Raw genomic sequence first — 144,179 nt, forward strand, 5'->3', positions numbered from 1 at the left:
TGTTGTAACAGCACCGAATGGATGGCGAGACACGTTTACTATGGATGTATTTCTGACTGAAAATAGTGCTCACTGTAAACTAACGTCACCAGACAATGGCTGACCATCCTGTTGATGAAATTTCTTTGGAGGAGACTCCTGACACTCCCCGCTGCTCTTAATTGAGTGCAAGCTGCTTACACCTGTTTTAAGAACTGAAACATTTCCTCATAGTACGGCATTTTTATCACTGCAACGACGTCACAGAACCTATTGGGTATATGTTATCACCACAGGCACCAAATTTCTACACAAAGATATTCAGTTATTGGTCTCATATCAGGACATTATGTCTAATACGATGTAATTTAAGTAGAAAATTAGTGCAGGGCATGTCAAAGAAACAACTTTTATTCGCATTTGTGAGTACATAAGTGAGTGTGGGTTCAGTTTCTTTCCTGCGTTGTGTTGGAACTGCGCATCTGTTGAAGATTTCATGTTGAACATCTGTAGGACTGTCTGTTGTTTTTTTTTTTGTGCCGGATGTAATTGAAACACTGCCCAAATATTATAGGACATTTTATTTACTGTTTCGCATACTTTATTTGTAAATATTGCTTAAGCATTACAGTAACAAAATCAGATCATATCATCTTTAGATGTACTCTGCAAAATACAGTTCATTTTTACAAAAAATCGTTACAAATTATCGAGATTTTTATAAGGCAGTATTTTTGTTTGAGCAGTAAATTTATTAGAAAATAAGTGAATCATATGACTCAATCACACAGCAGTGTTTCTTTTGGTTGTTGCACACAAAGTTTGTAGCATAAAACCTAGAATATCCGTAAACTGGCCATTGTTTGTAATAAAAATGTAATTAACTGTTGCTTTCAGTAAAACGAAACAAGTGTCACATCGTCGTCAAACTAACAGTTGTAGCTAATCTCTCATCTTCATTTCGTGCTTCCTTTTCCTGCTTTACAGGTGAAAGATTCCTCCTCAGTCAATCGCCCTACACGGGGAGTAGTCAAACCATTATGAGTCAGTCTCAGCAAAATGTGTTCCATCAGCGTTTGTCAGTTTAGTAAACATTTATGAAATCGCTGCTGGAAATAAATTACGAAAACGTGTTTACAAAACGTTTTATTTAAAAAAATTAATTGGCAGGATTAGAAAGAAAGCACACCACACTTTCTTTGTCCACTGGCCATTCCATTAAGGAATTTCAAAGGGGAACGTCTGGAGCGTCAATGGTGTAGCACGAAGAAGCTGTACAAGAGCTATCGACGCTCCGACGTTCCTTTTGGAGTGTAAATCCACACTTGGCAAGCGTGCAAGTCCAGAGGGTCCCAAAAATTACATACAAGCAATGCCCTTGCAAAGCGATAGTATCCCCTAAATTTCCAAATGAGTGCATCAAGCTGCCAGTAGTTACAGTGTCGAGGGTTTCATGTAAAATGGAACTGATAGCATCTGAATGGGTTTGCGCGAAGATATGAAAACATCACAGATCGCAGTCAGTATTATGAGGCATGGGGAGTCCTCTGAAGAGGAGTAGTGGAAGCCGTTTGCACTGTTCGACTCTGGAAAGCGGTGGCCACCGACGAAGCGCTGAAGCGCCCTCCCCCGCACGCTGCCTCGCGGCGCCGAGGTCCGCCTATTTGCCGTAGCCCTGTGCGAAGCCCGGCTTGCCCTCGGTGTCCAGTTGCTGCTGCTGCTCCTCCAGCTGCTGGCGCCGCAGGATCTCGTTGAGCTCCTGGCGCACCAGCTCGTCGGTGGGAATGGCCAGCACCGACTCGATCCACGCGGTGTCCACGGAGGACAGAGACGCGGGCGCCGAAGGAGCGGCGCAGCCCACGTCCCAGCTGTACAGTCCGCGGAGGACCTGGTGGCCCGCCGCGTCTTCGCACGTCACTGGAGAACCTGCGTCAACCTGTGGAGCAGGCGAGGCAGCGATAACAAAGAGTCAAATCTTCAGTTTGGGTAGCGATTCAATGGGCTTCGGTTTATTGGGAGAATTTTAGGAAAGTGTTTTTCATGTGTAAAGAACATCTAGTGTAGAACACTGATGAGACCAATTTTGAGTACTGCTTGAGTGTTTGGGATCCCCACCAGGTTGATTAAAGGGAGACATGTAAGCAATTCAGAGCTGGACTGCCAGATGGTTACCAGTAGGTTGGATCAACACGCAAGTATTACAGACATGGTTGGGGAACTAAAATGGAAATCCCTGCACAGAATGCTATTGAGCAAATTTAGAGGACCGGCATTTGAAGCTGGCTAAAGAACGGTCCTGCTGTCACCAACACACATTTCGCTTAACGGCCATGAATGTAAGAGAAGTTAGGACTCGTTCGCAGGTATATAGATACACTACTGGCCGTTAAAATTGCTACACCAAGAAGCAATGCAGGTGATAAACGGGTATTCATTGGACAAATATATTATACTAGAACTGACATCTGATTACATTTTCACGCAATTTGGGTGCATAGATCCTGAGAAATCAGTTCCCAGAACAACCACCTCTGGCCGTAATAACGGCCTTGATACGCCTGGACATTGAGTCAAACAAAGCTTGGATGGCGTGTACAGGTACAGCTGTCCATGCAGCTTCAACAGGGTACCACAATTCATCAAGAGTAGTGACTGCCGTATTGCGACGAGCCAGTTGCTCGGCCACCATTGACCAGACGTTTTCAGTTGGTGAGAGGTCTGGAGAATGTGCTGGCCAGGGCAGCAGTCGAACGTTTTCTGTATCCAGAAAGGCCCGTACAGGACCTGCAACATGCGGTCGTGCATTATCCTGCTGAAATGTAGGGTTTCGCAGGGATAGAATGAAGGGTAGAACCACGGGTCGTAACACATCTCAAATGTAACGTCCACTGTTCAAAGTGCCGTCAATGCGAACAAGAGGTGACGCAGACGTGTAACCAATGGCACCCCATACCGTCACGCCGGGTGGTACGCCAGTATGGCGATGACGAATACACGCTTCCAATGTGTGTTCACCGCGATGTCGCCAAACACGGATGCGACAATCATGATGCTGTAAACAGAACCTGGATTCATCCGAAAAAATGACGTTTTGCCATTCGTGCACCCAGGTTCGTCGTTGAGTACACCATCGCAGGCGCTCCTGTCTGTGATGCAGCGTCAAGGGTAACCGCAGCCATGGTCTCCGAGCTGATAGTCCATGCTGCAGCAAACGTCGTCGAACTGTTCGTGCAGATGGTTGTTGTATTGCAACCGACCCCATCTGTTGACTCAGGGATCGAGACGTGGCTGTACGATCCGTTACAGCCATGCGGATAAGATGCCTGTCATCTCGATTGCTAGTGATACGAGGCCGTTGGGATCCAGAACGGCGTTCCGTATTACCCTCGTGAACCCACCGATTCCATATTCTGGTAACAGTCATTGGATCTCGACCAACGCGAGCAGCAATGTCGCGATACGATAAACCGCAATCGCGATACGCTACAATCCGACCTTTATCAAAGTCGGAAACGTCATGGTACGCATTTCTCCTCCTTACACGAGGCATCACAACAACGTTTGACCAGGCAACGCCGGTCAATAGCAGTTTGTGTATGAGAAATCGGCTGGAAACTTTCCTCATGTCAGCACGTTGTAGGTGTCGCCACCGGCGCCAACCTTGTGTGAATGCTCTGAAAATCTAATCATTTGCATATCACTGTATCTTCTTCTTGTCGGTTAAATTTCCCGTCTCCAGCACGTCATCCTTGTGGTGTAGCAATTTTAATGGCCAGTAGTGTAATTGTTTTTTCCCTCGCTCTATTTTCGTGTGGAACAGGAAGAGAAATGACTAGCAGTGGTACAAAGTACCCTCTGCCACGTGTCGTGTGTAGGTCTGCGGAGTATGTATGCAAATGTTGAAGTAGATGTTGATTTTGGGAAGTAGTGAAAGAACGAGACTGAGGTTGGCTGTAGTGACCAAACTGTTCACTTTTGATTTTCAGGACATTCATCGACTCTTGTAGACTGACATGGTAGTGATCAAGACGAACCAACTGCTTACATAGAGAATGGAAAGGGTAACTTGGATATTCAATCAGGATCGATATTTTGGCTGTCAGTTCAATAAATGTTCTCTACAGCTGTGGCCCTGAACTGCTGTGATGAGGGAGATCCACTTGCAGAAAGGTGAAGTCGCAAATCCAAGAATGGGCCTTAGGCCGTCAATATTGCAAATAATGCGTCCAGCAACCAGCATGCTTATAAATGTTCATGGTGTGATTCAGCAACTATGGTCCAGCAAGGCAGTAGTCAGAATGAGAAAGCGTTACTGTTGGACATTTTGAGATGAAACCGGAAGCCTGCTAAAGAACGGGACCCTTTGAGACCTAAGTTTCTTCCGGCGTATACAAGGTTCGAATAACTTATGGGGATACAGCCGGGTGACGTCGTCGACAACGGCCGATTTTTCGACAGGTGACAACCCTGTTATTTTCAAGGCAAAACTGCAGCACTTAGCAAAACTGCAGCGGCTACTTGGTGCAGTTTTGCCTCGGAAATGACAGTATGGCCACCTGTCGAAACATTGACGGTTGTTGACGAAACACCCAGCTGAATCACCGTAAGTTATTCGAAAGGGACTTTAGTTGACAGCACAGAAAATGTACTCGATAGACAAAATAATCAGAAATATATATATCTGAGTGGCGATTGTTCTGTCGGGCATGTCAGACAGAAGAGACACCACTCAGATATACACAGTTCTGAAAAAAAAAGCTGCATTGAAATCGGACCTTTCATTTGGCAGCTATGATGTTACCGACAGATACACACGTTAAACTTATAACACCCGTTTGTTTGCGTCGGGGATTAAAAAAGAGGATAATGGCTCCTAGACGTTTGTTTCATTGTGGATGCATAAATATCGTCCGATCTCCTACTGCAATCGGAATTTGCGAGTAGGGAGTTTATTGGACGATGGATGCTGCATTACAGCGTGCGGTAAGTTGAAAATCTGAGTCAGCCAGAGATCATGTTCGGATGGTAGACGCAGTTAAGGCAACCTCTCACGAGTCTTGGGCAGGCATAAATTTTCAACTTTCGCCACTGCATTACCACAACGTCCTGTGCGGCTAACAGTCACCATTTCCCACCCATTCTTTCCCTTTCATTTCCCTTCCTACATTTCAAGTTTACAAAAATAATCAGACTTTACGGCACATCTGCAGAAACAGCAGCAATTGCAGTGGGACAAACTGCCCGCAATCAATTCGCGAATTTAAACACGCAGTGTCATAATTCAAGCTAATAAACGCCAAAAAATTCAAAGAAACGCAATTCGCACTATAAATCATGACAACGGCTTGTGGATGAATAAGCTATGTCCTTCGTAAATTACTTCGACCTGAGAACTTCAATGACATCTCGTGTGTACTGTCAAACTTTAACAAACAGAGACGTTCGATTCAGAGATGAGTATTTGGAAATCTTGATTAGTTTCAGTATATGTTCAAAATCCGGTTTTCCCGCCGCTCCCCCCGTACCTCCTCACACTATCCAACTGATTCCGATTCGAAAATTCGAATGTAAAATTTTTGAACATCGTCTCGAACCCTAAAAACCGTGTTCCCGTATTCTACCTACGGTCCAAGAAAGAGGTTGCTGTTTAACATTTTGAAGATACTAAATTGTAGAAAAATCCTGTTCTGGATCGTCTGTGAAATGGCAGGTGGCGGCAAGTGCGAACCCAGCGATGGGAAAGACAGGGAGGGGAGAGAAGGAGGGCAGGACGCAGCCACCTCCCCCCCCCCCCTCCCTTCTAGAAAAAAGAAAAATTATCTTCGTAAGTCAACTCTCATTCTGCCCTGCCACTCAGAGAGAGGTATCAGTTGATTGTAACAGTTTGAAGAAAGGAGAAACATGTGATGGGTTCCAGTTAGTAGCAAGTGTTCCTATTCCGCCATTCACCGTGGAACTAATACGAGCTGCCCCGTAGCTCTGGTCCTGGATACGCTCCTGTGTGTCAGAATTCTAAAAAGCTCTTTCTAGCCGCAACACAGATACTTGGGGTTAAAACAGTGGCCATGAACAAAAAGGAACAAAAAGTCTATCTACCTTTGGGTGGATCCCACAATATATTTTTATTTACATTTCTTGCGAAATTTTCTAGTGCTTGCTTCTGAGATTTACCTCTTGGGATATTAATTGAGTCAAAGCGAGTAAATGATAATCGTGTCAGTATAATTTCTGTCTTTACCGATTTTTTATTTTATAGACTAACAGCGATACGCTTCGGTTTCTGTAAGTGTCTACAGCCGGACAAACTGTATGACGCAGAGGTAATAGGTTATATACACGAACCTTCCTCGAGAATCAGTCTATTTGTGAAAACCTTATCAAAATGCGTAAAGTAGTTCCTGAGAGTAGCTTTCACATAGAAGCAGAAAAATGCGGTGTGGGACCTTAATTTATAATATTTATAGGCAGGCCTTAACGCATTTCTGGTTATTCCAGCAGCAGACTCTATCAGATAAGAAAGAAACAAATGAGAAGCAGTATGCACCAAACGCAAGTTTTACATATGTACATATATGTAACACGAAACATAACACGTTGAAAGGCATCGATACACAGTATCCCGTAAGATACTAACATACAAACCTACCTTTGTTTCATTCTTAACTGACAGATCCCGATGATAGCTTCAGCCGATATGCTTTAAGATGAATAGATTATAAAACTAAAAAGCGATAAAGACGGAAAATTTGCACGAGTCAATGTGAATTTAAGATCGATGTCATTCGTCTTACAAGTGGAGCTGAAAGTCGCGCTGCAAGAACTCACCATACAGAAGCTGGCCGTGGAGGTCGCCGGCAGTGCGCAGCCGAAGCTCTTGTTGAGGACGAAGTACTTGCCGAGGTAGGTCTTCCTCAGCAGGTCCTGGCACGTTGCCGGCTCGATCAGGTTCACCGGTACCCGGTGCATCGTGGCGTCAGCTCCACGAACCTTGCCTGTAACAGCCACCATTCAACCCTGTACGGACTTCCTCTCACCTTTTTAAAAATAGCTCTCTTATATGTAAGTACAGATTTTTGTCGTCTGCTTGTCGAGCAAGGTGGTGCAATGTTTTAAGACCCCAGTCTCTTATTCAAACCATCCTTCGGGTTGCTGTGCTTTAATGTTAATACTATCATCTGATACCGTACTGCACCGTACACACAACAGCTATGCGATTCAGATGCTGAATGTCTCCATTGTTGGTGGACAGTTCAGTAAGCGAACACAACGCTCGAATGAACCCATTAAAGGGTCGATTGGGTTAAGACTCGTAGAGGTTGGGTTACAACTTTGAAGTTCTGATCATACTAGTTAGAATCACTTCGAGTTGAGTAGCAGGGTATCTCCGCTGAGAGAGTCTGCCTACGAAAAACAGTCATACCGTATGATAACTATGACGTCTGAGGATGAAAGTGTAACAAAATTGGTCAATACACCCTACCACCTGGATTTATGGTCTAAGAGAATGAAACGATAATGTACCTCAAGCCATAACGTTATTCTTAAAGGCTTATGAACTTCCAGCCGTGATTGTGCCGTTTCTTGCTGGACACTGGAACGCTCATCTGTCCTCTGAAGCAGGAGTCTTCTTGCCTCATTGTCACCAATCAAAGTGCATTCCAAGTTTTAGTATTTCTGTCCGGATGATACGGTTCCAACATTAAGACTCTGGCTTTGCGATCAGGAGGAGCGTGGTTCGGATCACAGCTATTATTCGAGGTTTTCGGTAGTCTCTGAAGAACTTGATGCGAAGAACTGAATGATTTCTTAAAAAATGTCACTGTTGATTTTCATTCCCAGTCTTAGCGAACCCAAACTAGAGTTCCATCTCTGATGACCTTGACCTCAGATCTCGTCACTGCAACCGAGCAAGAAGACACAGTGGTAAGACATTGCATTCCCTTTCGTGAGGCGTCCAGTTCAAATACTCCTGTGGTCATCCAGACTTAGGATTTCTGTGGTTCCCCTAAATGCTGGAATAGTTCCTTTGTGAGGAATGTGGCCGGTTTCGTCCCCCATCCCGAGTCTGAACACGGTCTCTAATGTCCATGTCGTAGACGGAACGTAAGACCTGAATTTTCCTTCCTGTCATCTAAGTCTGCATCTACACTCCGCAATTCGTTGTTCCGATCGTGGCAGTGGTTACTTCCCATTGTATCACTTATTATGACTTCTTCCCGTTCCATCTGCGTATGATGCGTGGGAAGAATGCTTAAATTTCTTTTTGTGTGCTGCAGCTACTCTAAGCTTATCTTTGCTGGCCATAGGGAAGCGATACATAGGGATTTGTAATGTATTCCTCATTTAATACTAGTTCTTGAAATGCTATAAGGGATAGTATCCATTCTCAAGCGTCTGCCAGTTCAGATTTTTCAATATCTCCGCGACGCTCTCCCGCGGGTCGAATCTGCGACCACACGCGCTGAGTTTCTTTGCACCAGTTCTACGACTCCTGATGGTCCTATATGATATGGACTCCATACACTTGAGTAGTATTTTAGGATGGGTAGCACGATTGCTTTGTAAGAAATCTCCTTTGTAGACTGACTGAATTTTCTCATTACATGACCAATGCACTGAGCCTATGTGATCATTTTATTTCATATCTTGCCAAGGTACCTGTTTGCGTTCCGTTCGAGATGATCGATGGATATTTGCTTCCGTGGCGGCAGTGGAGGATGAATGTTCGACGACCTACCTTCCCGCACAACAGACTGCGCGTTGGAATCAACATTGCAATTGCTACGACAACTACAAAGCTATATTTTTACAGCGCACGTTATTGTACAATTTTTTATATATTGGCAATGTGTGGAAGCAGTTTATATTGGCCTGAAGGCCTGAAGTTGGTCCTCAGATTCCTACACTGCTAGAAAAGTGGCAAGTTATAATTATTGTTATGCCCCTCAATGATATCCCAGGCAGGTCCGAAAATTTTTAAGTTTTGCTCCAGCCAACGGCAGAGCCGGAGCGGAAGTCAAGACAGGCTAGTGTGCAACATCTAGACTGGAATGGCAACCCGGAAGAATAGCTGACATACATCGAAGTGCAAAGAAACTGGTATATGCATGCGTATCCAAAAACCGAGGTATGTAAACAGGCAGAATACGGCGCTGCGGTCGGCAACTCCTATATTAGACAACAAGTGTCTGTCGTAGTTGTTAGATCGGTTACTGCTGCTACAATGACAGGTTATCAAGATTTAAGTGAGTTTGAAAGTGGTGTTATAGCAGGCGCCAGACGGATGGGACACAGCATCCCCGAGGTGACGATGAACTAGGGAATTTCCCGTACGTCCATTTCACGAGTGTACCACGAATATCAGGAATCCGGTAAAACATAAAATCTCCGACATCGCTGCGGCCGGAAAAAGATCCTGCAAGAACGGGACTTACGACTGAAGAGAATCGTTCAATTTGACAGAAGTGCAACCCTTCCGAAAATTGCTGCAGATTTCAATGTTGGGCCACCAACAAGTATCAGTGTGCGAACCATTCAACGAAAAATCATCGCCAGTCGGTGTAGCTGTGCGGTTGTAGGCGCTTCAGTCTGGAACCGCGTGATCGCTACGGTCGCAGGTTCGAATCCTGCCTCGGGCATGGATGTGTGTGCTGTCCGTAGGTTAGTTAGGTTTAAGTAGTTCTAAGTTCTAGGGGACTGATGACCACAGATGTTAAGTCCCATAGTGCTCAGAGCCATTTGAACCATTTTTTGAAACATCATCGATATGGGCTTTCAGAGCCGAAGACCCACTAGTGTACCCTTGGTGACTGCACGACACAAGGCTTTACGCCTAGCCTGGACCCATCAACACCGACATTGCACTGTTGACGACTGGAAACATGTTACCTGGTCGGACTGGTCTCCTTTCAAATTGTATTGAGCAAATGGACGTGTGCGGGTATGGAGACAACCTCATGAATCCATGGACCCTGCATATCAGCAGGGGACTGTTTAAGCTGGTGGAGGCTCTGTAATAGTGTATGCAGTTGGACCGATATGGGACTCCTGATACGTCTGGATACGTCTCTGACAGGTGAAATGTATATAAGGATCCTGTCTGGTCGCCTACATCCATTCACGTCCATTGCACATTCCAACAGACTTGGGCAATTCCAGCAGGACAACACGACACCCCACACGTCCAGAATTCCTACAGAGTGGCTTCAGGAACACTCTTCTGAGTGTAAACACTTCCGCTGGCCACCAAACTCCCCAGACATTGTCATTATTGAGTATATCTGGGATTCCTTGCAATGTGCTGTTTAGAAGAGATCTCCACCCCCTTATACTCTTACGGATTTATGGACAGCACTACTTCAAAAAAATGGTTCAAATGGCTCTGAGCACTATGGGACTTAACTTCTAAGGTCATCAGTCCCCTAGAACTTAGAACGACTTAAACCTAACCTAAGGACATCACACACATCCATGCCCGAGGCAGGATTCGAACCTGCGACCGTAGCGGCCGCGCGGTTCCAGACTGTAGCGCCTTTAACCGCTTGGCCACCACGGCCGGCAGCACTACTTCAGTCGAGTCGATGCCATGTCGTGTTGCAGCACTTTTGCGTGCTAGCGGGTGCCCTATACGATATTAGGCAAGCGTACCAGTTTCTTTGGCTCTTCAGTGTATGTAGCATGAGCCCACCTCCGAGCTAAACTGCCACACACCACCCGAGCTGGAGGACCAGTTCGCCGATGCAGCAGAGTGACTTCGTGGAGAAGGGAGCATAACATCATTCCATTGACCATGCACAGTGAGGCAATAACGCATAAGTCGTACACAAGAATGGCTTTCAGCACACAGATGCTGCAGAAATATCTGAAATGAAAGCCTGAAGAGAGGGATTGATATAATACCGCTCGGTCAGCGCCCTTCCGCTCGCCTGGCTACTGACAGACGTAAAGGAAGACAACTGCACACGTGTGAATAATAATGTGTATTCTGATAACACTGTCTCATTAGCGCCTGTGGGCGTTCGACAGATCCTCATCGCCCCACTCTGCTTCACATTGTCCTGACAATGTAGAGGTCACACAAGCTCTTTATAATACCGTCTGAAGAGGAAATCGCTAGCATTGATAAAACAGCAGGAAAATAAACAAACAACCAAGTCCCGAACGGAAGGGGACTTGCGACGTGTGTTACCTTGTATGGCGGCCTTGGTCCAGCCGCTGGCGACACAGCCGTTGGAAGGCCCGGAGGCCCTGGAGAGCGGCAGGCAGACGGCGGAGAGGCGGCCGGCGCCGCCCAGCGGCAGTGGCGCCGCCAGCACGAGCAGCGCCAGGTCGTCGAACTGCGTGTTGGGGTCGAAGTTGGGGTGGCGGATGGTGGCGGCCACCTGGGACTGCGCCACGGGCTGCCCGCCCACCGACTGCAGGCCCGCCTTCACCGTCAGGTCGGAGCTCTCGCGTCTGTAATGCGACCATCCACCGACGCTCACTAGACGGACTGGGTCAACAGGAACGTGTCTAATCACTACGAGGGGAGGCCATAAACTTATAATTGTCACCTCGAAAAAATAAAGTGACGTAAGGATTTTATTGTTTACTAGTAGGTACACGGCTGCAGTCTTGATATGCATTGAAATCTTAGCGCCACTGTACCAGAGCATGCCTCCACGGGAGCTGAAGCAAAACAGCACAACCCATTGATAAATTGGAGAGTCGAGCTCGTTTTCATTCTCTGCATTTGAAAGGGAACAACGCTGCAACAATCCGTGCTGAATTACAGAGGTGCAATGCCCCTTCACAGCAGTGTACTATCATAAACGATACAGTCGCTGGGTGGTGCAGACGCTTCTATCAAGTGACAGGCCATCCCTCTGGGAATTGCAAGACAAGTGGGGGGGCCTGGTGTCCGAAGATCAGCAAATCACAATCGAAGCGGTAGTGGGAAAAGTGAAAACCAATCATGGATCAGTTTTCATCTTACACAACATATTAACTTTGACAAAGGTTGCCACTAGCTAGATTTTTCGATTGCTCACACCCAGACCGAGGTAGTAGCCGAAATATTGAAAGCCAATTTCTTGTGACTTCTTTAGCCACCTTGTCAACATGACCGAGTTGTTGTTGATATATCATTATGAGCTCACGGTAAACGAGCAAAACAAACAAGGGAAACATGTGCATTCACCACCATTGAAAAAGGCAAAAAGCCAGTCATCATTGGGCAAAGGAATGCAGAATGTTTATTGGAACTTCCACAATGTGGTGCAAAGAGCTTATGCTCTAGATGGGTAGTCTATTAAAGTCAGACTCAGACGGAAGGGTAAATAAAGGAATAACAAATTGATGAACTGACATTTAATTGGAACAGATCATACCAAGACAATACATTTTTGAAAGATCTTCAGTGTGCCAATGCCTTGGAACAGCATATTTTAGTAACACGGAGGTACTAATATAAAAACTCTTTACCCACCAATATGACGTTTACCACCTGTTTCGAACAACAAATTTTACCAACAACGACACATTTTTGAGAGATTCTCAATGTGCTGATGCTATGAAATGGCGTATCGTCATAGGATGTCACCTATTATATATGTGAAGCAGAGCGTTTGTGTGTACGTATGTATGTCTGGCATCTCCTCCCAAAGTCCTTGATCGGTTTGAACCAAATTTGGCACAGAAACAACAAGCCCCACAAGTATCAGCACTGTGTGGTTTGAACCTCCTAGCTCCAATGGGAGCAGTGATGCAAAAACTTGTTTTTCTCCAACAGCTGGTGTGTAGCTTGGCCTGCACGACAGGGTATTGGCCTGCTTTACTTAACTATATTCCGTGAGCTACACATGCCAATGGCTGGGGACAGGTTGAGATAGACAGAGGAGGGGATGGGCAGAGTGAGGAGAGAAGGAAATGGACAGAGAGAAGGGAGTATGGAGAGATGCATGAGGTAGGTAGAAGTTGTAGAGGGATAGCGGACAGCGGACAGGTGGAAAAGGAAGAGGGTATGGTCAGAGGGAGTGAGGAGGAAAATATGGTTAGAGAGAGGGAGTGGAAGAAGTGGACAACATATGTCAGCAAAGCTGTGGTGGAAAGGCTACTTGTAATACGACACCCACCAAATATGGGCTGCAACTGAAAACAAATATGACGTTTTCCAACTCTGCACTGAAAAGACAGAGATGGCTTGCACGTGACGAAGGTAGTATTCTTCCATTTGTCTAGTCTATCTTCAAATGCGCGTTCACAATATCTGCCCTGCTTGATATTGCTCTGGTCATTGGGAAAGACTCTGTAGCGTGCTTTTCCACGTCATGACGTCAGAAACTCGTCAAGCTGAACGTTGACGTTCGAGTGCACGGTCTGTGTGACGACGGCTTTAAGGAGTAGAGCAACAACCGACTACAGAGTGGCACGGTCCCATCACGGTGGCAGATGCTTACCCCTCGACACAGCGGGCGGTGGTGAGGATGGCCTTCTCGGTGACGATGACTCCTGCACAGAGCGCCGACTGCAGCTCGTCAGAGAAGATGACCACATCCCACGGGAACTCGCCGGGCGCCGCTTCGTTCTCCGGCAAGCCCTGCCTCTGTGACACACACAGCGAACAAAGTTTAGGCCAGAGCAGGGACATGCAGACAGCTGACGTTGAAGACTCCTGCGCAAGCTCTTCAGATGTCAACTGAACCACATTCACCGAAATGAATTCATTCTATGTGCTCCACCAACAACATTTCGGGGATTTGTCTGAGTAGTTACATTACTAAACGTCTAAAATTGTCACCACGGCCATGTTGCAGTTTGTCTCTCTAACAGCTTTCAGGAACAACAAAAATTTGATTTTCAATATTTCGTATAATTACTGGCCGTATTCTAAAGTTTAAAACGCTGTCATAATCTACTCTCTGAGGAGTATAATCTTACGTTTAAGGTTTAACAAACTAAGTCAAGTATTAACGTTATAAACAGTGTATTTGCCTTGAAGCAGTGCATAACTTACCCAGATCATATTCATCCAGTATTTGATAAGGAGGACACTTAGTGACTTCCAAAAAACTTTAAACATAATTTCATATCTTTTACAAACTTTTCTCGATAACTGCCGCACAAAATAAAGAAAGGAATCAATTTATCGCTTACTGAATATTCGTTTTTCATTAGGTAAAACTCCAGCATCAAACGTGACGTTTTAATTTCTTATTTCTTTACTGGCTCTGAGCACTATGGGACTTAACGTCTTAGGTCATCAGTCCTCTAGAACTTAGAACTACTTAAACGTAACTAACCTAAGGACATCACACACATCCATGCCCGAGGCAGGATTCGAACCTGCGACCGTAACAGTCCCGCGGTTCCGGACTGCAGCGCCAGAACCGCACGGCCACCGCGGCCGGCTATATTTCTTTACTCTTTACTCCATTCGCTACCCATTTTGCAGACAGTATCCACATATACCACGAAGATACTTACAAAATTATATCATTGTACGATACATACTTTAGAAGAAAAACCAGGAAAGTGTAAATTTTTGATTAGTCTGTGGGCAAATAATCGAAAATAATGAAACTAACGTAATTACTGTTTTGCGTATTCAACCATAAAATTTTCGTACGCTTAGCGTCAAACACATTAGCTCACATGTAAAGCAATCAGACGTCTGAAGCTGTTTTGTGTACAGTTCTATTCTCTTAAGAATCGCGGGGGGGGGGGGGGGGGGGCGGTTTAGCAGTTTCAGGGTAAGCTTCCCGGGGGCTTCAGTGGCTCTTTACAAAGTAATAATGCAAGCGTAATTAAATCTGTTCGCTACCTCAGCTCCCTTTGTCTGTGTGAACGTATCTTCACAACAGTGACGAAGCCTGTAACATGTAGTCACCAAATCGAACGACACAAAACTCAGACTCATGTAAGAACCCTCAGCTGGAAAAATATTGTGACGAGGTTTCCGTCTCATTGCGGGGACAGCTCGGCATGGCGTCGTCGACCCGTTCTTCGATTGCATTCAGTGAACCAATACACTTGTCCGTATCAGCCAGCTCTTTATTAGTAAACCTAGTCACATTGCTGGGTATCAATGTTAAAGTGTAACAAATTTTATCGGAAAAGTAAATCTAAGACAGAACCGAACAATACTGAAGGTAAGCTTGAGGGCAAATAGTAAACTGGTCATTACGATTGCTATCATTAAGTACTGCGAGCTATGGGCTAAGTTTGGGACTTCCTGGCAGATTAAAACAGTGTGTCGCACCAAGACTCGAACTCGGGAACTTTGCGGGCAAGTACGACTCCCGACTCCTCCCCACAGCTTTAATTCCGCCAGTACCCCGTTTCCTACCTTCCAAACTTCACAGAGGCTCTCCTGCTCGGTAGAAAACTTGCCCGCAAAATACAAAGGTCCCGAGTACGAGTCACAGTTCGGCACACAGTTTTAAGCTGCCGGGAAGTTTCGTATCTGCGCACACTCTGCTGCAGACTGAAAATTTCACTCTGGAAACATCCCCCAGGCTGTGGCAAATCCATGTCCCCGCAATATCTTTTCATCCAGGAATGCCAGTGCTGCAAGGTTCGCAGGATACCTTCCAAACTTCACAGAGACGAGATACTGGCGGAACTGAAGCTGCGCGGACGGGTCATGAGTTGTGCTTGGGTAGTTCGGCACGTAGGGCACTTGTCCGCGAAAGGCAAAGGTCCCGGGTTCAAGTCTCGGTCTGGCACACAGTTTTAATCTCCCAAGAAGTTTCATATCACCGCACACTCCGCTGCAGAGTGAAAATTTCCTTCTGGGGCAAATTTGTTTGCAAACAATACACACAGGACGCACAGTCGACATCTGCACCGTTGTGGAGATATTTTCAGTGTAATAACGTTGAAAATACCGTACAAATGAACATAAAAAATCAAATGAGCTGAAATTTCTCTATAACGGGCCATTGGAGACTACAGCCATCTCACACCAAAATACTCCTAAAATATCTCTGAACGTCCTCAAAAAGTGTGTTGGTAGAGTTCGGGTTCAGAGTGTGCATTACAGTGGCTGGAAAGCTACGGTTCTACATCATATCCATACCTTTGCAGGCGTTACTACTAGCGCGCGAACATCTGATTTTAGTGTTTGCAAGTAATAAAGGGGTAATCCTTGTTTTAGGAAGCAAGATAGAAATGCTCGGAGTAAGAAGGTCACGTAGTCCTTGTATTTTACTGTCCACATCGAAGAACCAATGAAGCAAATGAAGGAAAGTTTCGAAAGTGGAATGTAAATTCAAGATGAAGGGATGTCAACGATAAGATTAATTCATGACATTTGCCATCATCTGCGAAAGTGAGATGGAAGTGTGGTATCTGTTGAGTTGAATGAACAATCTACCGAACATAGAAAGCGGACTGAGAATCAAAAAAAAGATAATGTTAAGCAGAAGTAGAAATGAGATTAGCATCAAAATTGGGGATCATGTTGTAGACCAAGTGACGAAATTATGCTGTCTTGAAAACAGGAAGCTAGGAGCACGTATGAAGCAGACTAGCACTGGGAAACGAAGGCTACTAGTATTTAACATAAACCTGAACGTGAGGAAGGAATTTGTGCCAAAATAAGTCTGGAGCACAGTATTCTATGGAAGTGAATCATGGACTGTGGAAAAACCGGAAAAGTTTAGAATAGAACCGTTTGATATGTGGTGATATAGAAGGGTGCTGAAATTAGGCTGTTGACCGAAGAAAGAAGGAGGCTTTCCGCGAACTAGCGAGGAAAACGAGACAGATTGTAAAAGTAAATAAACTGCTTATTGTTTCAAAAGTAATCGCCATAGCTGTTAATACATTGTCCGCAGCTCGTGGTCGTTTACTGAAAAAGTTTGATGAGGTACTACAATGAAAGTTTCAGTCGATGTAGACATATAGACCTAGCACACTGTTTAAGCAGACTAATCGCAATAAGCAGAAGATCCGTGTTCGTACTTTTGTATGCCTCAAATTTTGCATTTGTCACTTGTATTTGTTCTTCGAAAGTCTGCAGTCTTGTTATGTAGACCAGCTGATCACATGACAGCCCTACTACGTCCCGATGTGCGACTAGCATTACTGATAAAACTACTGTAGCCACAGCCTGATTAATTTATTTATGTATCTTAGGATCCCATCACACGTAACACATGTTATGAAATCTGTTCCCATTTCAGTTACAATCATCTCTTTCTTAGTCGTTCTTATTGCAAACTGCTCGATTTACAACTTGTTCTTCTAATAGTTATCTTATATCATATTTTGCCTCTGTGACTTTCCATTGGATTGGAAATCGGGTAACTACCTCTACGCCCTCCCCTTCCATCTATTTCAGAAACGAAGAACTAAGACCAGCTTTTCACTAGTGGTTTGTCAATTTAATTTACGCCATTGATCGTTTTACTGATAATCAACATTCACTGCTATCAACTAGTGTTAGGCTCAATTGGATGACAGTGTGTTACTATATTACCTGTTTGGTGCCAATGCCGCAGGTAGGTGGGCTGATCTTGCTGTAGGCTACTACGAGGCTGGTACCAGATGGTTGGCGGCCTTGGAAACCAGGCAGTGTTCCCTGGCTGCCTGGTACATAGGTACCTGTGGGATAACCAGTCACACCACCTGGCTGGTACGATGATGGGGTCGATCCAGGATACACAGTGCCACCTGGCGTAGAGCCTGATGGGAATACCCCGGGTCTCGAACCTGAGGGGAACCTGGTGCCACCTGCAGGCTGGAAGGGTGCTGGAGTTGTACTGTAACCAGGTTGAGATGATGGTTGGTAAGGCGACAGCGTAGTGCCACTTGAATATCCAGGTGTGCCAGATGGCTGGAATGGTGATGGCGTAGATGATGGTTGGTATACTCCTGGAGTGGAGTAGCCTGGCTGATACACACCAGGGGTCGAGCTACCAGGGTAGACAGCAGTACCAGAAGGCTGGTACACACCTGGAGTGGAGGAGGCCCCTGGCTGGTAAGTAACGGTATAGCCAGGTCTGTAGGAACCTGGGGAGGGTGTTGTGGAGAAACCTGGCTGTCCAAATGGAGAGTGCGTCGTTGTGACTGGAAATCCAACGGCAGTGGTACCTCCAGGGACAATTACGTTGGGGCCAGGAGTCTTCAGTGGCTTGCCAGGAGATGGAGACGATGGTCCGTAGCCATATTCTGGCTTCTTGGTACTGCCAGTGAACACACCACCAGGAAGGAAGGGGTTGCCCGAACTAGGCTGGAACCGGCAACACACGCCAGACGATCCATCGAGGCCGACTCTGCAGTTCTGAAATAAACAAAGAGCGTACATCACAGCAAAGTGAACATGGAGTGCCACTTGTGTGCCAACTACCTTACAACTTGCGTAGCACACAAAAAATATCTTATCCTTATGGACATTATTTACATTCATTCATTACATAAAAGTAAGAAATATGAACTACTTCGGAACATAACAACGGTTGACTTACTGTGCTTGATATGTAATTTATTCCCAAGATATCTGATTAAGGTTTCAGGTTTCCCTTGTAGGAAATGTTTTGATCTTGAATCTTATCTAACCATGACTTACTCCAGTAGATATTTTTCCATACCTTCCACTCCCTGCCAAATGTACCTTCTCTCTTTGTGATTTCTGAAGAAGATATTTGCCACAATCATCAAAAACCAATGGAAGAACTGTAGAAGCCTTTTTCCTCTCAATCTGTAGTGTCAAACGACTATGACTTTTCATGTAGTCTAACATGGTGTTCCAATTTCGCTGATTGTAATCACTTATTTACATTCATTCATTACATAAAAGTAAGAAATATGAACTACTTCGGAACATAACAACGGTTGACTTACTGTGCTTGATATGTAATTTATTCCCAAGATATCTGATTAAGGTTTCAGGTTTCCCTTGTAGGAAATGTTTTGATCTTGAATCTTATCTAACCATGACTTACTCCAGTAGATATTTTTCCATACCTTCCACTCCCTGCCAAATGTACCTTCTCTCTTTGTGATTTCTGAAGAAGATATTTGCCACAATCATCAAAAACCAATGGAAGAACTGTAGAAGCCTTTTTCCTCTCAATCTGTAGTGTCAAACGACTATGACTTTTCATGTAGTCTAACATGGTGTTCCAATTTCGCTGATTGTAATCACTTGTCAGTTATATACAAAATATTCTATTCGTTTGATCACTATCATCGAAAGAGATCAATACAAAAACTCCTTTAGAGTTTTTCGTGTGCTGTGGCTAGCCACACGATCTATGTTGCTCTTGTACGTTTTCTAATGTCACCTATTCACCTTCCCTTAGGTCGACACTCAGGTGTTTTCTTATCTATTGGAATCAGTCAACTTTTCCTTGTTGTTTCTGATTTTTTTTTTATTTGATGTGACATCGCTTCTTAATTTCTGGGCTTGAGTGCTTCTTATTGGATTATAATATTTCTCATTATTCATCTTTCCAGTAATTTTAGTTAACCTTGAACCGTCCCCTTAGAAAAATTTATGAATTACTGTGCTGATAAACCCCTTACGTTATTTGATTTTCAAACAGCTGAGCAGAACTGAACGTACTCAGACATTTCGCTCTGATCAACACTAAACTGACACACAATATTTTTAGCGCAACGCAATCTGACTTTCAATAATCCCTACAAAAGAATGGCCCTGACTAACATTATCCTATCTATATCTTTCACAAATCACTTACCTCACAAAAATATTCGTTACTCGAACTACTGCAATACAGCGAGCGCCACTACTGCCAGCTAAATAAAAGATTCAAACTACTGAAGGCACTAACTGCTGATATACATACTTATCAAATGAAAGATTTTGATAGGGAACAAACAATGTATTTACCTTAATAGTGTTGAAAAGGCATAATATATCAGTTCATGACATCCAGTCTTGCAAATTTTCTGTCTCTGATGGACACACGTCCAGATCATCTGCTCTCAAAACTCCGCCATCTCTCTCCCCACATCCAACACTGCTGGCAGCTTACTTCCAACTGTGCAACGCTACGCACTGTTCACATCCAACAGCCCAACACTACAATAGTAAATATTCCAACAATGCAAACCAGCCACAGACTGCACACAGCACAGTCAGTGATTTTCATACAGAGCGCTACGTGGCGTTACCAACATAAAAACCTAAACAGCCTAGTTACAACCTGATCTGTAATTCATTTGTAAGCAGTCGATTATTTTGAGGCATTCTGTTTCTACTGTTGTATTGCAATATTCTGTTCCTTAATTTCTTGAAATACATTTGTTATTGTAAATATTTTTCGGTTTTTCATCCCCTCTTTCCATCTTCTGTATCATTTCATCTATGACTGGTTTACTGATCTCTTATCTTGGATTATCTCTCCTAGATACTTGAACTGTTTAATCTTGCGAGGTTTTACCTGTGTCTGTTACTAGAATATTTGGTGCATTATTTTATGTTTTATCAGTACCGGCTGAGCTATCCAGGAGAGCTTCCGTAATGTCTGGAAAGTAGGAGATGGGTACAGGCGGAAATGAAACTGTGGGATCCGATTGTCGGTAAGAATACTGACATTGTTGCAATTAGTTAGTAAGTTGCATCGTGTTTTGGCTACGTACCTTGACGGGCTGCACTCGTGCGGATGCCCCACACTGGTAGCTGGGCTGGCAGGTGGCCCCGAGCGGCGCGCACTCGTCCGGCTGGGGAGTCTTCATCATCATACCGCCAGGCCAGGGGTCCTTATAGTTGGGGTCGCGGCAGCACTTGCCGATGATGCCCGTGTCTGGATCCTGGCAATCCTGCGTGGAGGGCAAACACAGTGCCATCAGGATAGATGAAAAGTAAGCTGATGAGGCAAAATACTCGTCATTCCTTCACAACAGCACATAGGACAATTTGGAACGCGTCAAATAGTGTAGAACAGGTACGACTCGATCATACGACCTTCCACCACTGGCGCAAGTCGTGGCAGTAAAGTGGAGTGTACTGGCCAATCGATTGTATCGATTCAGCGAAGTAAGGGTGGGTTGACTAGAGATGTGACAGAATGGCAGAAAGGAGCTGTACTGTTTGGACGTGTCCATGACGATACCGTGATTGATGCTGCCCGGTTTGTTGCCCTGTCAAAGTAGAGATTCCAACACGTTCAAAAGAATTCAGTACTAGTCGCAGCAATGTAATACGACGTGATCATAAAGGAATTCTTGCTGTCAGTAAATACAGTATCGTAACCTCCAGTTTCTGAACGATCATTACGAGCAGAAGTATATGCTATGGAAATATGGACTCAAGCAAATGGTAGCAGCAGCACACGCAGCTGCTCGTTTTAAGTGACTAAACAACACATGTCAGTAGCTGACCGGAGCTGAGTAGTGTTGTCCGTCTAGACGTCAGATAGCCTCTTTCCAAATGCATCGACTACCAAATGAGGTGTTTAACTCGCGGTGTATGGAAATTTTGAGCTAGCTTTATCATTTTTGTGCCCACTCTTTCACGTAACCGTGAAAAATCAACTAGAGTGTTTGTTTCACATTCTCTGTGACCAGTGTTGCCCTTTCGTCTACATCTCCATGATGAATGGACTGTTGAAAGTCCTGTCTTCCTATATGAAAATAGCCGTGTTTACAGTGCATTACGCATATGTTGCTGGTTCTACAGGGTGTTACAAAAAGGTACGGCCAAACTTTCAGGAAACATACCTCACACACAAAGAAAGAAAATATGTTGTGTGGACATGTGTCCGGAAACGCTTACTTTCCATGTTAGAGCTCATTTTATTACTTCTCTTCAAATCACATTAATCATGGAATGGAAACACACAGCAACAGAAAGTACCAGCGTGACTTCAAACACTTTGTTACAGGAAATGTACAAAATGTCCTCCGTTAGCGAGGATACATGCATCCACCCCCCCCCCCCCCCCCCCCCCCCCGTCGCCTGGAATCCCTGATGCGCTGATACAGCCCTGGAGAATAATGGCGTATTGTATCACAGCCGTCCACAATACGAGCACGAAGAGTCTCTACATTTGGTACCGGGGTTGCGTAGACAAGAGCTTTCAAATGCCCCCATAAATGAAAGTCAAGAGGGTTGAGGTCAGGAGAGCGTGGAGGCCATGGAATTGGTCCGCCTCTACCAATCCATAGGTCACCGAATCGGTTGTTGAGAAGCGTACGAACACTTCGACTGATATGTGCAGGAGCTCCATCGTGCATGAACCACATGTTGTGTCGTACTTGTAAAGGCACATGTTCTAGCGGCACAGGTAGAGTATCCCGTATGAAATCATGGCGGTGAATCGATGAAGTACAGTACATACTGACGAAACTAAAATTAGCTCTAACATGGAAATTATGCGTTTCCGGACACATGTCCACATAACATCTTTTCTTTATTTGTGTGTGAGGAATGGTTCCTGAAAGTTTGGTCGTACCTTTTTGTAACACCCTGTATAGGTACTCAGACATTTTCGCACATCTACTGACGGTGTAAATCATCCGACCCCATACAAGGTATCAGGGAGTAACTGGAGCAGGGGACAAAACGTTCCATTCAACATCGCCACAATTTGTTAGCTCTATGGGATGTAATTACCAATGAGGGGCAACCTGAAGAAACTTGTGGATGCTCTTCCGTGCCGAATGAGACCATCCTCAAGGGTAGATGTGGTGTTACAAAGCGTTAGCGTGCTGTCTCTTTGGGAGGACTAATTTTTGGTCCAGTGTACCAATTACTTTCTTCTGTAATCTACATATTAATAATCTATATAATCTAATCTAAATATTAATAAAATCAACTTGCCAGTAAAAACAGAAAATTCGGCCTTCTATCGAGACAGGATAGAAAAGGAACAGGTTGAAATCATACTTGTGCTCTATGAATATTCCTGTTTCTTTGCACGTCAAACGTGGGTGAAGAACTGTGGAGGGTAGGGGATGGAGAGTATGACGATGATGCTGAAGTAGAGACAAAAGATGGAAGCAAGGTGTTACCGTAAGTTCAAAAATGGCTCTGAGCTCTATGGGGCTTAACTACTGAAGTCATCAGTCCCCTAGAACTTAGAACTACCTAAACATAACTAATCTAAGGACATCACACACATCCGTGCCCGAGGCAGGATTCTAACCTGCGACTGTAGCGGAGGCGCGGTTCCAGACTGTAGCGCCTGGAACCGCTAGGCCACTCCGGCCGGCTTACCGTAAGTGGTACACGATTCTCCTCCTGGTCGCGAGTGAGTACGACTGGTGTGTTGGACATGACGCCTTCAGCAGTGCAGTAGCTGATGGAGACGCACTTGAGGGCGGCAGCGCAGCCTGGGTGCGGCGTGGTGTTCAGTGGACCAGTATACGGCTTCTGGGCACCTGCGGGCGTCACTGTGTCGTAGATGGACCCACCGATGGGCACTCCGTAGTAGCCAGACCTACAAAAATTATATCTGTTATTACGTGTCACGCAGCTAGTTCAGTATTACTGAGGTGACTTAACTGAATTCAGTAAGAATGAAAGTTTTGCTTCTTATTGCAATAATGATACTCTTCGCAAAACTCAGTTCCGTATTTAGTACTGATTCAAGCCCTTTATAAATGTTTTAAAAATAGCTTATTCCTTGTTACATCATCTTGTGTTAAAACATAAATCACTTACCCGGTAGTGGGACGGTTTATGGTCCCTGTTGGTCTGACAGGGACGAGAACCTGTCCAGGTTGCTGTGGCTGCTGACCATACACATAGGTGGGCTGTGACGGCTGGGCAGTGGGGCCAGTGATGAAACCAAACTGGCCTGGCTGGCCAGGGATGTAGCCAGGCTGGCCAGGAGCTACTCCAACAGGTTGTCCAGGACGCCCAGTGGGGATTCCTCCAGGGGTCACACTGCCTGGTTTACCAGGGGTGTAGCCTGGCTGACCAGGTTTCCCAGGCTGTCCAGGTTGTCCAGGCTGTCCAGGAAGCCCAGGCTGGCCAGGTGTTCCAGGTTGTCCAGGCTTTCCAGGCTGTCCTGGGTAGTATCCAGAGTGGCCAGGTTGGCCAGGCTGTCCAGGTTGCCCAGGTTGCCCTGGTGTCCCAGGTAATCCAGGTTGTCCAGGCAGACCTGGCTGGCCAGGGGTCCCAGGTTGCCCAGGCTTTCCAGGCTGCCCTGGATAGTATCCAGAGTGGCCAGTTTGGCCTGGCTGTCCAGGTTGCCCAGGTTGTCCAGGGTACCCTGGCTGTCCAGGTTGTGCAGGGTATCCTGGCTGTCCAGGTTGTCCAGGCTGTCCAGGGTATCCTGGTTTTCCAGGTTGCCCAGGCTGTCCAGGTTGACCAGGGTATCCTGGCTGTCCAGGTTGTCCAGGCTGTCCAGGGTATCCTGGTTTTCCAGGTTGCCCAGGCTGTCCAGGTTGACCAGGGTATCCTGGCTGTCCAGGTTGTGCAGGGTATCCTGGTTGTCCAGGTTGTCCAGGCTGTCCAGGTTGACCAGGGTATCCTGGTTGTCCAGGTTGTCCAGGGTATCCTGGTTTTCCAGGTTGTCCAGGTTGCCCAGGTTGTCCAGGTTGCCCAGGGTATCCTGGTTGTCCAGGTTGTGCAGGGTATCCTGGCTGCCCAGGCTGTCCAGGTTGTCCAGGGTACCCTGGTTTTCCAGGTTGTCCAGGGTATCCTGGCTGTCCAGGTTGTGCAGGGTATCCTGGCTGCCCAGGTTGTCCAGGCTGTCCAGGGTATCCTGGCTGTCCAGGTTGTGCAGGGTATCCTGGTTGTCCAGGTTGTCCAGGCTGTCCAGGGTATCCTGGTTTACCAGGTTGTCCAGGCTGTCCAGGGTATCCTGGCTGCCCAGGCTGTGCAGGGTATCCTGGTTTTCCAGGTTGCCCAGGTTGTCCAGGGTATCCTGGCTGTCCAGGTTGTGCAGGATATCCTGGTTGTCCAGGTTGTCCAGGCTGTCCAGGTTGACCAGGGTATCCTGGTTGTCCAGGTTGTCCAGGGTATCCTGGTTTTCCAGGTTGTCCAGGTTGTCCAGGTTGCCCAGGTTGTCCAGGTTGCCCAGGGTATCCTGGTTGTCCAGGTTGTGCAGGGTATCCTTGCTGCCCAGGCTGTCCAGATTGTCCAGGGTACCCTGGTTTTCCAGGTTGTCCAGGTTGTCCAGGGTATCCTGGCTGTCCAGGTTGTGCAGGGTATCCTGGCTGCCCAGGTTGTCCAGGCTGTCCAGGGTATCCTGGCTGTCCAGGTTGTGCTGGGTATCCAGGCTGGCCAGGTTGTCCTGGTTGTCCATGCGTCCCAGGCTGACCAGGCTGTCCTGGCTGACCAGGGTATCCAGGTTGCCCAGGCTGACCTGGTAGCCCAGGTTTTCCTGGTTGTCCAGGCTGTCCTGGCTGCCCAGGCTGGTAACCAATGTGTCCAGGAAGACCAGGCTGCCCAGGTTGTCCAGGAGTTCCAGGGGTGCCAGGTTTACCAGGTTGACCTGGATGTCCAGTGCCTGGGCTTATTGGTCCGTACTGGCCAGGCGCAATGTGTACCAGACCATGTCCTGGGACGGCTGTGGAACCTGAAGGGAAAGGAGAAGGTGTAATGTGGACGAGGCCGCCGGGAGTGGATGGCGGTATGTGAACAAGGCCCGGTGTTGTCGCCGTAACTCCAGGTCGCGGCGTTGTTACAACGAAGGTGCCACCAGTGCCTGCGCCTGATACTTCCGTCTGGAGCTGGCAGCAGACTTCTGTTGCGGCGTTACAGTCACGGATCTGCAACAACAGAATATTTGTGCAGGACACGTACGGAATTATTAAGGGATAGGCAGTGTTATATTTAGGTTTAATATCAAGGCAAGGAACGGAAATAAGAGTCCAGAAGAATTAACTGTGAATTTAGATTTTCAAACATTTTGTGTTGCATTGTAATCAGTACTGGTTGTATTTCTCAAAGACACAACGAATTACTATTGGTTTATTATCTAGTAGACGCGGGAGAGTGGAAAACATTACTTTACATATTTATACCTGTAACATAGGAACAGTATATTTCCAGATATAATTTCCTATTACATAGGATGTTTCAACAAGTTTCATCTGGTTTCAGGCAAGACTATATTTTTACATGAATGAAGACGCAAACTTGGGATGGATATTAACTTACAAAAAGGAGAACAACGTCGTTATTTTAGTAAGAACCATCCTGTTTTACAAGGGTATATGTTTAACATGCATGTACTACAATCTCAACACGCCTTTTCCAATTACGTTTACGATCAGTGTTTTCAGTTACCTTTTACCAGTGTTCATTGCTACAGAGACCTTGACCGGCAATCATTAGAAACGGCAACTTCAATCTGCGCTAAGTATTACTGTTAGTATCTATGTGTGCCAGTGTAACTCATAGAGCGCAAATTACGCAGTTATACTCTTGCAGTAGTTGAGAATAAGAGCTCTTAGCGACTTCCAACAGGTTTCACACATGATTTCAAATCTTGACGAAACTTCTTCTCGCCGACACCCTCCCCTCCTCACCCCCATCCCCGTCCTCCAAACAACAAAATAATGAAACGAAAAAAAATTATAGCTTACTATTTTCGCTGTTTATGCAGTAGGACTGCAGCATCAGGCATCACTTCTTTAGTACAGACTCTATTCGCAACAGATTTTGCAGATAGTATCCGCACATACCACTAAACGTAGCTGCAAAATTATATCACTGTGCGATGTACAGTTCGGCAGCTATGAAGTTGTATACAACGGAGTTCGATTCTTTAAAGACCCCTGGGTCGAGGTTTACTGGTTGTACTGGATGTCAGCCGCTGCCAGAGAAGGCAGATGGACGGAGAAAGTGTTACTTTACGGTACAGAGCGATGCGAGTTGACGATTTTAAACACAGACAAGGTTTAGAGATCACAGTATGAGTCTACTCTTCGGGTTGCATACCTCACAAATCTAGGCGGCGCTGTTACATCAGTGCTTCCTTCGTTCCCGCTGTAGTTCCACGAGTATGACGAGCATGAGAACTGTGGCGCTGCGGTCGCTTCAGACTCGTCGACTCGTCCCGTCTTACTGAAGCATGCAGGAGTGTAAGGCTAGTCGCGAATTATACGTAGTCCGAAAGATGAGTACAAGATCTTGCTGCTGCAAAGTAGCACAGACAAGGTGAAATGACCGATTGTCCAGATCGGACGACCTGTAAAGTAGCTGTGTTTAGGAAGACTGTGGAGGGTATAAGACTGAAAGTAATTGATGCGAAGTACTCGACTGCAAATGTGTCCCATTAGAGGAGGGATTCCTCGAATAAGTTTCGCGCTGTAGTCCACGCTTCAGACGAAAACTTTACAAATTTCGTCCAATGGCAACAAAATGGTTGTATTCTCGATTGCTCCCCGTCGACATTGAGAAAACGTATGTGCTGCGTTAAGGGAAAACTGGGCACAGAGCAACGTCACTGTTGTATTTCTACCACAAAAAGCGCGTTATTTCTGTATTCATTTGGTTGTGGCAACTGGTGTTTACGGGCTAATCACCACTGAGGCATTGCACTTTGTCCTCATGACATGTTTTCTGGCACTGTCGTCTTAGACTCGGTAACGCCTCGAAAGAGCGCATATGTCAACGTAGTTGTTCGACTTCTCTGTATAGGTATTAAATATTAAAATATATTTTACAGTAGTACTCGAAACAGTTTTACCTACATAAATTTATGTACAAACAGAACAACACTGACTGCTAACCGATGAGTCATTGTTTGACATACAACTTGCTTCTGTCATTTAGACAGGTCGGACATTTTGTGACATTTCAACCTGCACTTGAGGATGGCTACAAAGCCGATGGTATAAAATAAGTGAATAGTAATTTCCAGTTTAATGGCGGAATTTTTTTCAGAACTGTTGCGTATGTAGCGGAAATGTCGCGAGTCCGCTACTATACTTGCGAACCAGTGTACTCGCTCTCTTTTCTGAGTGAGTGAAGTCCATCTGCGCCCGTAACTCAGGTTATGAGTGGACAGCGACAGAGACTCACGAGTCCATGGGCACGCAGAGACAGCGAGTCCGATACAGCGTCACAGGACTTGCTAACGAGTTTGAACCGAGTATACGTAGCTCATTGCTCACCTCTAAAGAGAACAATTCATCCAAATGACTTCAATTTATGAATGCTATTTTGCATATTGTCCGCCCCCATAATTGACTGGTCAGCGTGACTGCACTGCGGGGACCTAGATTCGATTTCCGGTGCTACCAGTGTTTTTCCGGGTGGGAGGGTTGTCACTGGGTGGATTCAGTCTCTCGAGGTCAACGGAAGAGCTACTCGACCGATTAGTAGCGGTTCTGAGGTCAAGAAGCTTCTCAACGACTGGGACAGTGGTGTGTTGACTAGAGACACCTCCGAAGGCGCCATTGGCGAGGACGACACAGCGAGCGTTCGGGCCCGACGCGCAACTACATCTTACCTTTACCTTCCTTGCTGAAGTACTTCTGACTGATGATCTAAAAAGAGCCAGCCAGATAATGAGAAGATGTTAGTGGATACGCCTAATTGTGTGTGAACATTCTTTAATTGTTTGCTGTACCATAAATAAATATCACTGCATACGAGGTGCGACAATAAAGTAATGAGACTGATTTTTTTTTCAAGATGTGGCAACCCTGCAGGCTTGCGTATGCACAATATCTTTGACCTTGGTCTATAACCTGCTTCTAATCCAAGCAGCACATCGATGCAACTGCTCAGCTGTGAGTTGTGCTGTAATAAGTTAACACGTGTTTGTGTCTCTCGTCACGGAAATGGAACCGCATAATATTACGCAACGGTATGCCATTTCTTTTTGTGTGAAACGCGACGACAACTTACGGTAAGCTTCAGAAGGCTTTTGGATAGGAGGTTATGTCAGGAGCCCAAGTTTTTCGTTGGCATAAACTGTTTAGCGAAGGCAGAACGAATGTTGAAGATGATGACCGCAGTGGACGACCATCAACCTCACAGACGAATGTCAACTTGTCCAGGGTGCGTGAACTCGTACAGTCTGATCGAAGATTATCCGTGAAAATGATTGCAGATGAACATCAATCGAGAAACAGTTCGTCTAGTAATAATTGGATTCTGCATCACGGTAATGTGCCATCCCATACTGCTCTGTCAGTACATAAATTTTTAACCTCAAAACAAATTTCAGTACTACCACAGCCACCTTATTTACCACATATCGCTCCGTGCGAGTTTTTTCTTTTTCCAAAAGTCAAAACGGCGGTCAAGGGACCGCATTTTCAAATAACACAAGATGTCCAAAAATCTGTGACGAGGGTCTTGGACGATATACAGAATATGAGTTCCAGAAATGTTACCATCAATGGCAGAAGCGCTGGAAAAAGTGTGTGCAATCAGAAGAGAACTACTTTGAAGGAGACAGGTCTAAACTTGACTAAAACGGTAAGCAACATTTTTTTTCACACCAGTCTCATTACTTTATTTTCGCACCTCGTAGATGGTCACTACCTTGGGTGTACAATGTAAAAAGCTAAAATTGGAAACGAAGTCTCGTGTTCGGTGCGTTGAAGGTTACGGCCGCATTCTGGTGGCGGCGCCTCGGAAGGCCAGGCCGGACGCACGTGACGTCACGGAGGTGCTGGCGAGTCATCCGACCGCGAGGCCCTCAGGCGGAAGCGGCCGGCACACGTCGCTGCGGCAAGAAAACCGCCGTCCCGTGCGGTCAGCTGAGGGGCACGGCGTTGTCGCGAAACTGCGGCGGGAGAAGAAACGTGTCCCGCAGAAAAAGCTGCACCTTCTGTCCGCTGCAGGGTTCAGATATAGTACTGCCGGGTCGTCGACCACGTGCAGGCAGCAGCACAATACTCAAGCCGCAAGAAAATCCCTGGTGAAAGCTAGCGAGGCTCTGCAAAAACCACGAGCGAATGGGCGGAAGCAGACCCGACTTCAGTAGGGTAAAGAGCCTTCTTTCAGCACTCTGCAGAGCGAGATGTCGAAATGGTCACTAGACTCATGTCGCAGAAGGACTGAGTTGAAATACCCCTTCAGGTATCCTAATTTAAATTTCCATAACCGCTAAATTACATCAGCTGAATACTGAAATCAAATCACTCCACCAATAATGTCATAGCAATTTCTACCTTAACGCAAGTCCAAAATGCACCATGTATAGGGTATCCCAAGCCTATACAGTGGAAATTTTTTGCACACTAGAGGATCCTGAAATGAGTAGTTCGAGTACTTCCTTCTGTTAGTTACCACACCCGTATAAAATGTACGAAAGGACATCATTCCGCCCAACGCAGTGAGTGCTATTTGTATTTGATATTGGCCAGTTTCGGCTCCTGTGTATTGTCAGCGAGCAAGTCTAATGCATGCTTGCCTGCCACATAGCTGTCCAGCGACCGCCGTCCGACAGGAAAAAACTGACTACCAGCAGTCACGAGTACACTACACAGAGTGTAGACGACAACTGTTAATAGAACAGCACAGTGGTGTCGAAGAACTCGACACGAACAATGTGGTCTACCACGCCGGGAGACAACCTAAAATTGTCCTTCAAAATCTACCTGACCTACAGCTCATGCGGGCCGACACATATTTTTAGTTTCCTCACGCCCTCTAACGCCACCATCTTAGCTGTACCCTTACAAATTGTATAACTGACGTTTGTGAATATTTTATCTCACGATTTTGTAAATTTTAACAGCGTAAAATTAGCACTTAAATCTTTTTTTTTTCTTACTACGTGTGTAAGGGTTAAGTTTAGATCGAATTCTAAACGTAATTCGTCTTTGCATAACGTGTTCAAAAGTCATTTTTCTTTCACTAACGTTCACAGGAAAGGTCAATTTACTAACGTTAACGAAAAGTGATGATGTAGTGAGAATATTCAACAGCTCACGTGGCACCCATGCGCTGTAACTTAGGTTGCTTTTGTAGTCCAGTTTTAGGTTGTTGCCCGGCTTAGTTGACCACAAGTGTCCTGGATCAAATTGTTCGTCTCGACTTCCCCTCCGCCACTCTGATGCACTGTGAACAGTTATCATTAAATCCTCTACAGACCTCCGAAGGTAATTTAACTATTTTAGTCTGTCGGTGTAGCGTACTCAGGCAGCACTAGCACTACGATAACGAGAGACTAGCTAAAATGGAGAATGAACGTGTTAAATATGATACATAGAAGTAGCAGTCGGGAACAGGACGGATAGGAACTCACGCGTAGTACTTATGACCTGTGTGGCCAGTACTCACCCATATGTACTCATATTTTTTAAACACATTATTTTACTTCCATATAAAATGTGAAGATAACGTCTAATAAAATTTTGTTTCACTGATTTAAACACAAGCCTGCCTTTAATGAATGATAAGATAATCGTACAACTGAAATTAAACTTTTGGATTATTACTTATGTAGCCTATCCATGCACTGACAGTGACCAAGTGACCAGTGTGTTCTTATTTTTGTTAGTTGAGAAGCTCAAGGGTTTACCAACAAGTAGAACTGTAAGTTGCCTCCCATTGGAGGCGTTGGCTTGAGCAGACTGTCTCGAAATCGCTTGTAAACTCTTACAGCCTACATTACAAAATAAATTTCGTTGTATTACAAGTTTCTAACGAAACACATCCAGTACCAAATTTTTCGACACGTTCCAAAGGATTACGCAATACAGTAAAACATTAAGACACTCATTTGGGAGCAACCTGATGTAATCTACGTTGTACTTTGTGGTGGACGCTTAGGCCTGACATTCGATGAGGGACGATAAGTATAATGGCGTATCTGAACGTGTTGAACATTAAATTACAGAAACTTCACAGAAATGCGCTCAAATGCAGTAGATAAACGTACTGTAAAGACACGTCGTTCGTACTTCAGATTGCTGAAAGAGGCGGAAAACTGTCTAACATGATCATCACTGTTTCACTTTGAGGTCCACGTCGCTTGGAATGAGAATATATCAACGAACGATTTTTAAGCGAGCGTTGTTAACAATGTAGACGCCACTAGGATAGATGAGAGCGTTAAAACGTCCGCTTCTGGCACACGGGGAGGCTCGCCGGCTCCGGATGGAATCCAGCCTGCTGATTAGCGACAAGAGCCGGTGTGTCGGCGAGCCTGGATGTGGTTTTCAGGTGGTTTTCCCATCCCACTAGGTCAATGCCGTAGTCATGCCCACGTCCCGACACAAGTACGCCCTACGCGAACATTCAGAAAACATTTCCATACTTGCACGTGGGATTTACTCTTGTCGCTGACAAATGTGGTACACATTCCGCCTTGGAGGAAGTGGTAGCGTGAGGAATTGCATTTGGCCACTAACATTATCAAAATTGACAAGACATGGCGACCCCATGGTTGCACACAAGACAAAGAAGAAGTTGTTAACAACGTATAGTAAATACTATATGTCAACAGTACTATGCACAAGCTCCTAATAACACACAGCAGACAAGAATAGAACAGGACATGTAAATAAAACACGCAGAACGTACTTGAATAAAGGAGAGTTACAACGACTGTGTTCTTTAAGCGCACTAACATACACGAAACTTGATGCAAATTCTCTGTCATTTCCAGCGATGAATAGTCATGCGTACATTATCCTAAAAATATTAACATTTTCAGTTGAAGATTTCTAACTAATTTTCCGCAAAAGACTGTGCAGTGCGGTTGCGGAGCGCTGACAGTACGTTGCAGCTAGCACACACTACATACTCTTAGGTGACGTCCCGATTTCACTTGGTAAGAGCCGATGGTAGGATACTAGTGTAGCGCAGACCCCCACGAAGGCATGGACCCAAGTTGTCAAGAAGGCACTGTGCAAGCTGGCGGTGCACTATGTTTACACGGAATGGACTGGGTCCTTTGGTCCAACTAAACCGATCATTGACTGTAAATTGTTACGTTTGGCTACTTGGAGACTATTCGCAGCAAAAGACAGTGGAAATTTTGTGGTCGAAAACACAATGTCACAAGGTCGCAGTTGTCTTAAGAAAATTCTGGACAATTGGAGCCAATGGTTCGGCCACCCAGATCGCTCTACATGAATCCCACTGAACGTTAATGGGACACAATCTAGAGGTTAGTTCGTGCACAAAATCCAGCACCGCAATACTTTCGCGATTCTGGACAGCTATAAGGCAGCATAGCTCAGTATTTCTGCAGGGGACTTGCAACGACTTGCTAATCCATGTCACAAAGAGCTGCTTCACTACGCCTAGCAAAACGAGGTCCGACACAATATTAGTTGATATCCCATGACTTTTTTACCTCATTGTATGCTACATGGAGAAAGCGGGTGTGGTCAGGAGCGTAGTATAGGTTCTCCAAAAGGCCCATTATCACTACAAACAGTATTATCTTGGGAACTATTAGAAATAGGGAATCGTGATTCTGTTGTGAATCATGTAAAAGCTCTCAAACTGTTTTTCCTTTGTCCTTTTGTTGATATGGAGTGATATGGAGTGCAACAAAATAACGACAGGCCAGGAGAATGCGCAATGTTTCATATGGTGTGCAGAATCCAAATTTGTGATGATGGTAGTGAAGAAGTATCGACACTAGTTTGGGAGGTCCGGTCGCTGTGGCCGAGCGGTTCTAGGCGCTTCAGTCCGGAACCGCTTGACTGCTACGGTCGCAGGTTTGAATCCTGCCTCGGGCATGGATGTGTGTGATGTCCTTAGGTTATTTAGGTTTAAGTAGTTCTAAGTTCTAGAGGACTTATGACCTCAGATGTTAATTCCCCTAGAGCCATTTGAACCATTTTTAGTATGGGAGGGCACCATTGACATAAAAAAGCATTATAAAGTGGTTCAAAAATTTGAAAGAGACATGCTGTGTCGTGACAGTCCCATCGCATGGCCCCAAGCTCTTCTGCTGTCATACCATTAGACTTCTTTTCGTGAGGCTACATTAAGTATTGTATGTAGACATCGCGAGTCAACGGCATTGCTATCATTCGTAAACGAATCAGTGAAGCAATCAGAGCTGTTGATACTGACCTGTACAAGGGCAGAATTCGAATATCGCCTTGATGTTCGAGAAGTGTCGAATGGGGCGCGTACTGTAATTCTGGCCTAACGGGAAAAAAAGACTTTGGGAGCTGCTAAATATTTTACAGCAAACCACGATCTACATCTACATACATACTCTGCAATCCACCATAGGGTGCATGACGGAGGGTACCTCGTACCACAACTAGCATCTTCTCTCCCTGTTCCACTCCCAAACAGAACGAGGGAAAAATGACTGCCTATATGCCTCTGTACGAACCCAAATCTCTCTTATCTTCGTGGTCTTTCCGCGAAATATAATTGTACTGCAGTCAGCCTCAAACGCTGGTTCTCTAAATTTCCTCAGTAGCGGTTCACTAAAAGAACGCCTCCTTTCCTCCAGAGACTCCCACCCGAGTTCCTGAAGCAGTTCCGTAACACTCGCGTGATTATCAAACCTACCAGTAACAAATCTAGCAGGCCGCCCTTGAATTGCTTCTATGCCCTCCCTCAATCCGACCTGATAGGGATCCCAAACACTCGAGCAGTACTCAAGAATAGGTCGTATTAGTGTTTTATAAGCGGTCTCCTTTACAGATGAACCACATCTTCCCAAAATTCTACCAATGAACCGAAGACGACTATCCGCCTTCCCCACAACTGCCACTACATGCTTGTCCCATTTCATATCGCTCTGCAATGTTACCCCAAATATTTAATCGACGTGACTGTGTCAAGCGCTACACTACTAATGGAGTATTCAAACATTACGGGATTCTTTTTTTAGTTCATCTGCATTAATTTACATTCATCTATATTTAGAGTTAGCTGCCATTCTTTACACCAATCACAAATCCTGTCCAAGTCATCTTGTATCCTACTACAGTCACTCAACGACAACACCTTCCCGTACACCACAGCATCATCAGTAAACAGCCGCACATTGCTATCCACCCTATCCAAAAGATCATTTATGTAGATAGAAAACAACAGCGGACCTACCACACTTCCCTGGTGGCACTCCAGATGATACCCTCACCTCCGATGAACACTCACCATCGAGGACAACGTACTGGGTTCTATTACTTAAGAAGTCTTCGAGACACTCACATATTTGGGAACCAATCCCATATGCACGTACCTTAGTTAGGAGTCTGCAGTGGGGCACCGAGTCAAATGCTTTCCGGGGGTCAAGGAATATGGCATCCGTCTGATACCCTTCATCCATGGTTCGCAAGATATCATGTAAAAAAAAGGGCTAGTTGCGTTTCGCAGGAGCGATGCTTTCTAAAGCCGTGCTGATGCATGGACAGCAACTTCTCTGTCTCAAGGAAATTCATTATATTCGAACTGAGAATATGTTCGAGAATCCTGCAACAAACCGATGTTAAGGATATTGGTCTGTAATTTTGAGGATCCGTCCTTCTACCCTTCTTATATACAGGCGTCACCTGCACGATTCCCTATCTCTAATTGTTTCCAACTTATGAGTTTTTGAAAAGATGACAGAACTTCATGGTCTGTGTATCACTAAATAAAGACACGAGGACGCAAGCAGTGCTGCATGCACTTTATAGTACGCTAGGCCAAATGCGTATTCAGCAGACGAATGGAGGTGTTTGTGGATGGGTGCGGATAGCGTCGATGTCGCGGCGCGGATGTTGACTGTGTGGGCACCGGGTACCGGTCAGGCTGTTACGCGGGGCGCTAATAGCCCGACGGCGGCGGTGACGTCACGCTTGGCCCGGTGTGGGGTCGCGGGAGGCGTCCTTGCACGCGGATCTTCCCAGAGCGGGGCGCCGCGCTCTTGAGGCAATCCGGTTTTTATGTTGGGCCATCAGAGCTGGCGCGAAGCTCTGCCGGCGTAGGCGAACCGGATGTGTCTGCGAGAGGATGACCTGTCCTCTGCACACACGACACGCCCAAGACCAGCAACCGCAGAGTCGACTCCTGCGGCGCCCACCTCCCACTCACCTAGCGGCTCCCATCTTCTGTCGTCTCGTTTTCCTTCTTTCCTGGCGGTTTTATATTCTCACGCAGCTTTGCATGTTGAACATCGTAGAAGACTTGCCAAATACCCTGACGACTTACTGTGCTTGTGTTGTTGAACGACAGCTAGGCTAGCTGGTCTTAGATACCGATAAGTTTTCACGAATATCTTGAACCACGGATGTCTGCAGCGCTATCACGCCTGTTGAATGGGTGACAGAAGTTCTCGCAACTACCACGTTGCTATGGAATATCTGAGAACATCTGCTACTGGACCGAAAATGTTTTGGCGGACAGGACATAGCGCGCTATACTGGATGGAGGCTCATCTGTAGATTTTGAATTAAAATCTGATGTGACGCAGGGAAGTATAGCAGCACCATTACTGTTCACCATATGTCTGGCATACATTACTGACTTAGTGGGTAGAGATAGATGCAGCGTTATACTTTTCACAGAATCTGCGCAGGAAAAATTTTCGTAATATCCAGTTAAATTTCGAAAAGCCATTTCAGCTTGGTGTAAAAACTTCCAAATATCTCTTAATGTCGAGACATGTAAAGTCGAGCTTTAAAGCGGAGTATTACGTGGGTTGGAACTTAAATAGTGGAAACTATTTATTGACAACCGATACAAAAGAGTTACAAGTTTTCACCTGTTACTACCCTTCAAAGTAGTCACCAGCGTTGTGTTGAACCCTTTGCCAGGATGGTGCGAATGGAGCGGTCTAAAGTTATGGTGATTCTCGTGTACGACTGTGATGGTGTTATCCTAATGCATTACGTTCCTCCACGGCAGACCGCCAATGCACAGTACTACTGTTCGTTTTTGGAGCATCACCTGCGACCAGCTTTGCGAAAGAAGCGGCGACGTTTTCTGCGCAACCCACCCGTCATTTTGCACGACAATGCCCGGGCACATACAGCGCAAGCTGTGGCTTCTCTGGTCCGTCGATGGGACTGGGAAGTACTGTACCACCCACCATACTCCCCGGACTTAAGTCCCTGTGACCTTGATTTCATTCCAGAGATTAAGCAACCACTTCGTGGCATTCGCTTCAGACCTGTTCCAGAGATTCGACAGGCTGCAGACCGCTCCATTCGTGCCATCAACAGAACAGGCTCTGCTAGCGGTATACTACGCCTTCCACATCGCTGGCAACGGGTTGTACACAACGCTGGTGACTACTCTGAAGGACAGTAACAGGTGCAAGCATGTAACTCTTTTGTCCCGGTTGCGAATAAATAGTTGCCACTATTTAAGTTCCAGCCCTCGTATTTGATTACAGGATTAATTAGTCACAGCTACACTCTGTCATGTGATACAAATATAGTGAGCAGATGTGAGCAGATGTGGGCAGTAGAATCCACTTCCGTAGCCAAGTCGCGTTAGCACGGTAGCTCAGGGTATTCGGTTAGAGGGTTAGCTACCCTACGTAACAAAAAAACTGAGTGAATGGATAAACACTGAACTTCAAAGGGCGTCAGGAGACGTCCACCCCGAACAAATGCAACGAACAATAACGAACAAAATGAGATAAAAGGAAAACAAATTAACGGTCACTAATGCATGCCTGTATCTTGGAGATAAGACGGTTCGAATTCTGCTACTGAATGAAATTTTCATTTCGATGAAGTGGAGGAGAGGTGGTAAAGTTTCGAGTCACCAGTATTTGCGCCAATGTCCTGAATTAAACTGCAAACCTCTCTGCAGTGTCTCATCACGTGAGGGCATCCTGTCGGATGTGGACGTTAGGTTCGGTGGCGCCCCTAGTTTCCTTCCACAGGAGTAGACTATGTGCTGGCACGGGGTTTCATCATCTCCCTTCCATTCATCCATACCAACAAAAACTCAACACTACGCTGCGTATGCTCTCATCACGGTCATCCACCTGACACGGGAACACACCTGACACTTCTTAACAGTCGAAGGAAGCCAACAGCAAACCAACTACAATTGGACTATTTATTATTACACCTGGTGGTTCCAATTAGAGTGAAGCTGTAATTATCGCATCACAGTAAATCTTGGTAAATATTCTAATGTGTCAACGCGGAACGGATTTACGCTGAAAAAAAAATTGTCCAAATTTTGGCTACTAGCTGCAAATCTGGCGCTGTGAATGCGAGAAAGACGTATAGAAATACTTCCATATGTAGGGCATTAGAGCGGGACGTGGGAAGAAAAGGTTAAATTAGTGAGAAAGGCATAATATTGATATTATTATTAACTGCCACTTATGCTATTTGTTCAATAGGAGCAATGGAGACATCGACAAGATGCTATATAGTGCCCGATGTGCAACTGGTGGCCACAATTGGCTAATTTTTTCCATCGGTTGCACGTTAACGCATTATCATATCTACCAAGTTTCGGTGGATAGTTACAGTCCACACTGGACCTCCGTGAATAGCTGCACTTTAATTATAACCACCCGGTATGAACTGTAGAGACCACGTACGCTCAGCTGTAGGTAAAGCAAATAGCTAGCTTCGAGTCACTGACGGAATGCTGCGAAATTGCCGTGAGTCTAAAACAGTTATTGCACACCAAACATTTGAAATGCCTGTAGTTGAATGCTCCTCAAGCGTATGGATTCCTGTGTGACATTGAGAGTATACAAACAAGGACTCACGGTGTCCTGGGTGCGATTCCCGGCCGGGTTGGGGATTTTCTCTGCCCGGGGACTGGGTGTTTATGTTGTCTTCATCATATCATCATCATCATCGTTCGTGACAGTGGCTGGATTGGACTGTGTAAAATATTGGACTGTGAAAATCTTGGGACTTGGTATGGGCGCTGATGACCGTGCAGTTGGGCGCCCCACAAACCAAACATCATCATCATCAAAAAAGGCCTGTGTAAATAGTCACAAGCTTGTTTGACTGGCGAGGGAGGGTAATAGAAATGTTAGAAAGTATGACTGGCAGACATTGTAACAAATGCACCACACATCGGCACTAGAACCTACCCAGAAAACTTCAAGAAATCTTTCGGAAGAGAAAATATTCTTCAGCCTTCTGACCGTGCAGATAAATCCATGCAAATAATAACTCCGACAGTCTCGTATAAACACTCATCTTCCCACGCCACATCTATAAAAGGAACTGGAAGAAAGCCTAATACACGGCACAACAGATCGAGTACAGATAGTCACGTAGAAAACGATGATCGAGGTGGTCTCACACACCTTCTACCGGGTTAGGACTCTGGGAGTTGCAGTCGCCTCCAACCGCTTGTGGACACTCCAGGAAAAACTGCAACGTTGATCACTTATAGCCATAAGCAGTTACTGTATTGGTAGATATGGCTTGTGAACTGATGATTCAACAGCACGTCCTTGCAAAAAGGTAATACGAAGAAATATGAGGAAGCCAAGCTTGGCGGTCATGTGAGTGTGCGCTGCTACCTTAAGCAGTGACCACACATGACGACGTACATAAACGTCTCCTGTCGTGCAACCTTGGCATTTCAGCTCCGCTCCTGCAGGAGATGCACTGTCGGCGTGCATTATGAATCGTAAATAGAATGCGTGACTGTTTTCCTGTCTATCTACAAGTGTAAGCAGCTATAGACATTGAGCAATTACGTTGTATTAGAATTAGAAGGCCGAGAAGCCATCATACTTAATATATCGGTAATAATGTTGACTAAGCTTTATTGCGGCGTATTAAACGACTTGAAAAACTACTGCAATCAGCCTTTTGTTCTGTACTGCATCAGTTGAAGACTGGTGAAAACTCTAAACGCTTCTTGACATAAATAAACTTAAGGAAGATGTGTCTTGCCGTATTTCTATGAAATAACCATCATAACTATTCACTAATGCCGAAAGTGATTTACAAAAGTAGTATTTCTACGGTGGTGCTGCCAATAGAAATAAGGTTTTATCTGCCGCAATGAAATATTTAATTTGAGTAAATACAATCAGTTTATTAATCTAAATTTTCGAATTAACAAGATGACATCACATAGAAAACCGTTCGATTCACATAACTGAAATACTCAAGTGCCTTGGACTACCGAGCGATCAAAAACTTAATTGGAATCCGCACCAACTAACCGTCCAATAGAAAAATCACTGCAGACTGGAACTATTAAACACGGAGTAGAAATGCAATAATGTAACACGAGAGACAAGCTAAACGAAACAATTATCAACATTATTGCTACCCAAAGCGGAATTTATCAAGTGCTATCCAAGCAATCCGGAGGTGAAGAACATTCAACGTATTTTACTAAGGTTTAGAGTTACAATGTACTGAACGTCTTCGTGCCCACGGAGCTAAGTTTTTATAAGAGAGGTATGATTTAAAATTAGTTCCACTTCAAGCCCGTGAGCCATCGACAATTGCTGGGGATAATTACAGTCTGAGACTGACACATCCTGGCCTTCATACATCGCTAGAAGATTTAATGGTAGCACTCTAGAGCCACGATGACTCGGAGTTATCAGTACTTCTCCAGTAAATGCATTACCATTCTCTTTTTAACAACGGACCGGTCATTAGAAGACAACGTGCGCTTTGGAGAAGCTATAATATTGAGGTAAGATCAGTTGGCAAACGAGGGTTTGCAATTATTTGTGGAGAAAGGGGAATCGAAGGTAATATCTGCCTGAGTGCTGTGGCGTTTGTGAGCCACCATCGGCCTTCCACAAGTGTTGTGCCTCAAGTCGGTCTAAAGGACTTGTCCTAGTAGCTGGAAAGCGTGCCACTGATGTGACTTCCACCAAATGAAGATTCGCATATTTCTGTGACTCGCGATGAATTCTTCCTCCAATCCCAAACTCCATCTCGCAGGAAGAAGTAGCATCTTTCTATGTGGCGCAAAATAGGTTTCTTCTATTGTTAATTTTACTGTAGACAGATATCAGAATAGATTTGTTACAGCAAATGCTCAGTCACTGGCTTTATAATTTGTTTACATAGTTTAATGAGCGGTCTGATACCAAAGCTTGAAGAGCAGAGAATCATTCTTTTTCGTGATTGAAAAGTGTAAGGAAAACGTCCCTGTGCTGTTTGATCAAAACTATAATCGTAACTGTTCAAATGGTTCAAATAGCTCTGAGCACTATAGGACTTAACATCTGTGGTCATCAGTCCCCTAGAACTCAGAACTACTTAAACCTAACTAACCTAAGGACATCACACACATCCATGCCCGAGGCAGGATTCGAACCTGTGACCGTCACGGTCACGCGGTTCCAGACTGAAGCGCCTAGAACCGCACGGCCACACAGGCCGGCTATAATCGTAACTGTAACACGACGCAACTAGTGAATACAAGCTATTACATTAGAACGAAAAACTAGTCAAAGTTGCAAATTTTTACTTTTCATTCATTCGCTGAGTAGTTTCGGGACGAGACCCGTTTTTAAATCATCGTAGCATAGTCGAAAATGGCATTTCCGAAGATGTCAAAAATGTGCAATGAACATTTCTAGTGCACGCATAAGTTGCTGACCCAAGCTACTCCAGCAAGCTGGAAGTTAGTGCCGAGTGGCCGAGCGGTTCTAGGCGCTTCAGTCTGGAACCACGCGACTGCTACGGTCGCAGGTTCGAATCCTGCCTCGGGCATGGATGTGTGTGATGTCCTTAGGTTAGTTAGGTTTAAGTATTTCTAAGTTCTAGGGGACTGATGACCTCAGAAGTTAAGTCCCATAGTGCTCAGAGCCATTTGAACCATTTTGGAAGTTAGTAAACAGGCTATTACGTTAATGCACATGTCTTATCCGATCAAGGTCAGGAAATCCTTTCATGGCCAGTAAGTGCAGTACAGTGTATTACAAAACACGTTTGGAATATTTTCTAGCTAATACTGATTCCAGTGTTCAAGCCGCAAGGGAAGAAACATACCGCAGATAATCAATAGTTGAAACACGGATGATGTAATCAGCATTCATCGAGCGTAGTGCTGAAGTGGGTAAGAGACCGATCCCGCATTCGTGATTAGGGGGATTCAAATCCTCGTCTGGTCATCCGGAGTGAGATCCAAAGTGTCCGAAAACCACTTAAGGCATATTTTGGGATGGTTTCTTCGAAAAGGACGGATTTGTATTCCTCTTCAATACTTCCTCAACATGAGGTTGTGCTACGGCTCATAAGACCTCATCAGCGACTCCTCAAAGTATTATTTTCCTGTGATTTCGATATCAAAAGTGTTCATGGACCATAATGAAATATTAGAGTAGTTTATGCGACGTGTTTCAAGCGCATATATGCTTCGTGCGAATCACTGCACGCTGTACTGCTGTGTTATGAGCGATTATGCAAAGGAAGAGAGAAGGTGAATTTTGGTGCTGCTATATAGTCTACTTCTCTCGACTAGCACCAAGAGGGTCACTGACCTAAACGATCCCACTCGACCAACGGAAAGCCAACAGTAGCATCACAAGCACTCTTTCCATGGCCCACAGAAGAGATATTTGGCATTTAACGATGTTGGCATCAGTGCACCACAATATCTGCTCCAGTATTGGCGATGGTTTTTGAAAAAAATGTTCAAATGTGTGTGAAATCTTATGGGACTTAACTGCTAAGGTCATTAGTCCCTAAGCTTACACACTACTTAACCTAAATTATCCTAAGGACAAACACACACAGCCGGCCGGTTTGGCCAAGAGGTTATAGGCGCTACAGTCTGGAACCGCGCGACCGCTACGGTCGCAGGTTCGAATCCTGCCTCGGGCATGGATGTGTGTGGTGTCCTTAGGTTAGTTAGGTTTAATTATTTCTACGTGCTAGGGACTGATGACCTCAGAAGTTAAGTCCCATAGTGCTCAGAGCCATTTTGAACATACACACACACCCATGCCTGAGGGAGGACTCGAATCTCCGCCGGGATGAGCCGCACAGTCCATGACTGCAGTGGCGAAGACCACTCGGCTAATCCCGCGCGACATGGTTTTGGATTTAGAACTTTTTATCAAAGTGAAAGACATTACTAATGTGTCCTTAGAGGAGTTTCTGGCAACTCTGCTTCCGGCGCGGAACTGCGGAAGACTTGGCTGCTCGTTACGCAAGCTTGGGAGTTGGCTGGCTGCAGGTGAGGAGCCGTATCATCGGGCAGTTATTGCGGCCTGACCTCGGCGCTGGCTGGTTGTGAGTCTCCAAGCGCGCCGCGTGCGTGCCGAGCGGGGCAAATGAGCCCCGCCGCGTCGCACGGGTTTCCCAGAGGTGCCGCCACGGCCAAGGGCCCGGCGCTTCCTCATTAAGGAGCCCGCGGCACGGAGCCCAAATGCTAAGTCCGACTAACGAGCCGCCGTGTTTTGCATCTGACGCGCCCGTTTGGATGCACGCCGACGCTGTTCGCGCCTGCGATAAGGCACACTGACTGCCACCAGTGTATTCGCTCTTCCCTTTCCAACGGTGAAGGTCGCATTACATTATCTATGCGCGGAAGCTCTTACAGCGTCTCACTACGACGTCTCGTGAAAACTGAGAATCTACGTGCGAACCTAGGCTTCCGCGACTGTTGTCCTTTCCAGTACTTCAGTAATACAGAGTGTCCATACATTAGCTTCATAAATGTACATCTTAAATAACTTCAAAACGATACTATTCAGTAACAACTGGTTTTCAACATGTGACAAGATAACTAATTAAGTATTTATATTTACTTTCCAGGTACCACAGTTCTGACGAAAATGTAAAAGCCCCAGAAGAAATGTTAGTGTGTACCCTCGTCCTTAGAGACGAAGCTCTATACCCAAATGAATTCAATAGAGTTTGCGTAGTATAGATGTAGATGTAGAAGTGCAAGGATACTTTCGGACCACCGTTCCAATCACCTATTTGGGCTTGGCATACGTCATTTGTGTAAACAGGTCGTGTTCCCCATAAACGGGGAACCCACATCTTTCAGACTCCATTTTCAAGGAGTCCTGCCAGTGAGTTGGAAATGTCATAATCGACAGTGCACAGTCTTGCATAAGATGTTATGTCTTTACACCTACAATGTGCAGCTGCTTCTGGCATTAAAGTCTATGGATAGACATCGGCGCCAACTGAATGCAGTGGACATGCCAGTCACGATTACGGAATCTACGAATTTTCGGAAAACATTCGTTTCTCCGATGAGTGAACTCTTTGTGTATTTCGCAAACTGAATCATCATACCGTTCGCATATGGTGATTACAGTGTCCTCATATTACTTGTGAAATTGAAAGAGACTGTTCTTAGGTCAATGTGTGGTGCGAAGTAATGGACAATTGCATCATTAGTCCACTATTTTCCAACGAGTCTACCGTCAACAGTGTTTACGGAGCTACGTTTGGAACACCTGCAAGCTGACGTCATGTTTCAGCAGGATGGGGCACCACTTTGCTGGTCCCTAATTTTCTGCCAGTTTATGAATGAAAAGTTTTCAGATCGATGGACTGGACGAGATAGTCCCACTCGGGTCAGTCCCGATAACCTCTCACGAAGAGACTTCTTTCTGTGGCGTTTTCTAAAGGATCAGATGTAGCCAACCAAGCTACGGACCTACCGGGCTTCAAGGCACGCATTCGGGTTGCGTTTGAACATATTGCCTTAGCGTTCCTGGAGCATGCATGGAGGGAAATGGAATACCGAGTGGACGGTGTCCGTGTCATTAGCAGTGCACACATTGACGTATGGAAAAGGAAACAAAACTTTATGAGTTTTGATGCATATATGCAGGTTGAAGCGACGAATGAAAATTTGTACCAAGCCTGGGATTCGAACCCAGATCTCCAGCTCACTAGCGGATGCGCTATCCATTACGCTACCTTGGCACAGTGGCTTTGCACAATTTGATGGACTACGCTAGCACGCCTCCCTACTCAATCCAAATTTCCATTCACCTCGCAGCCCACTTGTTATACCCTCTAAACTCGAACTGCATTGCAGAGACTCTCCAACTGTATTGATATAGCACCTCAACATCGAAAGAAACTGGGGATCCTGCCTGAAACACAGGCATAGTATTTTAATCAAATGAAATTACGTGGTTCCAGAGACTCTTCGAAGTCTCAGACATCGAAGTATATATGCAGTCTGAAGCGCTGTGCCTGAGTTTCAGGAAAGATCCTCCATTTCGTTCGCTGCTGAAGTGCTGTTTCAATACGGTTGGAAAGCCTCTGCAATGCAGTTCGAATTTGAGGGAATACCAAGTTGGCCGAGGAGTGAATGGGAATTTGGACTGAGGAGGGAGGAATGTTAGGGTAATCCGTGCAATTGTGCATAAGCCACTGTGCCAGTCTGGCGTACGGGTTAGCGCATGAGGCTGGTGAGGAGGAGAGCTGGCTTCGAATCCTGGCCTTGGTACAAATTTTCATTCGTCGATTTAGTCTGCATATGTACATCATAGATGTCTGAGACTTTAAAACTTCTCTGGACCCATACAGTTTTATTTGTTTGTGAGTTATTTTGTCACATGTTGAAAAACTGCTGTTACTATGCGATATTGTTTTATAGTTATTACCGTCTAAAGTTTTAAAGATAATTTTTCGACGTCCTATTCTGGATATGTGATGGCGTCATGTCATGTAGACCGACGTTTGTGCCCCGGTTGCAAGTGGTCTTTCTCAGGGCATGTATTTACCACTGTGCTAGTGCCGTGACGAGAACTTGCGTGGTCTTATTATACCCTGCTTCTAGAGTCAAATGTCGGAGACGTCTATTTTCGTATTGGGTGGCATGATCCTGTTGGATGGTTTCGGCGATTGTGGACCAAAATAACACAGTGACGCAGTATTTTGCTACCGCGGTGTTCGATGCCGGTTGGAACAACAGAATGCGTGTGGGCCTTCGACAGGTATGTGGTGTGGCAGCGTCTAGAGCGCTGTCGGCTTGTAGGCCGGCTACTGTCGGCAGTCGAGACGATGCAATTCATGTTGTCAGGTTGCTTTACATGGCGGGGCGGTCACAAACTCAGGAAAAGTTGTACTGAAGACTAAGAAGTATTGCTTTCCTTTTTTACCTTCCCTTATTCGACCAGGCATCTGATAGAGGTAAGTATGTCGCCCAGTGTGGAAGCAAGTCGAAGATCTGTCAGAGACTCGTGGAACGCAGCAGTCTAGTCGAGGCTTTTCATAGAGAGGTGGAGCCAGACATCAGCCCCTGTATAGTGCCAGCCGATGCAGTGTTGGCGGCGCTTCAGTACACCAGTGACGTATATCTATTCCGTGAACGGCAGTGAACAGTACGCGCACAAAGGAAACGCCTTCAGTTCCTGACTGAGATGGGTGGCATACGACTCGAATTTGGGAGCTCATAATCCCGTCAGATTTTCGGTGGTTTCCCTATTTCTTTCTTTCGCTATCGCCTTTATCCCGCATTGTGCACAGGGTCGGCAGGGTGAAGTACGGAATTGCCACGGTTAATTTTAAGGGGTGGCTGGATGCCCTTTCTGCCGCCACCCCATACCCCCTGGGATGGAAGTAGTGTACCCCAGCTGTCTGCATCTAGCGTAAATCGTGAAAAAGTGTGAATGTGTTTCAGTTGTCTGCGAGGTGGAAATGAGGCGGGACGTGGGGACCAGTCCGATATTCACCTAGTAGGATGTGGAAAACCGCCTAAAAGCCACATCCAGGCTGGCCGGCACACCGGCCGTCGTCGTTAATCCGCCGGGCGGATTCGATCCGGGGCCGGCGTGCCTACCCGAGTCCAGGAAGCAGCGCGTTAGCGCTCTCGGCTACCCTGGCGGGTGGTGGTTTCCCTATTTGTCTTAAGGTAGCCCGGATGGTTCCTTTGGAAAAAGACACAGCCTATTTCTTTCACAACCCCCACACCTTTAGAGTTAATGCTCCGTCTCTAATGATCTCGTCGTCGGCTGGAAGTAAAAACTTAGTGCTCTTTCCTCTTTTCCCTCTTGAAGTGATGAGGCAAGCTGTCGGGCCAGAAAGGGTAAAGACTGAGAATTATGGAGGAAGAGACTGGGCAGACTGAGATGGTGGCAAGCACTCACCGTGTAGCTGTTGATCTTGACGCCAGGCAGCACCTTGCCGTTGCTGCAGAGGGTCTTCTGGACGCAGGCGTGTCCGCTCCTGGTCTTGCAGGGGACCGTGCCGCCGCCGACTGCAGAGCCGCCCCCTGGCAGGAGACCGCTCAGGAAGGGGTTGCCCTGCAGGCTGGTCTCCCCCAGCGCCCCCGTGGTGCCGGGGGCGCCAGGCAGCGGGTAGCCTCCAAGGCCCGTCTCGCCAAACGCTCCCGTCGTGCCTAATAAACAAAGAAAAACTGTTGTACTGCGGCGGCGTAGCTCCAATATGTACACCAGCAAACCTCAGAATCCCTAAAGAATCGAAATTCCATGTGTAAAACAGCCTCAATGGCCTTCCTGAGTACCATCTGGGAAATTTGCACTCCGTTTTAAGAAACAGCTAGTTTTTGACGCATCTCAAGGTTTATGACGTCATATCTCCTGAACTATGTATAGTACGATGTTATAGTTCAGCAGGCACATTCAGTGATAATGTGGATAATGTCTGCAAAATGTGCTGCGGATAGAGTTACTAGCAAAGACGTCATAAATTAAAACGTCATGCCTGATGAAGGTTTACTGCATGAACAGTGATAATACAGTATAACTTGTAACACAAACTTGTAACTTTCACTAGATTTTGTTGGGTGTATCGTAAAGATTTGAAATTATCAGCAAATTTTGCTGGAAGTCGCGAAGTGCTCTCATTCTCAAATACAGCATGAATATAATCTGGGTAATTCGAGCGCCGAGACATATGCACAATTCGTAATATAATGGTTGTCTTACTGCGTTGCTCATCTAACACAAGACTATCTCTCCTAATGAGTAGATTATGGGAGTATTTTAAATTTGGTGAGCAGCTGTATGAATATTTGAAATCAATCTGTTACCGCTGGAAGCCATTAGATAGGCAGCCTGTAGCTAAAACCGCGAAATAGATTTGTCATTACGTAATATTGATGGTTTGTCCAACAACAGTAGGTATATGTTACCACGTATACGCCGTGTTACCAACTTATCAAAGAAACTTATGAGGAAACAGGGTGGAGTTGAAGCCGTAATTACGGTTGGAATGAAAATGAAGTTGAAATCGTCATGGTATGTAATGAAGCCAGTGGATAGAGTTGGTTCAAATGGCTCTGAGCACTATGGAACTTAACTTCTGAGGGATTAGCCGAGCGGTCTAAGGCGCTGCAGTCATGGTCTGTGCGGCTGGTCCCGGCGGAGCTTCGAGTCCTCCCTTGGGCATGGGTGTGTGTGTTCGTCCTTAGGATACTTTAGGTTAAATAGTGTGTAAGCTTAGGGACTGATGACCTTAGCAGTTAAGTGGTGGTGGTGGTGGTTAGTGTTTAACGTCCCGTCGACAACGAGGTCATTAGAGACGGAGCGCAAGCTCGGGTTAGGGAAGGATTGGGAAGGAAATCGGCCGTGCCCTTTCAAAGGAACCATCCCGGCATTTACCTGAAACGATTTAGGATGGCTGGAGACGGGATTGAACCGTCGGCCTACCGAATGCGAGTCCAGTGTGCTAAGCAGTTAAGTCCCATAAGATTTCACACACATTTGAACATTTTGAACTTAACTTCTCAGGTCATCAGTCCCCTAGAACTAAGAACTACTTAAACCTAACGCGCCTAAGGACATCACACACATCCATGCCCGAGGCAGGATTCGAACCTGCTACCATAGCGGTCTCGCGGTTCCAGACTGTAGCACCTAGAACCGCTCGGCCAGGATAGAGTTGGATCAAAGAAATTCGTTCCTGAAATCCAAGTGATAGGAAAAGACCGAGAATTCGACCTAATAGAAGGATGGTAAATCATATTACAAAAATATATGGAACGACTCGTATGACTATAATGCGTGGCGAAGGAGCAGTCGATATCTCATGACTGACGGAGACGCCGCTAGGTGACAACTTGGGCACAAATCATTCGTGGATCCGTTTCCAACAGGATAACAACTCTTGACAAGTTGTAAGGAATATTTATGACGATGTCATTGGCACCACATCATCTCTTCTTTTTTGTTCAGCTGAGACGAAGTGTTATAATTGGTCTGTGATTCCGTCATTGATGAGCCGTGACAGTTAACAAGTAACCAGCACATCTCATCTTTGTATCTACTGCCTGGAGTTTTCCTAGACTGAGTAAGTTGAAACAGCGACATCTAATGTGTTTATCGTAGTGATTGACAAATGCCATTAATACCGGTTTTAGGTAGGTAATGGGGTTTCAATGGGTTGTCGATATTGTATTTTTATAGGCAGGGGTGCCGGCCGCGGTGGTCTAGCGGTTCTAGGCGCGCAGTCCGGAACCGCGCGACTGCTACGGTCGCAGGTTCGAATCCTGCCTCGGGCATGGATGTGTGTGATGTCCGTAGGTTAGTTAGGTTTAAGTAGTTCTAAGTTCTAGGGGACTGATGACCACAGATGTTAAGTCCCATAGTGCTCAGAGTCATTTGAACCATTAGGCAGGGGTCTCCAGTGATGAATGTATGCATAGATGATCTAAAACATTATGAGCACCTGCTTAATAGCTTGTTAGACAGTCTTTGGAACGAAATGCATCGTTGATTCTGCGTATTAGGGATGAGACACTTTATTGGTAGGTTTGTGGAGGTATGTGGCGTTAGATGTCTACGCACAGGTCATGTAATTTGCGTAAATAACGGGCTGTTGATTTTCGTACGAGCTGATGGTTACCGTTAGAGGTCTAGATGGGTTCCATGGCGTTAAGGCCAGGCGAGTTTGGTCGTCGAGTCATCAACGTGAGTTCATTACAATGCTCTCGAAACCACTGTAGCACGGTTCTGGCTGCGCTACAAGAACAATTATACTGCCCCTTCGGCGACGTCAAGTATGAAGGGATGTAGGTAGTTTTCAGCTACAAGCGTGTCTTCGATTACTATCACAGGTCCCACCCAAGAGCAGGAGAATGTCTCCCATACTATAATACTGCCCCCTGCAGCCTGCGTATGAGGCGCGCTGCACATCTCGACCCGCCGTTCATTTCGATGGGGGCATATGTGGAGACGACCATCACCCTAGTGTAGCAAATAGGTGATTCACCCGAAAAGCTGACACGTTTGGTTTGATCGACGGTCGAATCCGATGGCACCGTGCCCACTGCAATAGTAATTGACGATATCGTTGGGTCGACTTGAAAACGTAGGTCTCCTGCGGAGCTCCATGTACAACAACTACAACGAACGGTGTGCTCCGAAACACTCGTGCGTGCACCACCATTGTGTTATTTCGGCAGACATGCCACAGATCACCATCTATCCTACTTAACAGAGCAGACAAGCCTGCGAACCCGACATTCTGTGAAAAGTCGTGGACTTCCAACCATTTAGCACCTGTTCTTCTACCTTTCTCACAACAGTACCATATAATCCGACCAGCTTCACCGTTTTTGAGATTCTCGTTCACAGGCTCTGCGTAACAATAATGTGCCCTTTGTCAAAACCGCTCATCTCAATGGATTTTCCCATTTGCGGTCCATATCTTCGCTAGGGTGACCCCCCCTCCGTCTCTGCTCCGCTTTCGTCACTGCGTCACATGCTCGCAACGCCAGCAAGCGGCGTCCAACTTCGCGGTGGGCACTGGTCATAATGTTTTGGCTGATCGCAGTGGTCATAATGTTTTGGCTCATCATTGTATTACAAAGCGTTAATGGTGTGTGTGTGTGTGTGTGTGTGTGTGTGTGTGTGTATGTGTTCGTTTTTGTGTGTGACCCTGAGTACTGACCTGGGGCACCTGGGAAGCCGGGCTGAGCGCAGGCGCCGCCCGACGCACCGCCGCAGCCGGAGGCTGGCCGCGACCCCGGCAGCAGCAGCGAGGACTCGCCGTACTGGCCCGTGGTGCCTGCCGGCCCTGGCCGCGAGCACGCCGAGCCCGGCCCACATCCTGGTCCTGCAGAGGAAAGGTGCGCCGTCAGTAAGCAGTCTGTGGCGATCTCCTTATTACACTACTGGCCATTAAAATTGCTACACCAAGAAGAAATGCAGATGAAAAACGGGTATTCATTGGGCAAATATATTATACTAGAATTGACATGTGATTACATTTTCACGCAATTTGGGTACATAGATCCACAGAAATCAGTACACATAACAACCACCTCTGGCCGTAATAACGGCCTTGATACGCCCGGGCATTCAGTCAAACAGAGCTGGGAAGCCGTGTATACGTACAGCTGCCCATGCACCTTCAACACGATACCACAGTTCATCAAGAGTAGTCACTGGCGTATTGTGACGAGACAGTTGCTCGGCCACCATTGACCAGACGTTTTCAATTGGTGAGAGGTCTGGAGAATGTGCTGGCCAAGGCAGCAGTCGAGCATTTTCTGTATCCAGAAAGGCCCGTACAGAACCTGCAACATGCGGTCGTGCAATATCCTGCTGAAATGTAGGGTTTTGCTGGGATCGAATGACGGGTAGAGCCACGGGTCGTAACACATCTGAAATGTAGCGTTCACTGTACAAAGTTCCGTCAACGCGAACAAGAGCTGACTGAGACGTGTAACCAATGGCACCCCATACCATCACGCCGGGTGATACGCCAGTATGGCGATGACGAATACACGCTTCCATTGTGCGTTCACCGCGATGTCGCCAAACACGGATGCGACAATCATGATGCTGTAAACAGAACCTGGATTCATCCGAAAAAATGACGTTTTGCCATTCGTGCACCCAGGTTCGTCGTTGAGTACAACATCGCAGGCGCTCCTGTCTGTGCTGCAGCGTCAAGGGTAACCGCAGCAATGGTCACCGAGCTGATAGTCCATGCTGCTGCAAACGTCGTCGAACTGTTCGTGAAGATGGTTGTTATCTTGCAAACGTCCCTATCTGTTAACTCAGGGATCGATACGTGGCTGCACGATCCGTTACCCTCCTAAACCCACCGATTCCGTATTCTGCTAACAGTCATAGGATCCCGACCAATGCGAGCAGAAATGTCGCGATACGATAAACCGCAATTGCGATAGGCTACAATCCGACTTTTGTCAAAATCGGAAACGTGATGGTACGCATTTCTCCTCCTTACACGAGGCATCACAACAACGTTTGACCAGGCAACGCCGGTCAACTGCTGTTTGTGTATGAGAAATCGGCTGGAAACTTTCCTCATGTCGGCACGTTGTAGGTGTCGCCACCGGCGCCAACCTTGTGTGAATGCTCTGAAAAGCTAATCATTTGCATATCACAGCATCTTCTTCCTGTCGGTTAAATTTCGTGTCTGTAGCACGTCATCTTCGTGGTGTAGCAATTTTAATGGCCAGTAGTGTACAAGAAGTCACACTCATTCAGATTGGGCCGCGGAATAAGAAATTTCTAAATAACTTTCGATCGATTTTTGCGTCCAACCTACTCACAACTGAATTTTAAAATATTGTTAATTCTGTCGTGATTTTGTTGACAACACAACCGAAAACATACCATCACACGAAATGATACAATCTCAGACACTTTGCAGTTCTCATACTCAAATCTGTTCGAGAGAAGCCGATATTGTGACGTTTCATTTGTATTCGTACCTGCACCTGGGTTTCAGGCTGGGTCCCCCATTTACGGTCGATACTGAGTTGCCATGCCAGAACATGGAGAGCCTCGGCAATTCTGTTCGAGCGTAAGGGGGAATTTAGAGTAGACTGGTGCTGCAGTGGGAATTTGGATCGAGGAGGGAGGCGTGCCAGGGTAATCCGTGCAGCTGTGTGAACAGCTGTGTTAAAGTGACTTAATGGCTAACGCACCTTCCTAGTAGGCACGAGATCAGGGTTCGATTCCCCGCTTTGGTACAAATTTGCACTCGCCGCTTCAATCTATATACAAAATGTATCATATCATTACATGCCATCGATGAGACGTATATTGTTAGGATTATAACAAAAACATGTATCTAAATTTAATGCTGAATTAATATACCCTGGATCCTTAATTGAAGAAAATAATCTGACTCAGAATTTGTAAAACTACCCATTTTTTCATTCCAGGAGAGACAGATACATTCAGAACTTTTGAAGCTCATAATTTCCAGTTTTCATACAAATTCTAATCCAGGAACGTAATGGAACGAAAATTACCAACAAAAATCTGAACTGAACCGATTCAGCTGATCCCGCCAGTCCCAGCCGCTTTCCCCTTTATAACCTTTTACAATCAAAATGGCGTATTATTGTCCATTAAATCTTAGACAATTTAAATTAAAATAATGACAATGACGACTTTTTATCAACATTTCCCTTTTCTGATGAAATCTCAAGCCTTCCACACTTACATCTCATTTCTCTCCATTTTTCTTCCTCGCTAAGGACTTCATTCAACATTCGCCCACGAATATTTGAACATTTAATTAGTGTGATCATCTCTCAGTAAATACGACTTTTACGAAACTGGTGCCTTTTTTATGAAAAGCGCGTGAAGTAAGTGACGTTAACAGTATGTTGCTCTACGCATACTCATCATTGATGGACATTATTATTCAGTCGTGAGTATAAATGAATGAAAAAAATATAGATAAATAATCTAAACTGAAAAATACCAATCCAAAACTAAAAGCCCATAGAGCCATTACAAGCTAAATTACGAACATGATGTACGTATTCTGTTCTTTATTTGTTGTGTGTATCATATTCTCCAGTACTGCGCAACACTGGCAGTTACATTAGAAGTGTGTTAAGTATCTAGCCTGCTTCCTCTTTTTTAGTCTCTTCCCTTGCCCCTCCTACCTTCTCCAATCATCCTTTTAGAGTAAAAAGTGGCAACTACTTATATTATGTAATAGGAATCTGTTGTCCTTAAACTAAATATAACTGAACATATTTACGTTTTCACAAGTGATTGGTGAATGGTCTATGGCTTAATATATTTTCATTATTTATATGTATTACATTTTCCTCTTGCCGCTATTTAACAAAAAGGATCTTGTCTCCCATTCGTAAACCTCTGTCATTAATAAAATTCAGACGCCACATATCCTTCTGCTACGAACGCTATTGAAGACCTAACTGCCAAAGACGTGCTTAACTTGTGATTTGATTGTAGAACTGTCTTCGCTCGTATGTGTAAAATCGTTGACATGAAACGGTTTGGTATCGCATGGTTTCACAGACTTTCATAATATGTTAACGAAATGTTTCTCATGTAGAAATTTCCAATGCATAAACCAATTGTTTAGATGCTCCTACCCGCCAAAGGACAGATCGAGGAAACGTGCAGGCTATAGAACTGTCCCTACCCCACTCGTCCATTTATCATGGTAGCAATCATCCGCCTCGAACAATGTGATTGAAATGTACTGGAGTCTTATTGTGGAGAAACCACATGCTTCCTACTGTCTGTAGAAATAATTCAGCAGCAGGTCTGGAATGATGTTACGAATAAAGGTCTTCTAATGGGGCCTGTAATATGTGCTGCTAGAGAAAACGACACCTATAGTTTGAGCCCACACATTACTGTCAAATTGCCGCTATTGTCTAGCGTGAATTTTATCACGTGGAATACTTCCATTCATATGTTATGGTTATTAAAATATTCTATTTCAGTTTTCATTATTGGTTACGAGCTTCATTTGATTTACCCGAATTTGCCTTTTAACCGCAAAGTTGTTGAGCGTAAACTGTCAGTACTGAGTGAGGGAATCGACTGTGGCCCCTTTCCAAGATCCATCCAAGTATTTGCCTCTAGAGGTTTCACGAAACCATAGAAAACATAAATGTGGATGGCCGGATGGGGATTTGGTTCATTCTCCTCCCGAATGAGAGTCAGTATCGAAACCTCCATCGTACTCGGTACAGAGTTTCTGTTCCTACCGAGCATTGAAGTCTCCCAGTCGAACAGGGTTGGGTAACGTACATCCACATTATTAAGTCATCCTACAATGCTCATCATATTGTAGTGCCTTCTAGGATGTTCAAATGTGCTAGGGTTGCATAAGGGTAACAGTGCTCACCAGCTATGGATCCAGAATTAGAGGAGGCGGTGGCGCCACTGAAGGCCCCCTGCTGCCACCAGAAGCGACCATTGTTACTGCTGAGGCCGAAGTCAGAGGGCAGCAAGTTCTGCTGGAGCTCGTCCTCGCTGGGAGGCTGCACGGGGGCAGGGCTGGAGGGCAGCGGCGCGGGCGTGGTGCTGCTGACCGGCTTCTTGTGCGACTTGCGAGGCGGCCCGTAGCCTTGCGCCGACACCGCGGCCGCCGCTAGGGCCACTGCCACCAGCAGGGGTAGCAGAGCGCGCATCCTGCCAAACACATACACCTCTGTACAACACGAAACACTACTCGCCTACATTAACGTACTTGAATGCTTAATTAAATTAACATTTTAAACTGGCTTTCTATATGGGACATTTAGAACACACGCAACTGAAGTATAATCCTGAAGTGAAGTCCTGAAAACAGTCTCACCCACCACAACAAATATATAATATAAAACGCTTATTTTCGGAAAAAAGGTATTGCATTTTCTACGCACCTTTTTAGTCTTAAGACTTAAGAAGTAATTTTCACTCTGCAATGTAGTGTACTTTGTTCTGAAACTTTCTGGTCGGCTGAAGCTGTGTGCCTACCGGAGACTGTAACTCTGAACTTGCCTTTCATGGAGAATGTTTTTACTAACCAAAATCTCAAAGTGAAAATCACGTACCGCTCTCACAGCTTCAGTTCTACCGGTACCTTTCTCTTACTTTTCAAACTTCACAGAAACTCTTCTATATCCCCAGCTGAGCAAGTACCTCTGAAAGAACGGATATCACTGAGAAATGGCTTAGCCAACCCCTAGTGGTTGTTTCCGGATTGAGTTTTTCTCTCTCTGTTGTTCAACTGTAACATACGAGGGCTATTCGTTTATTAAGGTCCGATCGATCACGAAATGAAAACCGCAGTGGAGATCGGATGAAGGTTTGCACAGATGTATTGGGCAGTGTGTCTTGTATGCTCGTCGACAGCATCACATCGGTCTTTTCATTTCTGAGTCCACAGTGAGCCATTAAACATGCCTAGAAAATAATGTCTCCTCCCAAGTATTAGTGTCTGTCGAGAAGTTTGCCTGATTTCATGCAGCCCCCATAACATAACTGTAATGCATTCCTTTCTTCATCACAATTCTGGGCCACACACATCTTCTCTCTTTGCCTTTAAAGAAGACGAAAACATAAAGGAAATGCAAAATGTTTATCACAGCGGGCAACAAAGATGCTCCTCCAGAGTTGTCGAGGGAAAGTGTTTGATCCCTGTCATAAAGCTCGGAGTTGGCTTGCTGTGTTCACATGAGCCGCTGGCTATTAAGACAACATTCTGGTACAGACAAAGAGCTGTAAATCAGCGTAGAGAATTGGCGGAATTCATAGGCGGCTACCTTCTATGACGATGGTATTGGAAAGTCTATACAACACCTGGACAGTTGTCTAAGTCGGAGCGGCGAGTATCTAGAAATGCAGTTGGAAGGTAACTGTTGCGAATAAACATTTTTCATTTTCATTGTCGTTTCCATTTCGCGACCGATCGGACCTAAAAAAACGAATAGCCCTGGTGCTAACTTGTTGTTTTTTCATAGTGATTACATGAAACAACTTGAATAATTTCTTGGAAATGTTGTAGTTTTAGTGCATCCCTGTTGTTTTCCACTTGTACTACTTCTTTCTATGCCAAGTAAAGCATTTCTGAAGTAATCGTTGTTTTCATTGTGAGAATATCAGAAAAGTGCATGTCTGTGTATGATGAAGTAGTATATAACGAAACATGCAGGCCTGTCACCACGACAGAATCACCGACAACTGTAGCAGAAAGAGAACAATCCCAAGAATGACCGCGGAAACTTCGACATATACGCACGTCTGAAAGCAATTTAACAAGAAACTTCACATGACTAACTGTAGAGAAAATACATCTATTCCACCCAACGCAAACAACCAGTTGTTGCCAAGCAAATAAAACAAAACCACTGATGTTAATGCATAACTGAAATATCCCAACCCCAAAGTGGAAAACAATGAACATGTCTTCTGGTAAGAGCGACATCCTTTTACTATTTTACTACTAAACAAACATGGGTGTAAATAGTGAGCTTCATAGCAAAAGCCCCAATAATCAATTCCTTCTTCAGGTAAGCATTTTTTCATGCACTAATGTCTCCCGTGTTTTGATTGCATGAAGCACTCCGTGCTTTCTTCGCCCGATGTATGGTCTGAACTCCATTAGCACTGAGTAATCGTCTGTGTGTGCTATTTTCGATATCACAAACATGTCTTCATGAAATTGTGGCGAACTAACTAACACATAAGGTTACTGACCCGAAGTTTTGATTACCTGATACTGTTCTGAAGTAATCTGTAACCTCAGACTGTTGTTTGAGCTTGCGAGGAAAAGGAATCCAGCAATAACTTCTGCATTCCATATTACTAACGAATAGACAAGCTTTAAAGGCAGCATTTCGATGACTGATCTGAAGTGTAATGCCAGTGAACTAAATAAAATATTTCGTGCCTATTCCAAGTAGAAGTCTCAGATCGAAGCTACATTTCAGAATGGAGAGACCAGAAGTTCGAGTGATGATTCTTATCTCGTAGCGAAAGAACTATTCTCGTTTTGCTATGACATAAAACGACCCATACAATTTCAGCAACACGTTTATTTGTGCTCTTATGTTTTTTGTATCTAGAAAATAGTTGTATGACACGTTACGTTACAGAAATCCATTCGGTGCATCTGCAATAATGAAAGCTGTACTGTGGATTCTCTGACGTAAATAAAAAATGGGAAAGGCGATACCAGTAGATAATGGGTGGCATTACAGTTGTTTATTTTCTCAATAGTTATTTAAAACAATAAAAATTTACATTCAACTCTTTGGAAAATCGTTTTGGACTTCATGTCATCGTTCTGTAACTGAAGTATAGTGGTAATACGAGATGACTTCGGAATGAAGTCAGGCAAAAATGTCATAACTGAACAACCGTGTTTAGCACCAGCTGCACACAGCGGATACGTTTTCAAAAATGTCACTTCCTGATTACAGAAAAATGTCTATAGACTGAAATTTTTCATTTTGAAGCGGAGCGTGCGCTTATATGAATCTTCCTGTGTTAAACCTGTGTGCCAGACCGACACTCGATTTCGGGACCTTTGCTTTTTACAGGCAGATACTCTACCGACTGAGCTAGCCAAGCACAACTCAGATCTCGTCCTCACAGCTTTACTACCGCCAGTACCTCAGTAAGGTATGAGCTGAGGTACTGGCATATGCAAAGCTGTGAGGAGGGATTGTGATTGAGTAGCTTTGTCCTCAGAGCACTTGCCCGCGAACGACAAAGGCCGTGAGTTCGAGTCTCGTTGCAGCACAGTTTTAATCTACCGGGAAGTTTCAACGCCTGTAGCTTCAAAAAAATCGAAAAGAGGCCTTGGTCCAAAACCCAGTCTAGCAATCCGCGTATTATTTAGATAATTCGTTAAGTCGTTGACAAATAGAAGCTGATTTCTCGTCATAATGAGATCATTCAGCTATTGCAAAACTCGAACACGGAATCGCCGAAGAGAAATGAGTCGTCGAAATTGACGGTGTTAGTCAAATCCATCGACCTGAAGATTCTATTAGTTTCCCATTAGCCTGCATCTTCATCACATTAGCGTTGTGTAAATACAGCACGTTTTTTCAAGTGGGTACTGTTTCTACCACAGGTGAACACAAACAAACTCTTTCACCTACCAGGACAGCGACACATTGACAACATTCTTAAACAGTGTTGGATGTTTTGCTGTATCGGGGTGATGCTTGTCCTCCCAATGCACAATAGCTTCGGGAGCATCAAGAAGACGTTATGTAGAGCTCTGTAAGAGCTGTTGGCCTAAGAATGTCGATTCTAGTCTGTTGTTTCAAGTAGTTTATTATATTTAGTAGTACTGAAAAGCGTTGTCTCTAAGTAACAGTTAGAGTGAAATACAGAAAGCCTTGTAGATATTTATGTATGACATTCGGGAAAAATTATCTAATAGATATAGAATTAGGCTTACAAATTTTGTATTATTGTATTCTTAATACGATAAAAATTTCATGTTACCAAAATTTATCGTAACAGAGTACATGTAACTTGCCCATAGACAAAGAGGAGATGTAAGTTTTCCTAACACCTGAGGTAATGCAGAATTAGTGCGTTGCGAGTAGTTTCCACATATTCGTTGCAATACAAATGGATCAATCGCTGATATAACCAGCTTGATGAAGCGTAGCAACAAGTTTTAGAAACCAGAGACTGTAGAGATGCTAACAGCTGACTTCTGTCCTAGAAAGCAACGGTGCAAAACGGACAGGCAAGAGATTTACGGTCAGATTCCCGTACGTCGAGACAGTAGGTGATAGAAGCCAAGGTATAAGCGTATAGTAACTGTGTTGGGAACAGTGATGGCTCCCATCCGAATCTTCGTAAAGAAGTGACAGACTGTCATCCCAGCGTCATATTTCCGGTTTGCAATGACTGCACGTACTGTGAAGAATACGGCAGAGGTGGCCAGTGTTACAAGCAACTGAAGGCTAATACAGAAACTATAGCATTTCGGCCGTGTTTCTGAGTCATACGGGCTTGAACACTCTGATTCGAACGTAGCTTAACATTTTTAGTAATAGTCATTTGCAGATACAGTAAAATGTCGTATTGAGTCCAGTACAGTAAATTATCTGGCATTAAAGCGAGCAATGTTGTTTCAATATTAACTGCTTCATCGCAACTGAAAGACATCTTGCCGTTTTACTATTATATGAAGCTAAAACTGTGAGACAGATTAAACTATTTCCCAACTAACAGGACCCATTATGTAGTTATCTATACCACCCATTGGCCTAGAGTGCGAAGAGATGTAAACATAGATACCCAATACAAAATGTTGAGACAGAAAACCTCAAAATCCCCTGTTTTCATACAAGTCAGGTAGTTAACAGGGCTAGAATATTTGCACAAAATTCCACCATCATTTCTGACGAAAAGTATATATTGTTACCGTAATCTCATGGTGCAAAAAATCCATTGTTTCGGTTGCTCTTCCAGTCTGTCTTCGATAAGGTAACGATATCTACCGATCATCTACCGCCAGTAGATGCCAAAACGAATTGTATTAGATTTGCCTCTCAGGGTGGTACGCCGCGTTCCAATTCATAATTAATTTAATCTTTCATGGGATGTGTTTGGCATCCTTGTTCTCCAACATTAAATTGCTTTTTGTCTCCAAAAACTGGTACGTGGAGTATTTTTTTGAGGAAAATTGTAAAATATTTTAGTTTTATAGGATATTACTGCTGACTCACAAATATTATAGCATATTAATTTATACGCAAAACAACACATTTTCGTAGTTTCTCGTGCTCCGTAGCTTTCTTGTCGTGTAGCAAGCACAAGAAGACGCTAGTATGCAATTGGAAATTAAGTATTTCCCGTAAAGCTTAAGAATATTTACTTATGTGCACGTTTAATCCCCGTAATTCTTCCTTTTAACCAGAAATAACACTAAGGTACCATACTAATGTCAGAGGATGGTATAGTGTAGGACTACGTTCCGAAGCAAAGGTGTTCCGGAGTGTTATCGTCTCTGGCGCTAAACACAACCCAGTGAAATAATCGTAGATGAATGAATGTGAAACAGGAAAAAAAGAAGACTACGTGATGGACATAGCTAGCTGAGTGTATCCAATACGTTCCTATGATGAATAAGAAGAGACAGACCGCCTCAGGCTGAAACTACGGGAGATGGTGACGTATCATACTGGAAACCAACGCTAGAGGACCATTTTGGAGTTGATGTACTGTTTGATACATCTGGTCAGGAGATCAAGCAACACAGAAAGCAACATACATCTGGAGTATTGCCGCTTCGTACAGTATAGTGTAAAGCAATTGACGGAAAGTATTGTGTTATCGCTAATACAAAAAGAGAAAAAAAGTGACATTTCTGTGCGATCGACTTGTCGCAATGATCCAACTCCTTAGCAGTTACACCTGTAAGATATCTATTAACTGGGATTGTCAGTCTTTCATATGCAAATCAATAACGGGTAAGTAAAAGACGAAACCGGTAACAGAGTGATGACAGCGATCAAGTCTCAGAAAATTTAGCACACATTCATGTAACTGATGTCTTCCGTTTAGACTTAAGTTCAGTCATTCATTCGTCTGCAACTTTTTTCGTAGTTGAGGTTATCTTCGTCTTTCATCATTGCAGGTTCACCATAACAATATGACTATGCACACACACACATACACCCACCCACCCACCCACCCACACACACACACACACACACACACACACACACACATACACGCGCACACGCAAACACACACGAAAGAAATTGTTTGTTTTCTGTGCGGCTGAAAATATTAAATATCGGTATTTCCAATTGATCCCCGTCGTGCAGAATTTTTCGTAGCTCTTTCGAACACTCGTGAAAAGCGTATCCAAAATCATAATGTTTCTCCTAGATTTTTTTCCGGAAAGCCTAAGTCGATTAGAAGCCATTACAGAACATATATGAGAGAGGATGCCCAAAGTTACCGTTGCCAGTTGTGACTAACCATTTCGTGCTTCATCTACATCGACACGATTACTCTGCAATTCACAATTAAGTGCCTGGCAGAGGTTTATCGAACCACCTTTAAGCCACTTCTCCATCGATCCACTCTCCTACAGCGCGCGGCAAAAACTAACACTTAAATCTTTCCGTGCCAGCTCTAAATTCTCTTATTTTATCATGATGATCATTTCTCCCTCTGTAGGTGGCCGCCAGCAAAATATTTTCACACTCTGAGGAGAAATTTGATGATTGAAATTTCATGAGAAGGTCTAACCGCAGCGAAAAAAACCTTCGTTTTAATGAGTACCACTCAAATTCGTGTCTCGTATTTGTGGCACACACTATCTTATTTCGCGACAGTACAGTATGAGCTGCCCTTTTATGAACTTTTTCGATGCCCTCCGTCAATTCTATCTGATGCGGATCCCACACGCACAGCAATATTCCAGAGGAGGGAGGACAAGCGTAGTGTAAGCAGTCTGTTTAGTAGGCCTGTTGCATTTTCCAAGTATTCTGGCAATAAATCGCAATCTTTAGTTAGCTTTGCCAAAAATGTTGTGTATGTGATCGTTCCAATTTAAGTTATTCGTAATTGTAACCCCTAAGTATTTAGCTGAGTGTACAGCCTTTAGATTTGTGTGATTTATGGTGTAACTGAAATTTAGGAGATTCCTTCCGGTGATCATGAGGATGAATTCACTGTTTTGAGTTTTCAGAGTCAACTGCCACTTTTTGCACCATATAGATGTCTTGTCCGAATCATTTCGCAATTTATTATGATAATTTGATGACCTTACATGACTGTAAATGACGGTATCATCTGCAAAGAATCTTAAAGGCTGGTCAGATTGTCTCCTAAATCGTTTTTGTAGATCAGGAACAACAGAGGGTCTATAACTTTTCCTTGGAGAACTGTTTTACTCTGTTTCCGTCAGTCACTGGGAACTGTGACCTTTCTGGCAGAAAATCACGATTCCAGTCACTTAACTGAGATGATAGTCCATAGACAAGAAATTTAATTAGAAGTCACTTGTGAGGAATGTCGTCAAAAGGGTTCTGAAAATCTAAAAATGTGGAGTCAATATAACGTCCCCTGTCGATAGCACTCATTACTTCGTGAGAATAACTGTTGGATCGCGAAGTAGAAGATCACTCAGCGCATGGGAGTGGACGTCCCGTGGCACGTACCTGTGTCTCGTGCTGAAGAGCCGTCCGTTGGCACTGCTGGGTGTATGTGTTGTCCGCTCCGGTGCGAGAGCGACTGAGGCGGCGCCGGCGGAGCCGTGCTTTTATACGGCGCGGCCCGCGGCCGGCCGTCCTTGGCGAAGATCCGCCTCGTCCGCTGCGCGTAGCGTCGCTCGCTCATCCGCGGCCCTCGGGAATCCTGCGGCCGCCCCCGTGCACGTTCCAGCTCCAGGACCAGGCCCGCTGCTGCTGCCGATGCTCTGTCTTACTCACGGCTGACCTCCTTCAGCTGGACCGTGGGCCATCCCGCTGTGCTGAAACTGCTTGACAATTAAGCAGCGTAGTCCAGAACCACTTTGCAGGTGTGGTGTGTGATGCAGATACACCATGTGGCAGGATCATAAGGTTTTAATTACCATCTCAATAAATCAAACTGCGACTATGAAACTTGCAAGTATCCTTCTCCACATATTCACCTTAGAATGTGGTACAGACACTGTCGGGAAAAAGTTAATACATCTGGAAACAGGATGTCGATTTTGATTCCCAAATCACTGCTGGGCGTGTGTGTTGTCCACCAGCATGTTGAACAGTGAACGGCATGATGTTCTCAATGGAGAGACGTCTACAGACGTTGAAGTTACCTCTGGCGTGCCACAGGGGAGTGTTATGGGACCGTTGATTTTCACAATATGTATAAATAACCTAGTAGATAGTGTCGGAAGTTCCATGCGGCTTTTCGCGGATGATGCTGTAGTACACAGAGAAGTTGCAGCATTAGAAAAGTGTGGTGAAATGCAAGAAGATCTGCAGCGGGTAGGCACTTGGTGCAGGGAGTGGCAACTGACCCTTAACATAGACAAATGTAACGTATTCCGAATACGTAGAAAGAAGGATCCTTTATTGTATGATTATATGATAGCGGAACAAACACTGGTAGCAGTTACTTCTGTAAAATATCTGGGAGTATGCGTGCGGAACGATTTGAAGTGGAATGATCATATAAAATTAATTGTTGGTAAGGCGGGTGCCAGGTTGAGATTCATTGGGAGAGTCCTTAGAAAATATAGCCCATCAACAAAGGAGGTGGCTTACAAAACACTCGTTCGACCCATACTTGAGTGTTGCTCATCAGTGTGGGATCCGTACCAGGTCGGGTTGACGGAGGAGATAGAGAAGATCCAAAGAAGAGCGGCGCGTTTCGTCACATGGTTATTTGGTAAGCGTGATAGCGTTACGGAGATGTTTAGCAAACTCAAGTGGCAGACTCTGCAAGAGAGGCGCTCTGCATCGCGGTGTAGCTTGCTGTCCAGGTTTCGAGAGGGTGCGTTCCTGGATGAGGTATCGAATATATTGCTTCCCCCTACTTATACCTCCCGAGGAGATCACGAATGTAAAATTGGAGAGATTCGAGCGCGTACGGAGGCTTTCAGACAGTCGTTCTTCCCGCGAACCATACGCGACTGGAACAGAAAAGGGAGGTAATGACAGTGGCACGTTAAGTGCCCTCCGCCACACACCGTTGGGTGGCTTGCGGAGTATAAATGTAGATGTAGATGTAGATCTGATGACGGCATATTCCATCTGGATGTAGATGTACTGATAATGGATTAAACGTCGTCCACCAACGGATAGCGCAGTGATTTAGCTACCAGAATGCCATCTGTGTCTATCCTTTAATAGGGAATGCTCACAGCCAGACGTCTCAGTGCAGTGCAAAAGTATGAAGCAAGAAGGCAACTTTGCTGCAGAGACACATTCGAGCTTTCTACAGCCAACTGAGCGAGTTTGAAAGGGGTCAGATTGTGCCCTTCGGAGTGGCAGGGCCGGCCGGTGTGGCCGAGCGGTTCTAGGCGCTTCAGTCCGCAACCGCGCGACCTCTACGGTCACAGGTTCGAATCCTGCCTCAGGCATGGATGTGTGTGATGTCCTTAGGTTAGTTAGGTTTAAGTAGTTATAAGTTATAGGGGACTGAGGACGTCAGAAAGTAAGTCCCATAGTGCTCAGAGCCATTTGAACCTTTTTTTTTTTTTTTTTTTTTTTTGGAGTGGCAGGAAGGTCCTTTAGGAGAACTGCCACACAAATTGGAGGTGTCGTGTTAGTTGTGTAACGATGCTGGTATCAGACGTCATGCGAACATTATCACACCCATAGACGTGGTTCTGGATGTCCACGCAGGACATACTCCCGCGAGGAGCGTCGTGTTGTACAGGCGGCAGTGGAAGATCGTACAGCTACCACAGCACAGGTCAGTACTAAATGCTGAAAACCGGTTATTAGCAGTGGGGATACAGGCACGCACACCTCTAGCCCATCTTCACTCACGCCACAGCATGGACGTCCACGGCTCGTCTGGTGCAGTCAGAGGGTCACTTAGAAGATGGAATGGCGCGCCAGGTCTTCAGAGATGAGAGCAGGTTCTATCTGCACACAAATGGTTTTCGTTTGGGCATACGGAGTAGAATTGGTGAGCGCTGTCTCGTAGGGCACATTTATCCAACACACAGTAGCCCCATCCCAGGCTTTATGACCTAGGGTTCGATAAGCTACATCTCTCGTTCGCTTTTGGTGTTTCCGGAGGGAACAAAAATGGTTCAAATGGCTCTGAGCACTATGGGACTTAACATCGGAGGTCATCAGTCCCCTAGAACTTATAACTACTTAAACCTAACTAACCTAAGGACATCATACACATCCATGCCAGAGGCAGGATTCGAACCTGCGACCGTAGCAGTCGCGCTGTTCCGGACTGAAGCGCCTAGATCCGCTCAGCCACCACGGCCGGCCCGGAGGGAACGCAAGCCAACGTTCGGCACGTGCAGGACGTTGTTAGACCCGTTCCTTTTTCTTTCTTGCTACAGGAAAGATGATGTCTTATTTCAACAGTATAACGCTCACCCATATACTGATCGTGAACAATGATTTTATCTTGGAACTCTTCCATTTGGTCCATGTTTGCATAGAAAAACAGTAATATCAGAAATTGAGTCAGCCTTCATGCAAAACACCTTGCTATGCGTTTATTTCTTTATTATCCCAAACGAGTTTCGGCGACAAATATCACCATCATCAGTTATTTGGCGGTTTCCACAACACTACCACAACCCCAAGTATATATTGCTGACATACGAAGTTCACGTTTTAGTATTTGTTTACTAACAGCCACTCACATGGTTGCAGATGACATGATATTCGCTAAGTAAAAAACGGTAACAAAAAAAAGAGCACAGAAAATATGCCGCAAACAGCGCCAATAATGGCTTAAAACATGCTGTAACATACAGTAAATAAGGTAGTATGAAAGTATCCATAGAAAACTATATTTCAAAAGACAAATAGTAAAAATGTAATAATGTTTTACTGTGTTTGTGTAATCATGCTATTTTCTGCATGTTTTAGATTAAAAAACCCCACTGATGATGGTGATATTTGTCACCGAAACTTGTTTAGCATAATAAGGAAATAAACGAATAACAAGGTGTTTTGCATCAAGGTGAACTCAATTTCTGATATTACTGCCGGTGAAACACAACATGCTTTGCTAGACGTGCAGCAGTTTCCCTGCTCAGCACTATCTCCCGACTAGTCTCCAATGGAACACGTGTGGGATATGATGGGACGAGAAATGATAGGTACGACTCGTCAACTAACAACTCCTACAGAAACACGTGAACAGGTCGAGCAAACGTGGAATAACGTATCCCAGGACAGTATTCGCCATCTGAATGATCGACTTGATGCCAGAGTCAGCGCCGGCGTTGCCTCCCATGGAGGCTACACCATTTATTAATATGGATGTTTCAGCATGAGCCGATACCTGGAACCTCAAAACAGCTTGTTCTATTGATCTGGAAATGTAATCATTTCATAGACACCAGATGCACTGTTGATACAATAAATCTTGAGTGAACTAAAAGCTTGTAAAAGGGTGTACTCATTTTTTCCCCACATTGTATTTCCCAACACGGGATGACTTGGAACAACCCTTAATTGTAGAAGTCTGCATTAGGCTGTTCAGGAAACGTGCTGATTCGCTCACCTCGTCATCATTCTGTGAATACGACGCCTCTTTGTTTATTAAAGGCCGACCGATCACGAAATGGAAATCTCAGAGAAAATCAAAAATGTTTTATTTGCAACAGTTAGATACACCTTCCAGCAACTTCTCTACATAATCACCGTCCCGACTTAGACATTTGTCGTATCGTCGTACTAATTTTCCAATACCCTCGTCATAGAAGACAGCCGCCCGTGCTTTCCGCCAATGCTGCAGGAACGTCTTAATTACCCCTGCAGTGTGCGGCCGAGAATTTTCAGGAGGCAGTGACGTTATGTGCCTGGAATCAGGCGAAATCTCTCAGGAAACACCCATACCTCTCGGTAGACCCTAATTTCTAGGTGTATTTATGTGCTCACAGTGAGCTCTGAAAGGAAAAGAGCGGCGTGATGGAATCGACGGCCGTACTAGAGGCACTGCCCAATACGTAAGTGCAAAGCTTCATCGGGTTCTCACTGTGGTTTCCATTTCGCGACCGATCGGAACTTAATAAACGAATAGCCTCGTAGCTGCCAAACGATAAAGTCTTCATCCGAGGAAAGAAGAAGAAGCCACTGGGTGCCATGTCAGGAGAATATGGAGTTGAGGCAAAATTTGACAGCCCAAAGAAGCAGCATGTGTCACTGGGTTCTGATCAGAATGAGCTGTGTCCCTGTCGTGGAGGAAGAACACACCGCTGGACAGCTTCTCGGGGCGCTCCGTCTTGACAGCCTTCCATATTTCAGTCGTATACTTCTAAGACGGTTTCCCCGTTGCGAGCATCATCTGTTAACAGATCAACATGGCACTCCCAAAAACCACACAGCATCATCTTGTCCAGTGATAGTTCTGTTTTCCAATTTTTGGCGGTGGTGATTCCAGAAGCTTCCACTACTTGCTTAGCTCATCTGCCTTTAGGTCACAGAAATACACTCGGCCCTCGTCCGTGGGGATTATGCAGTTACAATGTTACACCGGATGTTCAAATGGCTCTGAGCACTATGGGACTTAACATCTGTGGTCATCAGTCCCCTAGAACTTAGAACTATTTAAACCTAACTAACCTAAGGACATCACACACATCCATGCCCGAGGCAGGATTCGAACCTGCGACCGTAGCAGTCGCGCGGCTCCGGACTGAGCGCCTAGAACCGCGAGACCACCGCTGCCGGCACACCGGATGTCTCTCCTGCGATCGTCAGACTAATTTTCTCTGGTATTTCAGCAGATGCTTGCAATTTCGTTTTTTTAATGTGTAGCTCGAATCAGCCCAAACAAATCCTGCTGCTTACGTCTTTCATACTACGCCCAGCTTCGACGGAAAGCGTCGGTTTGTTTTCCGTTACAAACAAAATGTTTTTTAAATAGGAATTTTGCAGGCCTATTCGACAGAGCGCCGCCAGATTAGCCTAGTGCGGTATTCGTTTTACTGTTCAAATGCGTGTGAAATCTTATGGGACTTAACTGCTAAGGTTATCAGTCCCCAAGCTTACACGCTACTTAACCTAAATTATCCGAAGGACAAAGACACACACCCATGCCCGAGGGAGGACTCGAACCTCCGCCGGGATCAGCCGCACAGTCCACGACTGCAGCGTCTTAGACCCCTCGGCTACTCCCGCGCGGCTTCGTTTTACTGGTATTTGTTAAGTAGAACAGTAAAACACGAAGAATAATCAGTACCCCAGCAACGAATGAGCAGCGCTCTTGCATGGCGGTAGCATTCAGCGCTGACCAATGCGGTGTCGTCGCTTCTGGAGTACTGGCTGTTCCTGCTTCTTTATTTTCCCTGTTATTATCCATCGATAAGATGAATATCGCACCACACAAACGTGGGACAGCTCTGTCGCATTGGCACGTAAAATTCCCCTTTAAAAATCATTTGCTTGTAACAGGAAACAAACTGTCGCTTTCCATAGGCACTGTCCGTCGCATTAAAGATTGGAGCAGTATTTGTTTCGGCTGACTGCAGCTACACGTTGCAAAAACGAAACTGCAAGTATCTGCAGTGGCGATAGAGAGAATGCGCGTGACGAATCTTTGGAGAGACACCTGTATATGTTCGTATTTGCCATTGCGTCAGTGTGCGTGGATGATTTACACTCCTGGAAATTGAAATAAGAACACCGTGAATTCATTGTCCCAGGAAGGGGAAACTTTATTGACACATTCCTGGGGTCAGATACATCACATGATCACAATGACAGAACCACAGGCACATAGACACAGGCAACAGAGCATGCACAATGTCGGCACTAGCACAGTGTATATCCACCTTTCGCAGCAATGCAGGCTGCTATTCTCCCATGGAGACGATCGTAGAGATGCTGGATGTAGTCCTGTGGAACGGCTTGCCATGCCATTTCCACCTGGCGCCTCAGTTGGACCAGCGTTCGTGCTGGACGTGCAGACCGCGTGAGACGACGCTTCATCCAGTCCCAAACATGCTCAATGGGGGACAGATCCGGAGATCTTGCTGGCCAGGGTAGTTGGCTAGCACCTTCTAGAGCACATTGGGTGGCACTGGATACATGCGGACGTGCATTGTCCTGTTGGAACAGCAAGTTCCCTTGCCGGTCTAGGAATGGTAGAACGATGGGTTCGATGACGGTTTGGATGTACCGTGCACTATTCAGTGTCCCCTCGACGATCACCAGTGGTGTACGGTCAGTGTAGGAGATCGCTCCCCACACCATGATGCCGGCTGTTGGCCCTGTGTGCCTCGGTCGTATGCAGTCCTGATTGTGGCGCTCACCTGCACGGCGCCAAACACGCATACGACCATCATTGGCACCAAGGCAGAAGCGACTCTCATCGCTGAAGACGACACGTCTCCATTCGTCCCTCCATTCACGCCTGTCGCGACACCACTGGAGGCGGGCTGCACGATGTTGGGGCGTCAGCGGAAGACGGCCTAACGGTGTGCGGGACCGTAGCCCAGCTTCATGGAGACGGTTGCGAATGGTCCTCGCCGATACCCCAGGACCAACAGTGTCCCTAATTTGCTGGGAAGTGGCGGTGCGGTCCCCTACGGCACTGCGTAGGATCCTACGGTCTTGGCGTGCATCCGTGCGTCGCTGCGGTCCGGTCCCAGGTCGACGGGCACGTGCACCTTCCGCCGACCACTGGCGACAACATCGATGTACTGTGGAGACCTCACGCCCCACGTGTTGAGCAATTCGGCGGTACGTTCACCCGGCCTCCCGCATGCCCACTATACGCCCTCGCTCAAAGTCCGTCAACTGCACATACGGTTCACGTCCACGCTGTCGCGGCATGCTACGAGTGTTAAAGACTGCGATGGCAAACTGGCTGACACTGACGGCAACGGTGCACAAATGTTGCGCAGCTAGCGCCATTCGACGGCCAACACCGCGGTTCCTGGTGTGTCCGCTGTGCCGTGCGTGTGATCATTGCTTGTACAGCCCTCTCGCAGTGTCCGGAGCAAGTATGGTGGGTCTGACACACCGGTGTCAATGTGTTCTTTTTTCCATTTCCAGGAGTGTATTTAGATTACAGATTTCGATAAACTATGTTGCCATCTTCGGATCTGTAAAGCATAGAGGTCTAAATTTTCACTAAACTGTACCTGGACATCGAACGACAGTTTTATGAAGTACCCGGATTTCATGGTAAACTTGAACCGTGCTGTGGCTCGCATTGGGGCTGTTTGTAGGTTTCCGCCCTCTGTTGGAGGCCAGACGGTATCATTTATCTGGCTTGATTGTGATTGGTTGTCTTATTCACGTGTTGACTGGCGCCACTCTGTTTCGCAAGCGTTGCCTGTCCGCTAGTGGCAGCAGCGGCGGTTATCGACATGTAGTAACTGTTGCCCTATCTTTGGGGCGACGTCGTTGTTTTTCCGGGTCGTGTGAGAGTGGCAGTTCGGTTGGGGACTCAGGATGAGCCAGGTCCGTGCAGTGCGAGAACACGCCGGGACGGCTGGCGGCATGCATCGACTGCTGGATGGAAGGGCTGTGGTCATGAGGGTGCACGACCTCGTCGTAAACCGGATCCAGCAAGCTTTAAGACGAGTGCATTTCAATCCAAGTAGAGCGGAGTCAGTCACCTGTGTGCGCCTGTAGTACATATGTGATGTGAGAGATTATCATCGCGCCGTCATGTGCAGTTTGATGAATCTGTGTACCGCTTAGTACTTGAAGACCCTACTGTGTTAAAAGCACTTGGCTCAGTGATTAGTCGGTGTGGTTACTCAACTGTGAATTAATAAAGCAGTGAAGAGATTTGTTTCATTCTGCCATCCGTCATCTGAGTTGTCACAGGGTTTGTGTGCCTAATGAATTTGATGTAACTCTTTTTTTTTTTTTTTTTTTTTTTTTTTGGCTCTCCTTGCGATTGTTTCCGTAATGACATGTGGTTGCTGATTCTGGTTGGTTACATTTCGATTTTGCCTCGCACTCAAATCGAGTGGGGTTTTAGTTACTGTTAGTTTGTCTAGTGTTCTGTACTGTGACTTGTTTGTTCAGATTTTCGGGTTTGTGGAATCGGATGGAAATCTGGTAGTGGTTCTCTTCTCGTTCCGAGCGCTCTATACACAGTATTTTCTGGGGACGTAGTGCAGACCACCGGTTCCTGCTTTGGCGTATTGTTCCATCGTTGCATTTGGTTGATCGGACGTCAAGTAGCTTCAGCAGATTATCATTAGTCGTTCATTAGACTGCCACTAGTCTGAGTAACCATCTTGTGAAGTGAATGCAACTCTTGGCTGCCTATCTCATTGCTCGCGAAAACTTTGTTCCTGGACCCTCTCAGAGCTCGATTCCTGGAGCACCGTCTGGATCATTTGCTTGTTTTTTTTTTTTTTAATCAACTTTTGCCATTGTATTTGCTGTTTTACAGCAGGTTTCAAAATTTTTTTGTTTTATTGCCATTCCTGGCGTGTAAGACCTTCAGCCGCGATTGTGGTCATTTACTTTAAAATCCTATTTGGTATGTTTATTTTAGCAGTAAGCCTTAAAGCCTTGTTTATTGCCGTTCCTGGCGTCTTATGCCATCTGCGGTGTTTGTGGTGACTTGCCCTTAATATTTGAATACTTGTAGTTTGTAAGTTGCAGCGAGTTTTAAACAATTCTTAATTTATTGCTATTCCTGGCGTGTAAGGCCTTCTGTCCAGATCACAGTGGCTTGCTTTTAAAACATTATCTGTTGCATCTGAAATTAATCGTAATTTGCTAAATTGTAACTTACTGAAAACACTATTATTTACACTTGTTTATTACTTCATTAATAACGTGTAGTATTTTTTGAATTTATTGTTGAGTCTGGAATTACTGATTTAAAATAAATTGTGTGTAATTGTAAAAGGCAACCAGTAGTAACTGATTACGGCCTCGTCCACAATCGTAACCGAATCCTGACTTCCCTTGACCAGCGGGTCTCAAAGCTATTTGTGGAATATAATATAAATGATTGCATATAGTGGTCGAGAATATAGCAGTTAATTTTCATCACGGCGGTTCCTATACTTCACAATACCGTCTATATTGTATATGTATCCTTGCTCCTATTCCTTAGGTGAGCTTCTGGAAACTACTAGTTAATATAAAATTCGCCTGTATATGATACAGCACTTACGCTTTAGTGTGTATTATGCTTTAGATTCTAATATCTTCCTTAAAATATTCTTTACCGTTTATTTGCTCTGATTGCACATAGACCTCGTTTACCAAGCTCGTACCTAAACATCGAGCCGTAGACTCAGGTGATAAAAGTGATGGGATAGCTCTTAATATCGTGTCGGACCTCCTTTTGCCCGGAATAGTGGAACAGCTTGATGTGACATTGAGTCAACAAGCCGTTGAAAGTCCCCTGCAGAAACAATGAGCCGTTCTGCCTGTATGACCGTCCAGAATTGTGAAAGAGCTGCCGGTGAAAGATTTTGTGCACATATTGACGTCTCGATCATATCCCATAAACGTTCCATGGGATTCAGGTCGGACGATCTGGGTGGACAAATCATTCGCTCAAATTGTCCTGAATGTTCTCAAACCAATCGCGAACAATTGTGAAACCATGACATTTTGCACTGTCATCAACAAAAATTCCATCGTTATTTGGGAACATAAAGTCCACGAATGGCTGCGAATGGTCTCCAAGTAACGAAAGATAATCATTTACAGTCAATGAACGGTTCAGTTTTCCCAGAGGACCTAGTCTATTGCACGTGAACACAACCCACACCATTATGCTTGCGTAGTCCCTTGTTGACAACTTGGTTTCGCGGCGCCTGCGCTACACTCGAACCCCACCATCAGCTCTTACCAACTGAAATCGGAACTCATCGACCAGATCACGCGTTGCAGTCGTCCAGGGTCCGACCGATATGGTCACGAGATCAGGAGAGGAAGTGTAGGGGATGTCGTGCTGTTACCAAAGGCTGTTGCGTCGGTCGTCTGCTGCCATAGCCCATTAATGCCAAATTTATCAACGCTGTTCTAAGGGTTATGTTCATTTTACGTCTCACGTTGACTTCTGAGGTTATTTTACGTAATGTTGCTTGTCTGTTAACACCGACAACGGCGCTGTTCTCTCTCGTTAGGTGAAGGTCGTCGGCCGCTGCCTTGCCCGTGGTGAGAAGTAATGCCTAAAATTTGGTATTATCGGTAAACTCGTGACATTATGGATCTCGGAATACTGAATTCCCTAACGATTTCCAAAATGGAATGTCCCATGCGTCTACCTCGAACTCAATTCCACGTTTAAAATCTGTTATTTGCCATCGTGCGGCCATAACCACGGCGAAAGTCATCTGAGTACAAATGACAGGCCCGCCATTGTGTGGCCCTTTTATACCGTATTTAAGCGATACTACTGCCATCTGTACACGTTTATTTCGTTATTCCATGACTTTTTTTTATCTCGGTGTATCTTATGAGCTCGGCATTGAACGATGTGTGTATCAGCTTGTATGGTTCCATTTGTAAAAGTAGTGATAAAATGATTTGTACGTGTATCAAAAAGTGGAACAGTTTTTTGTTTCCCTTTCGGCGTCTACATCCTAATTAAATTCACCTTGACATAATTTCCGTTGTATCTCGATTTCATACTGCACTCTCGGTAGCAAGTAATGTAAATTACTCACATATGTTCGTTAGAAATACAGCAGTCGATTCTTTTTATGTTGCCTTTCCAAAAAAGTATATAAAAATAAATGATTCATCTATATTGTATCCATTCCTTGTCTTTTAAACCTTAAGTGATTTTGAAACTTATTGGTCGATATACGAGGGTTGTCCAGAAAGCAAGGTCCGATTGTTCGTAAAATGGAAACCACTGGGAAAATCCAGTAAAGCTTTGCACAGATGTGTTGGGCAGTGTCTCCAGTATGCCCATCGATCGTGTCGCGTCGCTCTTTTCAGTTCTGAGTGAGCAGTGAGCACGTAAAGATGTGTAGGGAATAGCGTCTCCCGCCAAGTATGAGGGCCTGGTTAGAGATTTCGCCTGTGTCATGCAGCCCACATAACACAACTGTCGAACAGTTTCTTCTTCTTGCCAATTCTCGGCCGCACACTGCAGGGGCAATGAAGACGCTCCTGCAGCGTTTCAGATGAGAAGTGTTTGATCACCCACAGTACAGTCCGTAATTGGCTCCCCCTGACTCTCATCTCTGCTCACAAGAGCCGCTGTCTATCAAGACACAATTTTTCCACCGACTACGAGCTGCAGACCAGTGCAGATAACTGGCCGAAAGCACAGGCCTGCTGCTTTCTATGACGAGGATACTAGAAAGTTGACACAACACTACGACAAAACTCGAAGCTGGAGCGGCGACTATTTAGAAACGTAGGTGAAAGTGTACCTTACTGTTGCAAATAAAATTTTTCTGGTTTTTACTGTGGTTTCGATTTCGCGACCGATCGGAACTTACTTCCTGGACAACCCTCGTATTTAGTTTGAACATGCCACATGTTGAGCTTCATTATTGAAATGAAATGAAATGTCCCGTTGGGTAGACCGTTCGCCTGGTGCAAGTCTTTTGAGTTGAGGCCACTTCGGCGACTTGCGTGTCGATGAGAATGAGGTGATGATGATTTGGGCAACACAACGTCCAGTCCCTGAGTGGATAAAATGTCCCACCCAGCCGGGAATCGAACCCGGGCCCCTTGACATAACATTCCGTCACGCTGACCACTCAGCTACCGAGGCGGACAGCTTCATTATTAGAAATACGTTATATGACAAATATTCTTTTATGTTTTACAAATAATTAAAATATTTCAATTTTTTTAATTTAAAAAATTTATAAGTTCTTTTTAATTTCTCTTATTTGGATCGCTCCTTGTATAGCAAAATTGTACATATTGCACAGTAACCAATTTCATCGACGTATACTTGTACTTATGCTTTATACGATACGATGTATTCCTTTTCGTTACTATTAGAGAAAAACCTGATGACTGATCATAACATCTGTAACGTTTACTCGCGAGTCTCAGTCCTCATTCAGCTGTCAATCGGACTTGACCATGTATACTCGGCGCACATGCATGACACTTTGTATGATCGTAGCTTTTCTTATACAGGGATACCTCTCCTTGCATGTTCTTGAAATGTTTGTTTTACGATGTGACTCGATATATAGTGCACATGGACTAGATTCTTTGAGGTATAGTGCATTAGATACGTTAGATATCCATATTTTGTGTAAAAATATTATGTAGATATGTCACACCTGATCTGTACAGGGTGGTCGGAAATTCCCGTTACAAACTTCTAGGATATGTAGAGGGTAGTGAGTACAGAACATTTTGAATAGGAACCCATGTCTGGAATCGTATCGTTTCCGTTCTACGACAGTTTCATTTCAGATGTGTACCTCGTCAACGGCTGCTTAGAGCAAGAGAAACGTCTCAGAGTTCCCTGTCCTGGTATGCAACAGGGTAGACACGATGACGTGTACCACATCAAAGGAACCCCAGATGTCACTTATTGTCCGCTTCGCTGTGAGATCGAGTCAATACCTATGCATCACCGACAGAGGAAACATGGTGCAGTACACGTTTGCGGAATACACAGACATGCTTATTGTGTATGGCGAAGTTGGAGGTAACGGAAGAGCTGCTAATCGGCTGTATCACGAACGTTTTCCACACCGTCACACTCCATCGCACAAACTGTCTGCCCAAGTTACACAACGGCTACGAGAAACGGGTACCTTCACCGTGAGGAGGCAGGACTGTGGTGCTCCACAGCGACGCCGCACTCCCGAATTCGAAGGAGGTGTATTGCGTCGCACTGAAGACAGCCAGCCAACGAGTTCGCGAACAACTGCGCGTGCAATGGCTGTTAGTCACAGTACCGTCTTGGACGTCCTGCATGGGCAACAATTACATCCGTACCACGCTATGGGTACAGCAGACTTTCCACAACGCGTCGCCTTCTGCATGTTTCCTGCACCGTTGCATCGACGCGCCCCTGTTTCCACGTCGAGTTCTCTTCACAGATGAATATAGGATCACAAGGGATTGTGTTCTGAATGCTCGAAATAGCCATGTCTGGGCGGACGAAAACACTCATGCCACGCATGTTCAGGGATTTCAAGACAGGTTTGGAATTAACGTGCGAGCAGGTATTCTGGACGGTCATGTGATTGGACCATACCTCCTTCCATCGAAGCACACGGGTCCCGCGTACTTCAGGGATTTCAAGACAGGTTTGGAATTAACGTGTGAGCAGGTATTCTGGACGGTCATGTGATTGGACCATACCTCCTTCCATCGAAGCACACGGGTGCCGCGTACTTCAGGGATTTCAAGACAGGTTTGGAATTAACGTGTGAGCAGGTATTCTGGACGGTCATGTGATTGGACCATACCTCCTTCCATCGAAGCACACGGGTCCCGCGTACTTAGTCTTCCTTCGACACGTACTCGATCCGTTCTTGGAAGCTGTGCCATTGAATGTCTGTCAGGAAATGTGGTTTCAGCATAATGGAGCACCACCTTGAACCGTGAATTTACTTTCAAAATCTTTTCTTAAAGAATTTATTATATTTACTAGCGATTCATCAAGAACATTAACACATTTAATCACACTATTTGAGAGCCGGCCGAAGTGGCCGTGCGGTTAAAGGCGCTGCAGTCTGGAACCGCAGGACCGCTACGGTCGCAGGTTCGAATCCTGCCTCGGGCATGGATGTTTGTGATGTCCTTAGGTTAGTTAGGTTTAACTAGTTCTAAGTTCTAGGGGACTAATGACCTCAGCAGTTGAGTCCCATAGTGCTCAGAGCCATTTGAACCATTTTGAACCACTATTTGAGCGTAGAAGTAGTTGCCAGTGGGTAACGTTTCTTTCAACAAATGGAAAATTTATTCCTAAATTCCACTTTTTTTAAAACAGATTTAAAATTTATAATCAGAAAGCACCCTCTAAATATCAAGTTGCAATTTATTCAGAGGCAGAAATAACGATTTATTTTTGACAGTATGAGCTTTTGGGCTGAGAACCTTGCCGCTTCCTTTTAACACGGCCGTAGTCACGACCGCTCAGAGCAACCTCTGAAAGACTGCACTGGTGCAAATCTGAAACACACCAGATTACTTTAAATTAAAAATTATAACAACTCACACAAACACATAAACTATGCACCCCGTAGGAGGGATGGAAATGGTACAAAACAGTCACATTAAAAAAAATTACTTGACACCGAAAATGCAACTTGTTTTTGAAAGAATTTTACGGTGGAAGGGTGGCAACTTTATATTCTAAAATGACCATTTAAATAAAAACCCATGAAATGCAGTCTTACATTAAATATACAAACATGCTCTACTTTACACATATACCACCTCTCAAGACGATAGGCAAGATAAAAACATATTTCAGGAATTCGGCCTTTGCACCTTAAGCAATAAATTCGTTAACGCCGAATCCGACAAACATGACAGAGGCAGCTATTAACGTACGGCAGACGGACATACAGACACTAACTGCCTAACAAATGCGGACGAGAGACAGACGAGCAAGCTGGGGACGAGAAACTGACCAAGAAAACAAGTAGAATTTAACAAGTAAATGAAACAACATATCACGGATCACTTATCTTCTAATAAACTGCGATGTCTGGCGAAGACCGGCGCAGCACCCCTGAAACGCTCTCCCGAACCGTCCGCTGCCAGCCGCTTCAACGGACGCAGGAAGGCGCGCCTATCTCCTGTCTCACGGCGTCGCAGCTCGCGCCGGACAGACCGATGTCGTGGGTTGACTCCTGTTGCTCTCGTGTCGGCCGCGAATCCACTACCCCTCGCTATACGGCGCGGCCCACTGGACTGACGTGGCGACCTCACATGCGCCGACGCTCAAGACGTAGACGTCATCTTGTGTCCCAGTGTGCGACCGACCAACCGATCGATCCAACCGCCAATGACCGTTGCCTGAACAAACTCGAGCAGACTGGCGGCCTAACACATACTAGCACTCCGGACGACAGACAGACACTGACTGCCCCACACTGACCCGGCTGACCAACTGACCAGACTCGCCGCCTAGCGAGCTCATCGCGCCCCCTAAATGCACGTGAACAGGCTACCTTTCCCCTTTTACACCGGAGGGAGACACCAAAGCTGCGATTGCCACAGCGGCGCCACCGCCAGAAACGGAGGGCGACTGCTTCACACTATGCGCTGCGGCGCGCTCTTCAAAGCAGCAAATTTACCACGGCTCACACCTCGCTTTTCACTGGCTGTACGGAGACATCTCGACAGACGGTATGGTGAAAGGTGGATACGCCGTGGTGGTCCAAACGCGTGGCCGCCACGATCGCAGGATTTAACCCCTATGGCTACTTCTTGTGGGGTCGTATGAAGAGCCTAATTTATGAGACACCTGTAGAGACAGAGGAAGATCTTCTTGCACGAGTTCTGGCCGCTGCACAAGACACTGAAGAGACACCAGGTGGGGTGGACAGAGTGTACCAGAACATGCTTCTGAGGTACAATGTGTGTAACAACGTTGGTGGTCGCCACATCGAGCCGCTGTTGTAATGCATCGATACGTTGCGGCTGGTTCAAAAAATGGTTCAGATGGTTCTGAGCACTATGGGACTTAACATCTGAGGTCATCAGCCCCTAGAACTTAGAACTACTTAAACCTAACTAACCTAAGGACATCACACACAGCCATGCCCGAGGCAGGATTCGAACCTGCGACCGTAGCGGTTGCGCGGTTCCAGACCGAAGCGCCTAGAACCGCTTGGCCACACCGGCCGGCCGTTCCGGCTGGTGCCGTAAATGCTGGGTTCTTGTTGTTGTCGACTAATGTAAACCATACGGTGTAGGTTGTAATGCGTAAGTAATAACGGAACGAGTCAGTATTCTTTTCGAATGGATTGCAACAATTGTACTGGGTCACGCCTAAGCACATTCCTCGCGTGGGTGTGGATGAGATAATCGTCTGCATTGAAACTGTCGTAGAACGGAAACGATACGTTTCCGGACATGGGTTCCTATTCAAAATGGTATGTACTCACTACCCTCTACATGTCTTAGAAGTTTGTAACGGGAATTTCCGACCACTCTGTATAACCACACTATACCTACAACTCGGTTTATGCTGTACAGATTCGAAAATAGCAACGCATTTTGCCGAAATCAGTAATCTAAACAGACGCTCTGTAAAGTGATCACGCTTTTTTGAAGTTTCTTTCTTCTGTTTTCATAAAGAAATTGGTCGCATTAGTCTGACACACGTGCGAAATTCACGCTGCTCGCTTCGTTCGGAGGACTTTTTCTGTGGTTGCGAGCAGCCGCGTAATCCAGTGGACGTCGAGCTTTGTCGTGTTCAAACTGTTGTGCCGGATGTTCAAAATGATCCTTGATCGATTTCCATTTTCTCCAGTATCGCCGATCTTAGAGCTCCAGCGCCCTCAGTTCACTTGTTTCTTCACGGAGAGAAGGCCTATTCGATCTTCGTCATTCAGACTTGATGCCGTACACTTCTACGTATCTAATCAGCGTGACATTTTGCTCTGTTGTTTCCCATCAGCTGGAGAAATGATGGAAACGAACTGCCGCACGATACTTCATTTTATTGATGGACTGCACTGTTTTCTTTTGAATGTTCCAATGACGTGCTTGCCACGGTACTACAAAATGGCTCTGAGTACTATGGGACTCAACTGCTGAGGTCATTAGTCCCCTAGAACTTAGAACTAGTTAAACCTAACTAACCTAAGGACATCACAAACATCCATGCCCGAGGCAGGATTCGAACCTGCAACCGTAGCGGTCTTGCGGTTCCAGACTGCAGCGCCACGGTACTACAGGGCGGGGGTTTAGTTGTGTATCTGAACTGTGCAGGCATGTACCAGCATAAAAGATTAATTGCATCACATCATTTTTTTCGAGGTGGTTACTTAAACTTTCAGGCTACCCATCGTAACCAAAGGAAGTTTTGCACTATTTTGGCGACTTCCGTAGCATTCCTAAGTCGGAACCCGATTCTGCATACCCTACGTTTCACTGTTAATCAGAGCATACACCGTTATGTGTTACGGAGGTAAAAATAAACTCGCAATATCGTTGCAGCTCAATTGAAAGCGCTATATCCCCTGACGTGAACGGAACAATGCCAATGTATACACTGTTGTCTGTGGCTCTGAGCACTATGGGACTTAACAGCTGAGGTCATCAGTCCCCTAGTACTTAGAACTACTTAAACTTAACTAACCTAAGGACATCACACACATCCATACCCGAGGCAGGATTCGAACCTGCGACCGTAGCGGTTGCGCGGTTCCAGACTGAAGAGCCTAGAACCGCTCGGCCACACCGGCCGGCACACTGTTGTCTGTCAACATACCTAGAGGGCCAGTCCATGCTTACAACGCCCGCGCCTTGTCATTACGGCAGTGAAGGTTGTCAGCACGGGAAATTTCCATCTGAATAGGCGTACACCGAAGCGACGTAATTAGAAAATGCATCGGCTGTCGTGATATACAAACACTGAAGACCCATGTGTGGTTTTAGATTTTCCCGGCGTAGAAAGATTTTGAATATTTGTAAGGGGGAGAGAGGTGACCTCAATAACTCCAGAAGATGGTAAGAAGTCAAACTGCAGAAATATCGCATCTTCTGGACGACGCCACCTGGCTAAATAACCGAGAAATATTCATTACTGAAAACCCGCAATGTAGTGGACAACCACGATCAACAACGCCAGATGCTGGCTGCCGCAAAGTAAATATACTGAGGTGACAAAAGCCATGCGATACTTCCTTTTGCACAGAGTAGTGCAGCAACTCGACGTAGCATGGACTCGATAAGTCGTTCTAAGCCCCCTGCAGAAATATTGATTCTTGCTAACTCTATAGCCGTCCATAATCGCGAAAAATGTTGTCAGTGTAGGATTTTGTGCACGAACTTACCTCTCGATCATGTCCCTCAAATGTTGGAAGGGATTCTTGTCTAGCCATTTGGGTGGCCAAATCATTTGCTCCAATTCTTCGTAACATTCTTATGTACCAGTGGTCTGGGGGTAGCGTCTTTGATTCATAATCAAAAAGTCTTCGATCCCGGGTTCGATCCCCGCCACTGCCTAAAATTTAATAAATAATCAGCATTGGCGGTCGAAGACTTCCGGCATAAGAAGTCAGCCTCATTCTGCCAACGGCTTTGTCAAAGAGGGCGGAGGAGCGGATAGAGGTCCAGGGCACTCTCTTGCCCTAGGGGTGGGAAATTGCCCCTAAAGGCGGAAGAATCAGCAATGATCAACGACATGAGGATGCAGAAGGCAATGGAAACCACAGCATTAAAGACACGTAACATGTATCCACAGGACATGTGGCCTGTAATTGAAGAAGTGTCATGATGATCTCTCCATTGGCAAAAGATTCCGGAATAGTCCTCCATTCGGATCTCCGGGAGGGGACTGCCAAGGGGGAGGTTACCATGAGAAAAAGTTTGAATAATCAACGGAAGGGTAACGTTCTACGAGTCGGGGCGTGGAATGTCAGAAGCTTGAACGTGGTAGGGAAACTAGAAAATCTGAAAAGGGAAATGCAAAGGCTCAATCTAGATATAGTAGGGGTCAGTGAAGTGAAGTGGAAGGAAGACAAGGATTTCTGGTCAGATGAGTATCGGGTAATATCTACAGCAGCAGAAAATGGTATAACAGGTGTAGGATTCGTTATGAATAGGAAGGTAGGGCAGAGGGTGTGTTACTGTGAACAGTTCAGTGACCGGGTTGTTCTAATCAGAATCGACAGCAGACCAACACCGACAACGATAGTTCAGGTATACATGCCGACGTCGCAAGCTGAAGATGAACAGATAGAGAAAGTGTATGAGGATATTGAAAGGGTAATGCAGTATGTAAAGGGAGACGAAAATGTAATAGCCATGGGCGACTGGAATGCAGTTGTAGGGGAAGGAGTAGAAGAAAAGGTTACAGGAGAATATGGGCTTGGGACAAGGAATGAAAGAGGAGAAAGACTAATTGAGTTCTGTAACAAGTTTCAGCTAGTAATAGCGAATACCCTGTTCAAGAATCACAAGAGGAGGAGGTATACTTGGAAAAGGCCGGGAGATACGGGAAGATTTCAATTAGATTACATCATAGTCAGACAGAGATTCCGAAATCAGATACTGGACTGTAAGGCGTACCCAGGAGCAGATATAGACTCAGATCACAATGTAGTAGTGATGAAGAGTAGGCTGAACTTCAAGACATTAGTCAGGAAGAATCAATATGCACAGAAGTGGGATACGGAAGTACTAAGGAATGACGAGATACGTTTGAAGTTCTCTACCGCTATAGATACAGCAATAAGGAATAGCGCAGTAGGCAGTACAGTTGAAGAGGAATGGACATCTCTAAAAAGGGCCATCACAGAAGTTGGGAAGGAAAACATAGGTACAAAGAAGGTAGCTGCGAAGAAACCATGGGTAACAGAAGAAATACTTCAGTTGATTGATGAAAGGAGGAAGTACAAACATGTTCCGGGAAAATCAGGAATGCAGAAATACAAGTCACTGAGGAATGAAATAAATAGGAAGTGCAGGGAAGCTAAGACGAAATGGCTGCAGGAAAACTGTGAAGACATCGAAAAAGATCTGATTGTCGGAAGGACAGACTCAGCATACAGGAAAGTCAAAACAACCTTTGGTGACATTAAAAGCAACGGTGGTAACATTAAGAGTGCAACGGGAATTCCACTGTTAAATGCAGAAGAGAGAGCAGATAGGTGGAAAGAATACATTGAAAGTCCGGGGAACCAGTATTAGAATCGGAATTTAAAAGAGCTTTGGAGGACTTACGGTCAAATAAGGAAGAAGGGATAGATAACATTCCATCAGAATTTCTAAAATCATTGGGGGAAGTGGCAACAAAACGACTATTCACGTTGGTGTGTAGAATATATGAGTCTGGCGACATACCATCTGTTGTGGACTGACAAGACAGCCAGTCGACAGTGACGGGTAACCGAAAGGCACGCGCTTAAACTCACGCAGGCTGGCGTGAGGTCTGAAACAGGATACGTAATGAATGCTATAAAGAAAAGTACGTAGCTGCTGGAATACTTAACTTTAATCCACAATTGGTGAACATTGGTCTTGTGGATACAGTAAATGCGTCATTAGATACATAGCAAAGGATAAATGGCGCCTTGCTAGGTCGTAGCAATTGACTTAGCTGAAGGCTATGCTAACTATCGTCTCGGCAAATGAGAGCGTAATTCTCACTGAACCTTTCCTAGCAACGTCGGCTGTACAACTGGGGCGAGTGCCAGTTTGTCTCTCTAGACCTGCCGTGTGGCGGCGCTCGGTCTGCAATCACTGATAGTGGCGACATGCGGGTCCGACGTATGCTAGCGGACCGCGGCCGATTTAGAAGCTACCACCTAGCAAGTGTGGTGTCTGGCGGTGACACCACATCATCTGACTTTCGGAAAAGCATCATCCACACAATTCCGAAGACGGCAAGAGCTGACAAGTGCGAGAATTATCGCACAATCAGCTTAACAGCTCATGCATCGAAGCTGCTTACAAGAATAATATACAGAAGAATGGAAAAGAAAATTGAGAATGCGCTAGGTGACGATCAGTTTGGCTTTAGGAAAAGTAAAGGGACGAGAGAGGCAACTCTGACGTTACGGCTAATAATGGAAGCAAGGCTAAAGAAAAATCAAGACACCTTCATAGGATTTGTCGACCTGGAAAAAGCGTTCGACAATCTAAAATGGTGCAAGCTGTTCGAGATTCTGAAAAAAGTAGGGGTAAGCTATAGGGAGAGACGGGTCATATACACTATGTACAACAACCAAGAGGGAATAATAAGAGTGGACGATCAAGAACGAAGTGCTCGTATTAAGAAGGGTGTAAGACAAGGCAGTAGCCTTTCGCCCCTACTCTTCAATCTGTACATTGAGGAAGCAATGATGGAAATAAAAGAAAGGTTCAGGAGTGGAATTTAAATACAAGGTGAAAGGATATCAATGATACAATTCGCTGACGACGTTGCTATCCTGAGTGAAAGTGAAGAAGAATTAAATGATCTGCTCAACGGAATGAACAGTCTAATGAGTACACAGTATGGTTTGAGAGTAAATCGGAGAAAGACGAAGGTAATGAGAAGTAGTAGAACTGAGAACAGCGAGAAACTTAACATCAGGATTGATGGTCACGAAGTCAATGAAGTTAAGGAATTCTGCTACCTAGGCAGTAAAATAACTAATGACGGACGGAGCAAGGAGGACATAAAAAGCAGACTCGGTATGGCAAAAAAGGCATTTCTGGCCAAGAGAAGTCTACTAATATCAAATACCGGCCTTAATTTGAGGAAGAAATTTCTGAGGATGTACGTCTGGAGTACAGCATTGCGAAACATGGACTGTAGGAAAACCGGAACAGAAGAGAATCGAAGCATTTGAGATGTGGTGCTATAGACGAATGTTGAAAATTAGGTGGACTGATAAGGTAAGGAATGAGGAGGTTCTATGCAGAATCGGAGAGGAAAGGAATATGTGGAAAACACTGATAAGGAGAAGGGAGAGGATGATAAGACATCTGCTAAGACATGAGGGAATGACTTCCATGGTACTAGAGGGAGCTGTAGAGGGCAAAAACTGTAGAGGAAGACAGAGATTGGAATGCGTCAAGCAAATAATTGAGGACGTAGGTTGCAAGTGCTACTCTGAGATGAAGAGGTTAGCACAGGAAAGGAATTCGTGGCGGGCCGCATCAAACCAGTCAGTAGACTGACGATCAAAAAAAAAAAATTCTTGAAACCATTCGCGAACAGTTGTGGCTTAGTGACATGGCGCATTGTTGTTTGGGAACATGGCTGGCAAACACAATCATTTACAAGCAATGATCGGTACAGTTGGACCCAGTCCATTCCATGTTAACACAGCCCACACCATAATGAAGCCACTAACAGCTTACACAGTTCTTAGTTGACATCTTATATCCACGGCTTCGTGGGATCTGTGCCAACTAGAACCATCTTAATTCAGGACTTATCTGACTAGACCACAGACTTCCAGGCGTTTAGGATCCAAGCGATATGGTCATGAGCCCAGGAGAAGCGCTGGAGGCGGTGTTGTGCTGTCAGCATAGGAACTCGCTTCGATCGTCGGCTGCCATAGCCCATTAAGGGGAGGTTTACTATCTTTGGCCGGAAAAAAGTAATGTTCTTTGCGAATTTTTTTCTCGAGATGTGTTGTAGATATCAGTGTCAAATTTGGTCAAATTGTTAATTGATATTTCCTGTACAAACTGGAATTTTTTCGACCGGAAATGTCGAAGAGCAAAGGCGGAACTTCCGTCGGAACGAAACAAAATTTCGATGTAGAGCTCCACGCGCGGTATGTCGCAGGTTAGGCGGCTCGTCTGATATCATAATTGAGTTGACGAAATATATAAGATTCTTTAGGAGTTCTACCTCGCTTAAGTTATTTGGACCACAGGAAACAAAATGGCGGCCATTTGAAGAAAAAATTTTTTTTCATCGATTTTTCGACTTCGTCGGCCACGCAAAAATATTTATAGTTGATGGATCGGAATAAAACTGGTACAACTCCTAGACAATTTTGTTAGCTTCGCCGGAAACAAAGAATCATGCCAATCGGTGAAGTAGATTTGAAGTTACCATACCGCGTTACAGAAAACAGTCATTTCGAGAAAAACGCGTTGTAATTTTGACTACATATAAATGTAATATTATGCAACGTACGTTCAATCTGCTATTCCGGGTCCCTAAACTAGTGCTTCCGCTTCCTCATAGAGGGCGTTCTGTTCGATCTGGGCCATCTTGCGCTGCTCCAGAGCCACTCGCACGGCCGCTGACAAGCGGTTTTCGGCCGCTTGAAACCGGTGGTCGTGCGAATGCTTGGCGAACTGCGTCGAACAGAGTCCCAGGGTGACGTACATCGTTGTCATGGTCTTCAGAATTGCTGAATACCCTTCGCTCACTGCCAGGAAAGTCGCAATCTCCACAGTCTTCGCACCAGAACGCAAATGCTTGGGGCCTAACTTCCAAACACATGCGTTCAAACTTTCATTTGAATTTTGTGTGTTTCCTCCCAAGCACCGGTACAATAACTCGTCCTCCGAAAGAAAAAAAAACTGGTGCTTGAAAAAGGCCGATTTCAGGCAGGAACATTTTTTTGTTCAACCGCGAATAACAAACATTTCCGTTCCGTATTCGGAAAAACCGTTTCAGGGGTGGACTCTAAACGCTTCTATGGATCCAAAAATGCAATTTAAAAAAAATTTTGAACCAAAAGATAGTAAACCTCACCTAAACACCAAATTTCGCTTCACTGTCCTAATGGATACGTTCGTCATAGTCCCACATTGATTTCTGCGTTATTTCATGCAATGTTGCTTGTCTATTGGCACTGACAGCTCTACTCAAACGCTGCTGCTTTATGTCGTTAAGCGAAGGCCATCGGCCACTGCGTTGTCCATGATGAGAGATAGCGTCAGAAACTTGGTATTTTCCGCACATTCTCGACAGTGTGAGTCTCGTAATATCGATTCCCCAACGATTTCCGAAATGGAATCTCCCATGTGTCTAGCCCCAACTACAATTCCCCTTTAAAAGTCGGTTAATTCCCGTCCTACGGCCATAATCGCTTCTGAAACCTTTTCACATGAATCACCTGAGTACAACTGACAGCTAAGAGATACTACAACCACCTGTATACGTGTATATCACTATCCCATGACTTCTGTTACCTCAGTGTATGACCCGTAGGTGCCCCGAGGAGGTTGCAACAGAACTGCACGCTCCTATTTTGAAGTCAGTGGGAAGAATGTGACGATCGACTCATCTCCATACCATTCATTTGCCCCCTAGGCAACCGTTACGAATAGCAGTGCGCCGTAGTATGCAAAGAGTTTGGGAAACGGAACATTTCCAATGGATGACAGGCGCCTGTTTCTCCTTAGCGATAAGGCTGGAATCTGAAAATCGACGTGTAAGAGTGTACAGACGGCCAGGTACCAAAGCACGTGTCCCGTTTGCTGTCTCATGAGTTGACCAGGGTGGTAGGTCAGTCATGTTTCGCTCTGGAATAGCGTACGGGTGTCGAAACCCTTTCATTACTTTCCACAGAAAGGCGAAATTCCTGGGTTCGAGTCCCACTCCGGCACACATTTTTAATCTGCCAAGTAATTTACAGGCTGTGCAGTGTAAAGACAGTATCCTACAATCTATTGTCCAGCCCTAAAGGCAACATTTCGGCAATGTGTTCGTATTTCAGGGCAATAATGCAAGAGCGCCTCATGAACACTTTCAAATAGTAGGCAGGAATTTACCGGATTGAATGATATACGGTCTCTGCTGACAAGAAACCGTTGGACATACTTGGGACCAATTGAAAATTGCCGTGCGTCGTGGTGATAGAAATTAGACTTCAGCAAGACCGAGTAAACGACACAAAATACGAAGTAGGCCGAGCGCAACAGAACTAGATAGGCTGCTCACACACTTATCGTGGACGAGTATGGAAGCCATAAAATTTGGCTCTAAGTACGTTTAACACATTATTCGTGCGCAACTATTGCCAGCACAGGTTTATGGTCTATGTGTGTATCTAATGACACAACCTGAGGAAGCCAGTGTTGTAAGAAGTAAGAATGAAACCACTGCGTGCACATTGAAGAAACGGAGGTGTCTAAAGAGTGATGTACCGAATAATTTTCCATTGGTTTTAGACCAAAATAGCATCTTGTAACGTCCCACCGGTTAGTGAGTAGTTAAAAATGGTTTAAATGCCTGTGAATATCTTGCCTTCGGTGTCCCTCGACGACTGAAGCTAAAGTATGCTTTTTCATTAAAGACAGGATACCATAGTGGATTTCACTACAGTGATGTAGGCCACAATTGAAGTAAAGTAAGTACGTAGACTTATTCACTTCAAAACCTGTATCTTATGAGCTCATGATCTTCGGTGTAATAAGCCTTGTTGTTGCTACTACAACTAACCGATGGTAGCACATACTACACTGGCGACATTAAATAGTCCAAATGCAGTAATTTGATAGAAATGCGTGGGTGAGGTCCATGACATTGTTCGACACTAATACTCAATAAAGTACGAATATAACGTCACATATCATTCTGCCTTTTGCGATATTAAATCAAACTGTTTAACACTCCGAAATAATCCGTCACTGCACTGTTCTAATATGCTGTTTTAGACAATGTCCAACACACGAGTTGCTCTAATGTAAATCCAAACCTGAATCATGCACCGAGAACTTATCTCAACTGTACGCACAGATCTGCCCCTAGCGGGTCCAACACTCATCTGCCCTAACAATACTCGAGGCCGAGTATTTATACTCTTCCTACAATGTACTACTGGTTATAATAATGCAAAACCTAATTTATAATGTGAAATAGTTTAACAAAAAAATGGCTCTGAGCTCTATGGACAACTTCTGAGGTCATCAGTCCCCTAGAACTTAGAACTACTTAAACCTAACTAACCTAAGGACATCACACACATCCATGCTCGTGGCAGGATTCGAACCTGCGACCGTAGCGGTCACGCGGCTCCAGACTGAAGCGCCTAGAACCGCACGAGCACACCGGCCGGCGTTTAACAACATTATCAAACACTCTATAATATTCCGTACTTTGCTATAACAAGTTTAAGACATTTTCTAAAAACATGTAATCACGTTAGTATTGAAATTGCAGAAATAAGCCTTCTAACAATACTAAGCGATTAATTGTCTATATTTTGGTAATTAGGGTCGAGATTTAACTCCTTCCATTTACAGATGATAAAAACGAAATACATTATTATTTTATTTAAGCATTTTCCATATATTAATTTCCTGAATCTGATTTCGATTGTTTATGGTACAAAGGGTATTGTAACTACTATTGTTTGGTATTGCTTTTATTCTTCCGAAAGCCTTTTTCCTATTATCGAAAAATGATTGAATTATAGCTGGAAATATAAGAGTACTGATATAGTAATAGATAATGCAGGGGTGGTAACCATAATCCTGGAATGTTACAATCTCCATTGAATACTTGTGGTGCAGAAACTGCTCTACGTCATTGTGTGTCGAGTCAAGCGAGTCCCAGAGAGCCATTCTCACTCACATGCGTCCGTTAAATCCATGAAGTTACCTTGCATTTCTAGGATGTCTAGGATCCATGAGAAAAAGGATATGACAAATAAAGGAGCAGTCGTAGCCTAAAGGGTTGGCTGCCGACTGGAACTGACAATCTGCAGCTGCCATTTGGGTTCTTCTTACAGAATGAACACCATTCCAGCCAAAAGTCAGAAAGACGAAAGGTTGATTTTAGCGTCTAATAGTCGCCAAGGTAGTTGAAAACGGAGAACGTCCACTCAGTTGAAGAATATACCGAGTAGCTCCAGTAGCATTTTTAAGGAATCGTCTCAGTATTTGTTCTGAAATAAATTCAACGACCGACGTAAAAAGTATTCAGAATGGCTAGGAAGAGAACTGAACATTGCTACTCCCAAATGGGAATCTATTGTAGGTAATGATGAGTCATACGATACAATTACAATCTTCATGTCTGCCACCTTACAGTGTTTTACTTTATCCGTTGCAAAAGTTCGTATTGCTTACTTGCCTACGCTGTTCAGAAAAATAATGTTTGGTCTCCGGTACCTATCTTTGGCTTTGCTTCGGTATGCTCACGCTGAGGCTATAATGATGCTCTAATCTGGATAGCCTTGTATCTATGGCACTGGTATGTTCTCTAATTGCAAAAACAACACAAAATATTAATTATAATCTTACAGAAAAATTTTCTATTAGCTCAGCACTGCTACAACAAAAACCATTTGGCCAAGTCTGGTATTCCAGGACATAAGTTGTACTTAAGAAGCAAAAATCAGTTCAATAATTGAAACTCTAATGCATAACATAACTTCCACCTTATTTCTGAAATATTGGGTGAATTCCTAGGTAGAAGTGCAGTAATGATTCTATACAAGTGTTTAAGAAAAACAATTCCATATTGTGAGAGGTGGCAGTACAGACTAAAACTGAAAAAAAATCGTGAGCTCTAAAATGCATACCTTAAAAACTATGACCACTTGTTCATCCTCCCTCCTGTGAACCACATTCTTCTATTGAAACATCTTTGCTATTACGAATGACTTACAGAATGCAGTAAACAAATGAGGACAAATTCTCCGTAATTGTTCATGGATACAGCATGTAGCAAACTCGTGTTAGTGTAGTTACTACAAGCCGCATTCACAGTCCTGAATAAGTGCAGCACATTCGTTACTTCTAATGAAACCAGTTTGTGTTTTGACAACTTTGTGAAACGCTCTGAAATTGTAGTTTTGTCTTTGCACTTACCAGCATAATGGAAGCCTATTATTCCACGCTTCCAGTGACAGATATGATCTTCTATTATGGCCTGGACCATACAACCACGGCCGGCCGGTGTGGCCGTGCGGTTAAAGGCGCTTCAGTCTGGAACCACGTGACCGCTACAGTCGCAGGTTCGAATCCTGCCTCGGGCATGGATGTGTGTATGTCCTTAGGTTAGTTAGGTTTAATTAGTTCTAAGTTCTAGGCGACTGATGACCTCAGAAGTTAAGTCGCATAGTGCTCAGAGCCATACAACCACGTCTCAAACTGTGGAATATTTTTATTTAAATCCTGTATAGAACCCTTCGCATGATAACATTACATTTTATCTTACAGTACTTAGAGTGATACGGTTGTTTTGTACCTCGATTGCTTCGAATGTCGCACCAGGAAATAGAAAGTTGGGAAGTTCCAGTTTCTCGACTACTGTCAGGTACTAGGATGTTTTCAGGTTTAACATGATCTTCACTTGTGGTTGCCTTTGTGTAAGAATTCCAAGTACTTCCAGCTTGATAACGCGTTTACCAGGTGGGAAGCAGCCGACAAGGGTGCACACTGTCAATTGGACCATTGTTAGCAGCGTATTGTGGTATTTATAACACTTTTAGGCTTTGGTTATTTTGTTTAAATTACAATTAGTTACCAATATCCGCCGGCCTCTGTGGCCGAGTGGTTCTAGGCTCTTCAGTCTGGAACCGCGTGACCGCTACGGTCGCAGGTTCGAATCCTGCCTCGGGCGTGGATGTGTGTGATGTATTTAGGTTGGTTAGGTTTAAGTAGTTCTAAGTTCTAGGGGACTGATGACCTCAGATGTTAAGTCCCATAGTCCTCAGAGCCATTTTACTAATATCAATCCAAAAAAGTGGAGTCATCAAGAAATACGGAAATAAGGGAAATTCAAATTTAACCGAAGTTAGGATGTATTTTTGTATTTTTTTCGAACAATGTGATTTCGGCTTTGTTAATGTAAAAAATCAAGACTATATGAGAAACTAAAATGCGACAAAATATATTTAAGTATAAACATAAATTCTGCAACAACGATCTTCAAATTTATTTAGTTCAATTCAACCTAAAATTTGAGTATTTCAGCTTCAAGGGTCAAAACCCTAGACAAGAAGAACTGGGGCCAACACTACATGACAAGCTAAGTAAACTAGATAGTTTATTGTAATCTTTGCTCCTCTCAAATTTTTCATAAAAGACTTTGCTTATTGTGGGCAATAGCTGCAAGTAGGAAGGAGGGGGTAGATTACACACCGAACGCATTGCAGCCCTAAAATATTGCATTCGTATTTGAAATAAAGTAGTTTCATAACCCAATCTGACATTGCTATTTAGGTTTCCCACAGTTCTCAAACCTACGTTAGGCGAGAACAAGCATAATTATTTTAAAAGGAATTTGTTTTCCAATTTTTTTCTAAATTCATCTGTTTTTCCCACTACAATGGGCTCAAGGTTCATCATTCGCTTAACACCACTGCCACAACAATGACAATAATGCCAAAAAAGATTACTATAGCTTAATACACTGATTGGTGCAAGCATCAACGAACATCAGTATTTTTATGTTTTTTGATGAGCGTAAGTGGTTACTAATCTAGATGAGAAAGAGAGGTAGGACGACAAATCTGCTGACTGGGAGCAGGATAGGTACCACGAGACATTTTAATTTCCACTGTCAATACTTTTCCAAATAAATTGACAAAATTTTACCAGTATGGCCAGGAAGGATTCAGAATCCACACTCATAGCAGCGGAAGTTCCAAAACCTAACAGAATAATTTTCTTTGTGTGAAAAATCTCTTCATTTTTTCACTAGGCTGTTGATTTAGTCACACTTTCCTTCATAAGAGAGATTCTTCGATGAATTTTGGAGAGTATAAAAAGCATTCTTGCAGGTGTTTGAAACTCTAGAATGTATTTAATTGATGAAAACATGAGTAACCACTCACATTTTAAATTTTATGTTTATAAAAAACTCACAACTTGTAGTTAGTTATCTGAATTTCTACCACATTTTAGTAGATTTGGAAAGATCTAGAGTTTCGAATCAATGAGACTGTGTTTTATAAGTACACCAAGTTTGAAAGTAGTAGGACTTTTACGTTGGATGTCAGATGTACCTAAGTACACAAATTTGTGTTTTGCGGAAAATGACCGTTAAAGTTTGTGCTTGTATTGGGCATCGTTTTAGAACTGTCCAGCATCCAAGAAGGTTCCTTTTCACTTTCTATATCATTTTATTCCTTTTTACATTCATATGGTGCATTATTCTTGATTTTGTCATCTCCAAAAATATGATATCTGCTTATTCGCACAAAAGTGGATCTAGGCAAACTTTCCCGTACACATAGTTTGAAACTCTCGTTCGGGTTTTGAGTACCGTCATGAAGAAATATATATATTGTGCAGTAGTCAGAAAGTGTTGGGCATGTACAAAAAAGACTTGGCACTAGACGTACAAAGCTGAGGCAAAATTTCTCAGGAAAAAATTATGTCATGGGAAGGGAGAGGGCAACTGACTGATGGAGAAATAAACATGTTATGGGTTGCAATAAGAAGGAATATAGGTAACTTGAAAAACATGAAGCAAGTAAGTCGGCCTTACGTTCCACAAAGTAGATATATATTGCATATAAGTTCCATATGGAACACATTTTTGAACCTCAGGAAAAGCCTTACTGTCACCGTCACCAAGGTACTTCACATATCGCAGGCCACGGGAGGCAACTGATCTGGTAAACAAGCTGAAGCACCCTTCACTTCTATAGCTTCACTTGAGCCTTCATGTTACATTCCGGAATCGATTTCACACAAATATGACAAAATCTGCTGAAATTTCGGAATCGATTTCACACAAATATGACAAAATATGCTGAAAATGTCAGAGGCCACTATGTCCCTGTCACCATAAAAAAAAATGTTCAAATGTGTGTGAACTCTTATGGGTCATCAGTCCGTAAGCTTACACACTACTTAACCTAAATTATCCTAAGGACAGACACACACATCCATGCCCGAGGGAGGACTCGAACCTCCGCCGGGACCAGCCCACAGTCCATGACTGCAGCGCCTCAGACCGCTCGGCTAATCCAGCGCGGCTCCTGTCACCATCATTGTCGTCAACAGATTCTTCAGCAGCACTTTTCAGTGATGATTCCTCAACTTATTTTACTCCACTAAGAAGTAAGCCACATCTCTGAAGTTTTGCTGGAGAAGGTGAAAGTTTCACCACAGCACAAAACGTTCTTGCTGCCTTCTGTCCCCTACCAATACAGGTCATGCCATACACTACCCTCAGATTTATCTCATATCCTTTGTTTATGATTGTAGATGTCATGCAAGACGCAGAAGAGTTGCATTTACCGCAGAGTGCAGACAGATTTGTAGCAAGGCCTTTCTTGGCACTCTCATATTTCACCATAGAAACGCACTGTACGCCAAAGCAATGCTTATATAGAACATTGTCCATATTAACTGTAACCGTATATTAATATCAACGATGATATTGCAGGAAGCCTCAGATTCACAGCCTCCGATTCAATTAGCGCCAAAAACAAGTTTCCTTCTTGAAGCACTCGGCGGTCAACCGTTTACCAGCACTGAGCGGTTGCAGTCTCCTGCCTGCCGCTGGTGTAACATTTATTGAGCACGCTTTACTGTTTATCTGTTGCCCAGGTGACGTTGTTTACGGTTGAAGCTACGAATTCTGGGCATCTTGAGCTAAAATGTGCTAAAAACAAGCAGAAAACAACGAAGCTAGATTAAAATGTGGGACGGCTGACTTCGTAGTTAAGGCAGAATGACTCTTCGGGTACAGAAAAAATTACAACACAAGAATATATTAATTTCTCGAATAAAATATGCTCCAGACGTTGTTCTTGTTGATATGTTCTTGAGTCCGAAGACTAGCTACATGCCCCTCTCCATCCTACTCTATCCTATGCAAACCATTTACTCTCCAAATATCTGCTGCAACCTACATCCTTTCGGACCTGCTTACTGCATTCATCTCTTGGTCTCCCTCTACAATTTTACACCCCTCCCCCCCCCCCCCCCCCCCCCGCACACACTTCCCTCCAATACTAAACTGGTGATCTCACGATGTCTCAGAACATGTCCTACCAACCGTTTTCTTCTTTGAGTCAAGTTACTTTATGCTTGCCCCAAGTACATATTGAACAACATCTGAGACAGGCTACAATCCTGTCTCACTCCCTCACTAATCACTGCTTCTCTTTCATGCCCCTTGACTCTTACAGCTGACCCTTGGTTTTGGTATAAGTTGTAAATACCCTTTCTCTCTCTGTATTTTACCGAATTTCAAATAGAGTATACCTGTGAACATTGTCAAAAGCTTTCTCTAAGTCTACAAATGCTATTAACGTAAGTTTCCCTTTCCTTAGCCCATCTTCTGAGAGAAGTCGTAGGGTCAATACTCCCTCACGTGTTTCTACATTTCTCCAGAATCCAAACTGATCTTCCCAGAGGTCGGCTTCTACTAGTTCCTTCATTCTTCTGCAAAGAATTTGTATTAGTATTTTGCAACCATGAGTTATTAAATTGATAATTTGGTAATATTCACGCCTATCAGCATTTTTTTTTCTTGGTATTATTATATTCTTCTTGAAGTCTTATGGCATTTCGCCTGTCTCGTGTATCTTGCACCCCGGATGGAAGAGTTTTGTCGTGGCTGGATCTCCTAAGGCTATCAATAGCTCTGACGGAGTGTCGTCTATTCCAGGCGCCTTGATTCGACTTAGATCTTTCTCTGCTCCAACAAATTATTCTTCAGTGTACACTTTCATCTTCATCTACGTCTTCTTTCCTTTCTATATTATTGCCTTCAAATTCATCTCCCTTGTATCGACCCTCTATAAACTCCTTCCACATTTCAGCTTCCCCTTCTTTGCTGAGGACTGATTTTCCAAGGGAGCTATTGATATTCATACTGCTGGTTCTCTTTTCTCCAAAAGTGTCCCTAATTGTCCTGTAGGGTGTATCTGTCTCTCCGCTAGTGACATATGTTTCTATATACTCCTGCTTATCCATCTCCTCTGGCAGTTCCTGCTTAACAATTTTGCACTTCCAGTCAATCTCATTTTAGGCGTTTATTTCCTTTCGCCTGCTTCATCCGCTGCATTTTTATATTTTCTCCTATCACGATTTGAATTCAATATCACCCGAAATATCCAAAGATTTCTACTATGCCTTGTCTTTTTATCCGTTTGATCCTCTAATGCCTTCACTATTTCCTCTCTCAAAGCCATCAATTGGTCCTCTACCGTACTGTTTTCCCCTGATATAATCAATAGATGCCTAATGCTCCCTCTGAAACTTTCAACAGCCACTCGTTCTTTCAACTTATTCAGGTTCCATATCCTTAATTTCCTATTTTTTTGCAATTTCTTCAGTTTTTATCTTCGGTTCATAACCAACAAATTATGGTCAGAGTATTTGCCCCTGGAACTGTGTTACAGTTTAAAATCTGGTGCCCACATTTCTTTCTTACCATTAAATAGCCAATCTGAAACCTTCCAGTGTCTCGCGGTCTCTTCCACGTATACAGCCTTCTTTCATGATTCTCAAACCAAATGTTAGGTATGATTAAATTATGCTCTGTAAAAAATTCTGCCTGGCCGCTGCCTCTTTAATCCCTTTCCCCCCGCCTATATTCACCTATTTTTCTTTCTTTTCCATTTGCATCTACTGGTTTCCAGTCTCCATCACAATTACATTTTCCTCTTCCTTAACTATCTGAATAATTTATTTTATCTCATCAGACTTTTTTTGCCAATCTTTTCATACCCTGTGATGCTAATTGACATATAAATTTGTACTACTGTAGTGTTTGTTGACTTTGTGGCTATCTTGGCTACGATAATGCTTTCATTATGTTGTTCATAAAAGCTTACACGCATTCCTATTTTCTTATTCATTGGTAAACGTACTCCTTGATTTTGAATTTACAGCCCTGCACTTACCTCACACGATGTCCTGCTTGTCCATTTTTAATAATTCTAATCCACGTGTCCGCTTAGGCAATCTAACATTACACGCGCCGACCGTAAAATTACGAGGAACACCATACCCTTGTTGTTCTTCTCTTACTGAAGGTCCTTCTTCTTCTTCTTGCTGATGGATGGAATAAACAGGCCGCACCAAGACGAGATTCTAGGATCCTACAACCGCGGCTCCCCGCCACCACGCCCGGCCGCGTCGATTCCCCTTCCGCCTCACGGCCCGGCCGGCGCCGACGATGCAGAGGAGCCGTGGTCCAGTGGCTATACAGATCCGGACGAGACGTGAACCCGACACTTCGCCTGAAGATAGCAAGTAAGAAACTTTCTGAAACGTTGCCGGGGAACGACGCATTGACTCGGCTGTCAACCAGAGAAGATTTTATCATCGTGATTCACTGAGAAAGCCTGCACTCTCAAACAACACTAAAACTTTTCTGTCGTTTGTTATAACGATGTATATATCAAGTTGAAATTTATGTCACATGCTAAGGTCAATGGTTTCTTGGCACTCTAAAAAATTCAAACTTTTAAGTCAGTGAAATCAAAGGATATGTCCCGTTACGTCACATATTTTTATACTCGCGGACATGAGTACGTGAAAAGATCAAGAGAGTAGAAAATTTATCAACCTTCAGAAGATCGAGTGTTATGTGCCAAGAAACTGGAGAGGCAAAGGGAATGCAAGATCTTCAGATGCACAGTGATCAGCCAGAACATTATGACCATGGATCGACTATTGTTATAAATTCTTTCCAGGCCATAGTAGCATCATCCGGCGAGAATTAACTGCTAGTCAGACACAGGCACAGTTCATGTGGTATCAGTGAGTGTGCTTTTTTTTTTGGTCATCAGTCTACTGACTGGTTTGATGCGGCCCGCCACGAATTCCTTTCCTGTGCTAACCTCTTCATCTCAGAGTAGCACTTGCAACCTACGTCCTCAATTATTTGCTTGACGCATTCCAATCTCTGTCTTCCTCTACAGTTTTTGCCCTCTACAGCTCCCTCTAGTACCATGGAAGTCATTCCCTCATGTCTTAGCAGATGTCCTATCATCCTCTCCCTTCTCCTTATCAGTGTTTTCCACATATTCCTTTCCTCTCCGATTCTGCGTAGAACCTCCTCATTCCTTACCTTATCAGTCCACCTAATTTTCAACATTCGTCTATAGCACCACATCTCAAATGCTTCGATTCTCTTCTGTTCCGGTTTTCCCACAGTCCATGTTTCACTACCATACAATTCTGTACTCCAGACGTACATCCTCAGGAATTTCTTCCTCAAATTAAGGACGGTATTTGATATTAGTAGACTTCTCTTGGCCAGAAATGCCTTTTTTGCCGTAGCGAGTCTGCTTTTGATGTCCTCCTTCCTCCGTCCGTCATTAGTTATTTTACTGCCTAGGTAGCATAATTCCTTAACTTCATTGACTTCGTGACCATCAATCCTGATGTTAAGTTTCTCGCTGTTCTCATTTCTACTACTTCTCATTACCTTCGTCTTTCTCCGATTTACTCTCAAACCGTACTGTGTACTCATTAGACTGTTCATTCCGTTCAGCTTATCATTTAATTCTTCTTCACTTTCACTCAGGCTAGCAATGCCGTCAGCGAATCGTATCATTGATATCCTTTCACCTTGTATTTTAATTCCACTCCTGAACCTTTCTTTTATTTCCATCATTGCTTCCTCAATGTACAGATTGAAGAGTAGGGGCGAAAGGCTACAGCCTTTTCTTACACCCTTCTTAATACGAGCACTTCGTTCTTGATCGTCCACTCTTATTACTCCCTCTTGGTTGTTGTACATATTGTATATGACCCGTCTCTCCCTATAGCTTACCCCTACTTTTTTCAGAATCTCGAACAGCTTGCACCATTTTATATTGTCGAAAGCTTTTTCCAGGTCGACAAATGCTATGAAGGTGTCTTGATTTTTCTTTAGCCTTGCTTCCATTATTAGCCGTTACGTCAGAATTGCCTCTCTCGTCCCTTTACTTTTCCTAAAGTCAAACTGATCGTCACCTAGCGCATTCTCAATTTTCTTTCCCATTCTTTTGTATATTATTCTTGTAAGTAGCTTCGATGCATGAGCTGTTAAGCTTATTGTGCGATAATTCTCGCACTTGTCAGCTCTTGCCGTCTTCGAAATTGTATGGATAATGCTTTTCCGAAAGTCAGATGGTATATCGCCAGACTCATGTATTCTACACACCAACGTGAATAGTCGTTTTGTTGCCACTTCCCCCAATGATTTTAGAAATTCTGATGAAATGTTATCAATCCCTTCTGCCTTATTTGACCGTAAATCCTCCAAAGCTCTTTTAAATTCCGATTCTAATACTGGATCCCCTATCTCTTCTAAATCGACTCCTGTTTCTTCTTCTATCACATCAGACAAATCTTCACCCTCATAGAGGCTTTCAATGTATTCTTTCCACCTATCTGCTCTCTCCTCTGCATTTAACAGTGGAATTCCCGTTGCACTCTTAATGTTACCACCGTTGCGTTTAATGTCACCAAAGGTGGTTTTGACTTTCCTGTATGCTGAATCTGACCTTCCGACAATCATATCTTTTCCGATGTCTTCACATTTTTCCTGCAGCCATTTCGTCTTAGCTTCCCAGCACTTCCTATTTATTTCATTCCTCAGCGACTTGTATTTCTGATTTTCCCGAAACATGTTTGTACTTCCTCCTTTCATCAATCAACTGAAGTATTTCTTCTGTTACCCATGGTTTCTTCGCATCTACCTTCTTTGTACGTATGTTTTCCTTCCCAACTTCTGTGATGGCCCTTTTTAGAGATGTCCATTCCTCTTCAACTGTACTGCCTACTGCGCTATTCCTTATTGCTGTATCTATAGCGTTAGAGAACTTCAAACGTAACTCGTCATTCCTTAGTACTTCCGTATCCCACTTCTTTGCGTATTGATTCTTCCTGATTAACGTCTTGAACTTCAGCCTACTCTTCATCACTACTATATTGTGATCTGAGTCTATATCTGCTCCTGGGTGCGCCTTACAATCCAGTATCTGATTTCGGAATCTCTGCCTGACCATGATGTAATCTAATTGAAATCTTCCCTTATCTCCCGGCCTTTTCCAAGTATACCTCCTCCTGCTGTGATTCTTGAACAGGGTATTCGCTATTACTAGCTGAAACTTGGTACAGAACTCAATTAGTCTTTCTCCTCCTTCATTCCTTGTCCCGAGCCCATATTCTCCTGTAACCTTTTCTTCTACTCCTTCCCCTACAACTGCATTCCAGTCGCCCATGACTATTTGATTTTCGTCTCCCTTTACATACTGCATTACCCTTTCAATATCCTCATACACTTTCTCTATCTGTTCATCTTCAGCTTGCGACGCCGGCATGTGTACCTGAACTATCGTTGTCGGTGTTGGTCTGCTGTCGATTCTGATTAGAACAACCCGGTCACTGAACTGTTCACAGTAACACATCCTCTGCCCTACCTTCCTATTCATAACGAATCCTACACCTGTTATACCATTTTCTGCTGCTGTTGATATTACCCGACATCATCTGACCAGAAATCCTTGTCTTCCTTCCACTTCACTTCACTGACCGCTACTATATTTAGATTGATCCTCTGCATTCCCCTTTTCGGATTTTCTAGTTTCCCTACCACGTTCAAGCTTCTGACATTCCACGCCCTGACTCGTAGAACGTTATCCTGTCGTTGATTATTCAATCTTTTTCTCATGGTAACCTCCCCCTTTTCAGTCCCCTCCCGGAGATCCGAATGGGGAAATATTCCGGAATCTTTTGTCAATGGAGAGATCATCATGAGACTTCTTCAACTACATGTCCTGTGGATACACGTTACGTGTCTTTAATGCAGTGGTTTCCATTGCCTTCTGCATCCTCATGTCGTTGATCATTGCTGATTCTTCCGCCTTTAGGGGCAATTTCCCACCCCTAGGGCAAGAGAGTGCTCTGAACCTCTATCCGCTCCTCCGCCGTCTTTGACAAGGCCGTTGGCAGAATGAGGCTGACTTCTTATGCCGGAAGTCTTCGGCCGCCAATGCTGATTATTTATAAAAATTTAGGCAGTGGCGGGGATCGAACCCGGGACCGGAGACGTTTTGATTATGAATCAAAGACGCTACCCCTAGACCACTTTTTTTTTTTTTTTTTTTTTTTGAAATCCCTGACCCCGCCGGGAATCGAACCCGGGAACCCGGGCGCGGGAAGCGAGAACGCTACTGCACGACCATTTTTTTTCTTTTTTTTTGGGGCCAAGTAGTAAACAGAAATTTTTATGGTGCACAAAAGACTATCACTTCATAATTGAAGGAAGGTTGCTCCGCTGCTCTGCGAGAGAAGGGAAATGTGAAAACGAAAATGGGAAAGAAAAAATGCCTTCTGCATTGGTGAGCATCTGAATAGTATCGTAAAATTCCGACAAGTACTAAAGTCCCAGGAAGCAAATGGGATTCATACATACAGGTCACTGGCAACCTCTGCGATCCGAAATATTTTATTTGAAGCATTTAACCGTTAATTATGATGTTCAGCATATTTCCAAATATCCTCCTGTAGTCACAATGTTGTGTCATTTTAAAGTGCTCAATTTCTATGTAAGAATAATAGTCGAGGAAAGTAGCATGCCTATTCTGCATAATAAACGATGCTGCGTGGTCCATGATCCACTTTGCAGCGTTGTCTTTTGCTCGTGGATATCTCAGTTTTTGTGGCTGAATGATCTCTAAAAGATCTACACCACAGGGCGTCGTACGGTCTATCACCGACAATCGTTGACGAAGAAATGTAGTAATTTCTTCTGCATGTCCGCACGTGAACCTATGAAGAAGCGTATCGACCCTTCCGCATGCGTCACAGTTGGGCGTTGGATGAAGGCCAATTTTATGTAGCTTTTCATTCGTTGCTACTTTATCGTTGACTGTTAGATACCAGTCGGCTATGACGCGTGACGGTAACACGTCGCTGTGCACATTCCGCCATACTATACTCCAATGTGTATGTGGATGTTTTTCTTCGAGACGATTCCTGTGGTTTGTTGTCGTGAGAAGGCCATAAAGCTTCCTGTTCGTCAGGCTTCCGTTATCGACGATGTTGTGTCGTATGTAGCTCATTTCCATGTAGTACAGTCGCACATGTCGGTACGAAAGTGGAATGCCGGTGATATTAACGGGTGGGTCAAGGCTATGAGGCTTCCACCGCTGAATGAGGTTTGTGATGATACTGGTCCTCCGGGTACGGAACTCCTTCCTGATGCGATTTAGGAGCAGGGTGACACATTTTTTGTGTACTTTAATGAGGTTAAGGCCACCTTTGAACGAAGGTAAGGTTAAGGTATCGAATTGAACTTTGAAAATGTGCCCCCTAAAAAGAAACCAACATAACGCTTGTTGTATACTCTTGGCTAGATGGTCGGAGATTGGAAGAATTTGCGCCAAATAAGTCATCTTGCTCGTAATGGCGACCTCGATGGTCTTAACTTTCTGTAGTATATTCAAGTCACGGTCGGAGTGAAGTATCAAAGCAGCACGTAATTTATTAAGCATGTGTGACCAGTTCTTCGTCAGGAATTTGTCTGGTTTGGCCTCAAAAGTAACACCGAGGGTTGTGTGAGAATCCTTGACCTTGCACCAGGTAACATGGGATATGTCTCCGATACCACCACCGATCTGCAAAGCTGTGGTTTTAGTTCTATTGAGTATTGCTCCTGAAAGAAACGTGAATGTTTGTAAAAGAGTTTCCGCTGACAGAAGTTGTTGCGATGATGACACAGTGACGCATACATCGTCAGCATACGCAATGCATGGGATAGTGACAGACTGGACGCTAAGTCCGATCCCGCTATGCGCCAAGTTGTTCAGTAGCGGCTCCACTGCAATGGCGTACAAAATCATTGACAGAGGACATCCTTGGCGGACGGATTGCTCAATGGAAACTTCTTTTGTAAAATGGCCATTAATGAGAATCCGTGAAGAGGCGTTTGTAGTAAGTTTGCGAATTAATTCTATGAGGTGAAGTCCAAATCCTAGTTTCTTCACGCTTTTAAAGAGGAAGTCATGACGTACGCGGTCATAAGCCTTCTCAAAATCTAGAAAGATCAGAGCGCCCTGTCCTTTGGTTTCAGCATACGAACAGATGATGTCCCTCAAATCGCAGGCTGCTGAGATTGCACTTCGGCCTTGCACTGCACTGTACTGGTAACTGCCCAAAACCTTGTACATAACGGTTTGCATCCTTAGCTTAATCGATCTGGTGATGATTTTGAAATCGGCATTCAGGAGTGTGATGGGTCGCATGTTTTCGACCTTTCTGCTGTTCCCTTTTTTCGGTAAGGGCAGGATGATACCTTCCGTAAATGCCTTGGGTATAACTTCCAGGTGCCAGAGTTCATTCGTTATCTCGAGGAGTGTCGGACCGAGGAGGTTCCAGTAACGCTGGTAAAATTCAGCGCTGAGACCGTCGGGTCCTGGTGACTTCCCTTTCTTTGCACTGTGGACCGCCAGTCGGATTTCGTCCTCTGTGAAAAGAGATTCCAGATTTGCATTATCCTGTTGTGACAAGCGACAGCTCAAGGTCCTAAGAAAATCGTCGCACGAGTGTTCATCAACGGCTTGCTTCTTGTAAAGTTGACTATAATAGTCGTAGACGTGCGAGATGATGTCACGTTGCTTCGTGATGGCATTTAAAATGGCTCTGAGCACTATGAGACTTAACATCTTAGGTCATCAGTCCCCTAGAACTTAGAACTACTTAAACCTAACTAACCTAAGGACAGCACACAACACCCAGCCATCACGAGGCAGAGAAAATCCCTGACCCCGCCGGGAATCGAACCCGGGAATCCGGGCGTGGGAAGCGAGAACGCTACCGCACGACCACGAGATGCGGGCGTGATGGCATTCTCAGCGTCATCAACGACGGCTTCAATCAACATGGCTTTACACCGTTTCGTCGTTCTCAGGATGTGGTACAGAGAGGCCCGTTCTTCGGCGCAACGTCCTTGGGGTGGGTTCGCACGATGATGTCTTGCAGTCGTTGGCGTTGTATCGCCGTGATTTTCGCTTTATATCGTTTGATCTTTATGTCGATATCGCGAGAAGGATTATTAGCGCGACTGTACAGTTCTCTCAAACAGCGATAATAAAACTCAATAGTCTGTTTCTGCCAAAAGCTTTTTTGTCGGGCGTAACTCATGAGGGTGAGGCGTAATTTAGGCTTAGCACACTTGAGTCCACCACTGGAGAGCGCTATCGTAACGACGTCGTTGCCGCTGGAGCTGTTGCCACGTTATGTTCACCTCCTCTTCAAGTTGGGCATCCTGCAGAAGGCTGACATTCAATTTCCAGTAGCCTTTCCCGCGGTATATTTGCTGGCGGTGTAGGTTAAGGTAACACTGATACGCACAATGGTCGGAGATGTTGACAGGAGCTATGTCACAGTTCACAGCGTGTCGCTGGAGGGCCTCGGACACATAGATCCTATCCAGCCGACTGGCAGAATGACTGGTTACGAAGGTGTACGCTACCCGTTCACCGTGCAGTTGTTGCCATGTATCGTGAAGACGCATGCCATGAATTAAATGTTCAAGTTCGATACATCTGTTCGTGTTAGGAGTTTGGTCTCTGTCGTTAAGCACACAATTGAAGTCACCACCGAGGATGAGATGTGCACGATAAGCGCTAAGAAGAATGGGAACCTCGTTTTTATAAAATGTTGAGCGATCTCTCTTATGAGTGCTACCTGAGGGAGCGTACACGTTAACAATCTGCACACCATTCACTCGAAGAGAAATGCCACGACCACTAGGCAGCCGCTGCACATCCGTAAATGGTATACCGTCGCGCAGAAGTATGGCAGTGCCTACAGCATCCTGGAGATTGATCTACATCTACATCTACATCTATACTCCGCGAGCCACCTTACGGTGTGTGGCGGAGGGTACTTATTGTACCACTATCTGATCCCCCCTTCCCTGTTCCATTCACGAATTGTGCGTGGGAAGAACGACTGCTTGTAAGTCTCCGTATTTGCTCTAATTTCTCGGATCTTTTCGTTGTGATCATTACGCGAGATATATGAGGGCGGTAGTAATATGTTGCCCATCTCTTCCCGGAATGTGCTCTCTCGTAATTTCGATAATAAACCTCTCCGTATTGCGTAACGCCTTTCTTGAAGTGTCCGCCACTGGAGCTTGTTCAGCATCTCCGTAACGCTCTCGCGCTGACTAAATGTCCCCATGACGAATCGCGCTGCTTTTCGCTGGATCATGTCTATCTCTTCTATTAATCCAACCTGGTAAGGGTCCCATACTGATGAGCAATACTCAAGAATCGGACGAACAAGCGTTTTGTAAGCTACTTCTTTCGTCGATGAGTCACATTTTCTTAGAATTCTTCCTATGAATCTCAACCTGGCGCCTGCTTTTCCCACTATTTGTTTTATGTGATCATTCCACTTCAGATCGCTCCGGATAGTAACTCCTAAGTATTTTACGGTCGTTACCGCTTCCAATGATTTACCACCTATGGCATAATCGTACTGGAATGGATTTCTGCCCCTATGTATGCGCATTATATTACATTTATCTACGTTTAGGGAAAGCTGCCAGCTGTCGCACCATGCATTAATCCTCTGCAGGTCCTCCTGGAGTACGTACGAGTCTTCTGATGTTGCTACTTTCTTGTAGACAACCGTGTCATCTGCAAATAGCCTCACGGAGCTACCGATGTTGTCAACTAAGTCATTTATGTATATTGTAAACAATAAAGGTCCTATCACGCTTCCCTGCGGTACTCCCGAAATTACCTCTACATCTGCAGATTTTGAACCGTTAAGAATGACATGTTGTGTTCTTTCTTCTAGGAAATCCTGAATCCAATCACAAACCTGGTCCGATATTCCGTAAGCTCGTATTTTTTTCACTAAACGTAAGTGCGGAACCGTATCAAATGCCTTCCTGAAGTCCAGGAATACGGCATCAATCTGCTCGCCAGTGTCTACGGCACTGTGAATTTCTTGGGCAAATAGGGCGAGCTGAGTTTCACATGATCTCTGTTTGCGGAATCCATGTTGGTTATGATGAAGGAGATTTGTATTATCTAAGAACGTCATAATACGAGAACACAAAACATGTTCCATTATTCTACAACAGATTGACGTAAGCGAAATAGGCCTATAATTATTCGCATCTGATTTATGACCCTTCTTGAAAATGGGAACGACCTGCGCTTTCTTCCAGTCGCTAGGTACTTTACGTTCTTCCAGCGATCTACGATAAATTGCTGATAGAAAGGGGGCAAGTTCTTTAGCATAATCACTGTAGAATCTTAAGGGTATCTCGTCTGGTCCGGATGCTTTTCCGCTACTAAGTGATAGCAGTTGTTTTTCAATTCCGATATCGTTTATTTCAATATTTTCCATTTTGGCGTCCGTGCGACGGCTGAAGTCAGGGACCGTGTTACGATTTTCCGCAGTGAAACAGTTTCGGAACACTGAATTCAGTATTTCTGCCTTTCTTCGGTCGTCCTCTGTTTCGGTGCCATCGTGGTCAACGAGTGACTGAATAGGGGATTTAGATCCGCTTACCGATTTTACATATGACCAAAACTTTTTAGGGTTCTTGTTTAGATTGTTTGCCAATGGTTCGAATTCGTTGAATGCTTCTCTCATTGCTCTCTTTACGCTCTTTTTCGCTTCGTTCAGCTTTTCCTTATCAGCTATGATTCGACTACTCTTAAACCTATGATGAAGCTTTCTTTGTTTCCGTAGTACCTTTCGTACATGATTGTTATACCACGGTGGATCTTTCCCCTCGCTTTGGACCTTAGTCGGTACGAACTTATCTAAGGCGTACTGGACGATGTTTCTGAATTTTTTCCATTTTTGTTCCACATCCTCTTCCTCAGAAATGAACGTTTGATGGTGGTCACTCAGATATTCTGCGATTTGTGCCCTATCACTCTTGTTAAGCAAATATATTTTCCTTCCTTTCTTGGCATTTCTTATTACACTTGTAGTCATTGATGCAACCACTGACTTATGATCACTGATACCCTCTTCTACATTCACGGAGTCGAAAAGTTCCGGTCTATTTGTTGCTATGAGGTCTAAAACGTTAGCTTCACGAGTTGGTTCTCTAACTATCTGCTCGAAGTAATTCTCGGACAAGGCAGTCAGGATAATGTCACAAGAGTCTCTGTCCCTGGCTCCAGTTCTGATTGTGTGACTATCCCATTCTATACCTGGTAGATTGAAGTCTCCCCCTATTACAATAGTATGATCACGAAACTTCTTCACGACGTTCTGCAGGTTCTCTCTGAGGCGCTCAACTACTACGGTTGCTGATGCAGGTGGTCTATAGAAGCATCCGACTATCATATCTGACCCACCTTTGATACTTAACTTAACCCAGATTATTTCACATTCGCATTCGCTAATAACTTCACTGGATATTATTGAATTCTTTACTGCTATAAATACTCCTCCACCATTGGCGTTTATCCTATCCTTGCGGTATATATTCCATTCTGTGTCTAGGATTTCGTTACTGTTCACTTCCGGTTTTAACCAACTTTCCGTTCCTAATACTATATGCGCACTATTTCCTTCAATAAGAGATACTAATTCAGGAACCTTGCCCTGGATACTCCAGCAGTTTACCAATATTACGTTAACTTTTCCTGTTTTTGGTCTCTGAGGACGGACATTCTTTATCAACGATGATAATGTCCTCTCTGGTAAGCCGTCAGGTATTTTATCGTTTCGCCCAAGGGGGGGTCCCTCTAACCTAAAAAACCCCCGTGTGCACGCCACACGTACTCTGCTACCCTAGTAGCTGCTTCCGGTGTGTAGTGCACGCCTGACCTGTCTAGGGGGGCCCTACAGTTCTCCACCCAATAACGGAGGTCGATGAATTTGCAACCATTATAGTCGCAGAGTCGTCTGAGCCTCTGGTTTAGACCCTCCACACGGCTCCAAACCAGAGGACCGCGATCGACTCTGGGCACTATGCTGCAGATATTAAGCTCAGCTTGCACTCCGCGTGCGATGCTGGGCCGGCCGCGGTGGTCTCGCGGTTCTAGGCGCTCAGTCCGGAACTGCGCGACTGCTACGGTCGCAGGTTCGAATCCTGCCTCGGGCATGGATGTGTGTGATGTCCTTAGGTTAGTTAAGTTTAAGTAGTTCTAAGTTCTAGGGGACTGATGACCACAGATGTTAAGTCCCATAGTGCTCAGAGCCATTTGACCCATTTGCGATGCTGGTTGTCTTCACCAAATCAGCCAGCCGCCGGAAGGAACCAAGGATGGCCTCAGAACCCAAGCGGCAGGCGTCATTCGTTCCGACATGTACTACTATCTGCAGCCGGTCACACCCAGTGCGTTCAATAGCTGCCGGAAGGGCCTCCTCCACATTACGGACGAGACCCCCCGGCAAGCACACCGAGTGCACACTGGCATTCTTCCCCGACATACCCGCTATTTTCCTGAGGGGCTCCATAACCCGCCTAACGTTGGAGCTCCCTATAACTAATAGGCCCGCCCTCTGTGACTGTCGGGACCTTGCCGGAGAATCGGCCACTGGCCCAACAGGCGAGGCATCCTGTGGTGGCTCGGAAACGATGTCATCACCACTAGGAAGCACCCCGTACCTGTTGGAAAGGGGTAAGGCAGCTGCCACGCGGCCAGATCCCACCTTCGCCTTTCGGCCAGGCACGCGCGAGCCCACCACTGTCCGCCATTCAATGAGAACGTAACCGGGCACTTCTAAGACTTTGACTACCTCCTGTAGGAGGGCAATGTCAACGCTGGTACCATACAAGAAATCAGTTAACGAACGAAGTTTCACCGCACTTTGAATTTTGTTGACGTTAAGTGTGGTAACGTTGTAGGTTTGGCTATCGCACATGATGGTTCAGAGGACAATGAGCTCTGTGTTGGATCGTCCTTCTCGACGGCTTTGAATCAAACTCGTTGGGAACATCTGGAGTACTCAGAGAGTGGAAATGTCGCAGCGCGATGGTCATGCGCGAGAGCAGCTACTGCTGCATCTCCACGTCTTGCTGCTACCACGGCTCATTGCTGTCGGGGTGCTTCGCGGTGCGCGCGCCGCCCTGTCCGCCACCGCCGGCTGAGTCTGCCACCGTGGTCGCATCCGCCTGACCACCACGCGGGGCTGCGACTGACGTCAGCGAGTTCCTGCGGGAGCGCTGCTGCAGCTGTTCGTTACTCTGTTCGCTCTTCCTCTTAGCCGTTACGGTGCTCTGTTCCCTCTCAGCGCTCAGTAGTGCCTTCAGGTGTTTGGTTTGTTCACGAATGCGTTCTTGCCTCGCGGTGTCCTCGCAGCGCACGGAGCAAGAAGATTGAGGTTCAGTCTCGCTGCCACTTTCTGACATGTGTACGGGTCTCAAATCATCCGACTTTTCCTCTTTGCTACTATTCCCTTTGCTTCTCCTTCGGCGGCCTTTCTTCGTTTCTGCTGCAGTCTCTACCGATAGGGGCGGTTCAGGCAAACTGATCTGCACCCGCTCCTGTATCTCACACGGCTTAGTTTCAGAGGTGGCTGGCGCATCGTTGCTATCCAGCGATAACTGTCCCGGTGAGGATGACGGTGCCGGATCGACGTCCGTCCTACCGCAAATGTCTTAGGCACTGCATTCCACCTGAACTGGCATCCCCGCCTCGCTAACACGTTCCGGCTGCCGAGGTGGTGGTACCGTCCCCGCGACTACCTCACTCAATAGCGGAACAAGCTTTTCACTACCGTCTGCAGGACGTTCCCGTGGAAGTTGAAATGAACGTCGACGTGTACAGTTCATCCGCAGATGTTCTGTTGAATGGCAGATCGAACAGGTAGGGGGTTGTCCAATGTAAGTTACCTGTGCACGACAGCCGCCAATGGCAGCATACGAAGGTATATGCTTTTTTTAAGCCCACACGTACACTTCGCACCCCGCTGGTAGCGATATGCACTCGACCATTTTTCATTGGTAACCGACAAAACAACGCCGTACAGTGACAGAGAACGTGCTATCAGGTCATTAGGGCACTCAGGTGGCGCATTAAATACCCTGACGGTTCTCACTCCGTATCCCGAAGGCACGATTTGGACATTGCTAACACTGCCATCATTATGACGAAATGGTCTCACACCAGCATGCTCCTCAACGAATTTCTCATAAGTGTCACTCGAAATAAATTTGATAAATAACGAGTACTGCACAAAGTCCAACTGGAACGTGTCGACTATATCTTCCGGCAATTTCAGATCCTCAAAAATCCACTCATGGATTTCGAAAGCCGTCGGTCGCAAGGCAGCACGATCGAAAACACACTGAACGCTGTTCGCTCTGTTAATTGTCGAAATCGTACCTACAACAGTGGTACAGAAACAAACGTTAACAGCGCTCGCACACGCTGCTCAGCTCTCCACCGCAGCACTGCTCGCGACGTAAACACTGGCCCGCGCTACCGCCCGTCACCGCGCGATGTGCGATCCTCCAAAGCTCTTTTAAATTCCGATTCTAATACTGGATCCCCTATCTCTTCTAAATCGACTCCTGTTTCTTCTTCTATCACATCAGACAAATCTTCACCCTCATAGAGGCTTTCAATGTATTCTTTCCACCTATCTGCTCTCTCCTCTGCATTTAACAGTGGAATTCCCGTTGCACTCTTAATGTTACCACCGTTGCTTTTAATGTCACCAAAGGTTGTTTTGACTTTCCTGTATGCTGAATCTGACCTTCCGACAATCATATCTTTTTCGATGTCTTCACATTTTTCCTGCAGCCATTTCGTCTTAGCTTCCCTGCACTTCCTATTTATTTCATTCCACAGCGACTTGTATTTCTGTATTCCTGATTTTCCCGAAACATGTTTGTACTTCCTCCTTTCATCAATCAACTGAAGTATTTCTTCTGTTACCCAAGGTTTCTTCGCATCTACCTTCTTTGTACGTATGTTTTCCTTCCCAACTTCTGTGATGGCCCTTTTTAGAAATGTCCATTCCTCTTCAACTGTACTGCCTACTGCGCTATTCCTTATTGCTGTATCTATAGCGTTAGAGAACTTCAAACGTATCTCGTCATTCCTTAGTACTTCCGTATCCCACTTCTTTGCGTATTGATTCTTCCTGAGTAACGTCTTGAACTTCAGCCTACTCTTCATCACTACTATATTGTGATCTGAGTCTATATCTGCTCCTGGGTGCGCCTTACAATCCAGTATCTGATTTCGGAATCTCTGCCTGACCATGATGTAATCTAATTGAAATCTTCCCTTATCTCCCGGCCTTTTCCAAGTATACCTCCTCCTGCTGTGATTCTTGAACAGGGTATTCGCTATTACTAGCTGAAACTTGGTACAGAACTCAATTAGTCTTTCTCCTCCTTCATTCCTTGTCCCGAGCCCATATTCTCCTGTAACCTTTTCTTTTACTCCTTCCCCTACAACTGCATTCCAGTCGCCCATGACTATTAGATTTTCGTCTCCCTTTACATACTGCATTACCCTTTCAATATCCTCATACACTTTCTCTATCTGTTCATCTTCAGCTTGCGACGCCGGCATGTATACCTGAACTATCGTTGTCGGTGTTGGTCTGCTGTCGATTCTGATTAGAACAACCCGGTCACTGAACTGTTCACAGTAACACATCCTCTGCCCTACCTTCCTATTCATAACGAATCCTACACCTGTTATACCATTTTCTGCTACTGTTGATATTACCCGATACTCATCTGACCAGAAATCCTTGTCTTCCTTCCACTTCACTTCACTGACCCCTACTATATCTAGATTGAGCCTTTGCATTTCCCTTTTCAGATTTTCTAGTTTCCCTACCACGTTCAAGCTTCTGACATTCCACGCCCCGACTCGTAGAACGTTATCCTGTCGTTGATTATTCAATCTTTTTCTCACGGTAACCTCCCCCTTGGCAGTCCCCTCCCGGAGATCCGAATGGGGAAATATTCCGGAATCTTTTGTCAATGGAGAGATCATCATGAGACTTCTTCAACTACATGTCCTGTGGATACACGTTACGTGTCTTTAATGCAGTGGTTTCCATTGCCTTCTGCATCCTCATGTCGTTGATCATTGCTGATTCTTCCGCCTTTAGGGGCAATTTCCCACCCCTAGGGCAAGAGAGTGCTCTGAACCTCTATCCGCTCCTCCGTGTATAAAATGGAGAAGGCGCGCTATCTATCTGGGTTTGACCGAGGATAGATTGTGATGGCCCAGAGGCTCGACACGAGCACTTCGGAAACTGTGCGACTTACTGAGTGTTCGAGGAGTGGTGTGGTGAGGTGAAACCACGTCCAGACGTCGTGGGGTTGGGCGGCCACATTTCATTACATGTGGGACGTCGTAGGTTGGGCACACTGGTTAAACAGGACATATGGTGAACTGTGGCGGAACTAACGTCTGACTTTAATACTGGACAGAGTACAAGTGTGTCTGAACACACAGTGCACCGAACGCTCCTAACGATGGACCTCAGCAGCCAATGGCCCATGCATGTGGCATGTTAACACCACTACATCGATAAAAACGGCGTAAAAGGGCACGTGACCATCAGCACTGGACGTTGGCACAGTGGCAGACCGCTGCATGGTCTGACGAATCCCAACAGCGAGTTCCAATTAATGTGCTGGCCTCCGACCCGCCAGATCTGAACCCAACCGAACACATCTGGGATGTGATTGAACGTGGTGTTAGTGCTCATCGACCCCTTCCCTGGAATTTACGGGAATTACGAGGGTTGACTGAAAAGTAATGCCTCCACCTTCGTAACTCTTCAACAGTTGACAGCATTGGTATGTGGCAGGTACTGGCTTGTTCCGTAGCCTCTTCTCTACAGCTCCAATTGCCGGGAAGTATTAGCCTTGAACGATTGTTTTTTTACAGTGTAAAGTATGGGACCATGCGCAGACGGTCGGTCAATGCGATTTAAGCAACGTGCAGTCATTGAATTGTTGACGGCAGAAGGTGTCAGGCCAAAGGAGATTCATCAGAGAATGAAAGCAATTTATGGTGATTGCGTTGATGTGAGTATTGTACGTCGTTGTGCGTCACCTTGCTTCTCGTAACACGAGAGGAGTTCCTGGCAAATTTCATGTCTGTGCGCTTTCATTCCAGGAGTCAGCATCCGGGGTACCCATCGTGCGCAGATCTTCCGATAGCCAAGCAAAGCAATAATGTGACCCACACGTTCTTGTGAAATGCCGAACGTGCTTGAAATTTCACTCTGAGTGATACGACGATTGTCCTGAATTAATCTGTCAACATTTTGCTTGTGAAACTCGCTCAATTCTGTCACAGGACGTCGAACTCTCTGTTTGTCATGCAGGTCAGACATTCCCGCCTCAATATCTTTAAACTTACTCGCCCCACCACGTACAGCACTCACATCAACACAATCGCCATAAACTGCTTTGATTCTCTGATGAATCTCCTTTGGGGTGACACCTTCTGCTATTAAGAAATTAATGGCTGCACGTTGCTTAAATCGCATTGACCGACCGTCTGCGCAGGGTTGCATACTTTACACTGTAACAACACAACCGTTCAATGCTAAGGCTTCCCGCCAACTGGAGCTGTAGAGAAGAGGCTACGGAACAAGCCAGTACCTGCTGCATAACAATGCTGCCAACTGTTGAAGAGTTATGAAGGTGGAGGCATTACTTTTCAGTCAACCCTCCTGTGTGACTTGTGTGGAGACGTGGTACCAGTTCTCTCAGAGACCTGCCAAGACTTCACACATTGTTCGAATCCACGATGTGTCAACGCCGTCATCCGTGCCAAATGTGGACATACCAGCTGTTAGGTAGGTGGTCATAATGTTCCGGCTGATCAGTGTAAATTCTGCAAGATACAAGAGGAGATCTATGTGGAGACCCAACGGAGTAAAAGCGAAGGCATATCTCTAATTTACATCAACATCTGTACTCAGAAAACAAATTCAGTGCATGGTAAAGGGTAGTCAGTATCGCACCATAACGGAGTTGGCCAAAAGTATGGAAACACAACGGGAAATACATGCTTAAACATAAATACGGTCGCTAGCCCTAGGCGCTCAGTCCGGAACCGCGCGACTGTTACGGTCGCAGGTTCGAATCCTGCCTCGGGCATGGATGTTTGTGATGTCCTTAGGTTAGTTACGCTTAAGTAGTTCTAAGTTCTAGGGGACTGATGACCACAGATGTTAAGTCCCATAGTGCTCAGAGCCAGAGCCAGTCGCTAGCCCAGCTTGCGGGTTGCGCTGTTGTGTTTGGCCACGAGCGGTGCCTAAGCAATGTCCTCAATACGTTGGAAGTGTCAGTCGCGGTCAGAACAGGGCTCTGTGTAGTTATGAATGCATTTTGTTGGAGCTAAATGAATTCGAACGTGGTCGTATTGTTGGTACTCGTATTATCGGTGCTTCTGTAACCAAAGGAACTGAAGTGTTTGGTATTTAGAGAGGCAACGAAGATTTATACTGCATTCAGAAAAAGCAGAAAAACACGCTAATTCACAACGTGGGCGAAAGTGTAGGTTGAATGATTGTGACGGACGGTCATTGAAGAAAATTGTGATCAATAGTAAGAGGACGACAGCTGCAAATGTCACTGCAGAACTGAATGTTGCACTCTTGATCCCTGTCAGCACCGAAACAACAAGAAGGGAGCTGCATAAGCAGGGAACTGCAGGGTGCGCTGGAATTTCCAGATCCTATCAGTGATGCGAATGCCCGTAACAGGAAAACGTGGTGGCGGAGTACCTGGAGTATGAGGCAATGTAAGAAAGTCATTTGGTCGAACGAGCTGTTGCTTCACACTGTTGTCAACTTTTGGCCGAATTTGCACCCCAAGAGAGAAACATGAGTTGGGTTCCGTGATGTTTTGGGCAACCATATCGCGGTATCCTATGCAAATTTCGGATTACTTCCAAGGATTATGTGATCATTTTTGCTTATCAGATCCATCCCACGGTACAATATTTCTTCCACAACGGTGATGCTTGGTGCAAGACGATAGAGTCCTCATTCACGCATATTGCGTCATCCAGGACTGGTTTTGGGAGAACGAGGATTAACTGTCATATCTGCCTTGGCAACGTCAATCACCAGATCTCAATATAATTGAGCTTTTGTTGTCTGATGTGGAGGGAAGGGTGCATGATCGCAATCCACCTCCTTTATCGTTATACGAACTTGCCACAGTTTTGGGGGAAGAATGGTGTAAGATCATTAAAAACCATACAGGACATGTCTTTATCCATTTGGAGACGATTGGAAGCAGTTTTGAGTGGCAACGGGTCTCTTACCCGGTGTTAGTTATTGTAATGCACTGTGTTTGTTGTGCTTCTATAGTTTTGACCAACAACTTTCTGTTGGCGTTTTTTTTTAGCTCCATACGCGCATGGAGTCCAGGGAGAATGACTGAGTAAGTGTCTCTGTGTGTACCGTAATTAGCCTAATCTTGTCTTCGTGACCCTTACCGGAGTAAAACTTAAGCGAATGAAGCATATTTCTACTCTTAGATTGCTCACTTAATACTGATTCTTAAAATTTTTTAATTGGACTTCTGCGGGACATTTGCCGTCTATTTTCAAGAGACTCCCAGTTCATGTTTCTCAGCATTTTTGCTCCTGTGGGCAATTGTGTAACTGCACCTGGCGTCAGAGCTTATCACCCCCTCCCCATAATTTCCGGGAATTAGGTGACTTGTGTGTGCAGATATAGTGCCAGCTCCCTGCAGCGACCATTCGTGCTGCCCTTCTTGCACATGCTCAAATACGACAACGCCTACACACATAAAGCTCTACGTAGATGTGTTTGAAAGCTCTAAGTATGTAACAGCCACAGGAATATATTTCGCTTACCCTCAAAATGTTTGGAATATCGTCGAAGCTACCACAATATAAAAAATATTGACGTAATGAAGATTTTGACAGCAACTGCAAACAAGTGTCTTAGGCTCAATTGACTGAGGAGGCGTATAGTTGTGCCAAGACACTGTGACACGGCAGTATAGTGGATAGCGCATCTGCCTAATAAGCAGAATACCTGGGTTCGAATCCTGGTTTGATACAAATTTTCATTCGTCGTTTCAGTTTGCGTGTATAGGTTGTAGACGCATGGAAGCGTACTGTTTCATTTGATAAAAGCAGCAAACTGGGACTCAAAAATTCAGTGTTCAGTATATGTGCTAAACGTGACAGTACTTATTGTTTTCCATGTTTTTATTATCATCTTGGTTCATGCAGGTCTCCGTAGATTACACGTTAGAATTGTCACGAATGTATATACACTGAGGTAACAGGAGCCATCGGACAGCGAGGTACGCATAGCGAGATGGCGGTAGCATCGCGTACGCGAGTGATAAAAGGGTAGCGCGTTGGCGGAGCTGTCATTTGTACTCAGGTGATTCACGTGAAATGTTTTCGGACGTAATTATGGCCGCACTACGGGAACTAGCAGATTTTTTAACAGGGAGTGGTAGCTGGAACCGGAAGCATGGAACGTTCGTTTAGCAAATCGTTAAGAAATTCAATATCCCGAGATCCACAGTGTTAAGAGTGTGCCGAAAATACCAGATTTCAGGCGTTACCTCTCACCAAAGGCAACACAGGGGCCGACGACCTTCACTTAATGCCCGCTCGCGTAGGGTTGTCAGAGCTAACAGACAAGCAACACTGCGAGAAATAAGCGCAGAAAGCAATGTGAGACGTACGACGAACATATCCGTTACGGCAGTGCGGGGAAGTCTGGCGTTCGTGGCATATGGCAGCAGACGACCGACGCGAGTGCCTTTGGTAACAGCACGACATCGCCTGCAGCGCCTCTCCTGGGCTCGTGAACGTCCCTAGACAACTGGAAAACCGTGGCCTGGTCAGTTGAGTCCCGATTTCAGTTGATAAGAGCTGGTGGTATGGTTTGAGGGTGGTGCAGACCTCCCGTAGCCATGGACTCAAGTTGTCAACAACGCACTTTGCAAGCTGTTGGCGGCTCGATAGTGGTGTGGCCTATGTTTAATTGGAATGGACTGGGCCTTCTGGTCGAACTGAACCGATCATTAACTGGCAATGGTTGTGTTCGGCTACTTGGAGACCATTTGCAGCAAACAACGATGGAATTTTTACGGATGGCAATGCGCTATGTCACCGGGCCAGAATTGTTCGCAATTGGTTTGAAGAATATTGTGGACAATTCGAGCGAATGATTTGCCCTCCAGGTTGCCCGACAAGAGTCCAATCGAACATTTATGAAACATAATCGAGAGGCCAGTTCGCGTACGACATCCCGCACCGGCAACGCTTCCGCAATTATGGACGGTGTTAGAGACAGCAAGGTTCAATATTTCTGCAGGGTACTTCCAACGACTTGTTGAGTCCACGCCACGCCAGGTTCTGTACGACGCCGCCCAAGAAGAGGTCCGACACGATATTAGGAGGTATTTCATGATTTTTGTCGCCTCTGTGTACAATATATAAATAAAATGACAGCGGTTATTTGACTGAAAGCTCTTTTGTATCCTTTTTTTCATTTTTAACCTCCTTGCCAAAGTATTTGTTCTCGTTTTTTGAGGATCTACATCTACACAATTACTCTGCTATTCACAATAAAGTGCCTGGCAGAGGGTTCCATGAACCACCTTCAAGTTGTCTCTCTACCGTTCCACTCTCGAACGGAACGCGGAAAAAACGAGCACTTAAATTTTTCTGTGCGAGCCTTGATTTCTCTTATTTTATCGTGGTGATCACTTCTCCCTATGTAGCTGGGTGCCAACAGAATGTTTTCGCAATCGGATGAGAAATCTGGTGATTGAAATTTCACGAGAAGACCCAGTCGCAATGAAAAACGCCTTTGTTTTAATGATTGCCACTCCAATTCACGTATTATGTCTGTGATACTATCTGCCCTTATTTCGCGATAATACAAAACGAGCTGTCCTTCTTTGTACTTTTTCGATGTCATCCGTCAGTACCACCTGATGCGGATCCCACACCGCACAGCAGTACTCCAGAATAGGGCGGACAAGCGTAGTGTAAGCAGTCTCCTTGGTAGACCTGTCGAACCTTCTAAGTGTTCTGCCAATGAATCGCAGTCTTTGGTTAGCTCTACCCACAATTTATCTATGTGATCGCGCCAATTTAGGTTATTTTTAATTGTAATCCCTGAGTAATTAGTTGAATTTTCAGCCTCCAGATTTGTGTGACTTATCGCGTAATCGAAATTTAGCTGATTTCTTTTAGTACTCATGTGAATAAATTCACAAAATTATGAAATTAATAAATCCATTGTTTTAATTACGCGGGAAGGGAAAAACAAAAGATATACCGGCAGTGAGTTTCGATCCAGAGTCATTGCTCTAATAAAACCGAGCGCTTATTCGCTCGGCCGCGGCTTCTTCGAATTTCAGTGACCACAGAAAGTACACTACTGGCCATTAAAATTGCTACACCAAGAAGAAATTCAGATGATAAACGGGTATTCATTGGACAAATATATTATACTAGAGCTGACATGTGATTACATTTTGACGCAATTTGGGTGCATAGATACTGAGAAATCAGTACCCAGAACACCCACCTCACGCCGTAATAACGGCCTTGATACGCCTGGGCATTGAGTCAAACAGTTCCCCATGCAGCTTCAACACGATACCACAGTTCATCAAGAGCAGTGACTGGCATATTGTGAGGTGCAAGTTGCTAGGCCACCATTGACCAGACGTTTTCAATTGGTGAGAGATGATTCAAATTGCTCTGAGCACTATGAGACTTAACTACTGAGGTCATCAGTCGCCTAGAACTTAGAACTACTTAAACCTAACTAACCTAAGGACATCACACACATCCATGCCCGAGGCAGGATTCGAACCTGCGACTGTAGCGGTCGCGTGGTTGCAGATTGCAGCGCCTAGAACCGCTCGGCCACTCCGGCTGGCAATTGGTGAGAGATATGGTGAATGTGCTGGCCAGGGCAGCAGTCGAACATTTTCTGTATCCACAAAGGGCCGTACAGGTCCTGCAACATGCGCTCGTTCATTATCCTGCTGAAATGTAGGGTTTCGGAGGGATCGAATGAAGGGTAGAGCCACGGGTCGTAACACATCTGAAATGTAACGTCCACCGTTCAAAGTGCCGTCAATGCGAACAAGAGGTGACCGAAACGTGTAACCAATGGCACCCCATAGCATCACGCCGGATGGTACGCCAGTATGGCGATGACGAATACACGCTCCCAATGTGCGTTAACCGTGATGTCGCCAAACACGGATGCGAACATCGTGATCCTGTAAACAGAACCTGGATTCATCCGAAAAAATGACGTTTTGCCATTCATGCACAGGTTCCTCGTTGAGTACACCATCGCAGGCGCTCCTGTCTGTGATGCAGCGTCAACCGCAGCCATGGTCTCCGAGCTGATAGTCCATGCTGCTGCAAACGTCTTCGAACTGTTCGTGCAGGCGGTCGTTGTCTTGCACACGTCCCCATCTGCTTAGTGAGGGATCGAGACGTGGCTGCACGATCCGTTACAGCCTTGAGGATAAGATGCCTGTCATCTCGACTGTTAGTGGTACGAGGCTGTTGGGATCCAGCACGGCGTTCCGTATTACCCTCGTGAACCGACCGATTCCATATTCTGCTAGCAGTCATTGGATCTCGACCAACGCGAGCAGCATTTTCGCGATACGATAGACCGCAATCGTGATAGGCTACAATTAGACCTTTATCAAAGTCGGAAACGTGATGGCACGCATTTCTCCTCCTTACAGGAGGCATCACAACAACGTTTCATCAGGCAACGCCGGTCAACTGCTGTTTGTGTATGAGAAATCGGTTGGAAACTTTCGTCATATCAGCACGTTTTAAGTGTCGCCTCCGGCGCCAACCTTGTGTGAATGCTCTGAGAAGCTTATAATGTACATGTCACAACATCTTCTTCCAGTCGGGCAAATTTCGCGTCTGTAGCACGTCATCTTCGTGGTGTAGCAATTTTAATAGCCAGTAGTGTAGATAAGCAGGCCTAAATTTTCAAACACGGTTTTCTCAAAAGCCGTTGAGAGTTCCTGTATGTTCGAGTTCTAGTTATGCTGTACAGTGGGTAAAATCAGTGGCGGGAAGTTCCTAAGGTCACCTTGTGAGCGGATTCTGCTGCAATCTCGGAGCGTGCGGGTGCTCTGAGAGCGGAAATCTCGGCCGGACATGATGAAGAGGTTCGGACATGACTGTGAATGGCAAGTAGCGTATTTCTTCAGCGAGGCTGACAATAAAAGCCTCAGTGGTCGTCGGTCAAGTGCAGGGATGCGGGAGCTGCGAGCAGACCAGAGCGCTGCCTGCCCGAGGCGTGACCTCGCCCTCCGCGCAAGGCAGGCGAGGGTCGGGGCTCCGGCCGTGTGTGCCTAGTTGTGGCGTGAGCTGCTTGCACACTGCCCTCATCACCGCCGGACGCCTCTTCCGGCTGTCGTTACGTCTGTCATTACAGCAGCAGTCCATAAGCACAGGGGCAGCCGCTACCGTAGTCGTCCTTCATAGCCCATAAAACGAAAGTATTTGCTTATGTATACCTTGATATTCCCCTATGACGTAACCAAACAAAGGCAACCAACATGCAGTGAGGTGTCATATGAACGCTGTGGCACCGTGGGGACGGCGTGCAACAATGTCAAAGTACCAAGAAGTGTACTACATGTAAGTCTGCAGGCTTTCGTGGCCGTTGTCACTGAAGTTAAAATCTTCTGGGTTATTAGGCCGCGACATGTTTCTTTTAAAATGTTCGACGTTTCGACCCCTCTGCTGGGATCTTCCTCAGGATCTTTTCGTGTTCACTGCTGCTAGAACACTGTCAGAGACGAGTGTCGCGTCCACTTATAAACGGGGAATTTTCTGGCTTTCGTGCTGGAGAAGTGATAGTATTGGTTAAAATACTGTATAAGTGATTGGTCAAGTGTATTTTAACCAATACTATCACTTCTCCAGCGCGAAAGCCAGAAAATTCCCCCTTTATAAATGGACGCGACACTCGTCTCTGACAGTGTTCTAGCAATAGTGAACTCCAAAATAATCTGAGGAAGATCCCAGCAAAGGGGTCGAAACGTCGAACATTTTAGAAGAAACATGACGCGGCCTAATAACCCAGAAGGTTTTAACTTCAGTGTATTACATGGTTGGATATACAGGGTAATTACAATTAACCTTTCAAAACGCTGTAGAAATAGCGCCACTGGTCAGAATGACGTCAAATTGCAACGGAATACTATCGGAGAAGGGGGAAAACGTATGGCAGAACAAGAAACTAGTGCACAAATTGATCAAAACATGGCGCTGTATGTGTCAGAACACGTAAATGAAAACACCTGTCATGCGCACGACCCACTGAAGTTGGTACAGACACGCCAGGTACACGGTGTGACGATATGTCCCATAAATATTGACATTTTTATCGGTTGTAAACAGTGAACAGTACTGTGAAGTGTTAAGGGTGAGCCGGCCGGGGTCGCCGATCGGTTCTAGGCGCTTCAGTGTGGAACCGCGTGACCGCTACGGTCGCAGGTTCGAATCCTGCCTCGGGCATGGATGTGTGTGATGTCCTTAGGTTAGTTAGGTTTAAGTAGTTCTAAGTTCTAGGGGACTGATGACCTCAGATGTTAAGTCCCATAGTGCTCAGAGCCATTTGAACCATTTCTTAAGGGTGAACTAAAAATTATTTGTAAACACTCAATTCACATTTTCTTGTTTCGCGATACGGAAGGCAGCCATTCTTTTATGTGTTTGTCTATTTTTTGTTTGTCTGTTGTCGATGTATTATGTTCGCAGTAAAAGGTCGTAACAACGTGATAAAATTGTCTCTGATAGTGCTGTTAAAAGAATTACTGTTTGTTGCGCGTATGAAGAGTCTTGGGAGAGGCGGCTGGATATTTTTAGCAAATATTCATACATGAGATTGCAAATTCGAGTGCTGTTGTCCACGTCTCTTCCCGTACACGTCGCATTCAATCTGAAACAATTCTGTTATTTCAATACTTCCAAAAATGCTAATAAAGGTCATGACGCTCACCTTTGTTCTCGTGAAATAATAACGGTTTATTGTGTCTTTTGTACAATTCTCCACATAACATGAAAAGAAGCGAACAGAAAAATGTAGTTAGCCTTAGTTACGAGTAAACCACAGAGAGAGTAATATTCCGTGTCAACCATATAATTATCATAGAGTCTCTCAGATAACGTCTTTGCCACTTAGCTTTCTCACAGTCGATTCAGTACATTATATATTTATTACACTACAGGCTACACACGTTTTATATAAGTTATTCAGTATTCTGTTAAAGTAAACTAATTATTGTTATCACAAAATGAATTTCTTTGTAATAGCTGTCGCTTCAAATGGTCACGGCGGCTAATGATTTTTAATAAGCATTTTTTTCAGTAACTTGCGCTGCGGGGACCTCATCTTCCGATGCAGCGTCTGGTCAGCCATTACGCGCCGAAGTATTAATTTATTTTTCAAAGTGTTAACAGTAACTGTAAATGCGAGATATTTCGTTGTAAGAACCTTTTTAAATTGCAACAGATAATTAATTTAATTTACGTTCATTTTTTTAAATTATACAGATTCCATGAGTTCAGTAAGTTTCATCTTAGCCGCTCCATGGCAACAATCGAAATTCTCTCGAGCTTTGCTTTGCAATCAATAAACATAAATTAACTAAATTACATTCAATTCAGTTAACGGCAACTATATTTTAGTCATCACGTTCAAAATCTAAAGATGGTACATGAATAACAGCGGCCCTTCAAGAACCCGTTTCATATTTACTTATGCTCGTAAGTAAAAGTGATAAGAAAAGATGATATCCTTGAGAGAAAAAAATCATGGTCTAACAAAAGAAAAATTATATATATATATATATATATATATATATATATATATATATATATATATATATATATATATAACGGCTTTTCCTCGTTTCGCGTCTGCGACGTTCGCCATGACTGTTCCAGACACGGAAGGGTTTGAAAAAAGGCATTGGTCCGATGACTGCCGTGTGTCTGGAGAAAATGATTCGGAAATACGAAAAGGAGGGTTCTTTTGGTCTGCAACCTGGTAGAGGGAGGAATCGAATTGATTCGGCGTCAGTGGAAGCATTGGCCACAGCAGTGTAGGAGGGGACGAGTTGTCGTGTGCAAACGTGCAGTGCACGGACAATTGCCCAAACATTGGATATACCCGTGAGCACGGTGCGTAAAATCCTACGAACAGCCTTCTTTGGCATCCATTCAAAATTACCCATGTGCAACAGTTGCTTCCTGTTGACCTGCGAGCAAGAGAGACCTTTGCTTTAGAATTTCTTGCTCGCGTGAAAGTGGTGACTGGCCGTGCAAGATTTTGTGGACAGACGGAGCCCACTTCCATCTGACTGGATATGTCAATACACAGTGTAACGTTCTTTTATTTATGATTACTTTGGTCCCTGTGCACGTAGCAAATAAATTAAATTGTCTTACCTCTAAAGCAGCAACAGAGTAACGCAAAATATTCTGGTCTCTCATTAGAAATATGAATGTACTAACTACAGGCTTAGCAGTGTGCAATGGTGGCCATAATACTTGAAATGCACTTGAAATTCTTTTCACTGATAAACGAGAACATTTAAGAAATTCAACTTCTTTGAAAAATATATGACTCGGACTGGGAGGCGGTACTGATTATGGTGAATCACTAACCCTGATTTTTCTTAGCAAAATTATATTGCAAGTTAGGTTTGGCTTTTCGAAAACATCTGACAATTGAAGCTACATTACCTACAATTGATTCACAAACAATGAGATTTAAACAGCAAGTATTATCTAACTTCATTAATCCAATGTAAATGAAAAATCATCAAATTACACATAGCTCAATTAACGAATCTTAAAAACATTAGAAAAAATGAAATATTTAACAAGACTTTTTATCAAAACCGTTTACGTACATTCTGGGGTTACTGAACAATTACAAATCATCAGCCAACGCTTTTATACTAACGCGTTGGCAAAAACAGAAATCATAATCATTCAATATTTTTACCTTGGTTGCATGTAGACTTCTGCTTCCGTGTTCAACAATATTGACATACCTACGTTAATCTAACTCTTGGTGGCTTCACACCACAGAAACTGCCTACTCCATCGTGTTTACCTGACAGACAGCTACCTACGACTGTGCTCTCTTACTCCAACAAAGCAGTACAGTATCTTTGGCTCTGTGGTCGCGCACTGTCAGCGATCCACATTATCGAGCCCGTCAGAGGCATTCATTGTCAATAAGACACTAGTTTCATTTTAATTTATTAATATTCATATCTTATCCTAGTGCCACATACAAGTGTGCCCTAATATACTCCTTTCAACAGAATTGTCGAATATGAGCAACGGAAAATCCACAAGCAAATCAACCAGTACCACTTCATCCTGGAAAGGTCACTGTGTGATGCGTACTTACGGCATCATTTATCATAGGGCCATATTTTTTGGAAGAGCCAGGTGCTTCCGGTCCTGTTACCTTTACCGTCACTGGTAAGCGCTATGAGTGTCTTTTGCGCAACCACGTCATCCCAGCTCTCCAACAGCGTGGATGTGTGGATGGGATCATTTTTATGCAAAATGACGCACCTCCGCACATTGCAAGTCCAGTTAAGCAGCTACTGAAGCGCCATTTCGGAAATGCTAGAATTATCAACTGCCATTTCCCTACAGCCTGGCCGCCCCGAACACCTCATCTTAATCCCTGCGACTTTTGGCTGTGGGGCTGTCTGAAAGGTGTTGTGTTCAGTGTTCCGATTGCAAACTTAGCTGCATTGAAGGCACGCATTGCGCAACACATTCTGAAAGTCACCCCGGAAACACTTTGATCAGTTGTGGAACACGCTGTTTCTCGATTTCAGCTTGTTGCAGAAACGGTGGGCAGCATATTACACATGTTTTGCGCCACTCACACAGAAATTAATAACCCGATTTGATTTTGATTGGTGCTTATGCCTCAGGACAATTAAAAACCGATGTGATTGACGCTTTTTAGCGGTTTTTAGCCTCAGGAAAATTAAAAACCGATGCGATTGACGCTTTTTAGCGGTTTTTGGCCTCAGGACAATTAAAAACCGGTATTTCCCATCCGATGTGATATGACATTGCCGCGGTAGATGGGCTTAGGTAACTGAGTATCACACATGTACACCCATGCACACTGATTAGTACATTTTTTTTAACGTCATACGTACACCTTAAGCATTGTTGTATGATTCATTTGTCTTTTTTAGTCGATCACTATTAAATTATGATACTGGTAGCGCCATCTATTACTACATTTAGTAACTATTAATTTTCCTTCTGCCATACGTTTCCCTATTCCCCGACAATATTCTGTTGCAATTTCTACAGCGGTTTGAAACAGCACCACAGCACTTCTGCAACTGAAACTTGGCGAACTCTTGGTAAGCAAACGTCGATATTACTTCTGTTAATAGCAGGTACCGCAACTGAATGGAACAAATTTTTTTCCAAACAAGACATACTGCACGTACCGTCAATATTTGCTCAAATTCAGTGGAATACAGAAATAAAAATGAACAGGCATAACAAATCAAAAAAGAAATGCGATTACTACATAAATTGCAGGCGCAGATCCCTGACGCCAAAATACACAGAAAATATCCCTGAAAACTTCCAAAATCGTGCCGATGTAGTTTAGGTTCATCCAGAGGACTGTAGTCTCAGTTTCATTAAATTATAGCCGGCCGCGGTGGTCTAGCGGTTCTAGGCGCTCAGTCCGGAACCGCGCGACTGCTACGGTCGCAGGTTCGAATCCTGCCTCGGGCATGGATGTGTGTGACGTCCTTAGGTTAGTTAGGTTTAAGTAGTTCTAAGTTCTAGGGGACTGATGACCACAGCTGTTAAGTCCCATAGTGCTCAGAGCCATTAAATTATAGCCTTATTAATAAATACGTCTAAGTAAAGACCAAGTGGGGGAACAGGGCGTACTGATCGCTGAATTTATACCGTTTAGGAAGAAAAGCGTGGGTTTACGGTTCTGCCCTATGGCTGCCTAACTTTGGAGAGTAAAGATGTATCCTCGATGTAGTCTAAGAATATGATACTTTGGTGGTACATTCACGTTTAGATTATTGGCTCAAATGGCTTTGAGTACTATGGGACTTAACATCTGAGGTTATAAGTCCCCTAGAACTTAGAACTACTTAAACCTAACCAACCTAAGGACATCACACACATCCATGCCCGAGGTAGGATTCGAATCTGCCACCGTAGCGGTTCCAAAGTGAAGCGGCTACAACCGATTGGCTACACCGGCCGGCGTTTAGGTTATTGCTCCTAACGTTTGGTGAGTAATAAAATGCTCTCATTGTATTCTGAATCTGAAGAGGTCACATGGAATAACACACATTAATTAGTCTGCATTGTATTGTTGTTGATAGCAAAGATATATCTGAATCACAGATCCACATCTTCTTATTCCGCTCTGTGGCGGCGTCCTGTGGTATTACACTCTCTGACTCGCCCACATAAATTTTTAATGTTGGTGTGAGAGATTGGCCAACGGTGCCTAAGAAATAGATTTAAAATGGTGTTAAATCCCCGGCAACAAGGTTAACGAGAGGTTTCTCTTGGCTTTGAGACGCTTGTGTTCCAGCAGGAAGACCATCCAATGCGTGATAGCTATGGCATATAGACCACAGTGCATCACATTTTAGTTGGCACTGTTTTATATTCAGACAGCAGCACGGAGCTAATTTGCTAAAAGATTTGCTCTCTGTTTCAATTGACAATGACACATCTTTGGGACGACTTTTAATTTTCTGCAAATTGTCCGACTTGTTCCCTAAAATTTTAGAAACAAGGTTTTAATGTGTTACCTGGATGACTGGCTCATCTGTGCTTTTCGTAAGAGAGCAGCCAGCCGCATTTAACTGTGTAATTATTGTAGCTTTCCTGCCTGTCTCTAAATATGACAGAAAACCCAAAGAGATTCTGCTCATAGATAAAGTACACCAACAGCAAGACCCAATCAATACCTCAATGTGCGGTAACAATGATGATGTCGCCGACTACAATGCCACTAAAGCTGAGTTACTGAACACGGATTTCTGGAAGTCCTTCACAAAACAAAACGAAGTAAATATTCCAGACTCGAATCAAGAACGACGTACAACATGAGTAACTTAGAAGTAGACATATTCGGTGTAGCTGATACAATAGCTTCATACATATCAATTATATACAGCCGCTTACTCGTAGAAAGATCCGTACCCAAAGACTGGAAAATTGCATAAGTCATACCAATACCCAACAAAGGAAATACGGGTTATCCGCCGAATTACAAACCCATATCGTTAATGTCGATTCAGAACAGTCACATTTCATAATACTTGACGGAAAGTCATCGAGTAAGACAGAAGTAATATCTGGCGCTCCCCAAGGAAGTGTTATACGATCTCTGCTATTCCTGATCTACGTAAATGATTTAGGAGATGATCTGACCAGCCTCTTATATTGTTTGCAGATGATGCTGTCATTTGCCATTCTGTAAAATCATCACGTGTTCAAAACTAACTGCAGAATGATTTAGACAAGATATCTGTATATTGCAAAAAGTGGCAATTGACCACATTTAAGGTACTTCTCTACCGCTCCACTCACGAACAGTGCACGGGAAAAACGAACACTTAACTCTTCCCGTGCGAGCTCTGATTCTCTTATTTTATTATGATCGTCATTTCTCCTTATGTAGGTGGGCGCCAACAAAATATTTTCACACTCTGGGGAAGACGTTGGTGATTGAAATTTCGCGAAAAAGTCGTACCACAGAGGAAAACGTCTTCATTTTGCCACTCCAATCCCTGTATCGTCTCTCTCCCTTATTTCGCGATGGTAAAAAACGAGCTACCCTTCTTAGAACTTTTTCGATGTCCTCTATCAATCCTATCTGATGAGGATAGGTTTAAGAGTTCGTTTTCCCCTTGCACTGTTCGTGAGTGGAGTGGTAGAAAAGTGGCTTAAAGGTGGTTCGATCGACCGTCTGCCAGGCACTTAACTGTGAACTGTAGATTGATCATGTTGATGCAGATGTAGATGTATTACTTGTGTTTTGTCAGGTTTAGAATATCCGACCGTTTTACGCTATCTTACAGGACATTAGATACTTGACTGTGCGGCAGAAGGTAGAGAGCGAAGAACTGAGAGTGGAAGTGGCCAAACTGAAAAAATTATTTTATTTTGAAACCAGTGCAGCACAAAAAACAATAAAATCTACTCAGGTTTATTGCCGTCAGACTTAACAACAAACATAATTTGAGACATCGGCACTTCCAGAATTTATAACAATGTAAGTCAATTCATCTTATTTACAGTGAGGAGATGGTCTCTGTACCAAGACTAGATATACGCATTTGGTAATTTCAGGCATTAATCTAACCGTAGAAGGTAATTAGATATCTAAAAAGCAATTCTCATTAACTATAGAAATGAATAAAAGATGCACAATAGTAAAAATATAAAAACAGACAATTTCAGATTGAGAGTAGAGCATACAACACCGAAGAATTTTAGGACCCTAAAGAAATATTTATGAAATTCTGATAATATTAACCCTAGAGCACTAAAAGAGGATACAAGTCACATTAGTACTAAACCTTCGTAAATTTACTCCTCTAAATTTTATTCAAAGGAAGTCATAATTTAAAAGTTAAAAAACTAGTTAATTACAATTATTATATCTCCTATGGTATGTTACATACAAAATAAGAGCAAAATGTTCTTTGTTATATCCTAAACTGACAATTTACTGCTTAAAATATTGTGGGAAAAGCTGTCATAGTCTATGCTATGCACGAGCTACAAATCATTATAATTATTATGATTCCAAGAGTACTTTACACACAAAATTAATACAGAGTCTTCTTCTTTCTTCCACAACCATCCAGGGATTCTTAATCCGATTCCTCATTTGCTGCTTCAACGTATGGGTCTATATCATTGTCATTTGTATGTACAACATTATCTTTTTGAAGAAAATCCTCCTCTTCAGTAAATTCTCCATTACCTGCGCCTTTATCAGCTTCTTGAATCAACTCATCCAGCATGTTTGTGTCAAAGTCAAACTCAGTAACATCCATATAGTGCTAATATCAATAGTAAAAGACGAGATTAGCTCTGTAAAGGCCAATGAGATATAATCTAACAATGTTTTAACTGTGAGTGCTTAATATTTCACCTACGATGCCAGTCTGAGGTTAATTCTAAGCGACAAAACAACTAATCCGACTGTTAGAAAATAGGCACACCATTACTTAACTTCCGTAATATTTACAAGGAAATAAATAATTTATACATTGTTAACAACTACGTTTTTCATGAAGCTACTCAAGAGCGCACCTAGCTGATGTGTCCCAATTGGCGTGAACCACGAAGAGGTATCAACCGTAACCGTAAATTTTACGAGGGTTTAGTAATCTAGGATTAAGTAAAAGAACAATTAAAGTTTAACAACCACAGGACGTGCAGTAATCAATGCATATGCCAAAACATAATTAAACTAACACATAAACTCGGGTGCATGGAGGTATATCAAATACTCCTTAAATCCAATGGCAGCGATTTACAAATTTTTGACACTCTGCTAGGGGAGCTATACTGATAATAGAAGAAAGGACAACTAGAGCCGGACCACACTTCTAAGACCCTGCGACCCTGGAGAAGTCAACGAAGCTTGACAAGTAAAATAATTTTATCTGACAATGATTTTCACAATATCTCCGTTTATACAGTGTCTGCATGCCACACTACAATGTCCTTCAGACATGCATGCATGCCTAAAGTACATAAAATATAACATATAGACACTGTACAAACTCAAAGATTGTGAAAATCATTGATAAATATACTGAAGCGTCAAAGAGACTAGTATATCCATGCGTATTCAAATACAGAGATAAGTACAGGCAGAATACTGTGCTGCGGTCGGCAACGCCTGTATAAGACAACAAATGTCTGGGGCAGTTGTGAGATCGTTTACTGCTGCAACAATGGCAGGTTATCAAGATTTAAATGAATTTTAACGTGGTGTTGTAGTCGGCGCACGAGTGATGGGACACAGCATCTCCGAGGTAGCGGTGAAGTGGGGATTTTCCTGTACGACCATTTCACGAGTGCACTGTGAATGTCAAGAATCCGATATCGCTGCGGACGGAAAAAGGTTCTGCAAGAACGGTACCAACGACGACTGAAGAGAATCGTTCAGCGTGACAGAAGTACAAACATTCCGCAAATTGCTGCAGATTTCGGTGCTGGGCCATCAACAAGTGTCAGTGTGCGAACCATTCAACGAAACATCATCGATATGGGCTTTCGGAGCCGAAGGCCCACTGGTGTACCCTTGATGGCTGCACGGCACAAAGGTTAACGCCTCGCCTTTGCCCGTTAACACCGACATTGAACTGTTGTTGACTGTAAACATGTCGCCTAGTAGAACGAGTCTCGTTTCAAATTGTATCGAGCGGATGGACATGTACGGGTATGGAGATAACCTTATGAACCCATGAACTAATGTCTGAAGTAGTGCTAGAGGGAATTGACACCATGAATGCTGCAAGGCTGTCCATAAAGCAGTAAGCATAGGAGGGGGTGGAGATCTCATCGAAACAGAACGTTGCAAGGCATCCCACATATGCTCAATAATGTTCATGTGTGTAAGTGTTTAAACTCAGATCAGTGTTTCTGGAGACACTCTGTAGCAATTCTGGACATATGGGGTGTCGCATTGTCTTGCTGGAATTGCCCAAGTCCGTCGGAATGCACAATGGACATGAATGCATGCACGTGGTCAGACAGGACGCTTATACACGTGTCAGCCGTCAGAGTCTTATCTAGAGGTATCAGTGGTCCCATATCACTCCAACTGCACACACCTCGTACCATTACAGAGCCTCCACCAGCTTGAACAGTCCCCTGCTGACATGCACAGTCCATGAATTCATGCTCTATACCCTTACACGTCCATCCACTCGATACAATTTGAAACGAGACTCGTCTGACCGGATAGCATGTTTCCAGCGATCAACAGTCCAATGTCTGTGTTGACAGGACTAGGCAAGGCATAAAGCTTTGCGTCGTGCTGTCATCGAAGCCCATATCGATGAAGTTTCGTTCAATGGTTCGCACGTTGACACCTGTTGACAACCCAGCACTGAAATCTGCTGCTGTTTGCGGAAGGGTAGCACTTCTGTCACGTTGAACGATTCTCTTCAGTAGTCGTTGGTCCCGTTCTTGCAGGACCTTTTTCCTGCTGCAGCGATGTCAGAGATTTGATGTTTTACCGGATTTGTGATATCCACGGTACACTCGTGAAATGGTCATACGGGAAAATTAGCACTTCATCGCTATCTCGGAGATGCTGTGTCCCATCGCTCGTGCGCCGACTATAACACCACGCTCAAATTCACTTAGATATTGATAACCTGCCATTGTAGTAGCAGTAACGGACGTAACAACGCCAGACACTCGTTGTGCGCCGTATTCTGCCTGTTTACATAAATATCTGTATTTGCATACTCATGCCTGTACGAGTTTCTTTGGCGCTTCAGTGTAGTACTCAGCAAAAATATGTAGATATGGTCGCCGAGACTTTTATTTGCGTCTTTAGCGGTGGACTGAGTTTCCAGAACCGAAAATCACTCCTTGGTCGGGCTAAGCTCGTTTTTATTTTATGATGTTCTGATCTGCCAGTAACTGTAATGGACTAGATTAGGAGTTGCATCAACTTTGCTAAAAAGTGCTCAAATTTGAAAGCTGTTTACAATGTGAAATATGTTTCGATGTGAAGTCGCCACGACTATAAACGTTATAATTCATGTGAGGCTGGTGCCAGTCTCCGCTGTTAGGAGATTATCATGCACGAGCATGATTGCCCTCGATAAATTGTGACGCAGACGCAGGCCAAGCGTCGTTCAGTGGGCTACTGAATATGACGCATGTAGAAACCGGTATAGCCTCAGAAATATTTTTGATCGTGATGATATTTACTGATAGCAGGAAACGCCACGCGGGCTGTTCCTGCAACCGTCTGCACGCAGATCCGTGTGGCGAGGCGGGCTTCCCGGTGGACGCAACGCGGTCACGGCCGCGCAGGCACCACTAGCTGGCTGGCTCAGCGCACGGGATCGCCGGCCGCTGTCGGTATACCCTACCTGACGTCACACCGTTGCGTGCACGCCGACAGCTAAATGTACCAATTGTTGCGGCAATGGGAGGCATTAGTCAGGGGCCAGCATGCTAAACGCTATTAGTCAGCACTGAACGAATCGTTTCTTCCTGGCATTTTCGCTATTTCACTTGCGCAGGAGCTACCAAATAGTGGTTAGTTTCATGTTTCTGGTCAGACTTAAAGATACACTGCTTGACAACTGCTAAGGAACAACTTACACTTGCTGAAGAACAACTGCCAATTGCTACGGGACAACCGACAGTTGCTACGGAACACCCAACCAAGGACCGTAAATGGAAGTAAGGAGGGCTGGACGTGTTAACTGTAGCGAAACCTGTACACCGACGCTCGGTATGCATTCTACAGTTAATTACCATGTCTGACAAAGCGACATGTGAAGCCGATTTGTTCGACATTCCGTGTGGCACGGCAATATATGTGCAAGGCCGGACACGAACTGAGCATCATAGACGGGGTCCAGATTAGGTCTCACTAATCCCCGCACACGAACTGAGCAACTTTCCCTTCAGGCAGAAGAGCGCAAACCTGCCACCTAAAAGATGCGACCGGCAGCGCCTGCCTAGACCCAGTGCGTTTGTTTCTGCTGCTTTGTTCGTGTCCGCCCGTGAAGACCACGTAGTGGCGAGTTTCAGCATAAAGTTTTGTTAAAAGCGTAGGAGAGTTATACTGAATATGGAGGACAGTGTAAAGACAATGTTTAGTGAAAGGGGTCAGATATTGCTTGTTTACAAAAATTGCGCCTTTAGACGCTATAAGGAGGTGAAATCGACTGGCGAGCAGGGCTGGAGATGCTCTAAGAATAACTGCAATGCAAAAATTTTTACATTAGGTAATGATCATGTTTTGTCGAGGTGAGACGGAAATCATAGTCATGATCCATATTTAGTGCAAGACTTAGGAAGAAAATCAGTGCCGAATTCAATAAAATCGAAAGCCACACATGATATTGACAAGCGACCGGAAAACTCATTAATAAGCAAGTGGAGCAGAAGAGCCATTTGGTCAAAATCTTGACTCATCGAGATGTAACATACATAAGAAAGAATATTGTCAGTACAAGGCTTAAGGGCCATTCGAAATTGCCAAAATCAACAGAGGAGGTACACTTGGCGGTCAATTCTATTAACACGAAGACAATAAAAGACGAGGAATTTGTATCGAAAAATGATCCTGACTCAGGTTTGATAAATTTTTCAACGGAGTCAAACTTTCGTTATTTATGTGAAAAGGACATAGTTCTGATGGATGGCACATTTGATTATGCTCCAAAATTTTTCTTGCAATTATTTACTATTCATGGGTATAGCTGTGGGATGTATATTACACTGGTCTTCTGTCTTTTGAAAGATTAAAAGACGGCAAAGTACGTCAGTGCTCTGGATTGTGTAGAACAGGAATGTTTAAACAAAGCAATGTGCTTCGAACCAAAAAGTTTCGTGGTTGATTTTGAGACAGCAATCCACGAAGCTGTTAATTCAGTCTTTCCCGAGAGTGAAATAGTTGGCTGCCGGTTTCATCTGTCCCAAGCTTGGTAAGATTTCTTTCTTTTATCCATCTTTTTTTTTTTATCATATACTAACACAGTATAGTTTCGCTTAGGACTCTATGCAGTGTTGACCGTTTTTCTTCTTGAAAAGATCACAGATTCTTTTCAGACGTTAAGGTCTACACATAGTAGTCTACAGTGTGTTACCGAATGATTATTTAAGGACCGACTGGTGTGCCGAGCGGTTCTAGGTGCTTCAGTCTGGAACCGCGCGACCGCTACCGTCGCAGGTTCGAATCCTGCTCGGGCATGGATGTGTGTGATGTCCTTAGATTAGTTGGGTTTAAGTAGTTCTAAGTTCTAGGGTACTGATGACCTCAGATGTTAAGTCCCATTGTGCTCAGAGCCATTTGACTATTTAAGGCTATTTACCAAATCGCAGAAAACTGGATGATTGAGTTTATTTCTTTGTTAACTGTCCACTACCGAATTGTAGCAACAAATCTGAAAAACGCGCCCATTCATCTTATTAAAAAATACTGTGTAATATTGGGTTTACATTCGACTTTAGGTATATAAAAGCCATTAGTTCTGTATCTGTTTTCAAATACTGATTTCCTGCGTCAGTAAATGTTGTATAACATTGATTAGAAAATATTACGACTAGTTTGTTAGTATTTATGGATGGCATTAAGTACTTAACTTTCATCAGTTTTCAAATGAATACCGTCTAGTGATAAATTGTAACAGCCTGTATTTTCCATAAAACTTCTTTGCTCACGAAATTATGTGAATGAGTAAAAGTTGCATACTGGAATAGGCGTTCATTGGTGCTAATTAGTAGCGAACCAGTTGTTCGAATTTTTTCCCCCTGAGTTGTATTGAAAATTGTAGGTATTGAAATCTTTTTTGTCTTCTTTCTTTAACAGGTGGCGTAAAATTCAGACACTTGGACTTGGCACAGTTTACAAGGATAAAAGTGTGAAGAAGGGAAATGGCTTCTCTACTGCTTTTGTTTAAAGTACGTAAAACATGAGGAGGTAGGAAATGCGTTTTGTGATCTTGTGAGTATCATGCCAGAAGATTCATTACTGACGCATATCTCCGACTATCTACTGGAAAATTATATCGACGAGGAAAATGCATCTTTCTCGCCTTCTATTTGGCCAGACGAATCCTCTGCACTTTGGAGAACGACGAACGCATGCGAGAGCTTTCATTCTCGTTTTAATTCATTTTTTGAATCAACTCATTCTAACATTTATAATTTTGTGAGCACTTTGAGAAGAGTGCAGACAGACACTTACATTCGACTGAATAGTGTTGGTTGTAGTTTCTTACCAAAAACGGACAAGAGAACCAGAGAGAGACAAATATTCATCGATAGAAAAATTCTGCAATTGAGAAATGGCGCAATTGACTGTTTGCACTTTTCAAAGTGTGTTTCCTACAAAATTTAATTGTTTTTCTATAAGTTCAATAAATTTCCTGAATAAAAATATTTGCAACAAGCGTATTTGTTTCCATAAGTTCAATAAATTACCTGAATAAAAGTATTTGCAAAGGAGCCTGCAGGTGCGCAGTTGAAAGTTGCTCAGTTAGTTTGTTGCTCAGTTCATGTATTGGCGGTCATGACCGTTTGGGACAAGTCGCTCAGTTCGTGTGCTGAGCAGGTGAAAGTTGCTCAGTTCGTGTGAGCCGATCTGCAAGACATCACTTGAGTGCTCACGATCTTGGACGAGCAGTTGGACGCCTCGAAACCTGTCACAAGTGTCATCACTATGGTTACAGAAATGGACGTGTATAAAAGTATCAACTCGCGACGTAGGTGGAAATGCTATGCGGAAGCATGCCTGTGGCTGTAGACGGACCACCACACGGCAGGAGGATCGGTACGTAACTCTGGTGGCGAAAAAGGAACAGACAGCTCATTACTAGGTAGATCACTGTAGGCATTGAAACTGTCAGAACCATTTCGATTAAATCAGGCTGTTTTGTATGTCCGGAAGCCTGTCAATTGCGCCCCACTTCAAACACGAGAAAGGCTTCATTGATAGAGGGAGCGGTTGGGATCAGCAACAGTGATCCAGAGTTCTGTTCTCCAGCGAATCGCTCCTCACTGTGGCAAGTGAATGTGGCCACCAGTTAGTGTGGAGAGTGGGTAACACGATACACACCACACATTGTTTAAGAACATCGGTATGGCCTAGGTGCTATGATGTTGGCAGACATTTATGGCTAATGGCCGAACACCGCTGCATATCTTTGCGCAAGGTACCGTTGCATCACAGTGGTATCGGTGGGAGATTATTCTGGACCATATCCATCTCTTTAGGGGCACAGCAGGTCCCGACTCTGCTGACGGACGACAATGCCCGCCTACAACGGACCACTGAGATGTCGGACACACTGGAAAGTTAAGATATTGAACGTACGGAACGGCCTGTGTACTCTGCGGGCCTAAATTCTATAGCTCATGCCGTGGATGCTCTTGGCAGACGCGTTTATCAACAAACACCCCTTCCCCGAACCGTGCTAGAACTGAAAACCGCTATGAGAGAGGAGTAGCATAACATACCCCAAGGACTCCTCAAAACGTTGGTAGCCAGCATGAATAAAAGGCGAAAAATGTGCATTAGAACCCGAGGGGCATATTCCCCCGATATAGACGTTTATGTTGGGAGTCTGACCTGTGTCAAGCATACATATCTGTTATCTTGCCTTCCCATGTGGTGAAATCTGTACCATTTTTAGTTACAAAAACACCATTTCACCTCTATTACGTACGGAATGTGTTTCATGTCGTCCAGCATTGCCTGTGATTATTCCTGTCCAACAATGTCTCTGTTCTCTAGCAATTGTTGAGCATACATATTTGACTGGACAGGTCAAGTGTTTACTTAAAAGCGCTAAACCAATTATACAGGATGGTCCACTGATAGTGACTGGGCCAAGTATCTCCCTAAATAAGCATCAAACGAAAAAACTACAAAGAACGAAACTCGTCTAGTTTGAAGGGGGAAACCAGATAGCGCTATGGTTGGCCCACTAGAAGGCGCTGCCATAGGTCAAACGGATATCAACTGCTTTTTTAAAAATAGGAATCCCCATTTTTACCCGTGTTAAAATGGACCGTTTACCAATTGCGGAAAAGGTCGATATCGTGTTGATGTATGGCTATTGTCATCAAAATACCCAACGGGAGTGTGCTATGTATGCTGCTCGGTATCCTGGACGACGTCATCCAAGCGTCCGGGCCGTTCGCCGGATAGTTACGTTACTTAAGGAAACAGGAAGTGTTCAGCCACATGTGAAACGTCAACCACGACATGCAACAAATGATGATACCCAAGTAAGTGTTTTAGCTGCTGTCGCTGCTAATCCGCACATCAGTAGCAGACAAATTGCGCGAGAATCGGGAATCTCAAAAACTTCGATGTTGAGAATGCTACATCAACATCGATTGCACCCGTACCATATTTCTATGCACCAGGAATTGCATGGCGACGACTTTCAACGTCGTGTACAGTTCTGCCACTGGGCACAAGAGAAACTACGGGACGATGAGAGATTTTTTGCACGCGTTCTATTTAGCGACGAAGCGTCATTCACCAACAGCGGTAACGTAAACCGGCATAATATGCACTATTGGGCAACGGAAAATCCACGATGGCTGCTACAAGTGGAACATCAGCGACCTTGGCGGGTTAATGTATGGTGTGGCATTATGGGAGGAATGATAATTGGCCCCTGTTCTATCGATGGCAATCTAAATGGTGTAATGTATGCTGATTTCCTACGTAATGTACTACCGATGTTACTACAAGATGTTCCACTGTATGACAGAATGGCGATGTACTTCCAACATGATGGATGTCCGGCACGTAGCTCGCGTGCGGTTGAAGCGGTATTGAATAGTATATTTCATGACAGGTAGATTGGTCGTCGAAGCACCATACCATGGCCCGTACGTTCACCGGATCTGACGTCCCCGGATTTCTTTCTGTGGGGAAATTTGAAGGATATTTGCTATCGTGATCCACCGTGCGAACATTACGGAAGGCGAACTACTCGCTGTTTAGAGGAATGTCGTTACACGTATTGCCAAATGCATTGAGGTTGACGGACATCAATTTGAGCATTTATTGCATTAATGTGATATTTACAGGTAATCGCGCTGTAACAACATGCGTTTTCAGAAATGATAAGTTCACTAAGGTACATGTATTACATTGGAACAACCGAAATAAAATGTTCAAACGTACCTACTTTCTATATTTTAATTTAAAAAAACCTACCTGTTAGCAACTGTTCGTCTAAAATTGCGAGCCATGTGTTTGTGACTATTACAGCACCATTTATCACAAAGCGAAAAAAGTGGTCCTACTAAAACATTCATATTTATTTACGTAATACACGAATATGTAATAAAAGAAATGGGAGTTCCTATTTTAAAAAGCGCAGTTAATATCCATTTGACCTATGGCAGCGCCATCTAGCCGGCCAGCCATAGCGCCTTATGGTTTCCCCCTTCAAGCTAGACAAGTTTCGTTCTTTGTAGTTTTTTCGTTTGACGCTTATTTCGTGAGATATTTGGCCCAGTCACGATCAATGGACCACACTGTATATAAAACTGAATGAAGACTCCAATCGTCCACAGTAGCTGTATTTAATGAAGTCGGTTAGAGACTCACACAACCGATTTCGCAACTTTTAAGTTGCATCTTCTGGAGTACATCCGCACAGAATTTTTTTAAATAAATTAATACTTTGACAATGGAAGGTAATGTTACCTGAGATATCTAAAGTACTGAGTGAACAGATTTAAGCAAGGAAGAAAATAGTATGCTTCTGGTTAGGAAACTAGGTGTGTATCACATACGGGGCAAAAAGAACTGGCCTATTCAAATACAGGGTGACTCAAAAAGAATACCACAACTTTAGGAATTTAAAACTCTGCAACGACAAAAGGCAGAGCTAAGCACTATCTGTCGGCGAATTAAGGGAGCTATAAAGTTTCATTTAGTTGTACATTTGTTCGCTTGAGGCACTGTTGACTAGGCGTCAGCGTCAGTTGATACTAAGATGGCGACTGCTCAACAGAAAGCTTTTTGTGTTATTGAGTACGGCAGAAGTGAATCGACGACAGTTATGCGGGTATGTTAAGGATATGGTGTTTCGGCCACCTCTCCCAGCCACCATTGATGATTTGAAACGAGAAATAACAGCAGCTATCCAAACTGTTACGCCTGATATGCTACAGAGAGTGTGGAACGGGTTGGAGTATCGGGTTGATATTGCTCGTGTGTCTGGAGGGGGCCATATTGAACATCTCTGAACTTGTTTTTGAGTGAAAAAAAAACCTTTTTAAATACTCTTTGTAATGATGTATAACAGAAGGTTATATTATGTTTCTTTCATTAAATACACATTTTTAAAGTTGTGGTATTCTTTTTGAATCACCCTGTATAATAAATAAGATTTTCTAATTTCATAACAAATGATGGTTACTTATAGTGCTACGTTATATTGCATAGGGAGTTATTACAGAATGCCACAGATTAACAGTTGGCATGGTTAGGCAAAGTTATCAGACTTCTTCATTTGGTAAAGTGCTATCTATGATTAATGTCCAGTCTGTAAAAGTGAAGGAATGGAAACAGGAATCAGAAACCAATCCCTGAATAAAAACGTGGTAGAAATGACTGCTTGAATGAGTTTATGATTGTTGTAATGTGCCTAATATTGTTTTAGTAGGAGCGATATATAAGGGATTAAATTATATGCCTAGATTCTTCGTTTAATACTGGTTATAGAAACTTTGTAAGCAAAGCAGTTGGCGTCTAGTAGGAGCATTCAGTAATTAATGCAAAACTTTTTTTTGGGCCATTTTCGGTGTTGAAGAACTACGCAGCTAGTTGTGGGACGTTGTGGAATATTCCCGTTTCAGCCCCTATAGTTTCATGAAGTTCCGACAGCTGACGGCGCTATACATAGGATTCAAAATGGCGTCTGTATCGGAGCTGCTTTCCAAACAGAGAATTGTCATTGAGTTTCTCTTAGTAGAAAGCCAGAACATCGCCGATATTCGTAGGAGCTTGCAGAATGTCTACGAAGTCCTGACAGTGAACAAAAGCACGGTGAGTCGATGGACAAGGCGTTTATAACGAGGTCACATAAACTTGTCCGATCTCCCACGTACCGGTGGCCACACACAGCTGTTACTCCAGCAGTGTTGGAGCGTGTGGACACTCTCATTCGGATGACAATCAAACATCTCGCTACACAACCAGTTGGGGTACTCAAAGACCATTGAGTTCCTCGCCACCTAACAGAAGACCATAAAGAGTAACGAAGTACCATCTGTGTGGAATTGCTTGCGTGTTATAAGGTTGACAGTGATAATTTTTTGTCGAACATTGACACAGGCAATGAAACATGGATCATCCCTTCGAACCGGAAACAAAACTGTAATCCATGAGGTGTCGCTACACCACCTCTCGTCCGGGTTGTCCTGTTTGATGTCCTCCCTCACGGTGTAACGTTCAACTCGGAAGTGTATTGCGTTACCCTCAGGAAGTTGAACAAACGACTTCAGCGTGTTTGTTGCCTACAAAATTCAAACCAAGTTCTGCTTCTCGATGACAATACAAGACCTCTCACAACTCTGCACACTCGAGAGGAGCTCACGAAACTTAATTGGAATGTTCTTCCTCATCCTAGAGCATGGATCTAGCAACTTCCGACTTTCATGTGTTCGCCCCAATGATGGATACACTCCATGGGATGCAACAGATGGATGAAGGGAAGCATAGAGCCTACCAGTACGTTGGAGTAAGGCCGCCACATTGAACGGAGATTATGTTGAAAAATAGCGTTTTGTATCCAAAAGAATGGGGAATAGATGGTGTATTGGAATCCCGAATAAAACCAAGCAGCTTTCAGGAAAAAAATGTATTCCTTGTGGAACGCCCCTCCCATATTCAAGTTTCTGCTACTTGAGGTTTTTTGGTATCACCACGACGCTCTTCTAACGGTAAAAAAACCTATGACTATTCGTATAGTTTGTAAATTATTACACAGCAAATCCACATATAAATTTTCGAAATTACTACTGGATGAGGACAGCGGAGAATCAAGTCTAGATCATACGGTATGACAATGTCGCAATCTGGAGCATGTAAAGAGCGCCGATGTTGTAGAAGCAAAGTTTTAACAGACCAAGCCAAGCCATAAGCAACGCGTGCTAATGGCATAGTATGACATCACTCAGTAAGTAATGCTTGTTGAATACTGCCTTGACGTCAGATATGTGGGGTCTAGGAAGCCTGCTCTCTCGGATTGCTAGACAACATTCAAACAAATCGCATTAATGAGTTTTATTACGAAAGAAACACTGACAATACTTAAATCTGACAATAACGCAGAAGTGTCGCAAGCAAAGGGCGACATGCAAATAAACAATCTTTTTCAGTATATACAATTCCTAAGTCGCTGGTTTTGAAGTGCCTAAACTTGATGTTGCTGTAAAAGTGGGTCGTGACCAGTCGGCGCGGCGCTTATGTCCTCTTCGCGTCGAGGCCGCTGCTGTTGCATTGTCGTCCTGGAGAGAGGTCGGTCAGCGCGCAACTGGCGAAGTCTTCTTCACAGCCCCCTCTGCTCTGTCGTTATTGACTGGCGTGCCGGCGCTTGACTTTACAACATAACACTGCGGCCCACGCAGTGCAGAGTAATGACGGGTAACATCCGAGCTCAGTCGCTCCGTGGCATCCTAGCGCTGATGAAAAGTTCGAATGCAAGAAAACTGGCACATTGGAGACTGGACGGCTGACACCTGTCGTTAATGACGGCAAACGACCACATCGCCAGCCGCAATGACGTTATGTGAGCTTAAATACCTCTGTTTCAGAAGCCTCAGTCTATGTGTCTTGTCATCCAGTCCGCATCTCTGGTTCTAACAGAATGACAGTCTCGCTAGTTATAGAGTAACTTCGTGGCGAATCATGATGTGCTACCTGCTGCCTGTGTGAAGACTTCGCCTCCGAGACTGCAGCTACTGGGCTGCGGTGGGACTTCGTTGCTGCAAGCTGCCACTACTGTTTGATCACATCCGTGACTGACAGAAGATGCAGACGAGCTCGGCCTTCCTCTGGTAAAGGTCTGTATCAAGTGACTGCAAGCCGTCAAATGCAACCTGTTGAGTGAGACGTCTGAGTACTGCCTCCTTGGCTGTTCATTGTGTTGCTAATTGGGGTCTTAGGCATCCGCCTTCACGATAGCCGCCGTCTTTGGTACATGTCTAAGCGCTCGTCCGTCTTCGAGAGCATTTAGGCGTGCCGCACCTGCCGTTGGCGAGTTGCTGTAGGATTGCACCTGCAGACTCCCTATCTGGCTACTTGTAAGACACCGCTGTTGAGTCCTGGCTGGCACAGTCAGTCGGCCTCCAGATGCTGTTCCACATTCCTCCCCGCATATGGTTGTACGATTCAGCAACTCTTATTCCGCGCCGGAGAAGGCAACCAATGAGGTAAAATCGCATATCATCAATATATTTCCAGACAACGCTGTTTAACTGACGCCTTTAAGGGTATGACAACCGCCTTCGCAGGCTCGACAAGTTCGACATCATGCACCTGCAGCACCACCACATCTGCACAGCCTCCTGGTCCGTTAACATCCTGAAACTTGGTGGTGGCCGCTACAGTATACCTTGTTACTCATATTTCGCACGGGTGCCACAAACATTAGGAATACTCTGGTATGATGACACAAGTGTAGCAATATTCTTTGTAAACTGATTCTGTTTTCCCATTATCACTGGCCGGTGTGGCCGAGCGGTTCTAGGCCCTTCCATCTTGAATCGCGCGACCGCTACGGTCGCAGGTTCGAATCCTGCCTCGGGCATGGATGTGTGTGACGTCCATAGGTTAGTTCGGTTTAAGTAGTTCTAAGTTCTAGGGGACTGATGACCTCAGATGTTAAGTCCCACAGTGCTCAGAACCATTTGAACCATTTTTCCCCATTATCCTACAATGAACCTGTAGCAGCTAGAGTTTTTATCATTTAACCATGACGAAGTGTTAACATGATTGCAGCTGTCTTCACGTCAGGGTGAGATAAAAAAAAAATTAAGCATGCCTAACACCTTCCCCTATTGGACGGCGAGGAGTCACTAAACTGCCGATCTTCTGTCTCTTCATCACGCTGGCATCCGTCTTTGTCACCTACTTGGAAGTATTTATTGACTAGTCTATTATACTATTATTAAGAAAGGGACAGAGGAAAGCTGTAGTAAGTGAAAGGCTTTCAGTGAGGTTTAACATGAAAGCATTTTGTAAACGGGAAGAAACATAGAGTGAGGTATCTCTGTCACACAATTAGACTTTCCCTCTCGCCCGATTACAAATTATTTGAAGAGCTGCCTTCCTGCTGTAGGCCAGGTATTAGACATTACAAACACATCAACAAATTCGTTGAAGAAAACGAAATCGAAGACCAGTACCTACAGTGTGTGTGTGTGTGTGTGTGTGTGTGAGAGAGAGAGAGAGAGAGAGAGAGAGAGAGAGAGAGAGAGAGAGCCCTAATTGCGAAAGTTGGGCCACAGATATCAGAAACAGGGGACAGCTTACTGCATTACTGCTGACGGATTCGTGATTCCGAATGCGAGCGATGCTTCCGCTATGACTGTATGATGATAGTTACCATAGTTGGTGCAAGCATCCGATCACTTACCATATAACCTGACTGGTATCTGCTCCATAAACGTTGCTACTTCCATGGTGATGGAGAGACAGCCTTATTCTAAGATGAGACTTCCACGTTGCGGCTACTCAAGGAGTGACATGTCCTACATCTTCAAGTGGCTGCGTACAGCTGAAGAGCCAGAGGTCGGGTCCCTGTGATTTTGTTACTTAGGACGCCACCACACAGCATCACAGTATGCTTTTCAGGGAAGCAAAGAGGTGCCCGATGCGAAGATAACTTGGGAAGGAAGTGCTAACAGTTCCTGTGGCCTCGAGCTGGTGGAACAGTTTGGCCGTTTGACGTTTTAGGTTACCGAGCCAGTCCCGCACTGTCGCTTGCTCCATAACGTCTATCCGATGACATATGCAGTTGGATAAAAAGTTTTCTAACAGACAGTGAGCAGTATGTCGTCCTAAACTGGGTGACATCAACAGAAACAAGCATAACTTCCGATGTGCCCCAGGGCAGCGTAATAGGTCCGCTGCTTTTTACGATTTACATAAACGGTCTGCTTGATGGCATTGACAACGGCATTAGACTGTTTGCCGATGATGCTGTAGTCTACAGGAAAGTAGTATCACACGAATGTTGTGAACAAATCAATAAGGATTTGCAGAAAATAAATGCGTGGTGTAATGACTGGCAGTTATCTCTGAATATTAGTAAGTGTAACCTACTGCACATAACAAGGCGAAAATCCCCATTAATATACGAGTACAAAATAAATGCCCAGTCTTTGGAAGCGGTAACATCAGTCAAGTATCTGGGTGTGACTATTCGAAATGATCTCAAATGGAATACGCAGATTACACAAGTAACGGGTGAGGCGAACTCTAGCTTGCGGTTTATTGGTAGAATCCTGAAGCGATGCAGTCCTTCAGCAAAGGAAATAGCTTACAATACGTTACTTCGTCCAGTCTTCGAGTATTGTTCGTCTCAATGGGACCCTTACCAGTTGGGTCTGATTCAAGAGATTGAGAAGGCTGGTACATTTAACCATCGCGAGAGCGTTACAAATCTCATAGAAAGTTTGAAGTGGGACGCACTTGCAGATAGACGGCGCGCTAAACGGAAGGGGGTGCTCACTAAATTCCGGAATATATATGTAGATGTAGATTTCATTGAACTTGCAGGTAGTTGGTATCAACACACACCGGTGCGCCCTCTCGTCGGGTTTGAGAACTTTAAGAAAACTCACCACTTGAGGTACTATAATACTAATTGAGTGGT

General features: G+C 44.6%; 1 protein-coding gene across 1 annotated transcript; it reads right to left on the bottom strand.

The window, feature by feature from the left end:
• Positions 1-374: 374 nt before the first annotated feature.
• On the bottom strand, positions 375-62,627 carry LOC124545238 (collagen alpha-5(IV) chain-like). Its single transcript, XM_047124110.1, has 13 exons — positions 62,558-62,627; positions 54,772-55,058; positions 50,563-50,727; positions 46,797-47,047; positions 25,028-25,650; positions 23,594-24,550; positions 23,147-23,369; positions 20,569-20,748; positions 17,441-18,244; positions 13,416-13,561; positions 11,168-11,433; positions 6,805-6,971; positions 375-1,915 (listed from the first exon to the last, which is right to left on the bottom strand). Exons 2-13 carry the CDS (start codon positions 55,055-55,057, stop codon positions 1,640-1,642), a joined length of 4,344 nt encoding a protein of 1,447 aa, XP_046980066.1. The 5' UTR covers position 55,058; positions 62,558-62,627; the 3' UTR covers positions 375-1,639.
• Positions 62,628-144,179: the final 81,552 nt, after the last annotated feature.

This window comes from Schistocerca americana, chromosome 8, assembly GCF_021461395.2.
Source record: "Schistocerca americana isolate TAMUIC-IGC-003095 chromosome 8, iqSchAmer2.1, whole genome shotgun sequence".
Classification (NCBI taxonomy): domain Eukaryota; kingdom Metazoa; phylum Arthropoda; class Insecta; order Orthoptera; family Acrididae; genus Schistocerca; species Schistocerca americana.

Coding starts and splice junctions, on each gene's coding strand:
- LOC124545238 (XM_047124110.1), bottom strand. CDS start 55,057: ATGCGCGCTCTGCTACCCCTGCTGGTGGCAGTGGCCCTAGCGGCGGCC. Junction 25,651..46,796: donor TCAAGATCAACAGCTACACG/GTGAGTGCTTGC, acceptor CTGTTGTTGCAG/ATCCGTGACTGTAACGCCGC. Junction 24,551..25,027: donor GGACAACCTGGAAAACCAGG/GTACCCTGGACA, acceptor TGGAAAACCAGG/GTACCCTGGACAACCTGGAC.